Below are 144,179 nucleotides of genomic sequence, written 5' to 3' on the forward strand. Positions count from 1 at the left end.
AATAGTTGCCTACTTTCCATACAGATTTCATACGATCTTATTTTATATTTTTCTCTCTTCAAAATTTTATTTCAAATATACATATATACAAAAAAGAATCTGTTTTTTAATAAACAGTATGGAGATAAAGCAATTTTAAAAATAAAAATTTGTAGAAAAAATACTAATATGGAGACAGCTAATAAATTGATGATATTGAAGTGCATTCGAAAAATTTTCGTGTTGCAACTTTTTTGTTAAATATTCTTTATGTAAACACTTAAATATCTTCTGTAGATAATCGAGACCTTGATTAAAGTTTGCTTTTGTTGTCATATACTGTCATAATATTTTTTTAAAATTGATTTGAAAACAATAAACGTCATAAATGAAATTTTAAAGAACTTTTAATTTTTTTTGGATGGTTTTAATTGCTTTTTTGAATTTTGTAGTTCATTTGTAACTTAAAAAGTGTATGCAATATTGTTTAAAATTTCGCAAACTTTTGTTTAAACCAAAAATGACGGAAGATTGCTTATTAAATGAAGTAAACGATAACAATAAAAATATTAAGTATATCAGGTGTCAATTTTGTAACTGTGTGATATTGAAATCTTTATCAGCTTTCTATATAAAAAATGAGGTAATTTTTTCATAGGTAATATTTAATTCAAATTATATTGAGAATTCGTTATTTATTAGTTCAAGCTGCCACTTATGCATCAAAAAAATAAAATAAATATTGATAACATAGAAACAGAAGAATTAATACATTTTTGGGTGGTAGATGACATGTTTACATTCGAAAATATTGGATTTTCCAAGTCTGTGAGTAAAGCTAAATTTCTTATTTGTGCTGACTGCGAGATGGGTCCAGTTGGTTATCATGATTTGGAAAGCGAAAAATCTTACATCGCACTAAGTAGAGTTAAACACGTTGAATAGTATTTATACTATGAATATTAATTTGCATCAACTTTCATTTATAATATTGTGTATTAATATATACATATATAATACACAATAATTTGTACATCATTAATAATATATTCTATATATTATTATATAGAATATTTGAATATGTTCTATATTCAAATATAGAATATATTCAATAATAGTGAAAGTGAAATACAATGAAAGTTGATTTAAAGAAAATGATTTAACAAGAATTTAATAAATAAGTAAATCCTTAGTAAAATAAAAATTATGTATATAATATTTTTTAAAATATATTACACGTTTAATCAATTTCATTGCTGGCAGGTTGATATTAGGATATAATGATAAAAAATGGGAATATAATTAAGATTACCACGTTTTTCTGTATACACAAATAAGAAGTTGTCAAGCCAAAAATTCATAGTGTGTTCATAGTTCCAAATTTTATAACAAAAATTAAAATTTAAAATGGAATATTGAGGAAACTTAAGTCAACTGCAATTTTATTCGGTAAAATGTTCTTACTGATAACAACTGCTAAAAACGCTAAATATTTATATGGTTTACAAATTTCTTATGAAAAGCAGAATAATAAGCATAAGTTTAATTACAAAAACAGAATTCGTAGTATAATAACACATACATCAAAATATTAATTCAACTTCTGAATAAATAATTTAAAATTTTACGATAATCAAAATTTAAAAATTTGATTTTTCAAACCGTGTGTACGAAAAAAAAATGTTACCTACACTATTATGCTTCACTTTATATTATTGATTATAAAATAACTTATTACAAAAATATAAATATTATAAATTATAAAAAGAACTTTAAAATCAGTTAGAAAATAAAGTCAATATCGGGTGTTTTTATAGGATGAAAGAGGAAAGTACAATCTACTGTTTCTTGTCTTTTGTATTCACAACCTATGTATTTTTTAATGATTTATCTCAATAATTGCTTCAGCGCCTTATATGAAAATGAATGATTTTAAGAAGTTTAAATAATTTAAAAAATTCTGATTGACGAAGTAAAGAATTAAACGATAGATTGGTCTTAACAAAAACCAAAGAGAATGTTGATTTCGTTTAATTATTATTTATCACAAAAATTAAAAGCGCAAAGCCTTTACATGTGGTTTTTTCGTATTGGAAATTCCTTTAAAGATCACCTGGTCATTTAATAAATTTTTTGTTATAAAGGAATTAATTTTTAAAGAAAAAGTTAACAAATTTATAGAAAGAAGTTTATTCTCACACTAAAGGTACTTATGTATGTTTCACAAAAATCCCGTGCAAAAACTTGATTTTAAGTAAATTTGGTTCCAAATAAGATTATGAAGGGGCAATCGTAATAGAGTTTGAAAATATTTAATGTGCTCATCAGAGCCAGAGCTTAAATGAGCTTTAAGTTGACGGTCACTTCCCACAAAAATTTCATTCAGCCCATTTGGCTTTAGCGGACTGAATGGTGATTATGTGGGAAGTGACTGTAAAGCGTCGTTCTAGTTAACGGTTCCTCCCCATAAAAACTCCATTCAGTCTATTTGGCTTTAATGGACTGAAGGTGATTTTGTGGAAGGTGGCTGTAAACGTTTTATGAGAAGTGACCGTCAACCGAAATGACTGTCAACCGTTTGTGTTATTTTATATCGTATGTTCTTTTAGCATTTTCAATTGACCGCAGTTTTGTTTTTAGGGTACAATAAAGTAAATGTCAAAAAAGAGTTATTAATCAAATTTTATTTTGCTGTCATTCAAACTGTTCGATTTAATAAATTTATTTTGGTAGAAAATATTCTGAAAATTTTGAAATTAAAGGAAAAGTGACAAATAGCTATTTTTTTTTTTAAAAACAAAGGAAAATGTAGTTTTTTTTTACGGGAGAACTTTTAAAACAGTTTTTTTTCTCATTTATTTGTTAATGATTTAATTCAAAGTACAATTTAACTAAAAACTTAAGCAATAATATTCTTCTAGTTTCAGTACTTTAGCATGTATTTTTAATAAAAATGTTTGTTTCGTGATTTTCTCTAAAATTAGGAAATTCAAGAAAGTTTACAAATGCCTATAAAAAGTTAATTTTTTAAATGATTGTCTTTATTAATATGTTCATTAATGAAAAAAAGTAATGCAAAGAAGTTGACTAAAAGATTTTATGTCAGTGTAAGACAATAATTATAACATGAACACTTATGAAACAGGAAATAATGGTAGCTACGACATCACTTCTCCTAGCACTTCATTGAATTTGCGGCATAATAGAGGTCACTCTCGTGTTTCGTGTTTGAAATGTTGTGGAGATTTAGTCAATTGTTTTTTAAATCTGCGTGTTAATCCTGAGGAAGTAGAACAAAGGTACAAATCTCGGGAAATTGATAAATTTCTGGCAAAAGATAAACAACTGATCGCAAGACAGGTGAGTTCATTAAGTTGTTTTAGACAAATTACAACTAAAAATAAAAATTTCGAAAGATAAAATATAGATCTTTCTTTCTTGATATGTATACTAATGTACCTATGTATGTAAAAACAACATATTACAGTCTATAGTAAAAAATTTACAGTAAGTGTGATATGTTATCGTACGGAATTCATACAATATACTTACATATTATAATATATGATATGTTACCTCATAGAATGCTAACTAATATGAATAGGATGTAGTGTTATAATGGAGAAAAGATATGTGTTCTTCACTTGCGCAGATCAAATATCAACAACAAGTATGTGACTATGAGCTATCTCATGATTAAATAACTTACTACCTACATAAATATTTGCGTACATATTGTCGATGAAAAGGTTAAAATACAAATAGTTTCTGATAAATTCAGGACGAATCGAACCTACCTTTAAATAACATTACATACACATTAATACACTATTATAAAGTAAATAGGCTTGCTATAGCAAGATAATTAAGTAAAATTTTATGACACCTACTAACTGAATAGAAAAATAGTTTAAGAAATATATTCATGCGATATCTCCATACAGACTCCCGAATTTGTTTTACACGAAATTCCTTCAATTACAGTCAATACAGCTTGAAATATCCTCTTAAACTGAACAGTGACGTCAGTTAACTATCTAAGTAAGTGCATACTTTCTTTGGAAAGTATACAGCTTGAAATATCCTCTTAAACTGAACAATGACGTCAGTTAACTATCTAAGTAAGTGCATACTTTCTTTGGAAAGTATACAGCTTGAAATATCCTCTTAAACTGAACAATGACCTCAGTTACCTATCTAAGTAAGTGCATACTTTCTTTGGAAATGATTTTTTTACCAAATATTTTAATCTTAACTAAAAATTTGTGTGTGGGTAATAGGTTTTCAACAACTCCTTAAGGTGTCGATAACACTTATGGGAGTCAGAGAAGAAGGCATCAAATTTTATTTTTTGTACATTGTATCTTACATTTTGGTTGAAACTATGACTTATTAAAAATTTACTTCAATACTAGAATTAATTAAAATAAAATAACATAAGTATTACAACATAATATGCTTGCTTTATTACAAATATAATATAATGTTGTATTTTTTAAGTACCTAGGTGTGGGTTCCTAGGTACTTCTCCTCCAAAATGATGATTAGGATTACATATTTTCTATAAGTATATACATATACTATTCTATAATTTTCCCGATCAATATATTTTACAAAGATATATGGCACATATTATCATTTATTTTAATAGAAAGTTTTAACTTTCGTACACAAAATATGTAAACAATGTGTAAATTTTTATTGCTGAAGAGCAATATGCCGTAAACAAAAGGTTTGATCAAACTTTTTTTGTTTAAGGAAATCCTTAAATTGTTTATAAAACTTCATATATATATCTTGTTTATATCTTCCCCACATAAATTGTTTATAAAACAATTTATATGAGGAAGATAATTCTAAGCAGTTGCATTCCGGCGACCTCAATATGAGGAAATAATACCTGGATAATGTGTCATGTGGACCTACAGATGTGTCAACTTTTTATCTTTCAGAATGCACACTTTATATTTTGTTGTGTAGTTCTTGTGTGACTATGAATTTATCAAATTTTTTTATAGATATCACCTGTATTAATAACCAGTTAAAAAGTAGTTTTAATAAAAACAATTATTATTTTGCTTTTGCTTTTATTTACTTAATATGTTTTAATTGATTATAGCCCTTATATTGTAATTTATACTTGTAAAAGGCTACAATGGATAACAAAATCAGAGAAAGTATTGCGAGATTTACAAATTTTAAAACTAATCTAAATAATTCAAATAAATTTTCCTCAGTTAAATAAATTCAATGCAATTATTTTAAAAATTTAAAATTTAAATTAGATCCGATGTTCGTCACTATATCATGCAGGCGTGATTCGAATAATTTTTAACTCTACAGAAATGTCAGCATTTTTTATGCAATTATTAAAAACCAAGAGATCAAATCAAGTTTATTTTCTTTAAAAGTTCTTTAAATTAAAAACAGATATCGCAATAACCACGCGCAATATTGTTTCTAATGTTGTGCATCTTACTTACAACATCTTATTTTGTGATTTCTGAAATTCAAATTTAATGACGTTGAAAAGCCATGCTAGACTATAATAATTGTAATTTTTTTATTGCTATAATTGGAGCTACTAGTAAGTTAATGCGTACCACGAAAAGTATTTTATAATTTTCCATAATTTCTTCGTATTTGTAATACATTTTTTAATATTAATTGGTAACATATCTTATTTCTTCATATACATAAATAGTATTTTAAAATAAGTTAAAACTTTTTATATCAGACATCTATTGCTTAGATCAAGCATTAAGCATATCGCCAACAGGCGCAAATAATAGATTTTTTTGATTAATTTTAAATAGATTTTTTTGTTAAAATTTTTAAACAACTTTTAATGATAGCATAAAGTACATCAATTTTGTAATTAAATGAATTAAATTAACTAGTAATAAACATATGAAAATTTAAGGAAAAACAACGTTTCACTTAAATCATTTATGTCTCCACATCTATTGCAACCTTCAAACAAAACAAACTTCATGTAAACAATTTACATATATCCTATAATAATATCGCTAAAATAAGTCTCAATATCAAAATTGAGCAATGAACTGGTTATTGAATTTTTTGAATCCTTTCACTAAGGTTAAGGGTCTCATAATATTAAATTATAATGTGTAAATTAGATGTAGCCAATTTTGTTTTTTGATTCGGCATTAAATGAAAAATAAATTCATCATATTGTTGGAATGGGATTATGTGCAAATTTGTTTTTACTAGAAATTCCATTGCTACCACTTAAAAAATAACAGAAAATATTAAAAATTTCAAATAATTTTATATAATAAAATTTTTTTAAATTTAATTTGTTAGCTTTTATTAAAAATTGAAAATCGTGTACGTACAAGCATACAACATATTATATTCTGAAATATTTTTAGGTTAAACTTTTACTATTAGGTGCAGGTGAGTCAGGCAAATCAACATTTTTAAAACAAATGCGAATCATCCACGGAATAAATTTTGAACCAGAGTTAGTAAGAGAATATCAACATGTAATATATCAAAATATTGTAAGGGGTAAGTTAAATTAATAAAAATAATGCAACAAAAAAATTAAAAGAAGAACAAAGAGTTCTCAATCCATCAAAGAAAGAATAGCGGTTAGTCAGAGAAAAAATTTTATAATAAGATACTTTTTACTAAACATGTGTACAGTTGTGCACACGTTTAGTAAAAAGTAGCCATCTCCTGCTAAGAGTTTTTCAAGACTTTTTTAATATTTTGTTCTACGCCCTTTTTGAGACCCAAAATTTCGTGTAAATATTTTTTAAAAAATTAGAACAAAATCTGTAAAGGTTTACAAACTCCTTTTTTTAATATGTTACGCGACCATATTCTGATAATTATTTTTTCATTCTTTTCGGAATCTATTTTATTAATGAAATGACGAACAACATTAAAATATGAGCCATTATAAATTCATTTCATAAAACAGTAACTAACTTTTTTATTACAAATTTAATTGAATTTGATGAAAGACTTTAAAAATGTAATTATAATGCCTTTGATTCAATGTAATTTTATTTAGGGATGCAAGTTCTAGTCGACGCGAGGGAAAAATTAGAAATCCCTTTGGAACATCAGATAACAGAAAAGGCTGCTGAACGAGTTAAACTATTGTACTGTGGCCCTGGCTTAAGTACAGAACAATTTATAGAATATGCTCCAGTTGTTCGTACATTGTGGTATGACAAAGGTATCAAAACAGCTTATGATAGGCGAAGAGAGTTTCAAATTGTAAGATGCGTATTTTATATATATGAATGCGTATAACGAATTTATTTAAATTTATTTCTTTAATTAGAGTGATTCGGTTAGTTATTTCTTTGATGAAGTAAATCGTATAGCTAGGCTGGATTATGTACCATCCCAAAAAGACATTCTTCGTTGTCGTAAGGCCACGAAGGGTGTTTATGAGTTCATGATTAGAATACAGGTCAGTATGTGTTGTTGGTTAAAATATGTATAACAAATTTTATTCGCCGCAAGTAAATCTAAGGCAAAAGTTGTTTTTATTATATTTTCATAAAACTCCTAATTTATTTAATGTTTATCTATTTGCATTCAGAACATTCCGTTTGTTTTTGTTGATGTTGGTGGGCAGCGCACCCAGCGACAGAAGTGGACAAAATGCTTCGATAATTCAGTAACTTCAATTATATTTTTAGTTTCATCCTCAGAATTTGATCAAGTTTTAGCTGAAGATAGGTAAAGTAAATAATATTTATGTATATCAGAAATTAATTTAAATATTATTTCTCCATAAGGAAAACTAACCGTTTGGAAGAATCGAAAAATATTTTTGATACCATTGTAAATAATAGCACTTTTAATGGTATTTCGATAATATTATTTTTGAATAAGTCGGATTTATTGGAAGAAAAAGTGAAAAACCCTGAGACTGATATACGTTCGTACCATCCAGAATTTACAGGAAACCCTCATTCAATATTAGATGTACGAAATTTTATCTTGCAAATGTTTTTAAACGTCCGTCGAAATACAAAAAGCATAATTTATCATCACTATACAAATGCTGTTGACACAGAGAATATTCAAATTGTTTTTAATTCTGTTAAAGATACTATATTACAAAGGAACTTATCTGCTTTAATGTTGTCATAAAATTGGTGAAGCGTTAATGTTCCCTATTTTTTAATTTTTCTACTTTAACAACACTTTTATTTATAAATTTTATAATCGTAATGTTTATTTTTGCAATAATGTTTTTTAAATGAAAGAGAAATTTTTATTTTTATTATCTTAGCAATTTCATATGTAACGTTAGTTTCAATATTAATACGCTCGAATCAAATTCATTATAATCGTTTCAGCATAGTATAGTCGTGGTAAAAATTAAACTGACGAGGTATAAACGAGCTTTACTGAAAAACTCATTGTAAGTTTTAAAACAAATTAGAAAATTGTTAATTACAAGTATATGAATTTTATATAACTGTTTCCGAATTCGGCTTAAAAATTCATATTTTAGTGTATAAGTATTTATAAAATCGTGAAAAAATATAAAAATTTCAAATTTGTATAAAATAGCTTTTAAGTTTGATACACAGTAATAAATTACAAAATTCGGATATGTAAAAAAGGGTATGTGCTTAGCTATATTATTTTTGTATTTATTTCCAAGGAAATAATTGAAAAAGAAGATAAAAAGCAGAGCAAAAGTAGTTGGCGGTATGTATTTACAAAACTCATTTGCAGGGGTTGTAGAATGCCAAAATAACGAAAAATTCAACATGCAATGTACATATGTACGTACATTGCATGGAATATGGAGGATTGGGTAAAATGGTAATAATAACCATCACAAATATATATGTATATCTTCATACATAAATTGAACTAGAGAACATATGTGTTCTGAATTATGTTCTTACACTATCTGTTTACATATTTTTTTCTTCTTAACCCGAGAAAAGATTAGTAGAACAAGAAAGATCCAGAGTAATAAGCACGCATATTTACCTTAATCCATTAATAATTGATTAGCATATATTATATAATACATTTTAAATTCTATTAATTTAAAACATCAAATTTCGAGAGTTAAATATGTATAAATTATATGTATACGCATTGTTCTTAGGCTTAAGTGTTGGCAACCTTGTCCGATTTCCAAAATATGTATATTTATTTTACGTAATAACGTACTCTTGATATTTAGTACGTAATTTGCAAAAAACCCAAGAAAATTTATTTTCAATATATTTTCATGATTTTTTAAACATTTAAAAATGGCATTTTACAAAAAAAAATTGCGTTTTCAGTAATATCAGGTTCAAGTCAAAGGCTAAACTTGTGCTTGTTAAAAGTAGAAATTGTCTAATAAAACAACAAAGAAAATAGGTTAGGTTTTTCTAAAAGGTTTTATTGTACATGTCCAACTGAAATCTTATTTAAATTTAAAAAAAAATTTTTGCGTCAAAATAAGTTGAATTGATAAGTATATACATTTTGATGAATTTCTAAGTTTACGCTGATACTGACACTTTCAATAAAATATTTACTATCCAGTAAAATCAAGCTTCAGTTAAAGACTATGCTTGTACTTCTTAAGATTGCAAGGTGCCTGTTAAAGTGGGAAAAAAACGACAATCTGGTAATGTAAGATTTCAATATCCACTTGATTCGCAAACATGATCTAAAAAAGAAAAATTGCACAATTGTGGGCTAGACATAAATTTTTGTTACCTTCAGATGATCTTTCGATATACCTATTAAAAGGATAACTATAATTGATTTTTCTAGTATCACAGCTGTTTTCAAGCAAATGTCCTACTTTACATTCTGACTTTGGAATTGATGGTGACGTTTTTGTTGGTATTAATATTCCACCAGGTCCTGCATACGGATATCTTCCTAAGAAATTATTTTGAAGAGCTGTATTCCGTATAGTAAACATACCGTTTTCATTTTTTGTTATTAAAGCTGGTTGATCATCATTCAGTGTTTGACATAAAAATTCCGGAGGTACATCCATTCGAGTTAAATTATTAAACACAGGATTTTTTAATGTTATAAAATTAGATTCTTGCGTATTTTGTTTAACTTTATTTTTTCTGTTTTTCTTTTTTGTTTTAATTTTGGATTTTTCCTGATTTTTTTGTTCATCAGTTTGATATGTAGTGGGTAAATGTTTATTTGTATCTTGTTTGATTTGAGTACATCGTTCTGGTCGCTTATATAAATTACTATGGTTCGTATCAATCATTATAAGACCGCTCGGATCATGATTTATAAAATGTGGGGTAATTTCAATATTGGGATAAATAGGTGAAAAATTATTTACAGATGACGGATTAATTTTTATGTCATTAATTTGTTGCGACAATTTTTGAATTGAGTTTTGTTTTACACGTAGAGCTTGAGACGTAATTGGATCAACTTTCGTCAAAGATATTCCTGGGGGTAATTTTAAGTTTTCGACATTTACACCTTGCTTTAATTGCTCCATAATACTTGGGTTCTCAGATTTACAATACGAATTTGGAAAATTATTAGAATTTAAAGAAAGACTTTTAATGGCAGGACATAAATTTTCCAAGCTATTATTAAATTTATATTGAACGTGATTATTGTAGTCACACCCCATTGCACCAAAATTCTGATTGATTTTGCTTGATTGCTCTTGATTTAGTTCACAATCGTGAAAAGCTCCTACATTATCAGATCCATTTAATTTTACTAATGTCAATACATTTTCTTTTCCGAAATTCAATTTAAATGGCTCAATTAAACTATTTTTCAAATCAGTATTTTCGTTGGAAGTAATTTGTTTACTAGTTGATTCAATGACGGAATCGCTGTTCAAGTCCTTTTTCTTTTTAGATTTTTTTTTCTTTTGTTTTTGTTGTACAATATTTTCTTGATGCTCTTCTTTTACCGTTTTCAAATTTTTTGTGGTTTTAAATGACTCAATTTCACACTTAATATTTTTTCCTTTTTTATTACTAGCTTCTTTGGAGTCTGTTTGGTCCTTACTTAAATTATTTGAACAGACTGTTTCAAAATCGTATTGGGAAATTTGACCTTTCAAATGGCAACTTGTTTTGTTTAGTTTTGGATCTATTTTTTCTATGTGTTGAAGTTGATTGTAACCTAAAAAAGAAGAAAAGTTAGTTGCGAAACCGAATGTTAATGGTAAACCGAATACTAATATATACATTGGTATGACTGTCTTGGTGTCCCAGTTTCCTTTTTTTTGTTCACTTTTGTTTGACTGGTTTTATTAGCAGGCAACAATTGACCATTTACAAACGTATATAATAATTTATCTTGATCTGGCGATTTCCCCTTGGCAGTAACAGTTACTTGAGCTTCGCTGTCTGGCAAATATACTCTTCGTATTGTAACAATCCTCTCTGATAAATCTTTACTCGGCTCTGCATTTTCGTTTTCTGGTGCATCGGAAATAGAATTAGGAAAATATCGCGGACTTGTTGAATACAACGGAGAGAATCCTGAAATATCCGAATTTAAAACTGTTGCCCGGAGTATTGTTGGATCAGTTTCTAATTGCGTAGGGTTTTTAGATGTTACTCGATTTTTCGATTTTTCTTCTTTTTCTGTATTTACCTTCACTGCTTCTACATATTGCTGCTGTTCTTCTTTTGTGGGAAGATAAGCAAACTTAAAATTTGGATTGATAGTTTTCAAACTACAAATTAATTCCAGGATATTAGCTTCTATTTTTAACTTTGTTTTTTTTAACTTTTTTATCGTGGTTTCTACAGCCAAAATTTTCCTTTTATCTTGTTTTTTTGTGCTTTTAAAGTCTCTCAGTTCATTTTTTGCTTCAAATTCTTTAAAATAAATACTATGAAATTGTTCGCGAAGCTCTCTCAATTGAAACAAAAGCCTTTTTTCTTCTTTTTTTAATTTCTGTTTAGCCTTTTTTGCCGCTTTTTTCACATCGATGGGTTTATTTAGACTATTAGAAACAACGTTTTTTAAGGATTTATTTGAGTCGACATCAGAGCCTTCAATATAATTCAAAGCATCATTAACCCACTTATTCATATCCCCTTGCAAAATTTCGTTACTTGGTTTCCTTGGCATTTTCTTGTGTTTTTTTCAAATGATTCTTAAATAATACAAAATAGATGTTTGTAATTCACACGTTTCAGGAATATAAAGATGCGTAACCAACTTTAGAGGCATAAACATATACTTCGAATTAACCAAAATAACTCTGTAAAAGTTAAAAATATTTAAGTGAGTATTTAAAGAAAAGCTCGCTTTTTTAATTTAAACATTTTGTTTTACAGTAGAAAATTTAAAAATTATAGCTTGAGTGTTTTGGAATTTTCTTATTCTTGTTCCATTTCTTCTTTGTTTTTGACGTCAAACTTCTTTAAAAACAGAATTTCCCACTAGATAGCCTTTTCTTATGACATTTGAACATTAATTGACATTTGGCAGCTAGCAGGTTCTCAGCGAGCCATATCTACAAAACAAAGTATGTATGTAATTTGATAAATGTCATATTCTACGAAATATATGGTAAGTCTCTCCAAGAAAAATTGTAAAAGCTCAGTTAAATTTTAATATATAGATTATTTTTTTGACAAATTCAAAAAGTATATTAAAATAATACAATTTATTTAAAAATTAAGTAAAAACTATGAAAAACAACATTCTCAAGAGACAAACCATATCATTTTTTTACTAAGATAACTGAATTAGAATTAAATACGGTCTTGTGAGGGAACCTAATAACGATCTCACTTTCGCTGAGTAAAAAAACTACTCTATTCTTATTAGATTCACTAATGTCTTTATATCTAACAAGTCCCAATGCTCAGAGAGAAACTTAAAAGCACGACCTTATTTTGTATGGGTTTTTTTAAATCGAAGTGGCTATTTTTTGAGAAGACATATTAAAATAAATTCACACTTGTTATAAAGCAGGTAAAATTTAGAAAATATATTCGAAAAATCAAAAAAATATATTAATATTTTCATTGATAATTATTTTAAAATTTAAAAAAAGCGGAAAAACAACAAGCACATCCTTCGCCTTCAACGTTTTATATGTTACTGAAAGCATTTCATTATTTTTAAGTGAACAGCTTTTTTTTCTCATAGGGTAAGTTAACTCGAGATATGGGAAGTAACTGTGGTGTCAAGTTGAAAATATAATTAATGAAAGATAATTATTAAATATTGATATAAATACATATTAAAGAAAAAATTTGGAGAGGGAATTAGAAAATAATATCTAAAATACAATCAAATATTATTTGTTAAATACAAATTTTATATAAACTTCAAAATTTTATCTCTATTTTTATTTGAAAAAAATATTAAAAACTTACTATCATTTATATCAATTACCTAAGAAAAAAAAATATTTAAAATGTTTGGAAAAAACAATGATTTATTTTTATGACCGGATTTGAATATTTTTCTATTTTTGAAATAAATGGTATTTTACCAAATGACTCAAAAATTCCGACTGTAAAATAACAGGTATTTTAAAATTTTTGTTCTTTATGTAATATTCTTTCCGTTTAGAATTAAGATAGGTCATACATACACATGCAGGGACATTTTATAAATAGATTGCTCTTGTTTACCTGCTAATAAAATATGAAAAAAGAACACAGCAAAATTTTTGAAGCACTCAATATAACATGTTTGAAATAGTTTTAAAATAATTATTTAAAAAAAATTTATTGGAAGTGGGTATATACATACATATTTATTTTTAATAACTTAAAAACTAGCTGAAATTATTTGAAACAATTTTATAAGTAACGTATAAATAACCGAAATGAGATAATTCAAATTGTTGAAATGTGTCAACCTATATTACTTTTATTAACATCTTTGTTAGCCGACACTACTCAACTTATTGGGAAATACAAAATGTGCATGAAAAATCATACATTCTTCCTCATTAACATTTGAAACCATACTGAAATATAAATTTGAAATTTTTTATCATTTTTTCTTTCCTCCTACCTTTCTTTCTTTTTCGTGCAATAGAATTTAAATGGGAAGCTTTTAAAAAAATGTGTATAATATCCTGAGATTTTTTAAAATATTAAACTCTTTTTTACGTAAAAAAAAGAAAAAAATAATAAAAAATATGACATGATCAGTGGCACTCAGTGTTCCCACTCGGAAAAAACAAAATGTATCCAATTTCGAGAAAAAAATGTATCCAAAATGCATCCAACCTCGTAAAATAGCATTATTATAATAATTCGTCTTATTTTGTACAAATTAACCCATAATTAATATTAATTTGCTTTATTCCACAATATGAGTTTTGTTATTTATACTAAATTCTTTAAGAAATCACATACAACTTCTATTATATTTTAAATGTGAAAGTTAAGGTCAGAAAAAACATATGCATATATGCCTTCTGTAGTTGTTGAACTATGCGGTAAAGACGATTGACCATGAAAACGGACAAATTTTAAAAAATTCGGAAACCTGTTTAGAAAAGCCAGCAAATAACATTTATTGATGATAAAGCAACTTCGCGATTTAATATTAGCAGCATTTTAACTGTTTTGTAATATTTATTTAGTGTTTGAAAAAAAATGTATCCATATTTCAGCAAAATTTTAAAATGTAGCCAATTTCGGCATTTTAGCAGATTTGATTATCTTTGTATCCAAGCTCAAATTTAAAGCAAAAATGTATCCAAATGGATACAATTGTATCCAAGTGGGAACGCTGGTGGCACTTAAAGAAAAAACCAGCAACGAAGCCAAAAATTCGTAATATTTCGTAAAAAAAATTGAGTATTGAGACTTGTTAGATATAAAGACATTAGTGAGACGTTAAATGATATTTTGAGAAAAAATGCAAAAATCCAACTGAAAAATAGAGTAATCTTATTGAACAACATTATAATGGATTATAATAATAGAGAATTCTGATTTAAAGTGAATAAAAAATGAGATGAAAAAGCGAAATACGCGATTAGGCTGTTCATCTTGGATTTTGGCGTATATAAAGTAGACATGTGGAATTCAACACGGTATATTTTGTTTCGTTATTTATTATACGAAGCATAATAAATTTACGAAAATGAGTTGAACGTTTTTACGTAAATGGGTTTATTGCATAAATAGATGTTTTATATGTTAATCTCAAAAACCCGTTTTTTTTAAAAACTCACTTAGGTAACTTGTCTTCTCTTGATAACTTGTCTCACTTAGATAACTTTAAGATAAGTTGTCTTCAAAAGGTATTATGTCACACTTTTTAATTATTTTGCTTTGGAGGAAGGTTAATTTACTCGAAATCTCAAAAAGCGTAGTTGACACCTTAATTTACTGGTGTCTTCAATTGTTATTTTAATTTTAAGTTTAAACTTCTGATTGTAGATGTCGCTATTGCGATTTTCGTCGAATGTTTTATATCGCCTATATTGAGAGTTGTAGCAATAAAAATATTCTTGCGAATTAAATGAATCTTGACATTACAAAAAATCATTATAAGTATTGTCGTCAGCCGTGAAATAAATACATACGTACTTCATGTTATACCTTTTAAACTCAAAGTTTAGATTTCAAATCTGAAAATAATATGATTCAATTATTAAAAAAATTTTGTACAATAAATTTAAAAAGTTCTAGGAAATGTTGTACATTAATGGTACCATGTGCGCATGATTTAAATTTAAGTTATTAAACAAGTATCAAATTCTAGTCTGGAAGTATTCCATGCGATGTGCGTATAGTTGAAGTTGGACCAAGAGACGGACTACAAAATGAAAAACAAATTGTTCCAACTTCGGTAAAAATAAATCTTATTAATGGTTTATCTGCAGCAGGTTTAAAAACAATAGAGGTTACATCGTTTGTTAGTCCAAAATGGGTACCTCAAATGAGTGATAATTCGGAGATATTAAAAAACATAATTAAGTATCCCGGTGTTTCATATCCAGTACTAACTCCAAATTTAAAGGGATTTGAAGCTGCTGTGTGCGCTGGTGCTGAGGAAATTTCAATTTTTGGAGCAGCATCTGAATCTTTTTCAAAAAAAAATATAAATTGCACAGTAACGCAAAGTATTGATAATTTTCGTCCTATTTTGAAAGCTGCATTGGAAAAAAAAATTAAAGTACGTGGATATATATCTACCGTTGTTGGATGTCCTTACGAAGGACCTATTTCCCCTATTAAAGTTGCCAAAATTGTTGAAAAGTTTTTAGACATGGGATGTTATGAAATATCTTTAGGAGATACAATTGGTGTTGGAACGCCAGGTTCAATAAAAAAACTACTAGATGTAGTTTTAAAAGCAGCTGATGTTGACCAAATTGCTGTACATTATCACGATACATATGGACAAGCTTTACCAAATATATTAAAGTCATTGGAATACGGCATATCGGTCGTTGATGCTTCGGTTTCTGGTTTAGGTGGTTGTCCATATGCAAAAGGAGCTTCAGGAAACGCAGCAACCGAAGATGTTGTATACATGCTGAATGGAATGGGTGTTGAAACCGGAGTTGATATAGAGAAATTGATTGATGTAGGTAGGTATATATGCCATGAATTACATCGAAATTCAGACTCAAAAGTTAACAGGGCCTATAAGAAAATTTGAATACATAATGTAATTATTCAGTAAAATATACTTGAAATTTATATTTTGTACATAATGAAGTTTGAAATATATTTGAAGTTTTTGGTAAGAAATTTTGCAAAGAATTCAGTTTTGAGAAAAAAATTTCATTAATGGAAATAATATATTTAAGAAATTTTTGAAAGAATCGAAAGAAATCCATAAAAAATTTCATAATTTAGAAACATCTGTTATTAAATAGGAAAAGAAGTAGTAACCAAAAAGGCATTTGTATTAAATTATGTATGAATTTTTAAAGCAATTCCATGTAAGTACGGATTATTTTATACAACAGAATACTTTATTTTAACTTCAATATATTAAATAGCGAGTATCTCTTAATTCTAATTAATTCTAATTATTTAATACGTTATTCAGCTTCCCTTCGTATACCACTTGAAGATCATTACAGATGATGTGACTACTGGAACCATAATAGGTAAAAACAAGGGTATGTAAATTGCGTATTTTTGTTCGTCAGGAAAATAGAGCTGAGCTAACAAGCTAGCATCAAAGAAGGCTCGTTCCGAAAACACGTAACTTTCATGAGCATATTTTGCCGCTTTCGTCAAGTTTCCATTAATTAAAAATTCTTTAGCCTTAATAACATTTTCATAAGCTTTGTTTATTGATACGCCTACATCGTCATTAATAACGATGTAGTTGATATTATTTAATAGTTGAATTAAAGATTGTAAAGTTCTTATTGCCGTTAAGATTTCACTGACAACAATCCGGCGAATATAACCATCATACTGCCATTCATGTGGATATAATGATTGGGTTTCTATAATTTTAACTCCTTCAATATGTGGATTCAAATTTATTTCGTAATAGTTTTGTAATTGAAACAGTAGGGACTGCATCACATCCTTAGAATTAACATTAAATTTAGTTCTTTGAGAATTTTCTTCATACTTTTCACATACAGCTAATGGGGGGTTGTATATGGCTACGGAACCCCATTTAGGAGAAATAAATGATTGAACAGAAGAGTTTTTAACAGATAAATTTATGGACTCATGTCGTTGATATATATATATAGGTGATGTTTCACATGGGGAAATATATATGACCAAATTTATAACTGGATTATCCGAAGTAATAAAACCTGGAAATAAATAAATTTTATTAAATATTGTTAGTACTGAATTAAGAAAACAATGCCGAATTTAATATTAATTTTTACTAAGATCGTTCTTTTTAAAAAATTCAACTAAATATTTTATTTGGTGTTTTTCATTTTAAACTGAACAATAAAGCTTTTTTATTTTACTTGAAGTCTATCAGAATAATCCGAAAAAAAAAAATAAAATTTTTACAATATAGGTACACTGTTATTTTTACAATATAGGTAAAATCACTGTTTTTATTGTTTAAGCAATAGATACTTACATGTACATATGTATATTAAGCATCTAAACTAAATTTGTTAGAATTTAAATATGTATGCGATGCCAAGTGGAATGATGTGTACTCACCCAAATTTTTTTCCACTGAAGTTATTATATGTGGTAAATCTGCTTCTGATAACCCGTAGTGTCTTCCAGTTTTAGATTCGTCTTTGACATGTTTTAACGGCAAATCAAGAGATATTTGATATTTGAACTGAGTTTTTAATGTAAACTTTGAAATAGGATTAATATATTTTAAAAGAGGTTCTAAGTAAAGTTGAACTGCTTCTTTCACATTCCATTTAACATCAATTTTGTTAGGATTCGGATTAATAACTGAAATAACGACATTTTGATGATTGAGAACATATGAACCATGAATTCTATCAGATTTTTTTTCATTTATTATGTTTAGTATATCATTCACTTTCAACACATGCCGTAAAACTTTGGCTAACTGCTTAGGTGAAGCTTCTTTGGATATATAAGCAGTTCTTTCCGACGTTACCAAAACGTCTTCTTTTTGTGAAATCCATTCCATTATTAAGAAATCTCCAATATTAATTTTAACAAATCTGGTTTTCAATAAATTTTCTAAAGAAGCTGGGGTTTTTATATCATTTGTGCTAACATTTAATGGTACAAAATTAATGTGAAATATATCGGAATGTTCGAAATAAGATTTAATGCCTTCAATTAGATATGTAGATCGCAAGATATCAGACGAGCAAACGTATACATTTAAAAAAATTTTTATGTTCTTTGCATTTAAATATTTTATTTCGTTATTGGGAAGCGTACTTCTGTAAACTTCTGTAGTTTTCCACCACATAGGAACTCCTATAATAACTACTACTACCATAAAAGCTAGTGATGAATAAATTTGGAACTTATCCTTGATCTTTTCATTCTTAAATTTTGAGGAATCTTCCATTTCTATTAAACAGAAAATTAGTAGAAATAACAAATCTGTAATATTATTTAGAAGTAGTTATAGTCGTATTAGTATAAAGTTAAATTTTGAAAGGATGTACGAAATTACACAAACTTCGAATGTAAAATATGTACAGATTAAACTATTTTGAATGTGTAAATATGAAAGGTATAAATAATAAAATTGTCAATAAAAATGTCGGCAAATTAGTTTAAATTCCGAATGCAAGTTATTTAAATTAGGGTTAGGTATAAATCAAAGTATATCTACTAATAAGTAATTCGACTCGTTCCATTCCGTTAGTTTTCATTTGCATCTTGCTTCCAAATTCTTAAAATATTCCATTTTTTTTACAAATAGATGGTAATAAGAGTTGTGTAGGCAAGAAAGCAACAAAATATTGTAAACAAACGAGTGTATCAAAAACATTGAACTAAAATAAAATTAAATTAAGTTAGGTAAAAATTTTGTTATTTTTATTTTGAAATAACAAAATTTATTTTTCATTTTATAAAATTTAGGTAAAAAATTCGAATGTATGGAAGCAAAAGAGTTTGAAATTTCAGGTATGAATGTACACATGCATGTACCTGGTACAATAGATACACATTATCAGGTAGTGACATAGAAATAAAGTAATTTATAAGGAAAACAAAGGTGTATGCATACTGATTACTTTATGAAATATAATTATTAACAATTCATGGGAAATATGTTCTAAATTTATTAAGATTGAAATAAAAATAAAAAATTTAAAGATAATTTATTTATTTTATTTATTAATTACAAATGCCTAACACTAAATATTTAAAATATTTTCAAAACTACATATCTCTTCACATCTTTAATGTTTACCCATTTTTATAAAAAAAAATATTTTTTTCACAACTATTTAAATTTTTTTTCACTATTGTACGTCTTTTCAAAATTTATTTTTATTATTTTTAAAAATTATATTATATAAATTATAATAATTTTTTTAAACACTTTTTTTCTTCTTCGCTTTTATAATATAATACACATTTTTTGCCTCCTTGTACTGGAATGAATTACAGAAATTATTGTGTCGCTTTTAAAATTCTTAATATTTTTCCCTATACTTTATATAGGAACAAATAATAAAGTGTCGCCTTTCAAAATTACATTATAAAAAAACAGGTTGACATCTATTGCGTACTCTTTCCCTCTCCCAAAAATTCTTATGTGTATAAAAATGAAAATAAGAAAGTATACTGCTTAACTTTTTTAACTAAAGGAATTTTTTGTATATAAAAATTGGTGAGTGATTGCATTAGTGTGATGTAAACGGAGAGTCGAACTACTTGTTAGTGGATATACTTTGGTATAAATATTCTGTTCAATTATAAGAGAGTTATACGCAATCAATTTTGATTACTTTAATTTTCCGTACTTGAGATTACTGGGATAGTATATCTGTCAGATTTTTCATTAATGTTAAATTAAAAGACGAAGAACAGAAGATATAGAACTATTGATCCTAGAACAAAATTATCCAAACAAAATTACCGTGATGCCGCAGCAACATAACAAAACTGAACGTTTTCATAAAATGCAATTTGTCTTTATTAATGTTTATTATAAAACGAATCACGTTTCATTTTATAATTTTATTTTTATCAAAATTTAATTTACAGTGACAGGAGATGACTTATAAGCATAGTGATTAGATAGTGTAAACATGTAAAGTGTTTGACAATTTAAATGCTAATAAACAGAAACATTAAAAAAATCACAATTTTTAGGGGTAACATTTTGAAGATTAAATAAACTTCTTTTTTGGACATATCCAAATTAAAATATATCTACAAAAAAAAAATAAATTAAATATAGAAATTTGCTAGAAAATAATGCAAAGAAAGATTCTTCTAATTTTGCAACCACAATAAAAAATCCAATTGTGGAAAAGATTTCAAAACGGCAGTTCTGCTTTTTGTACGAGTGTTTCGTGAAGTGACGTTATTTGTGTATATAGTGAATTTAAAAAAATGTCAAAACTAGTAAAATAGTAAACATTGAACAAGTAGTTTAATAATTTGATAAAATTTCACCAAAGAAAGTTAAAAATTGTTGATTTATTAATACTTGTTATAAAAACTATCTATAAAATCTATTTATCAAAAGGGTGTCTCTTTTTTGTAAGTATTTTAAATCCACAAACTTTCAGGTATAATATTACGTTGTTTTAAATACAATTACACTGTATTTCAATGTGCAATTTTAAGCTTTCGAGTATTTAAATAATAAATTTTCTCACGGAATTCATTAATTCTCTACCTATAAATAGACTTCATATCATTGATAAGGTACTTGCGTGTTCAAATTTGAGAAAGAAATAAACCATTGGTGATGAGCTTGATAAAATTACGGAGTATACCTGATGTAACTAAAATTTCACAACATATAATTCGCGTGCTAGGGTGTAATCCAAGTGCAATGACATTACAAGGTACAAACACATATTTGATAGGAACGGGGAAAGAGCGTATATTAATTGATGCAGGTGATGCCAATGTTCCTAAATATGTACAGCTACTAAAAAGAGTTTTAAAAGAAGAAGATGCTAAAATAAAAGATATTATATTAACACATTGGCATCATGATCACATTGGTGGTGTGAAAGATATCCTTCGGGATGAAAAGTGTAGGGTATGGAAATACGAAAGAAGTGATGCAGATGATGAGATTTTACCTAACATAGCAATTAAAAAATTGAATAATGGTCAAATATTTAAAGTGGAAGGTAATTGGTAAAAAATATGAACCTAATATCAACTGAAAATTAAATTTTTTCGATAGGAGCAGTATTAAAAGTTGTACATACACCGGGCCACACTACTGATCATGTTGTCTTAACCTTACAAGATGGTTCACTTTTTAGTGGCGATTGTGTTTTGGGAGAAGGCACTGCTGTTTTCGAAGATCTTTATGAGTACATGAAGAGTTTAAAAACTATTCTTGACTTAAACCCAAAAGTTATTTATCCTGGACATGGAAATATAATTGAAAACCCTATAGAAAAGTTAAATTACTATATTGAACATAGAAATCAAAGAGAAAAACAAATTATTGATGTTTTTGAAACAAATGCGAAAAAAACTTTTACAGACAGAATGATTGTGGAAATTATTTACGAAAACTTACCTGAAAATTTAAAATTAGCAGCCGCATTTAACGTAAATCATCATCTTATGAAACTAGCTAAATGTGGACTTATAAAGCAAATTACTGGAGGTGGTGAAAATCTCTGGATATTAGTAGAAAAAGGTGAACTGTCTAAATCTACATTATAGTGTTATGTATATTTTTTTAAATGTGATGAAATATAAATTTATAGATGCTTATGTAAATGTGTATTATATAAAATGTAATTTCTTTATACATATGTACATATATAACATATCAATTTGAAATTGAGCCGCAATCAAGTAGGTAGGTACTGTATTATGTATTTTTCAATGTTTGACATTTTAACATATAATATGTATGTACCTATATATATGTAATATTTAGTTTATTAAGTGTAGATCAGTACCTCGAAATTTCCTTGTTTGGAAGTGTCTAATGTGATAACATAACCAAAGCATCCGCACGATTAAATGAATCGGTACTTAACTTTAAATACATTAAATAGCATTTACACATAAAGTAAAATTTTATTTCAGGGATGATTCTTCGACCAATTTCCAGCAAAAAATTATATGAGTGTGTAGTATGGATGCACTCGTTTTCGAGCTGCAGTCTGTTGAGAAAAAAAGCTACCAGATCCTATAAATTAATGCTTATAATTTCCATAATAATGCTTATAACCACTTAACGGTTAAAACGATACTTAAATTAACGGTTAATTTAATAAAATTGCCAAACTTTGTTGGATGTGTAAACGCCATCTTGTATAAAAAAAAATTAACAATGTAGCCATGTAAAAAGAAGCAAGAAAATTCGATCGAAATGTTCTTTTTAAGTGCTAACATTTAAAGGAAAATAACAACAAGAAAACGAAGTAATACCTTTTGCCAATTACGTATGAACATATATATATGTAATTTTTTTTCGTATTCAGCACAATATTTATCTATACATTTCTCTTTTTCGTACATACATAATGACATATTTTTCTGCTTTAAATTTTATTATACATATATTTTACACTTTACACTGTTTTCTTTTTAAAATTTAAAAGGTTGCGATAATCGAATACATAAAATTTAATAGTATGTAATTCAATTTGTCTTCTAGCTGCTTCTAGAAAAGTTGTCAGTAAATTTAAAAAATATTAGGTTTAAAAAACAAAAAAAAAAATTATACGCTTCTACACACAAACATTTATTTCGACTAACTTTGTTTTTGTTTTGTTTTTTATATCTTGATGTTTTAATTGAGTTATTTAAAGTTTTATGTTGAACAAAGTTTTATTGTTTGTATTAATGACTCCGTACTTAATTATTAACATTACAAAGGAAAAAGAAGTGTACTTATATTATAATTGCTAAAAGAATTATATAATTTGATATTTTTCATTCAATGAAAGTAAAATATGTTTTGCTTTACAGAAATAAATACTGTCTTAAAATCAGGAGATAAGTTTTAGTGTGGTGAATATAATCCGTAATATAAAGTTTAAAGTAAGAAATAAATTCCATAAAGAAATTATTTTTCATATTATTTCTAACATTATCAAAGGAAGATAGCGAAAAATCTTATGTATTTAAATTTTTTTGTTTTTATATTGTGTTTATTCATAAAAAAATTATTAGTCCAGGACTCGTCAATGATATAAATAATAAAACAAAAAACATTTTTTGAAAGGATTTTTTGTATTTATCAGTTTGTAGGTAATTTCAAACTTTAAATATATTTGGTTTTACGTTGTTTTTTTGTTATTATAAAAAAATTAATTATAAAAAAATATTTTAACTTTTATTTTTAAACTGAACTGTTTGAAAATAAAAATGCATTATTACAACGTTTATTAAATAATGCATTTTAAAAATGCATTAAATAATGCATTTTGAAAATGCATTAAATACAACGTTTTGAATATAAATTATTTGCCAACGAGTCTTCTCTTTTGGTTTAATTTAAAAAGGGCAAATTTTAAAGATTCTTTTTTTTTAGATTTTTACACAATAAAATTCATATCTTTACAGAACCTACAGGGTTTTTTAGTTGTTCTACTCAACTTGCTTATGTGTTTGAAAAATATTGCGTTATACGTTGAAGTTGTGAATATTTATACATACAGCGGTAAAAAAATTATTCGTACAAGATTAAGTTGCCTGTAGTTTTTCGATTTCCAAGTAAGTATATTAACTTATAAAAAAAATTTTTCATAGAATTTATTCTTCACTTTTTTCTTTTCAATTTTTAATAAAAAAAAACAAACCTTAAGTAGAAAAAAATAATAAAAACGAATTTCAGTCACATTTTCGAGACAAAAAATTATTCGTACAAAAAAAATATCAAGAGTTTTTTAAAAATAAATAAGTTATATGTATAATATTTTTATGATTCCCTTTGGCTTGTATTATGGCTTTGCGAAGACTTTCCATCGATTTAATTAAATTTGAAGTTTCATTACGGTTGATTTTTTACCGTTCTTCAAGTAACATTTCCCTTTCCTTTCGGATTCGTGTTTCCAAATTAATCCATACATTTTCAATTTAGTTAATATTTGGTGATTGTTAAGGAGTGCGTCATTGATGTCTAAGATTGTGAAGTAATCATTCTTTGACAAGACTTAGATAAAGTGTGAACACCAGTAATATAAAATCATATTTTTTTATTATTACTTAAGGTGTGCTTCGGGTCGTTATCTTGTTGAAGGTAGTAATTCTCGGTCCATCCTAATTTTTCTATGCTAGCGTACCAAATTACGTTTTAAAATATCTAAGTACCCAAATTTATACAAAATATTTTCAATTATTTCTAAATTTCCAACATTAGAGGGCGCCATACACCCATACAATAAAATACTTCCCACCACGTTTAACTGTGGCTTGCAAATATTTTTTATCGAGTTCAGAATTTGGCTCTCTCCATACCATTTACCTTTTATCTGATTAAAAAATCATAAACTTTAATTTGTCATAGAAAATTACTTTGCTAATATAGTGCGTCATTGATGTCTAAGATTGTGAAGTAATCATTCTTTGACAAGACTTAGATAAAGTGTGAACACCAGTAATATAAAATCATATTTTTTTATTATTACTTAAGGTGTGTTTCGGGTCGTTATCTTGTTGAAGGTAGTATTTCTCGGTCCATCCTAATTTTTCTATGCTAGCGTACCAAATTACGTTTTAAAATATCTAAGTACCCAAATTTATACATAATATTTTCAATTATTTCTAAATTTCCAACATTAGAGGGCGCCATACACCCATACAATAAAATACTTCCCACCACGTTTAACTGTGGCTTGCAAATATTTTTTATCGAGTTCAGAATTTGGCTCTCTCCATACCATTTACCTTTTATCTGATTAAAAAATCATAAACTTTAATTTGTCATAGAAAATTACTTTGCTAATATAAGTTTTAGCAAACTCCATACCTTTCGGTTTTCTTCTAAAATAAATGGTTTTCATTATTTCTCGTACCTGGTTTTTTAGTTTCTCGTACTGGGAATGTGTATTTTGAGATTTGCTTTGATTTTACTTACAACAAAATTTCCTGTTGTTTGTGTGAACCGTTTTTATCTATCACATCCTGCTTTATTTTTCAAAATTCCCTCATGCTTATATTTATGGACTCAATGGATGAGTGGTTTCTTCCAACAATTTTACCCACATCCCTATATGTTTTGAGTTCACGGACAAGCTTATTTATTACATTGCGCTCCTCAAGAGTAGTTTCTTTTTGTTTTCGACTCATATTGTAAAATAATTTATGAAAACTGCACCAATCAATGAATCATGTATAGGCACAGTCAAATATTGACTAATTCTTATTTATAAATATTGGAGACGTAATTTTTTTGAGTTCACGGACAAGCTTATTTATAACTTTGCGCTCCTCAAGAGTAATTTCTTTTTGTTTTCCACTCATATTGTAAAATATTTTATAAAAACTGCACCAATCAATGAATCATGTATAGGGACAGTTAAATATTGACTAATTCTTATTTATAAATATTGAAGACGAAATTTTTAATTAAAATAACTGTAATTATCTGAACCTGTATGAATTGTACGAATGACTTTTGACTCGAAAATGTGACTGACGTTTATTTTTATTATTTTTTTTACTTATGTTCTGTCTTTTTTTTTGTTATTGAAAATTAAAAAGAAATAAATGAAGAATACATTCTAATAAAAAAAAATTTAATTGAGTTAATATATAAGTTAATATATCTGAAATCGAAAAACTACAAGCAACTGAATCTTGTACAAATAATTTTTTGTACCACTGTATGTACGCATATTAAGATTTCTTCTGTTATCAGAGTTCTATGTCTTTTTTGATTAGTGAAATGAGGTTTTCATTTTAAAATTTGCCATATAGCTTCCAGATGCTTACACACATAATATTAATGAAATTTTTATTGAAATTAACCATTTTAAAAGAGCAATTTACTCTCAACAGAATTTATGATACATACTTTTATTATAATAGAAATTTTAGACAAACCCAACATTTTAAAATTAGAAAAATTCTGTAATAAGCAACATTTATTTGAAAATTCAGTTAGGTGAGTTAGCACTGTTAAAGCATATTTGGTTCTTATTATGATTGAGCGAATGAGCTCTCAAATCTGTCGAATGAAAATGCTGTGTGACATTTTAAAAAATATTGATTGTTTAATATTAATTTAAGCGCGAAAAAAACGAACTAAAAACAATTCCAGCATTTAAATTAATGGATAACAACGTCGTCATTGTCAAAGGATAGAAAAATTCAATTGTTTTTGCAAAAAAGCAAAAATATCGTACACATTTGTGTTGTTGACTTTAATATATCCGGTAGGTTTTCGGATGTCTTGCGGTAGCAACATTTTGGATCTGGCGAATGAAAGCATTCACCGATCGTAATTTCAAATATCATTCGATTCGCCTAGTCCATATGACTCGCCTAGCCATTCGCTTCGCCGTTCTTATAAGGGTATTTGTGATGCATAGCCCATACGCAGTGTGCGTAATCTAGTGTATTCTAGATCTCAGCCTAATAAAATTTGGTTGCAACTGTTTAATTTCTTTAGACTCGCTAGAGTTTTTAGATAGTAATTCCTTAGATTAAAAGATACATATATGAAAATTTTTTTTTGAATAGATATAACCATTCATATAAGAACACTGCTGATTCAGATTCGAAAAGATAGGTTTTTACGAATATGATATTTTTCACATTTCGATGGTTTTACTTTTATTTATAGTACATATACATTTATTATGTGCATATATGTATATGTACATATAAAAGTTTTATGTGCATAATATGTATAATAAAATTAAAAACAATAATCAATACAACAGTTGTTATTTTTATTATAAATTTAATTTTTAAAAATATGTATATACATAAATGTACATAAAAAACCACACATTTTTAAATATATTTTGTATTCGAGGAAAATTAGATATCGCAATATAAGAAAACTGGAGCAAAGAATAAAACTAGATCAATCGATTTTTAAAACCTTAGCAATGCTTCTAAATATGTGATAAACATGTGCATACATAAATATAGTTTCAACAAATATCCATAAAAGTTTTAAAACAATTAACAATATAATTCAATCAAGATAAAACCAATTATTGTTATATGTACGCATATCTATATACATACGGAAAAGTCTTTCTTAAACATTATTATAATCCATTATAATTATTAAAATTATAATTATATATGGACATAATTATATACACGAAAAAACTCCGTTTTTATTAAAAATCTGTAGAAATCACAATTTTTCATAGGAAATATACGAGTACATAACGTATGTTGCCAAACACATTAAATATAAACAACAATTTTTTCCCGGATTCAATTCTTATTCGTTTCGTAATTGAAATAAATATAGTTTGTTTTTGAAATTATTAATATGTATGTACATTATTATTTGACATAATGTATTAATGCCGAAAGTTAGGGTAATTTTATAGATAGTACAAAAAAGATACATAATATAAAATTGATTCTTTTTTTTTATTTTTTATCAATTTTTATAAGTACGTATATTTACATATCTCTAATAGCTTTTACATTATTAATAATGTTAATGTGCATATAATTTTTTTACATAGTATGTACATGTATTTTTTTTTTAAAATTAAGCTTCTCAAAGAGAATTTAAAGTTGAGCCTTTGTGATTATAATGTCGAAATTGCAATACATAGTAAGTCACTAATTACATACATATAAACTTGGAATTGTTTAGCGTATTTATGTGTTGTGAGGTTGAAAGTTTAAGAAACATAATATATATATCTTTATATAATTGCGAGCTCTGATCAACCGTGCGGTTTTTTATGGTTTAACTTTATTTTTGGAATTTCTTTTTGAAGATATGAAGTTTTTAGCACTAACTTTGCAACGTAGCTTATATCATGAAGTTCGTTTTTCCAAAAAAAATTATTTGAACTACATATACATACATACATACCTATTAAAACGTTTGTGTTAAATATTTTTCTGTAATTTTCATATATACATATTATATATTTATTGTGAATTTAAATTTAGTATGCAGTACGTTTGAATTCTTTTTAATTTTTTTAGTACTTTTCCAAAAAATTTTTGGAAAAAGTGCCTGAACGGACTATATTCGTCCGTCCGAGGACATATATTTACAAAACTTCTTCAGCTTTGAAGATAGCTGAAATTTTATATGTACATTTTGGAAAAGTGCTAAAAATAAAAAATTAATATTAACTAGTTGCCATATCTCGATAATATCCAGCAAAATAAAACAGTAAATGTCAATGTTCTTATATATTTAATATATAAAAACTACGGTAGGATCGCCACCTACCTGGTAAAAAATTGACCTAAGAAACTGCTTCATGGTTATCTACAATATCGTGCACCAGCCCTATGCCCAAAAAAAAACAAAAAATGTAATTATTTTTCCTAATTCACTCAAAATTAACCATAAAAACAGAACATTATATTAACACCTCTTTAAATTTAATTTTGCTTTATTTCAAAGACAGTATAAATCACTCATCTTAAGTATACGTAATCTTTAATGAAATAGTTTCTTTCGTACATAAATAAAACTAACATAAATAGAAAATAAATAGTGTAGTAGGTATACCTAGATTATTCTTAGAAGCAGTATTTTCATTTGTTGAAGGGAAAATTGCTACAATACAAGCCGTTAGTTTGACCCAACTTTATTTAAACTTATTTTAAAACGTTTCAAGAAATCAAACCAACAAGAAAGCAAAAAGACAGAATTTGGTAAAAGTATAAATTTGAATGTTAAAGAATAACACGTATATATATGTACCTATACATTACGGTTAAAAAAAGTGATACATGTGCAAAAAATAGAATTGTTTCAACAATTTTTATGGTTTCACATTTTTTGGTATTATTTCATTTATACACTAACTCATTACACATTATGATATGCACAGTATTCATGTTAAAAGATAGGAATTATTTAGTCACCCAATAATTGTAAGACAGCCATGTATATATTAGACATCTTTTAATAAAAATTCTGCAAACGTCTTGATTGATAAATTGTTTGACGACGAGTTTCCACAATAACATCATTCAGCCCATTAAAATTAAACGGTTGAATAATATTTTTGCGGGAAGTGACCGTCAACCCAATTTACAATCGACTTGTACAATTTGGTACGATCACAGGACCGTCCAGTATTACAATGTTGTTGATCATTATAATAGCAGAAAAATAAAAGAATTTCATTATAATTTTTAAATTTTAAATAAATTAGAAATAAAAAGAAGAAATTTATGATATAAAAATTTAAAAAATTTCATACATACAATGTAAATTTTGAAAAAATAAAACAAGTATTTGTTGATTTTCAGAAACTACACATGAAAAATTTTTGTATGTAACACCCTAACACTTCAAGCTCATATACGTACATACATGTATATACTTAAAGTTCAACTATAAGGTTGATATAGGTACGAGTGAGTTCTTGGAAATTGCCTACTGAAACTGTTAAACTTCCAAAGCGACAAGCTTTGGGGCAACTGATTGAATGTAATAAGACGTAAGAACTGCTATATTGCAGTCTTTAATACATAAACGACTTTTTTATTCTTATTTATATTAGATGTAAGTATGTACATCTATAATATTTTGTACATACATAAATGTAGATATACATATATACATACCCACAATATTTAATTTTATACATAGTAGATCTTAGTAGAACGCGCGATTAATAAGCTGTAGTAATAATACGAGTACCCTAATGATACTTGTTTTTGAAGCTTTTTCTAGAAATCAGTATGAAGAACGTGAACTCCATAGCGTTAACTTCAACAAAAAATATGTATAAAATAGTGGTAAAAAAATAAAAATTTGAGCTGCATATATACGAAACAATTTGTCTTTTTAAACGGTATTTTATTAAGATTTTCTTATTTCTTATAATAATGGATTTAAAATAGAGTTGGGTCAAATCAATGGTTTGTGTTGTAGCACTTTTGCCTTCAACAATTGAAAACTCTGCTGTAATACAGTCAGTATGTACAGTCTCTATGTATAGCTATCACACTATTAAAATTATTTTCATTCATATGCAAAACTATTTCTAGGATTGCATAATTTACCGTTAGCTTTTTGCGTTTATAGAAATTTGAAAAAGCTTCCGGTTTCGGAAATATAAGGTGTCAAAAATTAAAATTTTACAAATTTCAAGAGGCAATAACTTGAGATAGGTAGAGATGGAAAAAATTTTTCTTCTAACGAAATGAACTATTTGTTAATGTCCAAAAGCTCCTAAAATTTCAAACTTCTACAGGCTGGGGTCTAGAAGAAAAACAACATCAAAAATTTAGAAAAAAGGACTTTAGATAACGGTAAATTTGAACGGCCATTTTGTTTTTCTAAAGTTTAACTATAGTATACCGCGTAAGAGGAAGCAAGCCACTGCCTTTCTGCGTTTGCAAAATTTCAAAAATGCTTATGGTTTCATTGCAACAAATAGTTAAGAAAAGCCATTTTTAGGGTTTTGGGGGGGTATAACTTCTAGAGGGGGGGGGGGGGGGGGGGAGATAGGTAAAAATTTTGTTCTACGGAAATAAATTTCTAGTGAAGATCTATGTACGTGTTAAATTTCAGCTTTCTATCTTCAAGGGTATAGAAGTTTTGTAAGCAAAAAAAGTGTCCACGGACGGACGGACAGAATGAAACTAATAAGCACTTTTTTTCAAAAAAATTTTAGAACAGTGCTAAAACGAAAGTATAACGTAATATTATTACATCATATTGTGTATCTACCTTGAATAGGTACGTACTGTATAACAAAGTATGAAATTTTAAATTTATAACTATTGCTTTCATACATTCGAATGTTTTTACGAGTACCTTACTTTTATTAAATCAAAAATAGAACATGAAAAGTAAATTTTAAAAATAAACGGAATGGAACGAGTTGAACTACTTCTTGACAGATATACTTTGTTGTCAAGGTGCAGGGTATAATTCAGTCAGTTCAGAAACCCGAAATGCTTTTACTTGTTTATTTTAATGTACTGACAATTTTATTTATTTGTAGAGTTTTAAAAAATATGCTAAAGCGCATGCTACGATACCACGAAATATTTATATGTAAGATTTTTTGTAATAACAAAAATATCAATGAGTAAATATTCTGAGAGCTTTAAGATACCTGTTATATTATATTTTCGTAGAAATTATAAGACACCTTCACTTTCTTAGAAAAAAAGAAATTTTTAAAAATAAACGGAATGGAACGAGTTGAACTACTTCTTGACAGATATACTTTGTTGTCAAGGTGCAGGGTATAATTCAGTCAGTTCAGAAACCCGAAATGCTTTTACTTGTTTATTTTAATGTACTGACAATTTTATTTATTTGTAGAGTTTTAAAAAATATGCTAAAGCGCATGCTACGATACCACGAAATATTTATATGTAAGATTTTTTGTAATAACAAAAATATCAATGAGTAAATATTCTGAGAGCTTTAAGATACCTGTTATATTATATTTTCGTAGAAATTATAAGACACCTTCACTTTCTTAGAAAAAAAGAAATTTTTAAAAATGTTAACCTTTTTAATATGATTTGCTAGGAAATGTTGCAGTTTTAGTTTTTTGTACTTTTTAACAGTATATACTATATTTACATAGAATATTCTTTCACAACATTGAAAAATTGATTTGAACTTATACAATTCGTTATAACACATAATATCCCTATGTATGCACATATAATTTACGTATGTGGGTAAACCACAAAATAAACAAAACAAAATGAACATTTTGTTTAGGGAATGTTAAATGTTATATACCTATGACTCGTAATACCACAGACGTCCTTAGATAGTACATTATAGGAGTTTATGGTAATACCTAAATATGTTTAGAAAAAATGGGAAAATCTGTAAAGTATGCATATATTATTTAAAGAAACTTTTATATAAAGCAAATTAAAAAAATAAATAATTAAAGTTTCGGGTGAAAATGAAAATTTTTACTGCGATGAACTTTTTTCATAATAAACACAAATTAAAATTATATTTCAATTTATTTAAGTACTTTAAAATTTGGTTTTGAAAGTTAATATTTATTTTTTTTTAAATTCAATATCCACGAATCGTGTCCTTAATATGCATATGTATGTATGTATATTTGAATAATGCTTACGTGTGTTTCTGTACGTAGTACGTTCTCCTTTAATAATAATATTTTAGAATCTATGAGTATATATGAATGAGTACATAAATTTATATTAGTTTGCACGCTTTTATGTTACAATATTATAAAGTAAAGTTAAAAATTTTACAATATTTTTACCTTGTTCCTAATAGTTAATAACTAATAATCAAGAACATTTTCATATAGTGTGAAGATATGTATATACACAAACATAATGCATACATGATTTAAAAAAATTTTTTAATATTATTAGAAACTTTATTTGGCAAAAATAAAATTATCAACAATGCATATCAACTGAGAAGAACTTGCGATATGCCACCCAAGTCTTGAATCAATAATATGCTATCTAAACCCTTAATCTTTGACCTCCTAACAAAATCAAAGGTAAATGTATATATGTTTTATTTTTAAGAAAGTCGTTGTTCTAAATATAAATATGTAAAAGTATTCACTGGAAGTTTTTTTGAAAATTCAAACCTGTGTCGTTTTTTTTTTTTTAAATTTTTGATTTAAAAAATCTTTTTAAACACAAAATTTTAAAATATGTAGTTACGAAAATAAATGTTGCACAGGAAAAATTTTTTGAAGAAAAAAGGATGCTTCAGAATCAAATGTTACGAATCATTTACAACCCACTTTTGTACGCATAAAGATTTACACAATATGTACATACATATGTACATTTTTAGACCGTGAGCTCAAATGTTATTTAAGTAAAAGGAAGTGAGAAGAAACTCCTTAATTTGAGTTTTAAACGTATATGTTTGTATGTAGGTGTGTTAATAAGTATTATGACGTAGAGTAAAATATAGCAATATAAATTATTACTTATGTGTATATTATTACATCATTTTGTATAGAATTATTTTATGTGTGCGTACTGAAAAATTAGGGGTAAAAATTTCATATTTTATAGAATTCTTGTATTGTTTTCTTTGTATGTGTAAATCAAAAAAAATATTTTTATTTTAGCGTCGTATAACGTCAATGTATTTGTAAATAAAAAATTCAAGCTCCTGAATTATTGAAAAGCACACAAAAGAGTTTCGATTACCAGATTACCTGTTAAAAAAAAGTTCCAAAATTCAATATGAAATTGGATGCCGAAATTTTAAACAACTGAACTATATAATAATCAAACAATACATTTGATGATTATTCATAAATAAACGATGGTTTACAAACAAAAAGTAACCGCAGTTTTCATTATATGTATATATCTCGATATACTGCGTTTATGAAAAGACCTATAATATTCGTATTTTACTTCCGTGTATCGAATGTTAAAAACGCATTATGCATTATACATAATGTAGAAAAATTTGAAATAAGATCAGACTTAGCATTCTCCTTTTCTGAAAAAACCTGATTAACTTCTATCGATTTTCACGGATTAGAATTTTTAGCGCATAATAATTTACTAAAACCGTTTTTGTAAACAAACTAGTAGACACCGTGTTTAAAAATCCTTGCTCTTTATATGGGGAAATACTAATTGAATACAGCTATATATTATGTATGTTGTTTCTAGTCCAGTATAAATAGTGTATACAAAAATTATTATGTACTAAGGAAAAATATATGATAAACATACTTTTTTTATTTTCCCACATACCTACAATCATTTATATTAGGGAAATCAAAAATCGAGCTAAACTATAGAAAATATTACCATAAAAGTTGTTATATTTTTAATCATGTACAGCACATGTATACATATTTGATCTAATACTTTATCCGAATAAAAATTTTTAAAATGATTTAATGAATAATTTTAATTTTATTTTTAAAAAAAGCGAATGCATATGTACGTATTCCATAATTATGTATACATATGTATATGGGTGTATAAGCCCCCCATTAGACCGTAAAATGTGTGTGGCTGTAGTACATGTATGTATGTATGTTTATGATATACACCTGAATATTTTCATAATTCTCATTTTGACGAATAATCAACTATACATAGTATGTATGTATATCTTTTCTAGAAAAGATTTTCATATGATATATAGCTGCCACACAACACAATTGCAATATTTTTGCCACAAACACGTGTATGTATATATACATTAATACAAATATATAAAAAAGATTTTCTCCAAAACAACAACAATTTTATCGACAAAGAATTATATCCATACTAACAAAGTATATACACAATTTCAAACACAAACAAAAGAACTTACGAAAGTTTTTTTTTTCTGTCAACAGGGGTGGTATGTGGTTGAATTTTTGGCACCATGGATCCCAGTTTTCTTGCGAATATGGACCGGGACGCATTGAAAAAGCAAATCGAGAACATGAAATATCAGGCCACTATGGAAAGATGGCCTTTATCTAAAAGTATAGCAGAGTAAGTATATTAAATAGAAACAAAAATAATAACACAAAAAAAAAGCCAAAAGAAAAATGAAAAACAAAATCATAATATAAAAATATTATTTTTAAAATGAAAATTTCCTACCAAAACACATGAACGAAAATTTGTTTTAAATTTTTAAAAATTTGTTTTATTTTTTTTCCTTTATTATTTATATAAAATATAAGTGTTAGATATGTAAGATATGTGCATATGTACCTATATATTGTTTATATATCAAAAGTAAAATTTAACATATTAATCGCATTGCGATATTTTGGGCAACTTTGAAAAGTTAAATAAAGAAAAATGTATAGTTTAAGTTAATGCATATATTAGTAAGAAGTGAAAAACAGTGAAATTTGAAAAATTATTAGAAATTATGTGTCTTATAATATAAATCAAGCTTACAAAGTTACATTCATACATAGATACATATCTACATATATATAATATGGGGCTGCAATAATGCTAAATGAAATATAAGTAGAGGAATCTACTATATCTTTTTTGAAATAGCCCAGCTATCATAATAATGTAAATAAATTATATTTAATTTCCATTTAATAAAAACTTTATAAGTAGTCGACTTTTCATTCTTTTTATAAAGCATACGAAATATTCGAAAAAAAAAGAAAAACATTAAATATACATATAGAGTGCCTATTAAAACCTGTTTATTTAAAATTAAAATAGTTGAATACTGTTCTAAAAAGTAATATTTTATTTAAAAAAAAATTTCATCAATTTCAAAATTTTATGTTTCATATATTCATACATAAGTATGTATATCCTTGTATGTAATATTTGTATGCATATGTACATATGTGCCATCATGTATGTAAAAACGTAATGATGCCGATGTTTTTGTTTAAAATCACGTAATAGACTGTTGTTGCAATTGGTTTTATTTCAAAAATATGTAGCGTAAGTATATGTACCTAAGCATTTTTACGCGTTAAACGTCATATTACTTCACTATTTTGAAATTAAATCCAACTTTAGTATCAGTAAAAATTTGAATTGCATGTAATTGAATACTCTAACTTTTTTAATGACAACAGTACGTATTTTTTTATATAAACAGCCAATTAAGGTTATTTTGAGTTGGAAATTATTAATCAATTTGTTCAAGAAATGAATAATTAAGTTTAAATAATATTTTGATAACGTTTTATTTACATGCATTACAAGTAATTTATAATAATAACTTTCTTATACAGTATTCAGTCAAAAAAATATCGTATTAAATAAAATCGATAAAATATTTTAAGGAAATTTTGAGTGCAGCCAAAATAATAAAATGAAAATATAGTCAAATAAGTAACACATAATATAATTTTATGTGTGTGTATACGTGTGAAAACTTATGACATTAATGAATATATGAATAAATTGTTCTTCACAATTTGTTTTTCTTTTGACGACATTATTCGTATACACATGAAAAAGGAGAACACAAAATCGTTATTCAAAGTTAAACATAGAACGAAATATTAATAGCTACTAGCATTAACTAACATTTTAAGGGTTAAGAAACTAATATTAACGTTCATATTTTAGGAACTTCGAAATATAAAATTTGAAATTTACGCAACACTATTATAGTAATACATAGTATTAATAGATTGCCGACTGTATTTTTGTATAATAATTTTTAAAATGCTTTACATTAAACATATCTTAATTTTTAATTAAACGAAATTTATGAGTACTTACATAAATATAATTTTTTCTAAAATAATAAGCAATTTTTAATAAATCTGATGCTCAATATACGTCGTTTGATTCGGTTGTCACCCCAGAGTGGTAGTTATGTATATACAAGGTAATCATAAACTTGATGGATACCGTTCCAATAACTTTGTTGTCAGTGGCTGAAGTCAGACTTTCCGTTTCCCAGTAATAGCTGCTTCGACATGAAACTTTGAGTTGGAAAACTGAAATTTCGGAACAAAAAAGTTTGGAAGCTCTATTAACATCAACTTTATTAGATATAGAGCGATTGATAATTTGAGCAAGATGGGTACTCATAATATGTAAAAATATGTAAATGGGATGTAAAAAAGGAAAAGTTGTACAACAAAAGACATTTTGTTTTCATATGTTTCACATGAAATAGAACAATTTCTTTGGAAAGAATATATTAGGCCTCTTCAACATAAGAAATTCATTTAATTCAAATCCTTTTAAATTCTTTTGATTTAATATTTTTTTAACACGTGTAAACAAATTCAAACCTTTATTTTGGACCTATATTATATTGACTTTTGACATAAATTTACGTGCAAAAAATTTTTAATTTTTATTAGTTTCAATAAATCCGTCTATTCGTTCGTCTGATCGTTTTTTATCCGTCCATCTATCATCAGAAATTTATATCAGAAATTTTATTTTTCTAAAAGAAAAATAAAAAAGCCTCTTATCGGCTTTTAGATAATAATAGCTAATTTACATTTTCAAAAAATCACGCTCTTAAGTAATAGTCTCTCAAAATATGTAAAAGTACAATTCCCGATGCTTTATATTTCCAAAATTGGAAGCTTTTCTAAATTTTTATAAAAGCAAAAAATTAACACAAATTATAAATTTTTGTCTTAATTCACTTACTTAATCATTAAATTTGACTATTATGTTAGCTTTTCTATTTATACCCGTACGAACGTATGTTCGAAGGGTATACTAAATTTGCCTTACCGTTTGTAACGCTAAGAAATAACGATCTTAGATATAGACTCAAGTGCATGTTTTTGATCAGCGTCAAATTCTGAGTTGATTTAGCTTTGTCTGTCCGTCCGTCCGTCCCAACGATAACTCAAAAACTAATTGAGCTAAGTTCACCAAATTTTCACAAATGATTTATTATAGTAAGTGCCAGAACCCTATTTAAATTGGACATGATTGGGGTACCGGTTTGAGTAGCTGCCATACAACTTCAAAATTTATTTGGCTATATCTCAGAAACTATAAAAGCTGTGATTTTGAAATTTCACGCAAACGAATATATGAGTAGGGCCAATGTGTTTCACACAAGTTGTTGAAATTACTTGGCTCCTTGTGGTACCTGCCATACAACTTCAAAAGTTATTTGGCTATATTTTAGAAACTATAAAAGCTATGGTATTGAAATTTCACATAAACGAATATATTAGTAGGGCCAATGTGTTTGATGAAAGCCGTTAAAATTGCTTGGCTGCTTCTGGTAGCTGTCGTACAACTTCCAAAGTTATTTGGCTATATATCAGAAACTATAAAAGCTGTGGTATTGAAATTTCACACAGGCATATATATTAGTAGGGCCGATGTGCTTGATAAAATTCGTTAAAATTTCTTGGCTCTTTCTGGTAGCTGCCATACAACTTCAACAGTAGTTTGGCACACACAGTATTTTGAAAAACACATTGTACTGAAATTTTGCATAAATTAATATACGGCAACTTAAAGTTATAGTCTGTCTCATAGTCAGTTATGGCATCTTTATTCGCACATAGGATAACAAATTCGTACGGGTAACACAGCGTTGACAAGGTCAACTCTATTTTTTTCTCGTTTTATCTTATTTTCTTCACCCCAATTTGATGCAATAATTCGAAATTATTGGTAATTAATGTTATATTAAAGAAAGTAATTTTTAAACAAAGTATTTTCACTTATTCAAGAGAAAAGTGCTACTTTTCAAACCATTCCTTTGATTTTAATTTATTTTTGTCTCATGTTCAATATTAGATAAAAATTGACGAATATGTATTTTAATTTATTTAAAGTATCATAAAGATAACGAATAATTCACATAATGAATTAAGAAATGAAAAGATTGAAGTTTTGAGCTGAGGTTATTTACTGAAGTTAAATTACTATTTGTCAAGAGAACAAATACAGGTTATACAACAGATATATGGCATTGACTTTGCTTGCATGTTTTTGATGTCAAGGAATTATTTTCGATATGCGATTCCTTCCTTGTAAATAGGACTTCATCAAAAATATGTTTAATGCGCATGAGATTTTAAAATATAATTACCTTCTACTTACAACAGTTTTGTTTGAAGGTAATGTGAAAAAGTTTTGTGTTTTTCCTTTTTATTGGAACGATAAAGTAAAACATTATAGCTATACAATTATAACAGATGTTAAAAATTTAATATATATTTTTAAAACTGTGGGGCTAAATACCCTATCATCTCGTTAAATATTTTTGCCTTGTATTGTATATAACAATACGTAAACAATTCGAACAAAAAACAATTTCAACTTTTTATTTGTTTCAAATGTTTATTCAGTTTTTGCGACCCTTATAATATTTTTCCATAATTTCATTAAAACAAATATATATATTTTTTTGTAATCCTTTGAGACCCATTTATTTATACGAGTATAGTATTTTTTCAACTAAAATTTTTTGAGTTTACAGGAAAATTGTAGGTTAGATTACATAAATGTTTCTAATGTGATACGAATATAACCGAAAAATCAACTAAAGGGTTTACAAATTTAAAAGCAGATCTTAGGAATTTATCACACCAGATAAGTATGCCAATGAAATATATTCCGACAATTTCTGAAGCTCAATATTTCAAATAATACGACAAAAACATTACGTTTTTTTGACATAAGACATAAAAAGGTACATGCAAGTACCTACATACATATATAAACTTTCCCATATTTCAAGTTTTCCTATATTGTAGTTAATTCTATTTGCCAATTTTTTGAGCTATACTGAGCTATTCTATTTGCCAACTTTTTGAGCTATACGTATATAAAGCTTTAATTTGAAATTTTTATTTTATTGAAAAAATAATTTAGAAACCAGAGGACTAGCTCCCTTCCTGTTTATCATCGCACCATCCGCTTCATTTCGTTCTACTTTCATATGTCCCGTCAGCCAACGTATTGTGATCCGGTATTCCTTACACGGTTCATTGTGCTTGTAAAGACAGCTCCGCAACGACCTCATTGAATAAATTTAGTAATCCGATGACACCCTGACTTTCTGATATGGTTTCGATTTTTTTGTCTTCAATGTTCCCATTTAAGGTGAACCGCACGCACAAATTAAATACGCGCACATCCAAAACAAGCAACTCTGGCTTAATTAACGAAAAACTTCATAACTTGAAAAATGTTATTAAGTAGTACAAAAATTTATATTTAATAAAACTCTAGGTTGTTATAATGAAAAACTTATATTTTCTGATAACTATGTATTTTAGAGAAATTGTGGTAGACATTTATGAAAACAATACACTGCTTAAGTTATAAACTGCTGTAACACCGTATTAATAGGCAATTCGGCTTATAGCAGATGTTATAAGTTGAAAATAGCGTTAAATACACGCTTTGGAAGCAATGCAGATTTCATTGTTCTTTAACTTGAATTTTAACAACAAAGAACGAGTTTTCCTGCTTTCGCTCTTGCTAAGATTATCAATCGTTGGTCTTAATGTGGACAATAATAAACTTTTTTGTTTCATTTTAACTACTGCCGTTATAATACATGGAAAAAATAAATGCTTTCGTTGTTTGTTAAGAAATGAACTTGTTTAATTGATTTGAAGGATTTTCACTTAATATCAATTTCACTCTGATTCGAGCATTCCAATGTGGTATCCAAAGTTTAATTTATTTTTCTGTATAAATTTAAAATTTTGCTATAATTTGACCAATGACAAAAAATAGTGTAGTGCTTTAATTAATGTCAATGTATAATTTTTATTGCCGATCGCATAGCATACAATAAATGAAATATCAAGGCACCAAATTCCGCATGTTGACTTTGTGGTGGAATGACACTTCTCCATGGTAGGAAAACGTAAATATACTATTAGTCACGAGCTGTTGGTCCGCCGGTCTGTCGATCTTTCGACGGAACCGAATCAATGAAAATTTATATATGAGTTATCTTTGATTACATCATTTTGGGATATGTCGAATTGGACCTTTTTACATATTGGATCATTTTTAAGCAAATTAAAAAGATTAAATTAAAATTTTACATTTAAGTTTCGTTTGACAAACGATGGAATCAGGTTTCTGCACCTAGACTTTTAATGGACACCTCGACGGCACCTGAACTTAATTTTTTTTACGATTATCAGGACTCGAAAACCGTAGTATAGGAGCAGATTATACATTTTTTATTAATTAAAGAAATTTGTTCAAACATAATATTTAAGTTTCATATTCCTCTATACCTACTGCCAAATTTACATTTTTTAGGTGTAAAAAAGCTTTAGGTAAGTATAACCTTAATAACGTCCTCAGACATCTTTTTCAAGTCCTTATACATCTTTTTCTTTTCATACATTAAAAAAAACGTTCTTAGAATTTAAAAAGAAGTTTTTAAAGGGTATCTTCATGATCTTGTAGCAGTTTATGTCTATATACAAAGGATAATATAATAATGTATATAAAAAATGTAATTAGCTGTTTGACAGTTAAATATTTGTAGTTCAACTAACAATTTTAATTTTTCTTTTGAAAAGGAAATGTCACTTTAAATGTCAAATTATCAATTGTTTTCCAATATCGTATTTCAGTGCAAAAAATGTATAGTGCAAAAATATATAGTGCATGAATAATTTATGATACATATTAAGTTATTATTTATGTACTTTGGCAGTTCAATTGAAATAAAATGTTAATGCTTCAAGAAATATTAAAAAAAATATTATTATTGATATACATACATACATATGTATATTTTTTCGTAAATGAAACTTTTTTCATAATATTTAGTTTCATAAAATAAATTAAACTAATGAAATAAAAAGAAGTTTCTAGAAAAGACTTTTTTCACAAAATAATATAAAATAAAACGAAAGTTATAAAGTTAAAATAAAGTCAGTTTTTTTTTTAAATTCCTATTAGTATTAAATCTCAATCTTTCCTCTATATGTGCGTATATATCTTGTTCAAACTTTTTATTATTATTTATTCAAGTTGCTGTTACCTCAATTTTGGCCTATCACAAAACCTTCCTAAATAGATCCCAGGTAGGCGAAAAAAATTATCTGTGTTTTAGAAAAAAATTTGTTCGTGTGAAGTGGAGCGGGGACTTGGACGTCTTTTGATGTAGTTTTCAAGGGTTCCAAACATATATGTATAATAATATTCTATATACATATGTATCTTAATGAACGAGTTAGTTTAAAATCTGTTGTTAAGTTATACCAACTTATAATTTAAGTCTTCATATATATACATATAACATAGTTCCAGTACATATAGTTATATATTATATTATTGTTCTTTTCGTTATAGAATGAGGTCATTTGTTGAAGAAAATGAAAAAAATGATCCATTAATAAATGCCCCGGACAAAAAGAACAATCCATGGGCTGAAAAAGGAAAATGCGTCATCATGTAATATTTTTACAATTACAATAACAATTACTACTATTATAATAATAATATAAACAAACAATATATCGACAAAAGTTTATATAAAAATGATGAAAATAGTATAGCTATCAATTATACGAGTAATAGCAATAATATTGAAGAGCAACAAACAACAAAAAGTTTGCAAAATTTACAACCTCAAATTTTACAGCATAACAATGAACAAGAAAGTTTCCAGCTACATATAAATAAAGGATCACAAGCATTTAAAATTTTTAAGAATATGCTGAATCCAAATGCAACAACAACAATAGCAACCATTTCATCAATTTATCGACCAATAATCGTCTATTTTGTTACATTTGTTCTTTGGATATTAAAAAAGCTATGTAAAATTCCGTTTTCACAATAATTTCTCATTTTAGAAAAAAAATTCATGGGTGTCAGTCAGTGTATTTAATTATACTGCAAAATTAAATTATTCTATTATATTAAGATCATGTCATTTTGCCACAAAAAAATTAATATGCGTACAGCAACTCACTTTAAACTATACACAACAAATCTCTCTTAATTTTTTTGAAAACCTTTTTGAAGTTTTCAGTAATATTAGTTATCGTTATTCGGTAACTTAAGTCGGAAAAACAATTAAAAATATAATAATTGCAGTTAATTCAACAAATACATATACATAAAAAGAAAATCTGTTGCAGCAATTTGATAAACGAGTAAAATGCATACTGACCTACAATTAATTTTAATAAACAAAAATAATATTAAAATATATTACTTTTAATATAAAAATATATTTATATTATATTTACGTACATTTTAACATAAATTATACATTTTAGGTTTATAATTTAAATAATTTTGAAAGTAGCAGCTAAATAACTAATAGTTATGACAAGTCATTTTTTCGAACTTAATGTAAAAATTTCCAAAATTTTTGAGCAAAATTTTGTTTCAAAGATATTGCCAATATTATAAAATGCTAAAATTAGTATAATTAATCTAAATTAATAAAACTAAATTATTAAAAAACAGTTAAAATATATTGCTTTCTTTAAAATTGTAATACTTTTTGAAAAAAAATTAATAAATGTTACCAATATAATTAGGTATTTTATGAAGCTCTTTTACTCTGGACAAAAAAAATCGGAAAGAAAATTTTTTGATATATATATAGGAACAATTAAGTTTGCTGAAATAATGCACTTTTTTATAATTAAAAGATACTTATCATATATTGTTTTCAAATAGAGCGTACGTAGTACTATAATTGTTCAATACTCCAGAGAGATCAAATACATACATATGTATATATATAGTATGTATAATTTATTTTATACTTAATATTAGATATATCGAACAAATCGATTAGTTATATCGGCAACCCAATGTAGTTTTTCTAACTATAAAATGAAAATAAAAAACGAAAGTCTGTACAATTCTTGAAAATTTATATCGAATTTTTGCTTTTTTGTATAACTATAAATTTAAAAGATAAGTAGAATATTTTTCATTTGCTAAAAAATATCAAATACAAAACTTTCAACTAGGTTTCTATAAACATACTTATACATAACAGTATTTTAATTTAAAAGAGAATTAAAATAAGAAAAGCAAATCATAAATGCATAATAACCTCTTAACGCAACTGTAAATTTTACTACTATTAAAAGAAAGATCAACTATGTACATTTATCTTAATATATGTATGTATATTAACATTTAGGAAATTAAATAAATGCAAACCACAAAATTTACATTATAAAAAGTAAAGAAATTGTAATAAAGTAATATTAAAATATAAAAACTATAAATTATATAACAATAAAAAAAATTAAAACAATCAAAATACCGTTTTTAAAGCGGTTACTAAAAAGTAAATTATTTTTGCATTTACATAAAAGTATGTATATTAGTAAATTATTGTATTTATTGTAGCATTATCCTTATAAAAAATATTTCTGGAATAAATATTATGGAACTTCTGTACTACAAACTATTATACATTTGCATTGAAGTTACGCATTATAACGTTAACATTAAAAAAGTATTTTCTTGCTTTTATGAAATAGAAAAAGATGGCTATAATTATAATAATGTATTTAACAAATTTAATTTAATTTTATTTAACGAAAAAAATGAGAAAAAAATAAAAAGTTTTTTTCATAATGCTTAAAGATAGTCAAAGTTTTTTTTGTCTCAATATGTACTAAATTTTCCATACCTTTTTGAAAAAAAATTGCACTGAAACATCTTTTACAGAATTATAGCACTATAACATATTGATTAACTTTTTAGTATACATAGTTAAGTAGTAATAAATTTAATGCTGTAAATATATGTGAGTATATATGTTTACATATATTTCTTTACATATGTTATTTTAACCTAATGTTAAAAACATAATAAAAAAACATCAATGCAAATAAAAATCGCAATTACTTAGTGTTAAATATATCTGAAAATTTAAAAAAAAGTCAGACAGAAAAGTTGAACAAAATGAGTTTCGCTCATATTTATGATAAGACTCATTATTCCCGAGAACTAACGCAATTTATAATAAGGAAAAGAAAATTGAAGCCAAGTAATATAAATTTACTGTTATGTAGTAAAGAACAAAGTGTCACTTAACTTGTAGGAAAAGATATACTCACCCTATAAACAATCAAAAGAAAAATTACAATATAACGAATAACTGAAATTTCTAGTTGTACTTTAGTTTACTTTTAAAAATAAAATTTTTTAATTTATACTAAAAATAATAATCAGTTCCTTTAAAAATATGATAAAATTGAAATATAAAACACATACACATAAATATACAAATTACATAAAATTATCGTGTAACATAACAAAGAACTAAAAACAAAATTCTTATGAACTTAACGAATTTTTGAAATATAAAATAAAAATTAAAATAATATACTCTATATCTTAATATATTTACAAATCATCATATATTTTACGTATAAGATATATATATATATATATATATATATATATATATATATATACATGGATGTATGCATATGGCTATGTATATACATATGTATATATGTTTAGTATAAGCATACTAAGTATATATATATATATATATATATTTAGTGCATACATATATACGTACATAGTGCATACATATATAAGTGATATTTTCTAATAACAAAAGAAAAAAAAATCGTTAACTTAATTTATGCAAATGCTAATATATTCATTACGTAACTAAAAAATTTGCATTGGACCAGTCATTTTATATATATACATATATATATATATATATATATATATATATATATATATATAGAAGTTTTTCTTTTTATTGTAATTTGTTCTCTTTTTTAGGTTTTTATATACATATTGCAGTCACTAGTACAATAAAATAAATGCTTATTACCTTCTTCAATAAAAATATTAATAATGTTTCTTTCCTGTAACGGACAAATTTTTAATCGGAATGGTGCTTTTATGGACAAGAAAAAAATCTTTTCTCTAAGTATATTTACATATATATGTATATACATGTTGTGTATATGGTATAATACATAAATTCATCACAATGGAAAAGAAAAAATCTTTCAGATATATATATATACATATATATATATATATATATATATATACATGGCGTAATATATAAATCTTATATAATATATACTTACTGATATTTCTATTGTTGGTGAATTTTTATGTTAATATCAATATATTAAACAATATAATTACATATAATGTACTTACTTGTGAGAGCATAAACAAGAATTTATTTTACTTTAAAAATAGTGTATGGCAACAATTATTAAGTCTATGTGCCTGCAGTACAAGTAGAAATTTTAGGTGCTCCTATAAATCACTCTCTAATATTTTTAATTACGTTTTATGTTATTATGATGTTTTTGAAATATATGTATATACACAAACACATGCTTATATGTACGTTTTTTATCATATTATTTATCTAGTTATTCATACACTTAGTTCATTCAATATGTTTTCATTAATTCAATTTCTTAAACGAATAATTCTGTTTCGTATTACTTTTAAAATATTAAATATAAGTATATATTTATTTTGGCTAAACCTATTTGAAATCGTTTTAAATATTATATGAGCTTTAATTGAAAAAGGTAAACACAAAACCCAATAAAAAGCTCAACAATGTATGTACATTCGTACATGCATATAAATTTTCTAGAAAATTTTGCAATTAATTTTTCAATAAAATAAAAAAAGAGACTAAGAATTAATTTTTTTTTTTGTATTATAAAAAATTAAACTGAAGTTATAATAAAATTCCTTGACTTTCAATATCAAAATCGAAACAACTTAAATATTTACATATATATGTATATATATGTATGTATATATGTATAAAACAAATTCCCTCCGAATATATGAAAATTGTAAAAATTTCTCATCACTTTTAAATTTAAAAATAAAATACTAGTTTCAAGAACATTATTAGTTGAACATAGTATTTTTTCACAATATTCTAAACATACTGAAATTCCAATCTAAAATGAATTAAAATGTCCAATATATTCAAATAATAACAAACTTATGTTATAATGAATTTTTGTTAAAGAAGCTCAACCTTTCATAAAAGTGTTTTCTTAGAAAAATTTATATCACCGGCGACAAAATATAAATAAAAAATAAAAAAAATTATGTATAATTATGCACAACAAAAACATTATACCAACGATAGAGCATTAAATTCTTTTAAATTAAATAAGAATTTTATTTAATTTAATTTCAAATTCACTATTAATTTCAACTGGTAATTGATATTATAAAATTATATTGGTATTATTGATAAACTGTATTAAGGATAAATTCATATAACTATACATATTTATATTTGTTTAGAATTTTTACAACATATTAACATGGACTATAAATTATTTTGTAATGTACTTATGATATTGTTAAAAAATTCTACATTTAAATTTCGCTTGTTTACTTATACAAACACTTTGAATCAATTGACAGTTAGAAAATATTTTAAGTTTCACAAGTAGTAACAAAGATAAAACAAAGTAATTTAATCTTATACATATTTTTAAAAATATGGATATAAATGCCCAATTTGCATTTTGATTCATATTTTTTAATAAGTTTACAGAATTATAAGCACATATAGAATTTTTCTTCATAATCTTTTCATGCAGTAAATATTCATCAATAAGAATATTATTTCATACTGTGATATGAAAGCCTCCAATCACTTTAAAAAAATTACTAGGAAAGTTTTAATCTTTACTTTGTTTAAATAAAATAAACTTATCATTATTAAGAAGTAATACACAGGAGAATAACTCTCTTCTTATTTGAAGTTTTTTAATTTAATTTGTTTCCTCATAAAAAACAAAAACTGAATTATACGACATAAAACAAATAATATAGTTATGTACATATATATACACATATATGAAATAATATAACATTCAAGTATGTGTATAAAATTTTAACTAAGTTACAATATATCATTAAAATTCATTTAAATACTCATTATTCATAAAAATATAATTTTAAAAACAACGTAGCTTTTACATCAATATCTACGTTTTTATATTATATAATATATGTAAAAATCAATTCTACATTCGATTTTAAGTAATACGTACGTTTTAAAAATTGTAGTAAGTTAAAAATCCAAAATATCACATGAAAATGGAAATAAAATTGTAGAAAAGCATTATTAACACAATTATTTGAATTTATTAAATAAGATATTTTTAAATTGACAAGTAATTAATTACCCGTTTTTCAGCATAAATAATTAGAATAAATATATATACATATATTAACACAATTTTAAACTAAGTATGTATTGTAATTAAAATAAAAAATTAAATGAAATAATGAGTTTTGTTTCTTAAAATATTAAAATAAATGAATGAATAATTAATTTAAAAAAAAAAATGCATTTTATTTAATTTTTTTCTTTAAAATATATATAGTATATATAAAAATCTGTGTATTGTAAAAGATTTTGAAAGTATATACGCTGTTAAAGTAATATCGCAAATAAAAATGTACGAAAACATCAAAAAACATTAAAAAATAGGGTCAAATTAGAAAAAAAAAACAAAAAAAACTGAAGTAGGAATATTTGAAAATAACTAATACATAACTTTAATTATAAAGGAATTATATTAAAAATAAACAAAAATTATCCAAAGTTAAATTCGTAGATTTATTTTAATTAAAAAAATAAACACCATATGCATTGAAAACCAAATATAGTTTTTAAGGAACGTTTATAAGTAAAAATTTAATTTTAAAGTACAATTAAAATTAAAGACCATTAGTTAATATAAGTACATTCGTTTATGCACATATATATAAATAAATATATATATATATATATATATATATATATATATATATATATATACATATATATAAAAATATATATATATATATATATACATTAAGCACCCTGCATTGGTATATATGAATATATATATATATTATTTAGTGTGCTTATATATATATATATATATATATATATATATATATATATATATATATCTAATTATGTATATGCATATTAGAGAGTAAAATGTAGAAGCAATTTTAATTTTTAAAACAGAACATTCTTCATAATTATATGAAGTAAAATTTAGATTCACTTAAAGTATGTATATTTTTGAAGCACAAGAAATATTTAATTATAACCAAAAAAAAATATGAAATTTAACACAAATAAAATAGAACAGTAAAAATCTGCAAAGTGTGAGAAAATATTACAAAACATTCAATACAAGTTAATGTTGTTTACTAAATAAATAACTTGTTAAAAAAAAGTACAAGGGGGTTAACATTACTTGATTTACGAGAAAAAAAATTACAAAAGTGACAAGTTTTAATAACGAGAATTGGAGTGCGACTTATATTTAAATCTTATATTTAAACAATAATTGGCAAACTTTATTAAGAATTTAAAGTATATTGAAAATCACAAATATGCGTAACATCAGTAATTAAACAAAAATAAAAAAAACAATAATTATATAAATAGAACAAAAAAATATGATACTTGATAATAACCCCATAGAATATGAAAGCTTGAAAATCAATATTAATAAAATCTATCGGAAGGTCTAGCTCTTATTTTTATTTCATAGTAAGTACTCAGATTAATTGGAACATATACTTTTTGTTTAAATTTTTGAAAACGGTATAAAAATTAAGGCTTTAATAAAATAAGATTAAAATTTCGAAATCTTTAAATTTTGTGGTTACAAAAGAGTGGTTTAGCTCTTGTAAGAGACAAGAGCTAAAAATTAAATAATACAAATAAAAAAATCCTTTTTATGTACCTACATAAAATTCTTTCCTTAAATTTCATTTTTGAACGCAAATTATTTAATCTTTTTAAAAATTGCTAATAATAAAATTAAAATTGCTGTAACAATGGCAAAGACATATTAATATTTTAAGTAGTAGAAGGAAAACACTTGAAAATGTTAAAACCAATTTAAGTTGACAGATTTACGTACGAAAAACCATTTTAAACAGATAAAGTACATACATACATATATGTATTTACTGCAGATACTAGATTTCTTCGTCCTGCTTTTTTAACCCTTTTAATTTGTATACACTGTTAACATGTGTATATGAATGCGTATATGTATATTTGTACAATTATATACGTATATAAATACGCATATCTTACTATTAAAAAAACGATTTTACATAGCTGAAAACAAACAATTATAAATTTTGATTATAATGTAAAATATAGTATACTAAATATAAATTAGAAAATACTAAATAATAAACATATAAAAACTATCCAATAAATTATTCATAAAAAGAAATTTTTAACTTTAATGAAGATTATATTGTGAGATTCAATAAGATTCTTTATTTGAAAAACCGCTTATTAAAATAATTTCGTTAATAACTCAAAATAACGGTTTATTTAATATTATGGTTAGAGAGTTTCAATGAAAAGTATTTTCTCTTTCACTTTCTATTTTATCGGTACTTTGTAGTTCCCGATACGTTGGTGAGCTTTGTAGCAAAACTATTTTATTAAACTTTGTGTTGTAAACAATAATTAATGATACGTTTTTTCTTACTTGTATTCAGTTTTATAAAGAAGCTATTATATATTATATAATAAAGAAAAAAAGATCATAATCGATACAGGTTTGATACCTCACAATATGATTTACAAAACATTTTGTTTGCAAATATTAATACTTATATAAGTACAATATAACTACATATTGTAATACATAAGTACAATAGAACCATGAATTTTATAAACCAAATAAAACAATCTTATGATGTAACTAACGCAACTTCACTACATATACACGTTAAAAATTATAAAAATATGGTCATTTTAAATAAATATAAGTTAAAAATTATTGTCTTGGTGTAACAGATAAAAATGCAAACTACCTAAGAAAACTTAAAATTATTAATAACAAATAATATCAAATTAGAGAAAACAAAAAATAATTTTTTGGTGTACTAGATTTTAAGTAACAAAATTGAAGTAAAAAAATGATCGATATCATTATAAATGTGGAAAAGGGTGAAATCTCATTATACTAATATTCAATGTTATTAATCAATAAATTACCGACAGTGTTAGACAACATAACTGGGCTTAAGAAAGGTTATAATTTAAAGAAAAAAAACAACAAGTATTCCTTGGGTTCCATGCAGTAATACAGTATTTAAGTTTTATTCAGAAATTTAGGATAAACCTGAATGAATTTATTTCTCAGGTGAATCAAATTTAAAAACCGTAATATTGTAATATGGAACTTAAAGACATATTCTACATATACATTCAACGTGTTACATCTGATATTACTAATTTTTATATATTATGTAAACCATATTATAATGTATAAAAATTTAACTGTTTTAAATTTTTTGTTTCTTTTAATTATTAATAAAATTTACTATAACCAAAAGTTTTAAAACATTAAAAAAAATTTAAAGATTTTATTAACAGAAATAAATAAATGAATGTTGTATTACACTTAATAAAAAGAAATAATTGTTCGTGGCATATTAAAAAAACTGACAAAATAATTTTAAAAGCGTGTGTGGGAATTGAATGTTCGTAGAAATAAAAATTTGAGGCAAACCGAAACAAAAAATTTGAGGTTCGTAGAAATAAAAATTTGAGGTTTGAACGAAACCGAAAAAAATTGAATTTTAATAAATTTTAAAATAATTCATTAATAAATACATTTTTCAATCACATAATTTTTAAAATTTTGTCGTAAAAAAACAAATTAAAAGAAAATAACTTAAAAATATTGACACATTATATACATAAAATATACCATATTTAATTTAGATTTTAAGATAGATATTTGATTAAAAAGTAAACTATAAAAAATAACTATAAACAAAAAGTTAATAAAATCTTAATTCAAATTTATTATATAATAATACTATTAAAAATTTGTTAATTTAAAATTTCAATTCAAAATTACCCAAACATTTTTCGTAATTAAATATTGAACATATATGTACCTATATTTAAAAAAAAAGAAATGATGTATAACAATTAAATTTATATAGAAAACAAAATTAGAACAAAAAATATTGTAAGATATTTATATACACAGTTTTATTGATGATAAATCGTCGTCGTTGTACAACACAATTTATGTGTAATTATGAATAAATACTTTTATATTATTTTTACTCAAACATTCAAAACTATGTGGCTTTAGAATATTTAGAAAGTTCATTAATTTTACTATACCAAATTTATAATACGTATATTATATGCACTAACAATGACATATTTTTAAAAAAAAAATCTAAAAACAAAACATAATGTTATACGTATGTGTATTGTAATGTGCAAGTACTAATATACGCAACTCTTTAACTTTATTAAATAAGTATTTAACGGCGATGTTATTGGTTATAAACTATGGTTCATAAAAGAAAATTACGTATTGCGAATATAGTTTCTTAAAAAATTCAATTTTAAGAATACTTAATTTGCTATAATATTTTTTGTATTCGTTTTCTTTTTTCTTCTTAAAAACAAAAAAAATATCCATTATTTTTAGGATTTAATCAAGTCAGTAAAACCTAAAATACCTTTATAGGTATATAACTAAATTTCATAGTTATACAAATTTGTTTTTTTTTTTAGAAAAAAAATATATTTATAAATATACATAAAAAGTTGAAATAAAAATTTTATTATTAGAAATACTCATAAATGAAAAATTCATAAAAAAAAAAAAATTTTAAAATGTGCAGCAAGTAATTTATTAAAAGAAAGAGAACAAAATAAACATATAAAATACTTTGAATTAAAACTATGATTTATTAAAATAATGATTTATGAAAAAAAGAGAAAAGAAAAATTTTATTACTCGTATAAATATATGAAAAATATAATGTACTTATGTAAAAAATATTTTTTCTTTGAAAATTCAGTAATAATAATTATTGACACCAGACCATAATTTTCTATTTAATAATATTGCTTTTGTTGTAATATATATAAACATTAAATATTAATTTAAATACATATAATATATTATATACAATTTAATATATTCACTTTCATTTAAATAAAATTTAATGTTTTTAATTATTTACGTTTCGTTTATACAATATTTTAGACACAACTAACACAAATTTGAACAAAAGTAATATAATACACACATTTATTGTTATTGAACAATAAATTGGTTATCGGTCAATCATACATTTTAATAGGAAAAAAAAAGTAAATAAGTGTAAGTTCAAAACAATATTAGAACATAAATTTAGAATTGAATAAAAAAACAAAAGCAACAACAATTTTCGAACATTTATGTATTATTCTTATAGCAATTTCAATGACATTTATTAAAAATATGTTAAAATTTTAACTAATATAAATATTACGTTTTCAATCATTATTTAAAATTATTATTCAGTTTTCTCTTAGAAAATAAAATAATATAAAAATTAAAAGTATGGTATAGTTATTATTGTATTATTATATTTATATGAACAACGGATTTCTATATTTATTACGAAACATAAAACAAATATTTATTATCAGTATATCATATTTATTTTATATTTAAAATTGTTTATATTAAATTACATTTTTCAATTAATTTCAATTTTTTAAAGCTTTCCAATTTCATTATATTGACTTGAAAATTTTCAAAGAATTCTATTTCACAATTAGAAATAATTTAATTTAAATACACAAATACTGCAATTATATATTTAATATAACTACACGATACAACATAAATGATGTGAATGTTTTACACAAAATGCGAAATAAAATATAATATAATGTCATAATTTTATATTGCATTGTATTATACTATTTTTCAATTTTAGATGTGTAAAACTCCTGAAAAAACAACTCTGCTATATGAATGCTATATAAATATATGTATAATATAATATTTGTACATATGTATACTATATATTATATTATACAAGGCGGAATTATCATGTAGTTTTAATCTATGAGTAGTATTGTAAACACATATTTATGTTATACGTTTACTTATACGTATTAAATATTTTAATTAATATTATTTTAATTATATAATATTGATAATAACATAGAAATTAATAAAAAAATATTTTATTACACACTTTTTACTAGATACTAAGTTTCTATATATTTATACTCTATATAACAAATAAAGTACGAAAAAAATCAGATCGTAAATTTATAAATTTTATTATAAAATAATATATTAAACTTATATAATAATTATTATATTATGTCTATAAAAATACAAAAATATTTTAGAAACACAAAAATAAAAAAATACAAAAAAAATAACAACTATTAATGATTTTAGGAACACGAATAAAAACTAGTATAAAAATTTGAACTTAAAATAATATTATCTAAATACATAATTTATTTGCCGTAAATAAAGCTAATTAATTAATATTTATATAAAAATATATTATAAATAGAAAAGAAATAGTTTTAAGAAAATAATTTTAAAAATATTGAAAACAATTTACGCAATCTATATAAGCTCTTACAATTATAAAGATACACCTAATTACATAAAAAAAAAAAAAAATATATTGCAACATAATAAAAAAATATATATAAAAAAACACATAAAATTTACCAGCAAAATCTAATAAAAAATTGATTAATATTCATAAATTAAAACAAATATAAAAAATATTTATTATTAGCTATAAGATATAAACTCTATTTAACTAAGTATAAAAAGTTAATAAACAAAAAAAGTATAATTATAAATATATATATATATATATATACAAATATAAAAATTTATTATTTATTAATCTATAAGTAAAATTTAATAAAAACAATACCCACTTAATAATTATTTAAATAAAAGGTAAGATACAATTTATTTACTGAAAATATATTAGAAGAAAATTAAATTAAAAATTATAACATCAATACAAAAATTAAAAACAATACCCAAAACTGCAAAAAGAAACATCATCGAAACGAGAATAAAAAAAACTCACAAAAAAGAATAAATAATGATATACATTAAATTAAATGATATACAATCAATATTATTATACAATTTAATTCTTCAAGAAACAAAATAAATTAAGAACATCAACAAAAATACAAGAAAAAATAACAACATTTATTGTATTAGAACCAATAAAAAAAATATTATTTTAAAATTTAATTCAAATTTAAAATATAGATTTATATATGTAAAGTAAAACCTGTAATGCTATACTTAAATAATACTACATATATATATCGGATTATAATTATAAAAAGATTATGAAACATATACATATAAAATATATGATAATAAATATAAAAACTTAACATCTTAAAAACAGAAACAAAAAATGTATTGTGTCTTTAATTTAAATCGAAAAGACTCGAAGTAGTGAATCCTTTTTAAGTTTTCTGACTGCCCCTATGTTGCCTTTGTAAATGAAAATTGAGTTTTTGGATTAACTGACCAGCTCACAGAAGAAGAGGTAGATTTTTTTTGTAGATTTGTAGATTTGTATAACGGGGACAACAGTGCATCGCGCCAACGTATAAGGATCTATTGTGCGCCCCTATCCGAGTGCGGGGCATGCTCTACAACTCACGCTCGAGACCCACCCTCCTGATGAACTCAAGCAACTTGTGAGGACCAGAAGACCGTTAGAGTAGAGCCTCCCAGCACCCTCCCTCTCCTACGAGCAAGAGCATCACACTCCCCTAGGAGGTGCACCGAGGTCTCTCCATACTCCCCACAGAATCTGCAAGTGTGATCATTTTCCAGGCCCAGCCAACTGAGGTGTCCCCTAAGCCTGCAGTGACCCGTCAAAATGCCGTTGAGAACTCTCACCTGGTTCTTGCCCATCCATATAATTTTCTTAAATCGCTGCTGGTCATAATCTAGAAGAAGAGGTAAGTGCGCAAAATTATTTGTATTTATAAAAGGCTTATGCTTATTGTTTATAAGCGATGTGTTTAGTTAAAAACTTAGAAAAATGTATAAAATGAAATTTGTGTGGTTGATACAGAAGTTTTATCTTTATGGAAGTTGCGATGGGTCCGATCAATCTTTGAATTCTATGCAATCTTTGAAATATTTTGATATATGAATGTAAGTAATTTTAACAACCTAGTACATAGAATGTTTTTAAAAGCAGAAGTTTCACTTATTGAGGGGAAAAGTGCTACTTTATAGACCATTGCTATGATCAAAACGATGGAATCGTTAGTGTAAAACTACAAGACTGTTGTTTCAATACTTTCTACTATATTTTCTAATATAGGATCAAATTACTTTCGAAATTATGTAGCAGCTACCACAATGAGTTATGCAATTTTAGCAACTATATACGTAAGAGCTTTAATATACCGAAAATACTATATTTGTTTTAGCAAAATTTCGTGCTGTAGCCCTAATAGTATTTAAGATTTTATAGAACTTCAAAAGTTATTTGATCATATATCATGATCAAATATGTCAACTGCAATTTTAATGACTTTTATCAAACACATTAGCCCTAACAATATATTCGCTGGGGCAAAATTACAATGTTATATCTTCTAAATTTTTAAGACATGCTTTGTAATTTTAAAAGATGGATATCAGCTACCCAAAATAGTAACGCTTACATAATCATACTTGTGAAAATTTGGCGAGCTTAACTCAATTTCTTTTTCGTTACATTTGGGACGAATGAACTCTAAATCAACTTAGAGCTCAACACTGAACAAAAATTTATACATACGTTTATAGACAGGTTCTCGATTACAAATATATAAGGCTACATATAAGACTTCTCAAAATAATGAGTTTCTCTATTTAAGTTATGCGTAACAATAAATTATTAACAATACCTTTTTATTAGCGAAAGAATCAAATACATATATATTAATAATGCAGTGAAAACGTATCAACCTAGTTAAAATCGTTCAAAATTTACAAACAAGCAAAATGGCAGCTCTTTTTTAATTCATTAACTCAAATGTCAAAGAATTAAAAATGGTATAAGAAGAGTTAAAATAGCAAAACCAAAAATATAACTTTTTGAGTACATACACAATTACTTATAATTTGTATCTGCTTATTTGAACGGCTTAATACAAGTCGACTTTAATTATTAATGTTGAATCATACCGAGGAAAAAGTATCAAATACTTTTTTACCTGTATTCTGATATTATATATACAACTGATATAGAGTTTATGTTACTTAGTTGGTTAAAAACTCTTGTGGCTTTAATTGGTGAGTTAAATGCAGTTTCAAGTTGTGCAAAGAGATTAAAAAAAAGAAAGAAAATTGTTAAACCTGGTTTTGCTGGTTTGAATAAAGTGCGTATATTTTCCTACCTATTATATTATTTTTTCTATACAAAAACTTAATAAAACAATAAAAGCAACGGTAAAAAATTACATTTCTATGATTTCTTGTCGATAAACATAGATACAAACGGTTAAATTGGAAAGAAATAAAATCATTTTTTTGTGATTGGACTTGAAAAAAAAACTAAAAATTTTTTGTTTGTTTTATGAATGCTTATTGTGTATATTTATGTATGCATGTGTGTATGCCGAAGTAGCATGCACCTACGTTATATTGCCATTAGCGGAAAAAAATAAGAAATTCAAAAGCTTCAGTCACTAACTTTTCTAGGTAATGAATTAAGAAATGGATGACGTAATTATACTTGTTTCAAATGTATGTAGGTACATACATACATATATTTGAATTTTAATACAATTAAAACACAACTAAAGGCATTAATAATAGTATCGTGAATTGATTTTGACAAGGTGAGATCGTAAGATACAATATCACATTATAGGTATTTGTTTCTGAATTTGCTAAAATGAAATAACTGTCTTACTTACTTATTTATTTATTAATGGTTTGTCGTGATATTTTTCGTTTAATGATTCCTTTGGACTTAAAAAAATTTGAATATTTTTCGTATTATTAATATCGATTGGGTGTTGATCTTCTCTTGTAAAACATGTTAAATAAAATGAAAAAAAAAACATATATCTTATACTTACTAAAAGTGCCAATTAAATTACAATTTCACTTACATGCATATGTATGTATACATACACATATATATATATATATATTGTATGTATTATCATATAAATTATATGTATTTAAATAACTATATAATATTATGTAATTATGTAATAATTTTGTTTATTCTGAAGACATGACATTTATTTTGTGGTTTACATTTGCATTTACATGTAAGTATTATACAATATATTCCTACATTCTTATATGCATACATACCTGAACAAACATTTTTGCAATCCATACACATATGCATATGCATATATAAATGAAGTATGATCTATTGATTTACAATTCAAAACGGTAATCAATTTTATAAAAAACTTGGACTTTAAATTTAAAAAAGGGCAAAACATTTCCGTTTCCCAAATATTTTAATACTGATTTACAAGAATATATGTATATACTTAACATGTATTCAATGTAAAATGTCTTTGTTACAAACTTAATGTTCAAGCATAGCTACATGCATAATATAATACACATTACTTGCAATGTGCGTTAATACAAATGTACATAAATAACTGATCAAATATAAAAACAAGACGTATATAAGTACATTTGTATATAAAAAAATTTTTTAAGTTAATTCGTTCTTCGGTCAACAAAGAAAAGGGGTATTTTATTTACTTTTTAAAACTGATTGTCGTATACATCTGTAAGTATGATGTATGAAAAAAGATATATAGTTTTGTATTCTGGCCATCTTTTGTTATGCTTCATTTTATAACAAAACTTTCCGGTCCAAATCGTTGCAGCCCAGTTCTTCTCGCACCTCGCACGACGTAAATCAACATTTGCTTCGAACAAAAGTTGTAGGGTTGTCCGAGATATTTAAGCAGATAAATTCAATTTCGACAAAAAAAGTTTGGAAGATATAATAGGTACTCGAAAACTGTACTAAAATCAATTCAATCGGACGCCTTTTCGATTTAAAATTATTTGGACGTGATTGGATGAATAGAACAAACAATTAATGACGAAAGATTTCAACAAGACAAGCTGCTATTGCATTTAAATAAATGCATTAGTTTAGATTTACAATTTTTTTTCTTGAAGCCTCCATTTGTGTCACATCATGGTCTATTTAAATCGAAATCCATAATATAATAATGAAAATTATAATAAAATAAAAAAATTAATTTATGATATAACTATTAGCTTAACAAACTTATCTACATAATACTCGTATTGTTTACAAATTAATATAATAGTTGCTAATGCCACGTTTTATTTTCAGTAATAAATTTATGGAACATAGAAACATGACAATGAAACATTTTATATTTGCTGTTATATTAATATTATTAGCAGATTCAGTGAATTGCAAAGAAAAAGAACACAAAGAAGTAAAATATGGAGATAAAATTAATTTGAAAGAAAAAGACCTAATGAGAAAATCAATTGTTTTCGATAAGAAAACCCCAGATGTGTTTTATTGTCCAATGCAAAAACCTTCAAATATGAATAAATTAATAGTACGGTAAGTGAGTTCTATAAAACTTATATTCACTTGAAATAAATATTTACTACACTTCCTTGCGTGATAATTTATCACACCACGAAATGAAACTTTATAAAAAAAAAGTTTCCAGATTTACATTTGTAGATATTATACATTACATTTAGATTATTACTATTTTTATATTTTTGAAAATTAATTAAATAGGATTAAAAACATATCTTATTTACATTATTTATTTTCATTATTTTTTTCCTTTTAAAATTTTTCTACTCCAGAGTAGTTGAGAGTAGATGTACGTAATTAGTGCTTTTAATTAATCGTTTACATATGCTGGTGTAGTTATACCCCTACTGATATTACTATACCTTTAGGCGCGTTTTACAGCAAGCACAAAAATTCATATGAAATATGAGAGAATATTTAATAAACTTTGATTATTTGTCTCATTTATTTTAGATCCCGACCTTTGCACAAATTATGCGAGTATGAAGGGCAATCATTACCAACTGATTATAAATCTGATTGTTATAAGGACATTGATGAATCAGATTACGCATGCAAGGAAAAATATAGGATAATGGTAAAAAAAATAAAAAATTAAATTTTGAAAGATAAAAAGAAAATTTAAAATAGTAATTTCATTGGAAAGGTATAGTTTATATGGAAACACTAAATAAATTTTGCGCGCTTAAATTGGCCTAAAATGGTGTAATATTTTACAATTGAATATTTAGTTCATATAATACATACTATAATATTTATAAAATGATTTATTATATGAAATTAAAAAAAAATGAATTTTCTAAAAACAAAAAGTTAAAATTTTCGTTTACCATGGAAAAATTGGTTAACAACTTGATAGTTTTAAGTTGTCTAAAGTCATTTCGCTATACACAACTAATAAATTTATATGCTCAATGACCTGAAAACAATATTATGTATTTTATAATTTATATAACTAGGAGGAAACTCCATGTTCATCCATTAGTTCCAAAAAAATTATCAATTCTTAAGTAATTATTGCATTTGGTTCAATTTATTTATTTATTTACTTATTTATTAATTATGTCTAAAGAGAACAAAATTGCTCATGTTAAAATTTAATTTATTAAGTCTATTAGACTAGTAATCGATCAAAAATTACTAATTTCAACATTAAACCTGATTAAAGATGAAGGAGTTTTTATTTAGTGAAAATTTGTCGCCGTTCCTAATAATGAATCATTATTTGGTATCGCTTCTGTTTAAACTAAGAAAAATTTTTCTACATTAGCTTACAAAAAAAAAGTAATTTTCTAACTTTTTAAAGTCAACAAAGTTCGTCCACTTATTATATAAATGATTTAAAGATTGATTACTTCATTTTAGTGATTTTAAAATAGAATGAAAGATAACTAGTATTTACGATATGAATATAATTCAACAATTATTTAAATTTCTTCACATGTTTTTATTCACTTCTGTTAGATAGATCTCAAGATATTAAATAAATACGTACATATACGAGTAGGATATATGATAGGATATAAAATATATCCTATCATATATACATAATGAAAATATGAACTATAATGAAAACATAAAGACAATAAACTATAAATACATTTATGAAAATTATAATAATTATACATGGGTTTATACAAAAATATTATCAAATATTAAAATTATTTAGTATTATTAATTATGGAGTAATTAATTTTATATTCAAAAATTTCTTTCCATTACTTTATTGTTCGTCATCTTTGTTAATTTTCGTACGCATAATATGTTTTTTGTAAACTACTTTAATACAAAATTTATATTGGCGATTGGGTATAATATCTTGAAACTGATCTAACAAAAGTAAAATTAAAAAAAATTAAATTTTGTTCTAAACATCAGTGATTCGGTACATATAGCACAAATTTTTAGACGTATGATTTTATTATTTCTTAATTACATATATAAGTATACATTTTAATGCTAATACAGATTAAGGTAGAAATATGTAAAATTTATGAGAAAAAAAATATATTGTATTTTTTATTATTACAGAAACGCTTTGCTACTGAAGAAATCATCGCTAACAAAAAGAAATAATTTTGAACAAGCTAAATTAAAATTAGAGTTTAATACACACAGATACATTTATATAATCTACTCACAAATATGTACATACGTATGTATGAAGATGTATATGCTATAACAGAACAGAATTCATAGGGCTAAGATCACACAACAGACAAAATCTAATATTATGTTCAAATTTTAACTATACATAATTTGATGAATTTTTTTAAAATGTCAGAGATCAATGTTTAATGCTTTTGTTAAATATTTTCATATTATTTATGTATATCAAAATAAATCCAACAGACTGTAACTAAAATTTTGTGTTAGAATATAAATATAGAGTTACATATTTATATGATTATGTCTGATGTGTTAACAACACCTATTTAACTGAAATAGACACACTACTAACGTTAAAGTTTCCTTTTTCTTAGCCCTAAGTTTTATTTTACTATACTGGTGGTCTTATAAACTACATTACACCTAAAAAGCTTTTGAAAAATTCTTTGCTAATTAAAATTTTAATGCTTACTAATTAAAGTATGATAGAGAGAAATCCAACTAGGTACCCTCATTTCTATATCATTCTATTCAATTTCTAACACTAATAGGTACATAATGTAAACATATTTTATATTCAATTTAAAACTATGTTTGTTTTTTTTTTTTATTAGTATTTTAAAATGAATTTAAATTATTTCAAAAAAATTTGTAAATTTTCAAACGAACAATTGAAAATTAAGAATTGCAGGTTTATTTTTAGTATTTTTTTAAAAAAAAGGCTTTTATATGTTTATATAATTTATAATTATTTTATAATTTTAATTTTTAATTATTCTTAGATGTATGTATATACTTGCCCTAACATCATTTATTTGCTACTAGTTTTCATCTTTTTGAGTGAAACTTTGAAAAAATTAAGATTTGCTGATAGTTACTAAAAAAATCAGAAAAATTTTATCCTTTTTATCTATAATGAAAACCATATGAATTCATAAGAAATAAGGCTGTTCAAATAAACCTTATAAAGGTGTAAAAAAAAATTGTTTCTACCAACAAATTAAATGCATATCCAAATTTCCAATAAAATCATTACGATTAGTTTTTAAATATTGTAAAAATTTTATGTCAAAAATCTTTTTGGATTCTCGTCGTCGAAAATGACAGAAAAAAATGTGTTACACTGTTCTTAAAACTTTTAACTACATTCCTCTTTTTCCTTAATCTTTCTTATTTAACTCATTTCCTTAAGTAACAAAAATTTAGTCCTTTTAATATTTTTTCAACTTTTATAATTTTCTTTTATCTTTATTGCAATCTAGTTTTCTTTAAAAAAATGTATTTCAACCAACACTTTTTTTAATATTCTGATTAAAATTATGTAGAAATACTTTTAATAAAAACTCTTTAATGCGTAATTAACCTTCTTGCAAACTTAATAAATCTCATTTAAAGGGTATACTTGAAATGCAAATCTTTTTAACATATTTGTACAGATGTGTGCATTCTAATTGAAAAAAAAACATATCTACATACACCATGTTTCTCAATATCAATATTATCAAAAATTACTACTTATGCACTATATTAACTCATGCACTAAATCTTAATTATTTTACTTTCTTAAACTAAATTCTTAAAATTTAATTTTTTTTTAATTTATTTCACATTTGTATAAAAACCTTTTGATTACATCTACATATGTACATATTTTGACAAAATAATAATGACTTTAAGATATACATACTTACATATATTTTAAAATTTAAATTACAAAATTTTAATACAGCTTTAAATTATAATTGAATAAAAAAGAAATGAAAAAATTTCATATACATGTATTTAAAACAAAATCTGGCAGATATTCCACTTTGCATAGATAACTACTCTAACCAAAACAAAAATAAAACGATTAACTCCACTACTAAAAAATTTATGAGGTTGGCTAATTAAACTTATCAAAAAAGGTATAATGCACTTTATTCACAAATACGTACATATATTTTATACGATTATATGATAAAAGTGATATCACTTGTTAAAAATTAGACTAAGATGTTAAAAAACTCGAATAAAATACAAAATATAGAGATATTTTTTATAAAAAATTATTTCACTATCATAACTTAATTTGTTTCAACGTTTAGTTATTACTAAAATTTAATACTTTTTAACTTTTAAAATGCAAACTTAAGTTTGTATGCATCGGTTTCGAAAATTCAGTAATTCAAAAATTTAATTCATCTATAGATAAATCAGGGTAATAAATTAAACTTTCGGTTTAATATTTAAGGTAAATTAGATTTGGTTTAACTACCAAATTATCGCTACTTTATTTAAAGTAAGGGTTTTTTTGTACTGTAAGTGTTTACATAACAGGATAAATGTTTGTATATGTATATGTTAATTGATACTAGATGTTAAGTTTGACCTTTATTTTATCTAACTCTTTTAATAAGTAACTAAAGAGTAAAACGACGTAAATATAAACGTACAATATATAAGTTCGCATTTAAAATTATGCTATTACAAAATACATATATATGTGTCTACCTATCGGTACATATACATACATGTCTATATTTTGTATTTTGAGTATTTAGTTAAAAACAAAAATTAGATACTATTTTTTTTGGTAAAATGAAGTTTTCTAAACATACATATTTTAATAACATAGTTTTCTTACATTTTTATAGATGAGAAAGTATCCTCCTGGAAGTAATTCACCATTTAACGGAACACGTTTAAAAAGATTTATGAATCTAGATGCAGATATTCGTTTAAAAATGAGCAAAAATTATTAAGATTAAAATAATATAAACATTTGCTAAGTGAAACAAGATTTATCTATGTCAAAACATCAAAGATTTATATATAATGTATGAAATTTTGAGTTTATTAAAAACAATAAATGTATTGCAGAATCGTGAAACATAAAGTGCTACAATTAAAATGACTTATAACCTCTGCAAAACAAAATAGAACTAAATCATTTTGTGATTTTATTAAATAAATATTTTAATATTAACAACAAAAAAATGAATTTTATTAAATTATTATTACATAATCATACAGTTATACAAGTTTCGTGTAGGGACTTTAAAAATTAATTAATTTTAAATTCGAGAAATATTTTTTAAATCCTTTTATATCATGATGGTTGATGCAAATGAATTATCGATTGTTTAAAAATTTATGCAGTCTCGTCTATTAAGTTTTTGGATGTTTATTTTAATTTATGCAGTTAAACATATTGGTATTTAAAAGTCAACCGTGACTTCCGAAATTCATTAACACAGTGTTACTAAACAACTCAACCATTACAAATCAATTATAAGCTGAATTAATTATTAATACCGTGTTGCAGCGATTGTCAGAGCACATTTTGATAATTTTAGTTGCAATTCATGTACATCGGCAGTTCTATCATGAATTTAGTTCGTAGTTCCGAATTCATATTATCAATAACGAATTACTCAAACTCTGTTCAGAATATTCGAAAAAGAAAAATCATAAATTACGTTAAAATGACTCTCAAAAATCTACGAAAGAAATAATCACACGGCAAACAAGCAATTTAATCAACGTGGTTGTTTTAAATTTTCAAGTTTTAAATTTTTTTGTTTGAATTTGCGTTATTGCAACACAGCTGACACAGCATAAGAAAGAATGAATTTATATTTGCTAAAAAAAATGTTTTCCACTTTTCAAAATTTCCCAAAAATTGAAAAAAACTGCAAAACTCCGTTTTTAAAAAATATACTTTTTTATGAAAGTTGTGTACTCAAATGCCAACAAGAAACATAAATAAACATTTAACAGTTGAAATAAAATGCACTCCAAAAAATTGTGCTGCCGTGGCTGATTCAAAATCTCTACAAAAGAAATTTGTAATCATTTAAAAGTCTAGAATTCTACGAGGACAATTCATGATATGCTGATAAGTTATTAGGGTATTTCCAACACTACGTTAAAATTATATACATACATACATATATTAGAGAAGGGACTGTTCCATTCGAACGTGCAATAATTAAATATTTATTCCATTTTTAGCTAAAACAATAAATATTGCATTTATTCTAATTTTAAAATTATAGTAATTTAATATTTCGTGTTTTGATAGTACTTATATTTGTAGAATTCCTTGTACTTTAATTGCTCAAAAACGAGTCGACAAATTAACATGCAAAACAATTCGTATCGCCAGCCTCGAGGTCTTTTATAATTGCATATCTCCGTGTCTGTTCCTTTTCAAAAAGTTGAAAATTTTCCTTTTAAGACCAGGCTACTTAGAAGCGAGATTCAATACATTCGTTATATGCAATCAATACGGGTTAAGGTAAGGGAAATAAGCAGGAATTAATTAGGCTAAAGGGGCAGTTGACATTTCAATCGAGATGAATTTTTAATATGCACTGGATTCAATAGCCACATTATCAGTCCAAGATAATTTTTTTATGACTATACAAAATTTAGCAGAAATAAACTACTTTTGGCAGAACGGATTTTATGACCCTGATCGAGCAAAAACCTAAACTAAAATATAACATAAAACCAAAAACATCTGTGATGGTCGTGAAAAAATCTCAAAAAAAAAAACACCTGTGATGGCCGTGCTTACTATCTTGAAACAACATCATTGTATACAAGTGAAATGTTTATTAAATATTAAGCTCCCACAAAAAATTCAAATTCATTTTTTTTTCAAAATATTTTCTTTATTTTTTAAATTTATTTAGTTATTTTGAAATATTTTCTATTAAAATTTTTCGGATTATAGATACATGTTTCCATCATTTTTTTATTTTCTTTTAAAGATTTAATTTATTCTTGCATTAATAATTATAATAATAAAATAGTAATAATTTCAAAGTATATAATTTTTTTGTTAATTTTAAGAGCAGCAATATTATTCTTATATAATTTGTTTTTTTAATCTTTTCGTTTTCAACAGCAGTAATAAGTTTTCTCAAAGACATTTTTAAGCTTTTATACATTTAATATAATTTCTTAGTTGCTTAATCATAATTTGCAAATTTATTCATATTTTCTTTTACTTTTAAGGTGTTAAGATTATATATACATATATACATACTGATAGAAAAAATATCCAAACATATGCGTTTGAATTCACAAAACTATATACAGGGCTTTTCGGAAGAAATCTAGGTGGATCTTCGTTTTACATTTGACGCTAGTTACCCTGTGTACATATGCAGGATCTACACACTATGTATATGGTATATAAGTACATAAATATACATTATAAATTTATTTAATTATAATATATAACAATATATTGTTTAGCGTTTTATAAAACAATAGTTACTTTAAAAAAAACGTAAAATAAGAAATTTAATAATTTTTATTCAATTGAATTGATTTTATTGAATTTGTTATGAGTTCAAAATGTTGGCAACTTTTAGTTCCAATCCAATTATTGCAGTAATATTTTAAATGCATGTTTTTCACATGATATTTTAACTTAGTATAGAAAGGCAATCACAAATAAACTTTTCATGTGTTGAATCACAATTTTATTGGAAATAAATTTAATTTTATTAAGTGTATTATTTTACAAACCAATTCTTTTGTTTTTGAACAGATTTTTAGTTATACATTACCGTTTTATTCTTCATGGTAAAAAAATACAATCAAATTTATTTTAGAATCATTCCCCATTCTGAAAATTTGTTTGATTTACACATTTTCATCGAAAGTGATCGTCAGTTCAAACGCGTTAAATTATTTACAATAACAAATTAGAATTTAAACATTTAATTTGTAATTTTTTTTACTGTAATTCTTTCTGGTTAAATGTAGTTTGGACATTCAGTATCACTAATTTGAAAATCTTATTAAAATCAAAAATTTTATATAGTATATTAAATGTCTTATAGATAGGCATAGAGTATAAAAAAAGGGAATATTTTATTACCTATGAAAGTTTAAAATATTTAGAAAAATATCCATAAGATATAAATAATGAAAATATTAACAACAAAAACTTTTAGTACATAAATTCATTTTTTCTTTAACTTGTTGCATAAACTTAAATATACGTAAAAAAAACTTGAAGATATTAAAAATGGGGATTCTCTTTCTTAGGAGTAAAGAATGAATTTAAGCTTCGATATACACTTTGCATACCATAGGGGTTTAATATGTATTTATATGTATTCATGCTTAATTTCAGTGTTCAAAATACAAAAATATTTTCACAATCTGCACGAATAAGGAAAATATGCATATGTATTTTGGCGTAATTTCTAGTTTATTTTGAAATTGTCAAACAAAATTGGAAAAAAAATTTTTTAAACGATGATTGTGATTCTGTGATTCCAACCACACTATGTAATTAAGAATTATTATAATAAATCTTAAATTTTTTGTGCTATTCGTTTTTTGTAATCTGATAAACAAATTTTCGAACTTTTCATATTTATTTTTCATATTGATTTATTTTCGTACTGCAGCGCTAAGTTTTTTTTTAAATATCGCTTTTTTTTAATTTTTTAAAAAAGAACTAATTTTACACTACTTCTACATTTTTATTTTAAGAGTGTTGTTTACAAAATTGTAGATTGTTTTAAAAATCAAAAAAAAAAAAATCTGTGTTTAATATATAAAATGTTTTACTAGTCGCCAAAGTAGTAATAGTGTTAAAACATTTGTTATAAATATTTTTAATTTAAAGGAAAAAAAATTGAATATTGCGAAAAATTAAAAAGCAAAAATCGGCATATTGAAATATCTAGATTTTTGCTTATTTTCAGATATTACAACTTTATTTAATTAATGCATTCAGTTTTCTGCTGTTTATTTCCCGGCATACAACTCATGTTATTTGAATGAATACCTGGTGGCATTGGAATAGAATATTTATCATAATTATTTGTATTATTATAACCATTTGTTAAACTATTCATGAACAAACTTTGATCATTATTTAACCAATTTGAAGAATGCGATGGGAAACTCATCTGCAAGAAAAAAATAAAATTGAAAGAGTATATAGTGTATACATTAACTAAGAAACAATTGTGCTTACATTTAACAATAATTGTGGTTACATAACAAAAAAAAATATCGAAAACATCAAAAAATTCGTTTTATAAAGTTATTTTACATTTTATAAAGTGGTACATTTTTTGCATCTTTGATACTGAAATTTTATTCTGTACCAAGTTTTTTTTCGTTTTTATTTGTATTATACCTATACTCAACTTATAAAAGTTAGTAAATGGGTTATATAATATATTTGAGTAAAATTTAAAACAAAAATATCTTTAAATGTACATATGACATGCCTACAACATGAGTGTGAGTATAGATGTAATACTAACATCATAAATTAATCTAACATTCGTTCTATGGAAATTATTTTCCGAAAACACATTCAATTATTTTTAGATTTAAGACATATTAAACAATACCTGAGCTTGGGAGTTTTGTTGATTTAATAAATTATTAACTCCATGATGACCAAAACCTAGTTTGTATTATGTAGAAAAAATAATTAGTTTAAAAAAGACGATTAAAAGAAATGTAAAAAATAATAATCAGCATCAATATATGCGGTATTAAAAGTATATTATACAAAATATATAAATTCAATACAAGTACTCATAAAAATGTGTATAGCTACCTTGACCGGATTGTTGTAAATTCTGTTGATTCAAATGTGGCATAAAGATTTCGTTATGTTGCGGCTGTTGCTGCTGATGTGATGAAAAAGGAAATTGACGGAATGATAATATTGCTGGGTCCATAGCAGTCCAATCAGGAACGTTTCCATAACCTCAAATAAATTTAAAAGCAAGAGCGTAAAGCATATTAAACTTTTTTTTTCATGAAAATCTTTTCTCACCTGATTTATTTAAATTATTATTACCATTTTGTAAGTGTTGTTGCATTTGTTGATCATTTAACTGAGGACTTTGGCTAAATCCTAGGTGTTGTGGCCAATTATTTGGTTGTTGTTGCATATTTGATGTAATTCCATTACCATTATTAGGGCCTAAAGCGCTATTTCCACCATTACCCCCATTAGCACTCATGAATGGTAATATCTTACTACCTTGTGCCCTGGGCACGCCAAAACCAAAAGCATTCATGTGATTCATATGATTAAAACCTGGTGGAGGCATTCGTGTTCTTTGACAATTATCCAAGATGCTTTGTTGTTTACTGTTATGACCTGTACTATTAGTACTAAGAGCTGTTTGATTTTCATTTTCCATAAGTTCTGCTAAGGCTTTTTGTGTTTCAATAAATGGGTCAAAACCTTCAATTAAATTTTAAAAATTCATTTAAAGATAACACTTGTACTATCCAGCTTTACCTAAATCATCGTCAACACTTGAATTTTGATTATATTGATTTGGAATACGATTCTGTGATTGCTGCTGCGAATTACTATTTTGATTATTTAATAGTATTTGATGATTATGTCCGCTGATTGCCTCATATTTATTATTATTGTACCTTTGTTTTTGTAATTGTTGTCCAGTCAGACCTGTTTTATTTTTTTTTTTTGCTTAATGCATTCAATATTTATCATAAAGGGAATAAGGAAACATCTGTGATTTTACATTTTTACTTTTTCATGAAATTTTTTGCAAATATTTCCTTATAATTTCTCTTATTATTAATAACAGTATTATAAAATATATTAGGGTACTTTAAAGAATAAAAAATATTGTATCTGAACCTTTTACAAATTTATCGAAAACTTATTTTATAATAAACTAAGACTAAACTAATTGTTTCTAAAACCAAAATCACTGCTCAAAATTTCAAAAAGAGTAAAAATATATATGCAGCAAAGTGCAGTAGAATTTTATATCTTTCAAATATCAATGTGATACAAATCCGAATATTTCTCAACACAAGTTTCAAAACATATTATATAATAAAATATAAATATTATTCCAACTCCTAAAATGCTATTGAAGTTGTTTTTATATATTATGCTAGACAAATTCGAAGCGAATTACTTTGAATTGATAAAATTTGAAAAATCGGATTATGTATAAAGAATATGTATATTTTTCGAAATTTTTAAGTTAATATAGTTAGCACAATGTGCAATAATAATTCTAATAATTTGCAATGATAATTTTGTTTTTACTTGATATAACGTTTACATTAACAAAAATCAATTAAATGTTTTCACAAACAAGACTCAATTTTATACAAAAAAAAAAGTGGAGAATATTATGTTATTATGTTATGTTATACAATCACAGATGTGTACATATGTACGTATTTCTAATGAGTTTTTTTCTCTTTGGATACAATATTCAAATTTCGAATACTTACCATTCCCATGTTCTAGAAGTTGTGAACATCGGTTACTATCCAAAATACCAGTAATATTTAAATGTTCACGATGATCATTCATAAACCCATTAACCATTCCATTTATCATATACTACAAAGAGAAAATAAAAAAATATTCCAAGGTAAAATATGTTTTATAACTATTTTCTTGTTTTAAAGCAGAATCATTTAATGCACCTGATGTTGATGATGTTGTGGTTGTTGTTGTGGTTGTTGTTGATGTTGTTGTTGATGTTGTTGTTGATGTTGTTGTTGATGTTGTTGCTGCTGTTGTTGTTGTTGAGTTTTGTGAAAATCAAAAAATTTGGACATGTTAGTTGAGCCAAATAAACTGTTGTTTAAAATTTCATTATGTTGCAAGTTTGTTGTTTGCCTTTGCTGTTGCTGATGATGCTGCTGTTGATGGAATATTGCCTGTTGTGTTAGTCGATTTAAGTCAGAGCCTCCAAAATCTGTATTAGCAAAATCTGTGCATATAACAATATAAAAAGAAATAAAATATTAATTAAAAATGCGATATTAAAATTACTCTTTTTATTTACCATTAAAACCACTTATTTGATTCATACCAATACTGTTCAACAGATTGTTTCGTTTTTGCATTTCTTGAATTCTCATGAGCTCTTCTTGATGGTGTTGTTGGTGTTGATGTTGTTGGTGGTGATGCTGTTGTTGTTGTTGATCTTCTATTTGTTTATTATTACGCATTAGGACAAACTTGAAAGCTGCTTCCCAATCTTCTACAAGTTACAAAATCATTATTATAGTAGTTTAAATTAACGGAACAATTTTTACCTAATCCTCCCATATGCGCTCCATTGTTACTATTTAAAGAATTATTTGTATTATAGTTGTCGATACCACTCAATAAGTCAGGTAAATGGGATGAAATTGCACTATTCAAATGATTATTCATTAAAGTTCTACTCTCATTATCTAATTTTCCTTTAATTAGAGGTTGGAAAGATGATGATGAGAAAAAACTATTATTATCGTCGAATAAACTTAACCTAGATAGACAATCTGTAAAAATTCAGTTTATTTTAGTCAGTCAAAATTTTGAAAAATTTAAACAGTTTTATAGAGTAATTATAATACCTGAAGTATCAATAAGACTATTGGTATCATTTGTCTGTAATGGTTGTTTACTATTTTTTTCTGCTGCTATCCCCATTACATTTGGTTGATTAAGTATATTCTCCGGCACTTTTTGTGAACTATTATTTTCTAAATGTACATTGGAATCAGGAATTTGTTGTTGTTTATTCACTTGTTTAGACTGCTGTTTTAAATTCGTTGTTGAAACATGTTCCGAAAAATTTCCAGGGGAACTTTTACCGCTGGCAGTTTCGCTTAAAGACCCAACACTATCAGAATTACAAGAAGATGACAATGCAGAAGTTGTAAATACTGACGACGAAGCTGAAGATGTGGATGACGAAGAGCTTAAGGATCTACCACCACTGCTATTGCCATTTATTTCTTTTATATTATTATCATCACTATTAATGAAATCACCCTTTTCCAATTGATCAATGAAATTAATTTCATCGTCTAAACTATTTACACGGTTTTTGTGAGGCTCTTTAACTATTGTTTTATCCGTTTTGTGAAGATCTTGCCCATTATTCACTACCGGTTGTTGTTCAGAAACGATTTGTATGTTCGTCGCATTATTTTCTTTAAGTCCAACAGATTCTTTCAATTCTTTATTCTGATTATTATTACAACTATTATTGTTGTTATTACTATTAGATTTTTGATTTTTTTGTGACTTTTTCTCGCCTTTCGTTTTATCATGTTTTTTATTATTTTCCTTATTATTACCGCCACTTCCGCAATTTTTGCTGTTTTTAGTATTTAATTTTAGTTGCTCTTTTTCTTTTTCAATGTTGTTAACTGGCGAAACAGAAAGACTCGGCCATGCTTCTTTATTGTGAGCAGGACCGTTACTATTTCCATTTATATTACTATTGGAATTGTTAATATGGTTGTTATTAGTTATAACAACATTGGCTCCACCGCTATTTGGTATTGGCACTGTCGGTGATTGTGTAGAATTCGTACCTAGTACACTTGACGATGCTATGAGTGCATCATGTAATCTTTTCTCATATTCTTGATGTTTACCCTGATGCATTTCTTCTTTTGTAAAACTAGCTTCAGAATCCCCTAACTCATGAAGATACATGCAATCACTTTTCGGACATTGCTGATTCTTCATAAAATGGCTACAATATTTTGTAGTACCTAAACTTGTTTTTATTAGACGGCCATCTATCATAATATTATTAACAGATTGTATAGCACGTAAGGCATCATTATTATGAACATACGTTACATACGCTGACGCTGAGGGCCCCTTAAATATTTTACAACATTTGTAACTTTTCAAATATTCAGTGATAATAATTAGACATTTACCTGAACCCCTGCATATGTTGTACTAGGGTTTATCACAACTTTGTGTATTTTGCCGTATTTACCAAAATACTCATATTTTTTCAAAATCTGCAATTATTTTTAAATTTGAAATAAAAAAAAAATGTAATATGTGCAAACATACATCCGCATCTGCTAATCTTGGTGGTAAACCTACAACAAATACAAGATTTTTCTGAACAACTCTAACATTTGCTAGATGCTTCCGATTTTCAGTAATTTTTTGCTTCCGCTGTTGATCCCGCTGTCGTTTCTCCGCCTTTAAAGCTGCTATCTAAAAGAAATAAAAGAAAAACGTTTATTGAATATAAAATTGCGTTATTCAATATATATGAGTCAAATAAGCCGAATGTTTAAGTTAGGATAAATTTTATATCAGTTGTGTTAATATCACTAAAACGTGATTAAGAAAACCTTAAAACAAAAGGAACAACATAGTAAATAACTCATCATAAGCAAGTGGAACTTTTATTGTTATATTATATCAGTTAAACTTTTAGTTTTTGTTAAGACCACTCAAAAAAAGTTTTAAGAAAGTAAACTTGGACACAAAAATATTATTTGACATGAAGCAGTAAACCAGAATGCTTCTGAGGATTGAATGGGTATTTTGAATAAAAATATCTTAAACTTGGAATAATGTACTGTATTATACTTGCCCTAGATGAAAAAAGGATAAGTGAATGTAAAAAATATAGATTGTTGTAAAATATTTTTTAAGTAAGAATTGTTTTCGTTTTATATTAATATTTTTTTTCATTTTATATTTTATATTTTATTTTATTTATTTATGTTTAGCTCAAGTTATTTTACATAACTTAAAATTAAAGAATTCATATACAGATACATATTTTCTAGACAGAACAAATTTTTGACTTAAGTACATGAAACACTTAGTCACTTCATTTCGGAATGTAAAAAAGTTTAGTTAATATTTCACAATTTTTTAATGACACAATGAGTAAATATGATAAAAGATGTTATACTAACTTGCTCTTGGGATAAAGGAGTAAAATCCGCTGGATTTTCCGGATATGCTTTTCGACAAGCTGGACATAGTTCATTTTCGTCGGTGCGGATTCTGTGCCAGCAGAATCTACAAATCTTTAAAATATTAACGTGTAAATATCTTCATAAATAAGTTTGAAAGTTAGTTGAAATTTTAAAAATTTACCTGATAGCCACAAGTACATGGGAAAAAGTTTAAATCATCAACTTCCAGTGGTTCCATACAAAGTGGACACTCTACTACATCATCACTACTATTATTCAATACATTCATGTTGCCCTCGATAATTGAATTCAATGAAGTGCTTTGATATCGCTTTTTTTACTAGGAATTCGATCAAATTTTACTATTAAAAAAATACTGTGTCTAATAAATTCTTTTTTTTACAAAAAAATTTTTTTGTAAGACCAGCAATATTTTTTATTGATAGCTATATTTTAAAAATATGGTAATTGAAAAATGCGAAAAACTTTTGTGAAAAGCAATTCAATTAAAAATTTGTTAAAGCAAAGAAAATTCGCTTCACTGGAGCTAACTTTGTGCTATATATCACTCCTTGATCCTTTTTTCTTTCGTTTACTCTTGTTTTTCAAACCTTTTGTATAAAAACTTAATTTTATGTTTCTTCAACTTTACAATTAAATTTGTGGTTTTTGAGATGAATGCCACAATTTTGTGTGCACGAAATACAGGCAACGTAATAGAATTTTCAAAAATCACTGCTTACGAATTCTTGCAAATGCTGCTTTAAAAAAACGTTATCTAAAAAATTAAATAAAATATTTAGTTTAATAAAGAGTTAAATAAGTAACAAATTCATATGAAATATTTAAGATTTTTAGAGTTAATATTATTTTACACATAAATTGCACGTAGAATATAGTTATATCGTTATACACTTATATAAAAACATTACATCTATTGTGAACAGCAAAAGAGGCGTATAAAATGATTGCTAACATTTGCTCACTCTCCAGCTAGTGTTTGAATCATTGCGGTTTTTTTCGTTGTGATAAGTTTGCATTCAAAATATAATGTAAAAAACTTTGATGTCTATTGAGATGTTTGCTAATTACATATTAGAATACTATTTTTTCTTACCCTTACAAATATTAGAAAAAAAACTTATCCATTGGATAGAAAAAAATTTGTTTTCTTCAAAAGGAAATGAATTAAATTTTTAACTATAACAAACTGTAACATAAACACCTTAGATTTGAGATTTTTGATGCATTTTTAAAAGGTTTTTTTCGAATTTTAAATAAAGAAAGTTGCAATATGTTTTGGATCGTGCTGAATCAAATAACTGACTTCGCTAAGTTTAACATGTCGAATTTCTAGCGACAATGGGCCTCTTTATGGTTTAGGAACTCAAAAACATTATTTTTGACTATCAGTCTCAATTCCCAGTGAATCGATTTGCATGAAAGCTTATATTTTAATTTATGAACTGCTTAGTATTTAAATTAAAGATTTATTTTATTTAACAACATAACAGTACTTAAACTTAAGATCTATTTTATTTAGCAGTGACTCATTAAATTGTGCAGATGGATGAATTTTAAGTTAGAATAAAATAGAAAGATGAGATTAAATAATAACTTTTCCATTAATTTATTTTTCTGTAATGAAACAAAGTTTTCAAAAACGTCGCAAGCGCTATGAATTAAATATTAACACAACATGAAACCATATAACTGCCTAATTGAATATCGTGCAAGCAGTGACTAATTATAATAAGATTTAACATTTTACGGTGTACAAAAGCAAATCCAGTACGAATCGCAAACAACAAAAAAAAAACGGTTTGTTGATACGGTTAATTTTGCTAAACTCACAGAAAGCCCAAGAGAAGTATTTATTTTATAATAATAAAGATTGCAAAGTGCAAAATAATAGAGAAAATAAGATGAAGTTTATTTGTGATAAATCTCACCTTATTTTCTTAGCTTTTAAAATAATAAAATAACTACAGTTCTAAAATTTTTTCCGCATAATAAATAGTTTTGTTTAGTCATGGTCTCTGGCTATGCAATATTTTTTATAATTTATTTTCTGATTGTAGTGGTTAATAATTTTCGGATGATGATTGTATTGATTTTTTTTAAAGTCTCATTAGACAGTACTTCTTTTATTTACATAGACTTACGATACAAATCATACGTATATCGCTTATTTCATATCAGAATTCTTTTTTGAAGCATTTTACCATCAAATTATACAGTTTTTAATACATTTCATTTCTTAAAAACATAACATTAATGTTGTGATACAAATTAAAAGCTATATATAATTCTACTACTTATCGTTAGTTTTATATCAATTAATATCAGTTATTATGCACATATCGTGTTCGACCCGCTCCTTATCTTATCGAAAGATGTGCTCAAAACTATAACTGACTTTTATTGAAAGGTTTTTTGTGCAATTGATTTGATGAACTAACATTGAAGAGAATGTTATTTAAATCATTTAAAATATAATTTGTAATTATTTTTAATTCTATTAGCTATACGTGATTCGTTGTATTAAAAACTATTTAATTTTTGTTAAATTTTTTAGGCGGTTTCAAATATGTACACTATCTAGATTCTGGACAAACACCTTTTGGTGCGAACGAACTTTACCAAAGAAGTAAAGTACAATAAGGTTCGCAACTGGTGTTAAATCTCCCCGAGAGTTATTTCTTGGAGTTTTAAAAACAGGTAAGCGAGTTTTCTTTTAAACATCAATGAAAGGATATTAAAATAAATAATTTTTGAATTTAAAAAAACATTTTGAATTTAAAAAAAAATCCAACGTATACTAATTCCTATTTTGCCCATCGCCCTACATATATGAAAAATGAAATACATATCTACATACATATATACATAATTAATTATCCCATAGGCCTTAGTTCACCTACAAGAAAAAAGATAAAAATCAAATATGTACGCAAATAACATATTACATTTTTTACTAAAAATTTTGCGAAAACAAAACCTATATGAAATATTTAAGATTTTGATTCTGTTGTGTATGCACTGATATACATATTACGTACTTATAAACATAAATTTACTCCGAGCCCTAATATTCGCTAAAAAAAAATTTTACAAATTCGACAAGCACTGCATATTTGTGAACCCGCATGAAGTATGCGATTGATGAAGGTAGTTTTTGATATATATTCCGATTTCGGAAGGTGATTATTTCTGAAGGTAGTCGTTGAGATTATTTGAACGTATTAATTACTATGTTCCTATTTCATATGCGTTTTTGATATTTACAAAAAAGTTTACCTTAATACTAAATAAATATAACAACTTTTATGGATACGCACATTTCAGTAATCTTATTTCATATCGATAGTTCATATATCAATGTAATATGAATATAGGCATATAATTACATTTGCAGGATAAAAAAACACTTGCAATAAAAAACAAATTTATAAAAAATAACCTTGATCTTCATTTTGATATATTTAATTTTTAGAATAAAAATTTGCAGAATTTTTTCTTTAAGGATGAATTACCTTAAATCTAAGTCATCAGTTAGATAAATTAGATAATTAAATTTTAATAACTAATAAATGGTAGAAAATTATATAGATAGGCAACTTCTTTCTTGCTTTAATCATAATCTATTAAAATAATTTAGTAAAAACATTCATATATTATAAATATTAAAATTTTTTGAATTTCGTACTTTTGTTTTAGATATGTATGGTTTATTTTCTAAGAAAAACAGGTATGAATATAAAAAGCTTTAAAAATTTGCAAGTTTTGGAGATTAAAAAAAGAAACAAAACTAAATATAATATTTACATTCCTACGTTTATTAAATTTTTATATCAAGAGCAGATAGGTACCTATCATTTCGAATCATTTATGTGAATCGAATTTGTATTTGTTGGCTTTCTTTTTAATTTTTATATATTTGTGTGTACATATATATATATATATATATATATATCTTTTTGTTTTATTAAAAATAAGACATTTAAACATATAAAAATCTGTGTTAAAAATAAAATATAACTTAGAGAAAGAAAAAATTTAAAAATAGCTATAACTTATAAATAGAGAAGTGAAATACGGATGACAATGACGACGGACAAAATATTTAAAAGAATAGAAATAAATAGGTAGGTATGTATTCTTTTTATAATTCGTAATTTTGCTAATGAATATTATATTTTTATATAACTATCTAAGTAGGTATGTAGCTAGGTATATTGTATCTTGTGTTTTTTCATTAAATCGAAAAGGAGATTTTAGTGATAAAATCAAAATTAGGAAGAGGACTTTCATAAAATTTCAAATGCGAATCATCAAAGAAGTATTAATTCTCTTAAAATATATAACGCAACGATCAAAGTTAGTTAATCTTATTCTCAAAGTTAGTTAATTTTATTCTCAAAGTTAGTTAATCTTATTCTCAAAGTAAGTTAATCTAATTCTAATAGTAAGTAACCGTTTCTTTAATTTTTGTTTATAAAAAATAGAATTTTAAAATTTTTATTATTTTAATATTGGGAAAAATTCGAACATTTTTCCAGTTCAACTTAGCAATTTCATATTTATATACATGTACATAAGTACCTACTCACCTAATAATTTAGATAGATCTTACTTGGTACAATAAATGAAAATTTTATATTATATGAACATGAACATTTGTATATACATTACTAAAGCACTACCAGTAAATCAAATTATTGGTAGTATTTAAAGAAAAACGTATTGAACATAATTTCTAATTAAGTTTTAAATAATTTTCTGCAAAATGTTTTCTTAACACTTTAATGATGTTTTGCATCGCTTTCCAACAACGTTTATCATTTGTTGTAAATATGTGGTCTCCAAAGATTTGAATATAAAATGTGAATATTTGAAAATAGTTATAAAAAACTATAAATTTTTATTCCACGGATTACCTACCTATGCCTACCGTAGTAATAAAAAAAAGGTTTCTATATATTCAACTATAAAAAAAAGGTTTCTATGTATTCAAAAAAAAGTCCAACTAAAACTTGAAAAAAGAAATATGTAGGAAAACTGCCTACAATTATTTAATAATTGCATTTTCCATATTCGAATTAAAAATTGCACCGAAGGCACACATACAAAAATATTGAACAATTTGTGACTTTTTGCAGGAGAAATTTTTTCTAAATTGAAAATTTTTTAAAATGCTTTGAAAATTTGCTGGGTAAGTATTTACTGAAATAGATTTTAAAAAGCTTTAAAATTTCAATGTTACTTTCAAAAATTTAACTAACAATAACCCTTATAAAGCAAGAGTACAATTTAATATATTAGCAATAATTATAAGCCATACATACAAACATATATATAAGTAACTAAGCACACTAAAATTTTCATATTTAAATCAATACATTTTTTTTATGTCACCATATTTCTTTGGTCATTCATTTTCTAATTTATTTAAGTATACTTACATATCTCTAATATAAATTAATTTTATTGTATGATTAAAAATGATTTTTTCGATATAAAATTATTTGAGTTAAAATACAAAATATTTTTTTAATTTTCCTCCCGTAATAAGACTTTGTCGAAAAAAATTTGACTTTGCTGGCTTCCAACACAATCTCATAATAGAAAAAAAAAACCAACACATAAAGACTTTTTTTAACACTTAATCAATGCACACCATGAAACATTTTAGAAATTTTGTTATGTCAAAATTTATAAGACATTAGGTGTCAATTTGTCATTTTTATTTTTACGTACACATGTATACGCTCCACTACCACACACCTCATTAAAAAGCTGAAATGAATCACAGGAAAAAAATTTCCAAGATTTCTTCATATGTATGAACATATCAACATGACCATTAATAATAAACGTCAAAATAAGTTTTTCTTTCGTGATACTACCATTAAATTATTTTTGCAGTAGATTCTATACAAAAAAACAGGTCAAAAATATTTTGTAAGGTGTTTTTAAGTGCCCAAATTTATGTCAAACGGTTGTAAATTAATTATTAGCACAATTTAATTATGTAAAACTTTTTTAAAAGCAAATTTCTTGGCATTTTTAATTTTTTTTATGTTTTAGTATTTTGCTTGTAAGACTACGATTATTTTGAGTTTTCTCTCATGCTCCATATAAATGTGTAACGCATAACTTTCGCAAGATAAATTTCCTTACGAATATTTCGCTTAAGTTTGCACATTTTTGGTAAATAAAATTAAAAATTTTATAGCTCACATATAACTGGTCCTGATTATACTAGTTATACATGCGATTCAACGCGTCATAAAGGGACACGTGAGTTGTTTGTCACAGGGTTCTTCTTCGCTGTTTTCTTCAATGTAAAAGGAGAAATGTTCGTGCAATTTTATTCATGAGACTTAAATATCAGTCTCAAATAAAAAAATAAATTCTTGAAAAGTAAATTATAAGTTCTGAAATGCCAGAATGGAATCTTCAAAAATTTGTTCTGAAAATCAAAAATTTTGTAATCCAATGTTTGAACTTTATTCTCGCTTTTAACAGAAGTTGTTATATTGAAAAGCCGTTATTTAAACGTAAAAAATGATTTGTGATAATTAAAGATTCTTGTTTAAAAGTATAAATGGCAAATGGATAACTATGAAATTTATGCTGAAAGCTTTGAAATTTGTACCAAATAAAATTTCAAGAAAGCAAACATAATTTTTTTATAATCATAATCAAAACTTTATCAAATTATACTCAAAAATCGATTTTTTAATTTTACATTAAAACATTAAGAGAGTGCAAAATTAAATTAGCACTTGAAAATATTCAGATAACTTTTTAGAAGTTCAAATAAAAAATAAAGTCATTTTCTTAATCACAATTTTTCATTTTTTATGTGAAAGAATAAAACAATATAAAATAATATATAAAAATATTAAAATAATATTTTTATAAGTTTTAAATATCACACATACCGTGACTTCAATAATGCTTTGAAAAAGATTTAAGTACGGTATTAATATGGTTGTAGTACCGTCTTAGAGCTTTCAATACCTTTACATTGTAAAAAAAACTACTAAAGCTTTTCGAACATTTTGAAATGCAATTTTTACAATATTATTACATACTTTGTCGTTTGTTTGAAAAGTTCAATTTAAAGTTCTGTGCAAATGTTAATTTTTAACAAACATTACCAAGTCATTAAAAACATTGCATTTTTATGCTGCATTTTAAGAAAAAAACTTAATAGCTGGCACTTTATTGCTGAAAATAAATGCTAATTTAAATTTGTTATTTATGGCAACATTTATATGACAAGTTATAAGAGAAACGTGCTCGATTTTTTCGATACCCGATTTGCTTTAATTTTACGTCTCCACTACGTATAAAACCCATTTAGGAAAAGTGTACAATGTCAAGAGCTTTTACTAAACTTTTTGGAATTTGACACTTTGTAAAATTTACGTCGTGAGCCCATTATTTAATACTACATACTATTAAATACATATTTAATGATGTAACGTTTGTTGAAAAATAACATTTGCACAGACCTGAAATTTTCAAACAAACTTCAAAATATGTATTAATATTGTAAAAATTGTATTCCAATATGTACGAAAACCTTTAGTAGTTCTTTCTACAATGTAAAGGTATTGAAAGCTCTGAGACGGTACTACAACCGTATTAATACCGTACTTAAATCTTTTTTAAAGCATTATTGAAGTCACGGTGTGTTCTACACGTAGTGGATACGTAACATAAAAGTAAATCGGATATTGAAAAAATCGAGCACGCTTTTCTTTTACATGTTGCAGAAATAACCAATTAAATAAACTAGCATATATTTTCAGCAAGTCAAAGTATGTAATAATATTGTAAAAATTGTATTGCAAAGCGTGTCAAAAACTTTAGCAGTTTTATTTACAATGTGGAGGTATTGAAAGTTCTGGGACGGTACTACAATCGTATTAATACCGTACTTAAACCTTTTATAAAACTTTTTTGAAATCGCGGTATTTTAATACTTTTATAGTTATCACTAAAATTTCAATTTACAAGTGAGGGAATTTTTATTAAAAAAAGGAATAGGAAATAACGCTAAAAAAAATACTAGTGGGACATGTGCAACTATGATGTAACATGAAAACTTTTAATTAATTTTAATGAAATTTGCACTAATTATAAAAAATTAATTTTTAAACCCCAAACATAATAATAACTTCTGCATAAATAACTTAAATAGTTTCCTTATGAGTTTTTTAATTTGTTTTTAAACACAAAAATTTTTAAAGCAAAGAATATATAATGAGGAATATATTAATTTTAAAATGTGTTTCGGATATGTTACTGGGTGTATTATTATTTTAATCTCAAATCAAATTTACAATCGAACACAAATTATGATGTTGAATAAACTTCAAAAAGCATATAGTCATCTCAACCAAACTATTCAATTGGAGTGACAGCAGTTACTGTGAGTTAAATTTTACTACACATTTGTGTGCTATTCTATAAAATACAAACATATGTATAAATTTACATGATATGCATATACTAGAAAACTTCCTTCATTCTTTATAATATATATATACATATGCATATACCTATTTTACTGGCTCGCAAATGTATAAAATATCGCACACATAGAACCAATATGTATTGCATTATAAAATTTTATAGAAAAACAAAAAAATAGACTTTGTTACGTCAAACATAAATTTAGTAAACAATCCCATTACCCTACTGCATACAACATTTAATTTTTTTACATATAAATTAACGCTTTGTTAATTTTTTTTTCTCCGTAATATATTTTAATAAACAATTAAAATGTATAACTACATTTTATGAAAAATTAATTACTTCTTATATTGACATTTCACTGAAAATTATGACGAATGCATACATACATATACGTTTTACTCTTGTGACAAAAGAAAAAAGAATTATCGAGACGTAATCAAAACGTACAATACAAATTGGAGAAAATATATTATATCAAACACAATATAAATAATATATTTGATTTGATAATTACAAAATAAAAAGTTATCAAATGTTGATTTGTTTTTACCTGATATAAGACTGTAGAAATTTTTTGAGATAATTTTCACAAACTACTTCGCTGATATTAAACGTCACACTAAAGTTTTGACACTAAAAATATTTCTGGTGTTCAGAAAACAAATTCCAATGAAATGCCTTTTTGGTTACGTTATGAAAATGATATTGGTTTATTGGTGAATATAGCAAAAATCTTAGGGTACTGTTTACATAGACGAAAAAAAATCGAAAGCACTATTTAAACTAAAACAAGCCCGTTCAACCAAGAAAAATACCATTCCGCCTACAAAAATACCATTAGATCCATTTAAATCAAATTGGCAGACTATCAACCACCACATCCGAAAAAAAACCTGTTGACGGTCACTTCCCACAAAATTACTATGCTGCTCATAAAAACCAAACGGGGTGAATGCTATCTTACCGTCATCCTTTAAGTTAATAATTTTGTGAAAGCTCATTTTATGGTTAATCCACTTTGTTTTATTTCTATTTTTTTTACTTTCTACACCTTTCAGTATATGATTTCCAATTTGAAAAGTGAAGTGAGACATTTTGCTTCTGCTTTTTGCTTTGATTATATAGCTAAAATAAATTTTGGCGATCTTGGCAATTCTGCGGGAGCATATTATTAAACCAAATTTGGCTACATTTAAAGTACACAGAGGTAGTGTAATATTTTAAATTTAATATAGCTTCCTATATTTTAAAATGGAAAAAGGTGCAGTTAAAAATCTTAAAGAAAGAGATATTGTTAAAGATAGTAAATTAGAGGAACAGGTAAAAAAATCAAATGGAACTAAAAACAATTTTTTTAAACAAATCCATTTTTCTAGATTCTTAAAACATTAGGAAACGTTTCATCTGAAGAAAAAATTAATATTCTCCTAAAGAAATGTGTTGAAAATGAAAAAGAAATAAAACGCCTCAATTCAAAAGTAAAGCAAAATGAAAAAAATTTAGAAGTAGTCTTACGGGAAAAAGACAATTTGCAAAAAGAATATAATAAAGGAGTTCTTATAAAGTAAGTTGGTCAAAACGTGTTTATTTTTAGTAACAAAATTTGTTTTAAATAGGGATAAATTAGAGCAAGTGTGTAGAGAACAACAAAAGTTAATAAAATCTATACAAAATGAGAGCATGACAAAGGTAAAAATAGACAGATACGCGTGTATCTGCATATAAATAGGCATATGCTTGAAATTTTTCTAAACAATTTGAAATAACTATTTGCTTAAAGTGAAAATTTTATTTTTGTAGATTCGAGAGGAAGAAGAACGTCGAAAAGAAAATCAAGTGAAATTTCAACAATCTATCAATGAAATAAATGTTACTCTTTGTAAAAATAATGATGAAAATAATAAATTACGAGATGATAATATTGAAATGGCCAAAAAGTATGAGAAATGTTTAACTATTAACCGGATTTTAAATTTGTTGTTTTTTAAGACTTAAATACTTAGCTGAGCAATATCATACTCGAGAGCAACAACTAGAAAAAGTAAATGAACAGATTAATATTGAATCACAGCTTCATATGGCAAAAATGAAAAAGGTTCAAGTTGAAGCCACAATTGAAAAAGAAAATTTATTAAGGTTGAATTCATTCATTAAAATTTTTGAAAAAAATTAAAAATAATATTTTGTAGAGAAAAGCAAAAAATTTTGGACGAACTTCTAAGTTGTAAAAAAATTATACAAGAAATGCAGGCGCATGAAGTACAGCTAAAAGAACAAGTAAATTTATACACCTCAAAATATGAAGACTTTCATAACTCTCTCCAGAAATCAAACCAGATTTTCAGCAGTTATAAAGAAGAATTAGAAAAGGTGTGTAGGTACCTACTTTCTTAAATAGTACAATATTTAATTATATATATATGCAGCTATATCTTCATAGTCACAAAATTTATATTGACAATTTGACCTAATATATATGTATTTATGCACTTTTCATTCTTAGAAAGCCAAATGCAACAAAAAGTTAGAAAAAGAAAATTTAGACTTGAAACGAAAATTTGAAAGATCTAACGCTACTTTAATTGAATTGTCCACCGAAAAGCAAGCAAAAGATGAATATGTTTTAAAATGCACAAAACAAGTGCAACAACTACAGAAACTTCTACGAACTTTACAAGTAAATTATCCTTTTACAATTATTCTAATACAATTTGCAATATGTATTATATTTACAGGCGGAGAGAATTCAACTCCATCAACTGTTAAAAGAAAATAGTATTGATCGTCCTCCTATTCCGATTATACCAGATGAACCAGAGCTTACTAAATTACCACCTCTTCCAGCAGAGACAATTCAAAACAATAAAATGGAATTAATGCAAAAAAATTGCTCAGAACTGAAAGAAACACTAGCCAAGTTGCAAGGTCAAATGAATGCTATAACCGCAAAACAACATGATGAAAAAAAGCTTGATCCATCCAAAGATTCTGCAAATGAAATTAGTGTCAAAAGAAATAAGCAAAAGAATAAAAAAATAAAAAATAAAGGATGTCCCACAGCAGCTGATAAAACTCCTTTGGAAACAACAGCCGTTGTAAGTAAAAGTAATGTGTTACATGAAGCAGTTATAACACATGCGACACATCCGCACCAAATTGAAAGCAACAAACTAAACGACAAAGATTTTAACCCAGAAAGTGCTAACATTATTCAAACTGATACAAATGAAAATTTTAAGTTTTCAAATTGTACCAATATCGTTAATAGTAAAGCATTAGATGAAAATTTGACTTTGATTGAATCTTAATCTAAATTAATTTAAATAAAAATATAAATTGAATTTACGAAAATTTGTAACATTTATGAATAAAAATTTATAGTAAATTTACTTTCAAAATTTATTGTAAGATACTGATAATTTTTATTTGACATTATTATATGTTTATAGAATCATCATCATTGAATTCTAAATTCATTAAATATTGCAAAATTTTAACTTTTGCCACCATTCTTTTTTGCAATGGTAACCTTTGAAAACTCCCCACCAGCGACAAAGCGAAATATTTGTCTTCTTCATACTTTTCTTTCATATGCGAAATAGTACTTTGCTGGTCATTGACTGTATCTATTTTCTTACAATTTTTCAAAATTGGTAAATTATTTCCGTTTTTACAACTATCGTTACAATTGTTCTTATCTTTGATATGAATTTTGGATTTTGTTTTCCTTTTGATATTTCTTATAGAATTTAAGAAACCGTTCGCAGAAAGCGGCAATATTTTGATGACGGAAAGATGTTTTAGATTTTCATAAGCTGGAATTAATTTGATTTTTGTAACAGATGGTTCAATAGTTTTTATATTTAAAGGGAATGAATCACTTGAATAAATCTCTCTCTTCTTTTTTGTATATATAAAGTCTTTTGAAGAAATACCTTCACATATTTTGACACCATTTAAGTTTCTCTCAGTGAATACTGCAGAATACAAATCTCCATTAAGACTTGTTTCAGAATTTGTTCTTTCTAAGTTAATGAAAGACTCACTACTATTTTCGTTAAAATAATCTATATTATAATTTACAAAATCATCCGCAGTGTTTTTGAAATTTGAAGCTGAAGTCGAATTTAAAGTTTGAATCTCGAAAGCATTTGATTGAAATGGTTCCTGATCATTCAATTGAAATGATTCCTGATTGCTTGCTTGAAATGATTCATGATAATTTGATGTATTAAATTTATTGCATGCTTGTTTTTCGTGTCTTTTTAATTTATGTAAACCAGTTTTAAAATAATCAGATTTCGTATGTTCTTCATAAGTTGTTCTGTATCTAATTGGAACAGCGTTTTTACTTAAAGTGGTGCGTGAAAATTGGCGCATTAAAAATTTGTTTTCAAAATGTTCTTCGCAAATAAACTAAAATAATTATTTTCTTTAAATGAAATAATAGCAGTTAGTTACTTACTCGAACTGATTTGTTAGGAAGAAACTTTAGTGCAGCATTTCCAGAATTCTCAATCCACACACTTCTTCTTTCATCATTGGGTAAAGTGAAAAATGTAATACTACCATAAGTGTAGCGAACATTTCTACAGTCTTGATAATCACAATATTTTTTTGCCATCAACGATAAAATCTGTAAAATTCTTTCATAAAAATGTTTTCACACATTAGAAATTACAACATTTTGTACGTTCAACTTTAAATGCAGGGTTACTTTTGACATTAACACTTCATTTGCTTCATTTATGAAGATTCGACAACAAGCATGCGCCATTCTGCTTAACTTTTCCCTATATCGCTGTTGCAACAGTAATACCTCGTAACCCACAAAAACCAAATTTTACAGGGCGATGAAAAAACCGAATAGCTCTTTTGTTTCAAATGATAGGTCTGGGGTGTGAAAGACAATTTTTTTTTTAAAGTTTCAAGGAATAAAATATTAATACATAAAACTTCCAAAAATTATTACTAGGGGGAGAAAATGTTCTTACGAGGTATCACTATCTAATGTTCTGTTATATGAATTGTTGATACGTGGTTCCACAGTACAAAGTATAAACTGTTGATTTCCTACTAGAAAATGTGTGATTATTTGTAATATTTTAATACAAAATTTTAATAAAAAAAAAACAAAATTATCAAAAAATTACAAATATATTTCTTATTAATGCATAAAACAAAAACGCCTAATTCATTGTGTATTATTAAAGACAAACAACTAATTCATTATGTATTATTAAAAAAGATATTCTTTGTTTATTTATGAAAGATTTTATTGAATTATTTGTAAGGAAGGTTATCGTAAAAATAGTGATAGTCCTTTGGAACTACTGCTTTTAATTCTTGTAAGTGAAGCCATTTACGTTGTAATATTTTCAACGGCTAACTATGTATGTACGCTGGTGAAATTTTTTAAATTTGCTGACTTCACCATTTTAATGTTTAATTCTCATTTTCAAACATATCTGATGAAATATGTATTTCTATACTAGATTCCAACTTCTGTTTCTAATTCGTTTGGAACAGTTTCTGTGTTTGATACTGAGAGGGATTAAAAAAATAAAACTGGTTTTTCTCATTTCTAAGAATATTGCTTTATTAATTTCTGGCATTAGCTACTTACTATTTTCATTGTTGCTTTCAGAAATTTTCTCTTCTTTAACATTTTTCTCTAACAAATTTTGACTTTGCGAATTTAACGAACTTAAGTCTATTGTTTCTATAATATTTTCTACAGATATACATTCTTCATCACTTTCACCAAACAGTTCTTTTAAGATATACTCACAACTCATTTTTCAATTATTGTATATTTAATGCTTAAGTTATTGCACCTTAAATAGAATCTTTTTATATTGTATTTAAAATGACACAATTGTTTTTCAGATATTTTCGCATTTTGAATTTTATTATATAAAATCAAAAATGCAGTTATGGGAACCACAATATAATATTCGCAATATAGAATTTTAAATATAAAAATTCCGTTCCGCAGTTTTAATTTATTTGGGTTGCGAGGTTTCACTGCAGAACAAAGATTCAGAATATAAAATTTAAATTGTGTGGTAACAAAGTGATAACTCGTAAAGGCTGAAACGAGGTTGCACAAAAAATTTTAGTTCTTTTTTTTGATACGAGGTTTCACTTAACTTCGTTTCTAGTAGCAATTACTAAAAAATTTTAGAATTTTCATGATATATATATCTTCTAGTATTTTGAAAATTTTGTTGATACGAGGTCTCAATGTTACAACAGCGATATGTTCTTATACAGAAACATAAGATCTTTCTCGTATCAAAAGTTTTTAGAAACTTTATGAAGTTTTTGTATGCAAAGTGTCTGATGTAATACTTTTTGAATAAAAATTTGAGAAACTGCTGACGTTTCCATTTTCTCAATGTTTAAAATTTTTTCAAGTTTTTTTCAAAAATTTAGTGTTTTAGAAACTTTCAAAATCTTAAAATTGTCAAAACGTTTCTTTTTTAATGCAATTTGTCAAATTGTTTTTTTTTTTTAAAAGTATTTTTTAAACGGAATTTACTAACTGATTTTTTTTAAATTTAAATTTTAAATTAAAAAAAAAATATGTAAAATATTAATTAACTTCCTTCACACACATAGTAGTCGACTTTCAATTTGGAATTTGTTTTTGATTTACTCTCTGAGCTTGGTGGCCTGATAGATATATATGACATTAGTAACAAATAACGAACATTTATATCTATACTGTTCTACGGAGAGAAAAATAAGAGCTATTTGAAAGATTCAAAGAGATGTGCTGTGTGTTAGTGTAATTGGACGCTGTTGCCTTCCAATTCTGGGTTTCCTCCACTTTTCTGTCGTTTTACACGTGCCTTTTTATACACTTTTGGAGTTCGCTTCAGCTTTTACCTTGAACCTAAATATTATTAGGCCTTAAAATTTGCCACCTGCCAATTTGTTGTTGGGATTGTTGGAATCTGGTCATCTCTAGGATAATACTCATAATTAGACGGAGATCCAGGCACAAACTCTTAGTATGCTTGAGATTTGATCTTTGACAACGACCGCTATCGGCGGACCCCGATTTTCTCTTCGAGCTCGTTATTTCCTAAAATTCGGATAATCTTTTTCAGTTTGCTGTATGTAGTATTCACCGTTAGCTCTTTGCGAAGCCGTTACTGTTGGAATTAGTTTTCTGTTCGAGCTTGTACGTGTGATTGTGCCCAATATTTATGAGTGCTGGACTCATTGTTCTTTTTTTCTGCTTCATATTGATTTGACATAGTTCAGTAGGTAGACGGCTATAACTATTTAAAACTTAACTGAAAATTTTTTTCTTTAATTTTAAGTAACTTACGAAAAAATATTTCATCTCTTTTAATAAAATACATCCGTTAGACATTAATTTTTCCAAATAAATTGTAATGCCACATAAATCAGTTGCATATACATATATTATTTTATAATTATGGCATATATATTTCAAATGTTTTTATATATATATATATAGATTCAAAATTTCGGAAAATATTTTCAGCTTGGAGGCCTGATAGATATATATGGCATTATAAATTGCGTCCCCTTTCTACGTGTTTATTATGCTAATACTTTTTTCTGTTATATGCTGTTTACATATGCGACAAAATTTAAAACTAAATATACGACATAGCTTGATCTCTAAATTTTGTTGTACATGTAAACACCAATATCTCCTTCTTCAGTAACAAATATAAATTACATGTTACTACCGCCATTAAGTATTTAACATAATCATATGTCTATCTGTATATCATTTTTTGTATATTTTTGTTCATATCTCTGAATGACCAAAGGCCACATTTCTACCTTGAAGGATTTTCATTATAATGCTATGTGCGTTATGATGAATTATCTCGGACACCTATTAATTAAAATTTTTCTTTGAGTTTGCAGCCTAACCTAAAATTTTAAAATTTTTATACAAAAAATTACATTAAGTTTACATATTTTATTCACCCACAATTTTGCACTTCATTAATGACGCCAACAATATCAATTTAAATTTTAACAAATGGATTCAATATTTCAAATTGAAATTATGTGTGTCATATATAAATCTGAACCCTATATGACATGATGACAATCATCTGTACAACATGCGCGTCGTCTAATATTTTTACTCGGAACTAATTTTGAAAATCAAAATTTTTTTCCAATTTAACTTTCTATTATGGCATCTATCTATGGTTTCTTTGTGCAGAAAGATGTAAAACACTAAATTATTTGTTTGGCTATTTGCTCCAAATTAGTTGTATTAACTTTCAAGCAATAAATGTAAATATGTACATATTATCAAACTTAAATTTCATTTTAAGTATTGTAATTGATAAGGAATTAAATCTAAAAGGTTCAAAACGTTTGTGATACGCAAATTACTTCTAGTCTTGCATATAAAATGATTAGTAGACGTTCTTGCCACTACTTTTCGGAATTTCGTTATTTTCGACGGAATTTAGTAGCAGGTTGTTCAAGATTTTCAAGCAGTAAAAATATAAAACCAGAAGAAAATATTGAAGTTAAATCAAATGGACAACATCCAGTTACAAGGACTTTAAATCTACTGAAAAGGGATATTAATAAAATTAGAAACTTTGTTACAATTAAAAAAAATGAAAAGCATAGTTTATCTAAGGATAAGACACCAGAAGAAAGTGCAATAAGTAAAAAAAGGTATTACTCTGACGAATTTCAAACTCATTGTGATGTACTCATTATCGGTGGAGGTGGAGTGGGGACTTCTATTGCTTATTGGTTGAAAAAAAAAGCCAGAGATGGATTAAACGTAGTTGTTGTTGAAAAAGATCCGACGGTTCGAATAGTTCTTGCAATTTTAATTATGTAATACTTATTACTGTATTTATTGGTTTTAGTATAAACAATGTTCTACCGTTTTATCCGTTGGAGGTTTAAGGCAGCAATTCTCTCTACCAGAAAATATACAAATGTCACTTTTTGGGGCTGATTTCATAAGAAATTCAAAGGAATATTTGGGCGATAGTGTAGATTTGAACTTTAGTCCAAATGGTTATCTAGTATTAGCTTCTGATCGCGGTGCAGAGCAATTAAAGCGGAATTCTGAGCTGCAAAATATGTTAGGAGCAAAAAATGAACTGTTGTCTGCTAATCAACTTAAAACTAAATTTCCTTGGTTAAATACCGAAGGTATTGTGCTAGGATGTCATGGTTTAGAGAAGGAAGGATGGTTTGACCCTTGGGTTAGGTAATATAATTAAAATAAATAATTTTTCTCATTCAAATAAATTGTAGGGCTTATTAATGGGTTATAAAAAACGGGCTTTGGAGTTTGGTGCACACTTTGTTCATGGAACCTTTTCAGGATTTGAATTCAGAGAAGCAAGTGATATGGCAATAGTTCAAGACCCTTCTGGAGATTTTAATGATACACCCTATAATGCGTTAGATAAAGCTATAATCACACTACCAAATGGCGAGACAAAATCAATAAAATTCGCAATATGTGTTCTTGCGGCTGGGGCTCATTCTGGTGAAATAGCTCGATTAGCTCACATAGGTATTGGTCGCGGAATGTTAAGTGTCCCGCTTCCAGTAGAGCCTAGAAAACGATACGTTTTTGTTGTCAAAACTCAAGGGGATAATGCACCAGGATTAAATACCCCCCTAACAATAGATCCATCCTTTGCATATTTTCGACGCGATGGATTAGGTGGAAATTATATATGTGGTAAAAGTCCAGAACCAGAAAATGAGCCTAGTACGGATAATTTGGAAGTGGATTACGAGTATTTCGACACCGATGTATGGCCACACTTAGCAAACCGAGTACCAGCGTTTCATTCTCTAAAAGTTGTCGGAGCTTGGGGTGGTTATTACGAATATAACACTTTTGATGAGAACGGAATAATTGGACCGCATTCATTCTATCACAACCTGTATATTGCGACAGGTTTTAGTGGACACGGAATACAGCAAACCCCAGCTGTTGGAAGAGCAATATCAGAGCTAATAATAGACGGAATGTTTAGAGAAATTGATTTAACTCGACTAGGTTTTGATAGAATAGTAGTTAAAAAACCGATGTTAGAAATAAATTGTGTTTAAAAATTATTAAATAAAGTTTTTCATCTTAGTTAATATTATTCTCTAATTTTATTCATTTAAATTTTGAACAAATTTAGATAACCTTTTATTTTAGTGAACACATCAAGATGCAATTAAGACCCTTTTCCGCTTTTAATTATAAAATAATTTTAATAATGAAATGCTTTAAAGCAAACGAATATCTTTCAATAACAAATTAAAATTTTATTTGAATTGACCTGGTGCTGGTCCAAATAATCCGTTACCTTTGTTAGCTGCTCTTGAAGGGGCAAATCCCAACAGTTTTTGTATATTTTGACGTATAGACATTGTGCATAAAATATATAGAAATATAAAGGAGCATTCAGTAAAATCATCACCTGGAAGATTTCGATGACTAAGACCTTGTATCCATGAAATTGGAACGAATGGCAGACGGGCCACTACACGTCCATCAAATCTAAATACAAAAATATTAACCAAAAAATTACACGTATTTATAGAACTCACATGCTGTTAAACATACTAAGCAAAGCTGTAAAAGCAAACCCAGTGGCAAACATTGACTTCATTTTTACCAATGATAGGTCGCGATTATTGCTCTTTAATCTTTCTTCATCACGTTCAATTTTTTTTTTGTGCGACTTATCAAGTGAATCCCCGTGAATTTCTTTTCTTCTTTCAACTGTTTTTTTTTTTTTGAAGTTGAAATTAATGAAATATCGTTTTAAAATCTCTATCACTACTTACGCTTTTTGCTTTGTTTTTCTACTTCTCCTTTTAATATTTGATATTTTTTTGTGCGGTAAACCAAAACCCAAGTCAAACCTAAAAAAATAATTGTAAGTAAAAAATAGCGTTTCTTATCCAATTAACCTTCTCCTAAAAATGCCGTGCAAATTGAAATAAAAACTATTAATAAAGTATCAGACCACATAGTTCAAATTATTATTATATTTATAATGCTATTATATCAAGTATGTACTTTATTCCCCCGGCCTGATTCTCGTATACCTGATGAGCTACAATCAATCAATTGGCCTACTCTATTATATTCTTTGCAAAATATGTAATACATAAATATTAGATCCAATGAGAACTATATATGAGTGTTTGACAGCTGTGTCACTAGCCATAAATCTTGAGTTAATATAGAAACAATGTTGTCAGAAATTTTTATAATTTCGCTGCTAACAGAGGCAAATTATCTCATTATTCCGCTGCACTAAAAGGCTTTTTCCGCTATCTTTTTCGCTGCCCTAAACTACACCTGAAAATTATTATTAATTATATGTAACATAAAAAATGCATTAAATTTTGGTAGTTCAAATCTTTGATTTGAAAATCTATAGCAAAAAAAAACCAAAAGAAAAATATTTACTTATTCTAAAACAAATTTTTGAAAATTCAAAAAAAAAAGTGATTGACATTAGGTCCGTCTGAGATAAAACTTGAAATAACCTTAAAAGGAGAAACATTGTCGAAATTTCTCGCAAAAAGGAAAAAATTTTCATTTTGGATAATAAATATGCATAACCATTGCCTTGTTAAGTATAAGGCCACCGCGTAGAGAGAGCAAAAATATGAAGAAAATTTATCACCGTGCTCTTATGTTTTAAGCCATTTACATCTAAAAATACCTAAAAATATTTTTACGCTAATAAATTTTGAGTTTTAGGGCTAAGAATGTTATTTTGCTGTTTGCAAAAAAAAAAAAATTGCTAAAAAAAGGAAGTTTGCATTCAAAATAAATTTTATTAAAAGTATATTTCCTAAAATTCATAGATCAAATCGATACAGACCTTCCTCATTGCCATTTAAAAGGGTACTAAGTTCAATTATGAAAGAAAAATCGAAATAAATTTTGAAAAATTTTCATAGGGTAAATTCACCAACCTTTAAGCATATTTTCTTTAAAAATTTTACTGAAAACATGTTTATATCCAAGAAAATATTGCGTATTTTAAATAATCAGTGCTAACTTAGAATTAATGCAAAATATTTTCGACAAATCAAAACTTTGAAAGCTGTAAAAATAGGATGTTTGATAATAAAAAGTACGTTAGAAAATCGTTGTTTGTCTAAATTTCTAAAACATTCCACTAAGAGACTTACATGAAGATGAGTGAACAGCGATTACTAAGGATCGTTTTAAAACGTCAACCGCTTATTTTAACGCTAAAACCCAACATAGCACAACACCATATGTACCGCAAGCAAGACATGTTGCGGCAGCGACCGCAGCTGCTGTTTCACTGCTTCAACCTGAAGCAACCGTAACGACATTGCAGCCTTCATCAAAATTTTGTTTATATGTTGCAAAACTATTCCAAGTTCGAAGAAAATCATAATATAAAAATAAATATTAGTTGCTTTTAGTTATGTTGCTATTAGTCTTCAATGCGATGGTCTTATACCTACCAGAGCAGCGGTACAACTAATAATGTTTTACTTTATAAAACTTTAAAAAACATTAAGAAAATGAGAATGTGAAAATTTTTTCTCATTTTTGTTAAAAAGTATTATCCCAGGCCAGTCTTGTTATTTTCATCTTGCTTTTCAGTAGCATTTTTTCTCAAAAAAAGTAGTACCTAGAGCTTTAGCATAGTAATTTGAGGTTATCATTAATACCAAACAAAGAATAAGGCATTTGCATAGATTATTTTTTTAAAGTTGATCTCAAATAAAATTTCGGCTATAAAATTTATTTAATCGCTTAAATTATATTTTTTCTTTTTTATATTTTTTTTAGTTTTAAGAACAACAAATTTGGAACAGAATATTAATTAGATGATTTATATAATATATATTTAAAAACTTTCACATACCAGACAAACTTTACAAATCAGTAAACCTACTTTACAAATAGTCAAAATATTAAAGTTAAAGCCCTGTCTACAAGCTATTTTCACTAACGTAGCGAAATGAGAGATGAAAATATCGAATTATTATACCACTTTTAAACATTTTTTTGGACTAAAATTATTTAAAAAAATTTCGATTTCAAAATAATTTCTTATTATTTAATAAAATTTTAATTATTTAATAAAATAATAATAATTATTATTTAATAAAATAATTTCTTATTCTTTTAGAAAATATGAAATTCCGCTGAAATTGTAAATTTTTTTGAATAAAATCCGCTGCTAAGATTTAGGGTTTCAAATCCGCTACTTCAGCGGAACTCCGCTGAAAATGACAACTCTGTATATAAAAGTTATAGTATAAAATAATCGAATTTAAAAAAATAGTATGTCGGTTCATTACAAAGTATTATATATTTACTCTGTTACTTCCTTAAAAAATAATAAACTTTGTTTTGTGAGCGTTTTTTTCACATTATAATTAAAAATTATTTAAATGTTTACATTAATTTTAACATATTAACGATATTGTCAAAAAATAACAGAGTACTTGAATTATTTTGACGACAATACTAAAAAATAACTCAGTACTTGAAGTATTTTAAAGCAATCCTTGAGAGTTCTTTTTATAATTTAATTAAGTTATTCTTTATATAAAAAAAGAAGTGTATTTAAAATTTTGATGTTAACAAACTAATACAAAAACCGATCAGTAGAAAAAAGTCTTAGTGGAAACGTTGAGTTTTTAGGTTTTAAATTATGTGGCTGCGGCTTCTGTTTTTATGCGACGCTTTGTCAATGTCAAATTCATAAACGCCATTTTATATTTATATTTATATATATATTTTATGTATAAAGCTTTTCAAACTGTGATAAAAATCGAAGTTAAACAGGTCGGGAAGCTGCATTTTTACGTATTTTCTATTTTTTTTTAAATTTAATTTTATTGCTTAATAAATATTAATAATTAGATTGAAAAAGAGTATCAACAAGTCGAAAGTGCAATTTAAGGTAAAACAATGGTGATGATGTTTTTTAGTTTTGCTAGAAATTCAACTACCAACTTAATTTTTCCTTCAAAAAACAAAAAAACTATTGTGCATATTGTTATGTATGTATGTTCATTTTAGATAATTTAAATCTACATATAACACCCCAATATTTACTTTTGTTAATTCAATATTTAAATTAGTCGAAAAAATTGAAATATGTTCATAGAAAAAATTTTTCAATTAATAATCGATAAATTCAATTGACGCGGCCGAAACTTGGCTAATTTACTATAATGTCAATTATCTAAGTATACATATTTACATATTTATTTCTGAGGTAATATTATTATTCTTGAATTGTCTATATTGCTTTAAAATTGTAGGAGCGACTTCGTTAATTCCTGCAAAATTTATGAACCTACATAAATAGTTTTTTATAATTTTTAGTTAAGCTTTGAGAATTTTTGTATTTATAGGAATTGTGTATACACACATATACATGTTTAGAACAATCCCTGATATTGTAATTCATAATCCTATAAGCTGATTTTTTATCATAGCTGTTCTATAATATTTATTTAAAAATAATAAATTTGTTCTATGATATGACTTTAAAATTTATTTCATCAATATATTTTTCTAATTAGAATCGGCTTCAAATAATGTAAGTACCTACACACTTACCTGTTAAAAAATTTTTGTATTATACTATAAAATGTCTCCATCCATAATGTATATATATACTTATGAGATTGAATTGAGTAAATGATTAGATTCTAGACGTGATAGCTTTATACATTTACAGGTATGTTAAATCTATCTGAAAATTTTTGTTCCTAGAAAAGCAGTTTTTGAAGCCAATAGATATTATATTACTATCTTTAATGTGCATATTAAATTTATCAAGTCAGTTTCGTCGCGTGGTGGTTACGATGGCGATTCCAAATAAATGTTCCAGCTTTTATCGTTTTTATGTGGTGTGGCGGTTTATTGCTAAATTTAGAAATATATATTTTTAATTTTTTTAATAAATTACATAAATTGCTCAATTATAAAATATTCGTAACTTGATTTAGTAAAGTAACTCAATTTAATAAAACGAAAAAGAAAAAAACAAATCGTCGTCTTAACCACTACACCACGGAATACTTAAAATTTTGTAACTTTTTCTATAAATGTGTCTGAAAATTTCGGGAAAGTAAATTAACGTTGTATTTAAAAAGTGTTAAACACAAAATTGATATAAAATTCAAAATCAAATGTTTGTTGCTGCTGGAAAGTTTGGTTTCATTGATTTTCATTGATTCATCGTAAAGTCATATTGACCACTTCACAAAGATCTGACTTGAAATGCTTATATTGAGTAATAATATTTTAAAAAATCTAAATATATTTATCATAATATATTTTGTTAATTGGAAAAGTTACCCATTCAAAACATCTTTTATAGAATCCTTGAAGAAGATACAGATAAAGACACAAAATAGAGCCGAAAAAGAATAAACTGCTAAAATGTCTGAAATAACTTCATCTAAAGAACGAAATATATATGCGAAGCTTGAAGCAATAAAACAAATTCGAAATAAAACTATTCAGTTAGAAAAATTGAAATCACGAATTGTTCGTGAAGTGAAGCTGGGAGACGAGGAAGAAAAATGTCTAGTGGAATACAGAAAAGAAATGGAACAACTTTTGCAAGAAAAAATGAGTCATGTTGAAGAGTTACGTCTTATACATGCCGATATTAATGAAATGGAAGCAGTAATTAAAAAAGCTGAAGAAAATAAACTTCGATCTATGAATTTGGCCAATCGAATCCATGACGAATATTTACCCTTAAAAGGTGAAATTGATCAAATGCGTAGGGAATACTTAGGGTTAAGCCCACTAAGAGACTTACATGAAGAAGAGGGAACAGCGATTACTAAGGATCGTTTTAAAACGTCAACTGCTTATTTTAACGCTAAAACCCAACAAAGCACAACACCATATGTACCGCAAGCAAGACATGTTGCGGCAGCGTCCGCAGCTGCTGTTTCACTGCTTCAACCTGAAGCAACCGTAACAACATTGCAGCCTTCATCAACTTCGCATGCGTTTATGCCACCTCCCAGACCTGTTGGACCATTACGTATAAATAAAGATATGGGAGGAACAAATCGTGTTCCACAAAATCCAAGTATAAGTATGGGACATTCAACGTTCAGATCAGATTTTAATGTTGGTTTGAGACAACAGCCGCCTCCAATGAAATCTTGCCTGTCATGTCATCAACAAATTCATCGTAATGCACCTATTTGTCCATTATGCAAGGCAAAAAGTCGATCCAGAAATCCTAAAAAACCAAAAAAAAAAGATCATTGAACAGGTCAATTATCTAAAAGTTTATTAATAATATTTTAATATACATACATACATACATATATTTTTGATTCATTTTCTTTTATTGATTTTTTCAAAATTCGAATGAAAATTTGTATAAATTTAATACTATTTTATTGATTTTTATTTGTGAAAGGTATTGAAGTATGTAATTAACCCTTTTTAATAATTTTTTTTATTGAATAGAAAGCTACTACCGGATGGAAAATTCTGTTTTAAAAAATTAATTATTAGAAAAATCCTAATTTGTTTCCAGAAGTAAAAAAAATTGTAAAAGTAAAAAAATCAAATACGTGCTTCGCTGTATTTTGATGACCTATGCTATATTTGAAGGCAAATTAATATTAATGTATAATAAATGTGTTGTTATCTTACACATAAAATAAGCAGATTACAAGCTACATATGCATACATATGTGTAGGACAAAAACTCAAATCCTTCACCAAAAGGATTTGAGTCGCAAATATGTATATATGTGTTCGTGAAGCAATTATATTCGTATATAGTACATATATTCATTGATACATGCATGCATATACTGGACAACACATTCTAACGGCAATTCTCTGTAAATAAGAATCTTTTAAGTAAATAAGAATGCACGGTTCTTTTGGAAGTGAATTCAATTGGAATTCAGCTAATGTTAGTTTTTATTTTTAAAAAACGTTAATTTTAAGTTTACATCTTCAAAAACGTTAGCCATGTAACAAACAATGCAGTTTCCTGTAAACTAAGTTATAATTTGGTACATATTCACATGTACACATATCAAACATATTTCTACTTGTGGTTTGTGAACTCTGAATAAAAACATAGTATGTAATCCAAAATTCAGTTTTTATTTTTAAAAAACGTTAATTTTAAGTTTACATCTTCAAAAAACGTTAGTCATGTAACAAATAATACAGTTTCTTTTAATTTTAATATATCTAACATCACTGTAAACTAAGTTATAATTTGGTACATATTCCACATGCACACATAACAAACATATTTCTACTAGTAAGTTTGTAAATTTTGAATAAGAACATAGTATGTCATCCAAAATTTGTTTTGTTTTTCACTTAAAATAAAATAAAATACAATTAAATTACAGGGTTGAAAAACTTATCAAAAGTTTGTAGAAACAATGCCTACATTATGTGCTTGACTGCATTCGAAATTAGAAAGATTTTTTCCTTTCAAAGAGAAATTTACTTGGCAGACAAATAATTTGCGTTTCATAAAAAAAATTTTATGCACATTTGTTGTATGTAAATTTATTTAAATAGCACTCTAATAAAACCATCTATTTTATCTTACCAAAATAAATAAACATACTTTATTTGAAAGATGAGAAATGGTGTGATAAAACGAAGTAGAGTTTAGTTTACAGAGAGACTTGAAAAATTTATGATTTTTTTTATGAATGAAAGCTAAAAAAATTGAGTTGATTCCAGATCATATGACAAAACCATAAACGAAAACCATACAAAATAAAAAAAATAAAAACAAAAGTTGAAACTGGCAGTGAATGCGACTATTTATTGAATGGTGTAAATTGACTACACGCAACAGTTTTATTTGATGGTAAGGCTCTATGCAACAGTTTATAGCAGCGGACTTACAAAGCAAAAGCTTATATACATACATATATACACATACTATATCCGACGACAAAATAGATATAATTAGTAAGTCTTTACATAATTTTTTAGTCTTAGGTTAATAATCTTATGATTTTTAGAGTTAAGTAAAGCAATAGAATTTAAAATTTTAATTTAAGATAAAAATAACAAGCATTAATTGTAATTCACTAAGATAAACGTAAATAAAATTCTGAAATTACAATCTATTTTATTTGATGTAAGTGTCCCAAAAACATGATGCATAGTGTATGTACCAAGAAATTTGGAGAAAATTATATCTCTGAAATCTATTTTTTATAATACACAAATTATGTATTACTTGTTAAGTTAATATTCTATATTAATATAAAATGTGCTAAATAAGCTTCCAGAAAAACCCTTGCTTGGGTGTCGTTGTTGCTTAGAATCCAGCGAACTTACAAGTTTTGTCAGTATTGAAGGGTAAATTTGGGTTACTTTCATGATCTTGGACCAGTTCGGAATAATTTCAACTCTATATTCCGTTCAAATTTATGTTTTCCAGTAATGAGAATCATGAGGGGGAGAGTTGAATATTTACCTTAGGCTCTCCAGGAGCTTGGGGACTTTTCCAAACAGTTTTGCGGATGAACATAAAAAATCTAGATATTAAATTAAAACCGTTGACATTTTCTAAGATCAGACACCGAGTAAATTAACTGGGTTTAGGGGCTGGAGCCCTTAATCGGTATGGCTAGAATCGGTAGTGAAACTTGATGAGAACAACAAAGTGAAGTTACTTCTCGGGCCGGGTGCACGAGTCTATGAAAATCGAAAGGCAGATGCATTTTGAAAATTTGACAATTTTTTTAGTTTTAATACGAGAGAGATCAGTTTAGCTGCCGATTTCCTTACTGGGCATTGTTAGCTTGTCATTTGCATAAATTGATATTCATGATATGCAACGGTTCATGTAGATTTTGTCGCCCTAAAATATGTCTACTTAAATCTACCATTGTCTAAAGATCTAATTTATCTAAAATCTATATATAGTGGGCCATAAGTGCTGTGTATTCTATTTCATTAATAGTAGTCAACAAGACTTAATAAATAATATTGATCAATTTCCTTACTAATTTGAAGCTGTTGTTTAAATTAATTTTGAATATTGCTTAGGATTTGTAAATTATACACCCATATTGTGTTAGTCGCATCACTTGGAAAGAAAAGAATTTCGTTTTTCTGTATAGAATTTCGAATTTTAGAATTTATTTTAATCAGAAAATTAGAAATTTTGAAGAACAACCCATCATCATGATAGTCTCATATGCATTTGTGTTGTTTTGAAACATTAACACTAATTGTAATAATATACATACATACGTATGATGTGTGTTTATAAATACATATATTAACAAAGTACTATCAAACAACAAAAGAGTGTTGGGATATTTGGTCCAGCAAATTATGCTAGATTCAAAACCGCAAACAATCACGCGAACTTTTTTAGAAAACCACACACAATCGCGCGAATAGTTACATATAATGCGAAGGCGTGAGAGTTTTCGCATTATATGTAACATTATATGTATACAATTGGTCATATCATTTTAGTTTTTGGAAAATAAAAATTGAAATTTGTTACAAATTGCTAAATGGAAGTTAATGTTTTTATTACTTTTTCATAATTATTTTATATAAATACTCGTATGTACATAAGTATTTTATTATTATTTCCTGAAATTTCGAAAGTATTTTTAATGAAGTGTTTGCATTTTAAAATCGTTGCACGATTTTACTTTTTTAACTTTTCTACATTTTTTTATATTGCCTTTAAGATATCAAACAATTTGTTAGGAAAATGATGAAGTGGAAAAAATAATAATAAAGCAACATCATGTAACAACATTGTATGTACTTATACTTACTAATATGTACAAGGAAAGGACTATTTATTATTTTTTAATTTTTATTTACATATTTTAAATATGTAGCTATCAATGAATCTTTAATTTTTAGTTTCCATAATGTCATCTGGTCCGTATAATTATAATTACATATTTAAGTATATCATTATTGGAGATATGGGAGTTGGAAAATCTTGTTTACTACACCAGTTCACAGAAAAAAAATGTAAGAGCAGGTTGCTGTATACATTTATTTCAACTTAAATTTCTTAATTTGTTTTATTTATTAAATAGTTATGGCAAACTGTCCACATACAATCGGTGTTGAATTCGGTACCAGAATAATAGAAGTAGCAGACAAAAAGATCAAGTTACAAATTTGGGACACTGCAGGGCAAGAACGTTTTCGTGCAGTAACTCGTTCTTATTACAGAGGCGCAGCAGGAGCGTTGATGGTTTACGATATAACACGAAGGTTTTTACTTTAACATTTTTAAAGATTAAGATAATTTAATTTTGATTGTTTATTTTTCGATGAGTTTAGGTCAACTTACAACCATTTAAGCAGCTGGCTCACCGATACGCGAAATTTAACGAATCCAAGTACTGTGATATTTCTTATCGGTAACAAATCTGATCTTGAAAGCACAAGAGAAGTTACCTATGAAGAAGCTAAGCAGTTTGCAGATGAAAACGGTCTAATGTTCGTGGAGGCCAGTGCAATGACGTAAGTTTTTTAAAATGACTGTATACTTGTTGAACTTTAATTATAAAATGTAGTTACTAAAATTCCAGAAGTTCATCTTACGTTTATCATGATTAGCATTGAATAAAATAAAACAAAAAACAAACTTAGTGATGCATTGCTTTTTTGTTAACCATTTTTATAAAATATAATGGTTTCCTTTTAAAATTTTTTTTAGACTTAAGTCCGTTTTAGTTTTTTTCCGTCCGAAATTTAAAAATTCCATAAAATCTGGAATCCGGTATTATGTTCCTATATTTCTTACATCGCTTCTGAATTTTACACTTTGTGTGGTATTTCCCTTATCCCCATTTGCAAGAATACGGTTAGTACACCTTGTTTTAAGTTCGTTAATAAAATTTCCATAATTGAGTGTATAGTATACAGTTACCTGGCTCAATTATTATTAATTAGGCTTAAGTTTGAACGTAACAATCTGTTTCCTTAAAATGTTTTTTTTATTTTTCTTCTGTAAGAGGGAATGTCCAATTTTAAGATTTATGAAAAATTTATTATTGAAAAGAAATTTAAAAAAAATTGCGGCGCTGTAATTAGCCAAATTTTTGTAAATTTTGTGTCTTAAATTTTTAGTAAAATTGTAATTCCAGACGACACTTATAAGATTTAAATTATTTTGCACAAATAAATTTTTTTGTAATTTAAATTGTAATTTAAATAAAATAGTTGAAAAAAATAGTTAATAAATTGAAAATAATTTAAAATTTTTTAATATGAATTTTGAATTAATAAAATGTATCAATTTATTAGTTTTAATAAAAACATCAAAAATGATATTTGTACTCAATTACTTACGTTTACAACTGTAAAATTAGATAGATTTAGTAGATGTTAAGGTTAAAATTTTTAATGAAGTTTAAGTATGTATATACATTTATATAACCTATATTTTTTAACAGTGGGATAAATGTTGAAGAGGCATTTTTAGAAACTGCAAAACAAATCTATCAAAATATTCAAGAAGGGCGATTGGATTTGAATGCAGCCGAGTCAGGAGTTCAACATAGACCATCACAACCTGGCCGTAGTTCTTTATCAAACGATACACCAAATAATAAAGAGCAATGTGCTTGTTAAATTTTTTGAATTATGCAAAAATCAAGTATGGGCATCATACATTTATTCCAAAAACAGTTTTTTCCTCATTTGCTTTATCTTGCATTTCTTATAAAGTAAATTTATTGATTTTAGTTTATAACTCTCATGATATTAAAAGCCGTAGAATCATTTTTAAATATATATACTTTTTTGGTTTATTATGCATGCATGAGTATACAAATATAATTTATTAAATAAAGAGTGAAAATAAATTATATGTTACGGTTTTTCTTAGAAGACATGCGGTTATTTTATTATAAATCCAACAAATGTATTCACTTCCTTTAACAAAATTGTGTGCATTTGAGTAAGCAATGGAATAACTGGAAAATTATATTCTTTTACAATTATAATAAAAATTTAATTAAAAAATTAGTACGAATAGTAAGAAAATACAGATATGTAAATTTCTTTTTGGTAAACCGCTAAAATCCTATGAACCTATAAATTATTGTCTTCTACATTTATAATTAATAATGTCAAGCTGCTTGATAAAGAATGTTTGAATTTCAACTTTAAGTTAAGATAATTGTTTCTAATTTTTTGTTAAGACTTAACTACATAGTGTTCTGCATTAATTTTAGTTTTGATACAGGTTAAAAAATTGAAAATAATTTTAGCAAAAATATGTAAATTACATTTTCAAAATTTGTCTATCACAAAAAAGTAGAGAAAATAATATTGTAATAGAAATTCACTAATGAAATATGTTAACCAAATCAAATTGTACATTATAATCGAATTAAATATATCATGCAATTTTCTTTAAATGCATGATATGAAATACACAAAAAACTTTTAATTTAAAAAATATTTTTTGTACATAAGGAAAAGAAATGTCTTGTATCTTTATTAAATAATCTAGTACATAAAATTCGTAAAAAAATATAAAAATACAAATTGTGGTATTGTTAGATTAACGTTAAAAAAAATTATAATTTACCTATAAAAATAAATTACATATATTTCGAATAAATGTTGGTTTTTCATTTTTATTAGTTGAAAGAGTCCCATTGAATATTCATGTTTTTTATTTAATCTAAAGATGTTTATCAATATAAAAATAAATGAAAAATCTAGTGAGAGAGCCGTTCGTTTAACAATTTTATAAAAGACTCGCCCATATTTAGCCTTCGCGTGGCTAAATGTGGACGAGTCTTATGTGTACCTTTGAAATACATAATAGGAGATCATTCCCTGCAATTGTCATTAAAGTATTTATTTGGTATTTAAAAAAAAAAAAGTTTTTGCTAATTTTTTTAAACAAGCTTTTCATTTTATTTCAAATTTTAATTTATTTAAATAATTATTTTACTTTTTTAGACAAATTTTTATTTTGATGTTTGTATTTTAAGTGGAAGTTTATCTCCCCAACAGCTTGATCTACCACATTGATACGTTAATCTAAAAACAAAAAAAAAATTAGCAAATGTTTTGATTTAAAGTTTAGTAAAAGGTTTCTATCGGTTATAATTTATTAATATATTTCAAACTAACAATTACGTAATATAATCAATAATACGTAATAAGGTCACTTCATGATTTCGGTAATCTTTTAGCCACATTCTTCTTTAAGTGAGCCCACAAATTCTCAATTAGATTGAGGCTTAGACTTTGGGGGTGTGTTTAATAATCTAAATGTGGAATACAAAGTATTGAATGGCAGAACGAAAAATAAATATGGAAGAAATCAGAGGTTAAAATAAATTGAAAAAGAATCAAGAAAATCCACAATCCAATTGGGAATTTGTGGACCCACTAAAAGAAGAATTAATCAGACATCCATTGCTTAGATCAAGCATTAAGCATATCGCCAACATGCGCAAATAAAAACATCGTATAATCGCAACTATGCAACTATCATTTACCAAGCAACAGCATCATCATTTACAGGAAAGGGAGGGGAAAATCGGGAATATGTAAGAAAAAATAGGGAAGAGCAAAAGGGCAAATAAAATAAATGACGAGCACAACTTAAAAAAAAATAATAACAACAAAAAACCGTTATGGTTTTGTGATCAACGAAAAAAAGAAGGAAAACCAACCACCATGCAATAAGTAGATATTATAGATAATATAGATGAATAAAAGCGAGAGAGAAAAACAAGAATAAGAAGAAACGAAAAAATACTACAAAACTAAATTAGACGAAAGTTAAGATCTAAGAGTACCCTTACTAATAGCGAGAAGTCTACCGAAATTCAAAAGTGACCTTATAAAATATATAACATAACTAATAATATAGAAAACATTTTTTCATATATGAGAAAATATGTATAGTGATTTGACAGGTGAAAATGAAAACCGAAGAATCCGCGGTTGTATACTTTCTTAAACCATCGTTCTTTTGCGGATCAGATTTTCAAATTTTTCATTCGTTTAAAATGCAAGTTTTCTTATTCCATTAACAAAAAATTTTCAACTTACTTGCCATGCTTCGATGGTGTGAAAATCACTTCTTGTAAAGTACCATGTGATGTACACATTCTACAAATTGTATGCCTTGTTTTTACTAATGTGGGCCTTACAATTCTTTGCCAGTTAGAATAATCAGGTAATTTAGACATTGGACCCTTTTTTATTACTACATAACTATATAAATGAGTTAATTTTTTGCCAGATTTGCCTAGCAATGAAAAAGGTTCGTATTTAATTTCATAATTACATGGTGTTTTATCTTCATTATTCGTCAACCTTGGGCATTCGTGTTGATGAGGGCACTTGCATAATTAGATTATGTATAATTAAGTATATTTTTATTTAATATTATATAAAAAAATACCGGTGCGAACACATAGCCTTCTAGCAATGGATCCGAAAATCTCGCAGATAGTATAAGATCACGTGCCTCTGCTATTAATTCAAAACCTTTTCGAGTTCCTTCTTCTATAAATATTAAGTAATTTGCACACCTTTTCCATAAATTCAAGATTACTTCGGCACGGCTTTTTTTAGAATTTAATTCAAATAATGCAAACGACGATAGCACTAGATCATACTGTGTCTATATTTAAATACTTAAAATTTAAAATATTTTAAAATTTAACAAGACTCTCTTACAGTTTTTGCTGGTAAAAATTGACGAAAAAAAACTTTATTCAATTTAATTTGTTGACTGTTTCCTTCTCTCAGAATTGATTCAGCTAAATCGTTCATATTTCTAGACGAATCGACATTATAGTACTCGAGTAGAGTGTTATTCCATAAATTTGAAGCAACCCACATCCCAGTACCAACACCAGATCCAAAATCAAAAAAACTTCTTGGTTTGAAAGTGTGATCACCATTTTTTATTTCAGTAAATACTGCTGCAAGAATAGTAAATTCCAACGCACTTCTTCCCACAGCATAAACAAGAGATTCGTATTCCCCATAATTAATTGGTTTCCAAGCAAATATCTGTTTTTTTAATATTTGCTTAATTTTGTTTGTCCTTTCATTATTATACTGATTTCTTTCTTCATTATCCTTATTTTGGATAGTGTTGGTTGTTGAAAATTTTTCAAGATTTTGTTCTATTTTACTTAATTTGTTTCGTATAAAACTTTTCTCAGGTGGAGGATGTCTTGCAACAATATGACGATTAAGCTTTTTACCATCATCTATTAATTTCTTCAAAGACCTATCCCCTATACATTTCAATAAACTACTTTCAATCCATTTCGGAACAAGAGTTTCTCCACGTTTTTGAATTCCTGGATGTCTTTTAGGCTTGAATTCCCCTTTTTCTAGTTTTTGTAGAAATTCTCCATCTAAACTTATAGCAAGTTTTGAGGATTCTCTAATCTGAAACAAACACATTTCTCCAATAAATGTTTATCATAAATGCAAAATTTTACCAATTCACCGAAATTAATATATTTTTACGAAGCATGTTCATTGATCTTCAATTAATGAAAGTACATACGTAATTAGATTATGTATTGACTGTGAAGTGTGACTGTCGACTGAACTGAACTATACATAAGTATGTACATATGTATCGTAAATTGTTTTTTGTTAGTCTTGATTTGTATGCATTTGCATAATAGGTTTACTAGTCAATATACTGGCAGTTCAAAAAACATTTTCCGCCTAAAATTGAAGAACATCTAAGTTGTTATTTTTAGATTCTTCTAGTTAGATTCTCTGCCAAAAGAAACTTTTCCGACTAAAAAATTTAGTATATATTCTATTATGACATGTTTTTCTCATCATTAGCAATATTTTTTTTTTTATGAAACGTTAAATTCAAAGTACAATTCAAAATATATATTTTGACACAAATTTATTTTGAATACAAATTTATTTATATTTCAACTCTCACGAAAAATCAATATTTTTATTTCAGTTTCAAATTTCGTTTCTATACTAACATATTCTGCTGAGCAATCTACTCTAGTAGTCTCATTCCAAATTTTAATTCGTTTTACTGAAATAATGAGTTGTCAGAAACATCTGAATTCCCAAATTACAAACATGTTTTACGGGAACGGGTTAGATAGAAAATTCTATTATTTTGAAAAAGGGAAGAGCTGCTCTAAAACTTTGGAAAATGTTATTAAGACAATTGAGTATTGAAAATTTTTGGCATATTTTTTTTGTTATACAAAAATATAAAACATCAAATACAAGAAGAATAATTGTTAGGTCCGGCTAATTTGGAAGTTGATATTTGAATCCGTATCATGTTTTTTATAACTGCATTTACCATTTTGCGTTCATTGATGATAATTATTTATAAATAGAACGCAATTTCAATAGAAATTTTGGCTCTATCCAAAATGTATCCAACCTCGTAAAATAGCATTATTATAATAAGTCGTCTTATTTTGTACAAATTAACCCATAATTAATATTAATTTGCTTTATTCCACAATATGAGTTTTGTTATTTATAGTAAATTCTTTAAGAAATCACATACAACTTCTATTATATTTTAAATGTTAAGGTCAGAAAAAATATATGCATATATGCCTTCTGTAGTTGTTGAACTATGCGGTAAAGACGATTGACCATGAAAACGGACAAATTTGCTTAGAATAGTCAGCAAATAACATTTATTGAAGATAAAGCAACTTCGCGGTTTAATATTAGCAGCATTTCAACTGTTTTGTAATATTTATTTAGTGTTTGAAAAAAAATGTATCCATATTTCAGCAAAATTTTAAAATGTAGCCAATTTCGGCGTTTTAGCAGATTTGAGTATCTTTGTATCCAAGCTCAAATTTAAAGCAAAAATGTATCCAAATGGATACAATTGTATCCAAGTGGGAACGCTGATTGTGGCATCTCTGTTTTTAAAGTGTCAAATCTCTGTTTTCTCCAAAGTTTTTTTTAGTCTCCAAAATAAAAATGGTGTTTTTCGCGTGCTCTAAAGTCGTATTAAGATACTGTCTCTTAAAACATTAAATATTGAAAGCGTTCAATATAAATTAGTTGTTAAAATATAAAGCAGCAGTGTGCATTTTAAAAGTAATCAGTAATTTTAGAATTGGTATAACTGAATTTGCAAAGTTTGAAAGGTATGTAATATTCATAAAAATGCTTAGAAATTATTATGCCGGCATAATGAATATCTGTTAGAATTGATTTATTAATAAATCGGTAAACTTTTTTTTAGTTAAATTTAAAATGCGGCGCAAAAGTGAACGAAGGAAATCTACGGAAGTATCTCCTGTACAAGTTACGCATTCAACACGTCGTTCAACCCGACGACGTACATCTACTTCGTCATCGGTAGAACCTGCGCTAGGATCCAAGGAAATTCAAACGGAAGAACCACTAAAGGATAAGGTAAGCTCTAAAGAAATTGAACGTGAGGTCGAGGAGGATAACAAAAAAGATCCACGCGATTCTAGTTCAGAACCTAGTGAAAAGGATGACCAAAATACTGTTGGGATTATATCAAGCAAGAGGGATTTTTGTAGGGGTGGCAAACGTAAGTTGATACAAACGATAGCTGAAGAAAATGGTAGTCAAGATGAGGAAAGTCAGGGATCTGAGCCAGCTAAAAATAATGAGAATATAGAAAAGGAACTTCAAATCTATGAAATGCCGAGTGAGCAGCAAAAAGAACAAAATTTAAAAGAAGAATATTCGTCTGATACAAAAACAGCGGCAATTGCGGATGACAATAAAGTACTTGAAGTAACAACAGAACCTTTGTTGAATACAGAAACTCTAAAAAAGACTAAAGAAGTGAGTAAACCAGAAGAAAAAGAAGAAGGAGAAATGAATACAGATTCAGAAGATGAATCTATAAAACTTTTGAAACATAAAGAAGAATTCCAAAAAATGGAAGAACAAACATCTGTCCCTATTTCCAAGCCCCCGAGAAGGCGCAGATTTGATGAACGCCCGGAAGATGTAGAAAAAAATAAAAAAATGGAAGAAGAGAGATTTCAAGAAATTGAAAAGGCTGGGGAAGTTAGTAACGATCCAGAAAATAAAGAACTTGAAAACGATAGTCACTGTTCAGCCAATATAAATAGTACCAGAAAAAGAAGGTGGTTAACACAAAAATCGTCGGAATTAAAACCAAAAGTGCTCGCAATTACTACGGATTCATTAAAGGAAATAATTTCCGAAGTGCCGCTTCCAGTTCCTTTAAGCGACGTAAGGTTGGAATCTTCTCCAGAACCTGAAGAAATTCCAATTTTGGAAGAAAAAATTAATGTGGATTATGATGAAGAAATTACAGAAGACATTAGCAAAACGGACAGATATAAAGAAAAAGAAAAAGTGAAAAACCGAGACAAGGAAATAAATCTACGAGAAAAAAAGTCGAAAGAAAATGAATATCGCCCAGAAAAGGAAATACGCAGAGAAAAAATTTCTGAAGAAAAGCAAGTTTTATCGAACCGTAAAATTTCAATCATTAATGAAGAAGAAAAACTTGCAATGACCCTAGCTCGTCCTCCAAGTCCACCTAAAAATGCTTCTAGTACCATACTATACATTACGAATTTAGTAAGGCCGTTTACGGTACTACAACTCAAAGGCTTGCTAGCCCGAACTGGAAAAATAGTGGAAAATGGTTTCTGGATTGACAAAATTAAATCTAAGTGTTTTGTTCAATATGAAACAGAAGAGTAAGTAGTGTTGTTTTTTGTTATTATTAAAGCAAACATGAAAAGTACTTTTATGTGTTTATAGTGAAGCTGTTGAAACAAGGCATGCACTCCATGGAGTTCGTTGGCCACCCTCAAATCCAAAATGTTTAAATGTTGATTTCGGTAGCAGTGTCGCAATGCAGAAAGCAATAGCGTCGACGGCTGAAGAAATTACAAAAACTATAAGTGATCCATCAAAGGAAAATAGATTGATAATTGGGGCTGGATGGGAAAAAGAGCGTTTTGAAATTGAGGAAAGAAAGGTTTGAAGTTTAACATACTTCATAATCAATAGTAGTAAATATAAGTGCATTTTTAATAGAATATACAGGTGAGTAGGCCGATCAGGGAGTGGGATGTTGGTAAAAAGGACGACTTAGATCGAGATGGAAGACGGAATCGAGAAAGGGAAAGAAGTTTTGAACGTCAAAGAAACGAACGGGATCGTGATAGAGATCGTGAAAGAAATGAAAGAGATCGCGAAAGGGACAGAGATCGTATTGATAGAGAAATGGAGAAAAATAGAAGGAGATATTCTACAGAGCGAGATCTTCGGGAAAGAAGGCGTAGCGAAAGTTCTTCTCCAGGTATTGAAATTCGTGTTCATTTTTATAAATATTAAAATGGTTTATGATATTCTTACAGTGCGAAAATTTAAACGGAAAGAGAATGATCCACCTATTCGGTTACTTGATGATTTGTTTAGGAAAACAAAAACAACACCATGTATATATTGGTTGCCCCTAACACCAGAACAAGTATTTTCTTTCAAGAAACATTGAATACATCTTTAACTTTTTAATTCATTTATATAACAGATCGCTGAAAAAGAGGAAGTTCGTCGGAAACGTTTAGAAGAGAAAGAAATTTTAAGAAAGGAGCAAGAAAAAGAAAGGGAACGTCGCGAAAAAGAAAGAGAAAAGGAAAGGGAAAAAGAACGTGAGCGACGTCGCGAAAGAGATCGGTCAAGTGAACGTGATCGAAAGAGGTCTAGAAGTCGAGACAGACGCCGTTATTAAAATAAATTTCAAAGAAAAAGGTACCAAGCAGTGGATGATGGTTATCGTATCATGAAATTTTGATATATAAACAGTTTATTTAAACATTTTACAAATTCCAAAAATCAATCGCCACAGTTAAATTCGGTAATCATAAATTATTCTAAAACTCAAAAAAAAAGTAAAAATTTCAAAAAGGTTCAGTAACTGGCAAACTTTTATTGTTGAAACGTTTTTAAAAATGAAAAATCATCACATTTAGCGTTCATCTAAATTGAAAGGATAGAAAAATAAATGGTAAAATCTGAACTACTATTGGTCAAACTTTATCAAATTGATTACATTAAATTATATCCAAATTTTTTTAGTCATAATTTACACTTCGTTAACGAATGGCTATTTATTATATATTAATTCAATGATTAATTCCAACTTTAAATTTGTTTGGAACTTTTTAAATTTTTAGCTCCATTTTTTTTTAAATTGTTTCATTACAAATTTTTGCATAAGTTCTAGTTGAGAGCTTTTCTAAGGCTATTTTTTAATGATTTTTTCAAAATAAAATTTATAATATATGCGTATGCAATTGCAATTGCATTGCAAAAAAAAGTTAAACAAGAGTTTTACGTTCCCTTTTTTTTATTTCCCTAAAAAGATTTAATAACATACATGTATTCGAATTATTTAAATACACAAAGTATGTTTAAAAGCATATATATCATTCAGTTAATGACTTTAAGCCTTAGCGAACATGTAGCTCAATATTCAATGTTATCTCTAATAAGACACCCCAATTATTTCCTTATCATGAATATAATTATAAATTTATTGTGTCAGTTTTTTTTTGCAAAGTATCTAAATCATTTTAACCTTTCTTTGTGAGTACATAGTTAAAATACTGATTTAGCATAGAAAAATGTAAGCAATTCAAAACACATTTACATTATTTGAAGATAGTATAAGCATTGACATTATTTTAAAATTTCCACAAAAGTATCTTAAATATCAATTAAGTAAGGTCCTCAATCTCCTCGATAACTATACAACTTGAACAATTTTTGTATATTTATATACATGTATATATGTATGTATAAGTTATGTATTAATAACGATAATATGCAGATTCATAAGTATTATATTTAAATTTATTTATACATAATCATATTGTATTACACACAATTCAAAAAATTTTAAAATATTAAAAATATCTGGGCATTGAGTATAATTAATAATTGTAGGATATATATAACTCTTAAATTTCAAGTTAATTTAAAATATTTTGTCAGAAGCGGAATAAATTCACACTACGGAGTACGCTGTTAATATCAGCAGTTTACGTCTCATTTTTCTGTCACCTTTTTAATAGCTCCTGTGTATTGCTTAAATGCCTTTCAAAATTAAATATTTTATGTACCAACGCTTTCATTGGTTATCTTCAAATGTACTAATCGCAAAACAGAGAAAGTATGGAAATTTATAAAAAGAAAGATGCCACAAGATGTTATAGGATGAACTGAATAAAATAAATGTTCCAGAATTGGTTTTAAAAAAATAAAAAATGGAAGGAAGTTTGAAATTTGAAAATTCTAAAGATATGTTAAATCGCCTGAAAATTGAATTGCCTCAATAAAAACTTATTATAAACATATAATTTATATGCATTCAAGAAAATTTTACTTGTAGCAACAAATGCAATTGAATGCATTTCAAAGCAAACAAAAGTGTTTCATCCAGATGAACAACTCAAAAGAACAAAACTTTAAAATCAAAAGAAGTACATATACATGTGAAAAAAGTAATTAAAAACTTATTTAAGAAGGCAAAATATTTTTATGTATAAAGTAACTATCTGAGCAAAAGTGAAATGATAATTAGGCAAACATATTCAAAAAAATGAAGTTTTTAAAAATATTCAAATGTCGCAGCAAGTGGAATTTAAAAGCTTACGCAAACATATTTTTGTTTTATGGAAATTGACTGTTAAAGATGACATACATATAGTTTTCTTATTCATCATTTGTTGTAAACTTCAAAGATAAATACCAATAAAATTGAATAATTACATTCTTTATAAATAATGAAATTATCATATGTACATTTTTCAAGTACTATTTTAAGTTGTTTTTTTTTATGTGACTCAATATTTAAGACTGACTGCAAGCACTAAGTTGAATAGTAAAGCCTGTTATGTACGGTTGTCAAGCTTTAAATACAAAGCACAGTGAAGCGAAAGTTAAAAAAATAAAATTCACAAATAATTTAAATAATGTACGTTACATAGTTACTCTTAGGAAAATTATATGCATACATTGATTTTAATTTGTAAAACATACACCACATTAAGATAAGAATACTATCCTTTCTTATTTTTTGACGTTGAATTAATTGTTTGAGTTCGCAATATACAACGGGAAGTCAGGCAATAATTCTCTTAAACAAATACTTTTGTTGAGCATAAAAAATATTGGCAATAACCACATGTCGGGATTTCCCGTAATTATTCTCTTATAAAAGAATGTATGTTAGACCGAACAAATTGCGGTAATTAGCGCTTGAAAAAAACTGAAGGAAAATGGAATAGTTTAATTTAAATTATTTTATTTCAATTTTATAACATAAAATTTGTAATATTATAAGTTATGTACATTTAACATAATGAAGTTGAATTTCAACATAACTAAAAAATTCGGAAATTCATTTCAGTTTTAAACTAACGTTTATTTTAACTATTTTAATTTTATTAATTCATTTTCTCATAAGCGCTATTAGGTCATGCAGAGTATATAACAATTTTTCATAAATAGTATATCATGGATATTATAAAAATAAAACATTTTAAAAATTTAAAAAAGTAAAGCCACAATTTTAGCAAAGCGAATACTTAGGAAATAATTTTTTAATTGATGGCTTTTTATTCTGAACTTGTAATAAGCTTAAACCCAGAAATTGTTGCATTTCAATTTCAGAAACATTTTCAAAATTTTTAACTGGTCGTTTTCTTGCTGATGGCCTATCAGTTTTATATAGATTTTTTCCGTAATCATTAGTAGATGAATTAGTAAATTCATTACATCTTTATCAAAATAATTGAGAAAATTTGAAGTAAAGTTGATTTCTATACTGCTACGACTTTCTTCAAATACAAACGACGGTATATCTTTAAAATTTTCCACCCACTCATCATCACTTTGATCATCCGTTTCTGTTTGATAATTCTGCTCTTCAATATTAGAATTATAGTGTCCGTCAGAACCGCTACCAAATTCTTCGTCAGAATACAGTACTACTTTCCGTCACAAGCGTCACTTTCATCGTCCGATCCAAAAGTATTATTTACCATTTTTTATAACGTTATACCGGATGATATGGGATAGTAAATTAACTACAAAGTTGACAAAGCCGTAATTTTTAACTAGAGTAAGGGATAAACTTTCAAAAAGCCTATATTCTAACTTGCTAATAATTTTAGCGAGTATGAAATTTAAGTCTAAACTTCAGCGGGAATTCCCGTAATTAGCAAATTTAACATTTTTAAAAGGACGGGAAGAGAAGAAAATCAGCTTTGATAAAGTGCGTATGTAGCGCACGAAATATATTAGCGAAAAATAAAAAAAAAAAAGTATTTTATTCCGAATAAAAGGAAGTTTTCTTTTCACACCAATAAAAAAATTATATTTCGGAAAAATTATCAACCATTGAAAAAAAAATTTTTTGAGGACGGGAATTCTCGTAATAAACATCAATTAAGAAGTTATTTATGTTTATTAAATTTGCTTTTAAGAAATTCAAAAAATTTTCTAGGATCGACGAAAATTTCACTCAGAAAACCGATCATAGATATCAACTAGATCAAAAGGCCAAATAATCGACACGAGACCTCGAGACCGTGTAGATCTTTCACCAAGAATTCCTGGGATTTTTTAAGGGACACACCTCCGCATCGTATCAAGAAGGCGACGATGATAAACACTTAATCACTCTAAGAGGAGCTTTATGAAAAAGGCAATTGAGCTGAATTGAGAAAAAACAGCAAAGTCAATCAAATTAATCAAATAACTCAGCAACTCGAAATCTATCTTTTCTTGTTTATTTTTATATACATATACACACATTATGTACATATATACTTAAAATAAATTTTAAAATCAGTTAAGTGTTGTTTTACAAAAAAAAATGTGTAAAACTCAACAATAGAATCATGACATTTTTCAGTATGAAAGGGTTTTAAGAATAGATTTTTGGATGTATTATACAAACTTATAGGTATGCTATTCTTATCAACTTCTGCATTTCTTAACAAAACTTACATTTTATTATTTTATTTTTGAATGTTACAATTAAAATGAACATGAAAATTTAAATTAAATTTTCTTATTGGGCATTCACATCATGTTAGATAAATACAATCATGATAACAATCATGAAAATAAAACGTGTAATGGATAGGTATATTTAATAGGTAATACATATTATTTACCCATAAGTATACATAAGTTATGTATATTTATGAACATATTTGATTATATCATCCTATATTTAAATACATACATATGTATGTATACATATTTATAATTAAAATCATACTTATGCATTTCAATGAGATACTTAACTGATCACAAAATTAATTGAAAGTTTATCACTAAAATACATGTTAGAAGTAGAACGTATTACATTACACACATACATATTTATATGTGCAGTCTTTGATAAAAGAATGCTTGTTGTCAATAGTTTATAAAAGAAGGATATGTATGTATGTATGCAGGTATTTATGCCTACTTGGGAATTTAAATTTGAATCGATTCATTTTAATTATTCAAAGAAATTTTAATAAAATTTTTATAACAAATAAATAATATAACAATTATATAACAAATTAAACCAAAGTTTATTAAAATATCATATTTCTGAATAACAATTTAGGTTTGCAATAAACATTTTAACGAAATAAGTGGCCTAAAAATTAAAAAGATGTTCCACGAAAGTAGTTTTGGTGGTTGTACAAAATTTCGGTTGACATTCTTCAGACAGGGACTTTAAACAGTGAGAGATAAAAATGTATATGGTATGTTATTGTTCACCAAGGAAATTTTGGTCAATAGTGGTAAAACAAAAGCTTCTTGTCTCGTCATAGGCTGCTATGACGCCACAGTGTATGAAGTCATTACCTAAATCTATCTGTTTACTATTATCCCCAAAATATTTTCTTAAGAACTAGTACACAGTTATTTTTCGAATTGTGTTAAGGCAAATGTGGATTCGACTTGTATTTTGATCATGCTCTTTTATATATTGTTTTTTAAACCTTCTAAAAAACTTTTGAACTTTTGATTTATTTCTTCATGCAGTGCTTATTGTAAGTCGGTTATCTGATTTCATTTCTTTCTGACAAGATTATCTAGATAAATGAAGTGCATAGCTGGACTTGGATTTTATTGTTATGAGATATGCAATCACATTAGTTGTGTCATAAGATCTTTTTTTGTTCGAAACAATCGGAATTAAAAAAAAATTAAGGACATAAATAAAAAAATAGGTGTTATATGTTAAGTCAAAAAATTTTTGGGAAAACAAAAAACAGTCATAAAACGATGAGTCACAAAGCAGAACTAGTTCAAGTATAAGTTTATTGTCAATTCCTTACTTTGTCCTTTTATTACGATTTCAGTAGATAAGTTGTCAATTAAATATTAATGAATATCCTATTGCTAGCTGATCTTTGGAAATTTAATTTTATGTATACTATGCAACGTTCTATAGACGCTAGTTACTGGTTTCGTTAATCATATAATCTCAAGACAACACATTAAATTAAAAGTTTTTATTTCCGCTTGAATTTCTCACAGAACTTTTTTCTTTATTTTATTAAGGATAATTTTTTTTTGTTTACCAGCTTTTTACCTTAATTAATTTTAGATCTCTGTTGCTTTTCTTTTTTTTTTGACAATGTATGAGCATATACATTCGTGTCAATTTTAGTTGATAAATTGAAATAAGAAAATAATGAACGAAACGAAGAATCTTGTACCATGTAGTTAATGTTCATATAAAAAAATGCTCGAAAAAATGGAATGAATTTAGAAGAAAAGGTAGGACAATGAACTTTATTGACAAAGGTTTAAAATATTCATTAAATATATTTTTCACTTTCTGGTTGATTTACAAGGAATTATAAAATTTAAGGTTTTTCTTAATTTAAGTTGTTATTTCTACGTTGCCATCGCAAACTGTTGTGGGATATTCTTTTTATTTCCGCTCATGTAGTGCCTGATTTTTTTGGGAATCTACTCTTGTTTGTACCTCATAAAAGTTATTCTGCATTCTGGGCCAGTAGAGCTATGTACCGTTTACATATTCTAAGTCTTTTGAACGGCTTGCTAAGGTCCATTGTATATTATTAAAGAGAAAAACATCTTTGCTTCATACCATTTCTCTTTTGTATCGGCCTGATTTTAATGTAATATAGGATTTACCTTGATTTCTGAGTATAGAATTCGTATATATGATATCTATAATTTGTTGTTGCACTCCTCATTAAACCAGCATTCACCATGAGCTTTTATTTGAATTTTCATTTTTTTTATCTATATATTATCTTATTTATTTTTAAAGTAAGGAACGTTACTTTTATTGCTTTCTAATTAGATGTAGGGTACATAACATGTAGGTTATTTTTGACATTTTGTCTTGCGAATCTGGTATACTTGATTTGTGAAGCTATAATTTTATTGCCGAGTTAAAAGAATGTGTGGGTATAAACTTACTTCTACATCTCAGAAAAATTAATCTAATAATATTAAGCTAATAAATGTAATATTTAAAATTTAGTTATTATGTTTTCCCCGACCAGCTGAATGTTAGAATATTTAGGTGCAAAACATATAGGAAGACTACCGTAACTAAATTTTATTAGTGTTACAATTAAAATCATGTACACACGTAACCGTAGATATATATTTTATAATTAATGCTCAAAACTGGATTATCATGCCAAATGTCAATAGTTGTAGCACAAAATCCATTTCACAATGTTATTTATATGTACATAATTAAATTTAGAAAATAATAACTTTAAAATTCTTGCAATAAGATTAGTGTAAAATAAGAAAATTAATACAATATGAAATTTAAATGGACTTTGCGAAACTACTATTTCAACAACGAAGAAGTTCTTGTCTTAAAGTACTTTCAAATATATAATGCTTCTAAATGTTGCAATAAAATTATGGTTCTTTACGAAAAGTAAGACTATAATAACACTTTTAATGATTTAGACATAAAAATTGTATATTATTTTTTCTCTTATTTTTATTTCAATTATGATAATGATGACGATTGTTATGATGATGATGTGATAGTTTAATAAAGTGGCGGGATGTATGGGTGTTGTATTCCACAACATGTTAAGCCAAATGTTTGCCATCACATTGTAAAATATATGAAAAATATTTTTCTGCATTTTAAATTAAAAAAAATATAAAAAAGAGAAATCTCGAAGAAAACCTTATATACAAAATGATATGACATGAAAAAGATTTTTTTTTTAAATTTTTTTTTATTTTTTGAATCTCACACTTTCTGAGTACTTTTTTATAGTTCTCTATATCAGATTCATATGTCCCGATAGAAATATTTTTTTTTTAATATTTTCATTTTAAATACATATGTATAAAATTTGAATAATTTTTTCACTATACTCGTTTTTTTCGACATTTGAGTTATCAGGCTTGACACTCTCAAAAGTCGAATAGATGTTTGATATTATTTTATATGGTTTGGGTATCATAATTTCATTCCTTTTAACTTGCATATAAATCTTATATTGACAGAAATCTTATAAAACAAACAGATTGAAAGATTGCTTTAACAACACCTTAAATAGTAGAATGACTTGATTTTTCCTTCGCGTTCATATAATTTTATAATGATCACATTATATAAAAATATTAGGAGAAAGGATAATATATCATAATATGAGATAAATGAAAAAAGAAAAAGTTACTGCGGGGCAATGATTAGATTTTTTAAAAATAATATATTGCTGCAAGGATTTATTAGCACTCGTAAGTGTATATCCATATCCTAATGTAATGTTTAAAATAATATGTATATGTATATTGATGTAAAGTGTACATGGTGTAATAATTCTTTTTCTTAGATTTTAAACAGCGTTATAACAAGTATGAATCTATATGTATATAATTTTTTATATTGCAACATTGTATTCAACGAACTTGAATAAATTCAATTATTTTTGTACTAAGAATAAATTTATTGCATTCTGAAACATTGCGGCAATTTTTTTAACATAATGTAAGTACATTAATAGTTTTCTTGAAACTTTTTTGAAGAAGTTATAGAAAGATTACACCATAATGTAAAAACAAAAATAAGAAGAAAATATGGATGCATAATAAGTTGAAGGCAGTAAGCAATTTGTTATGTTTGACAGTTGTTTGGAGTTTTGAATAAATTATTAATTATAAATTAGAAATATCTATTATGTGATCACTAAGTTTTCATTTCAACATTACTGAGCTATATTTTTATTTTATCTTCTGAGAATTGAATTTTGCAACATTTTTAATAACGATAATGTTATTTCATGTTTTAAAAAACATTCAACAGAAGTTTAAATTGACTCAGTTTGCTTTGTCATTTCACTATAGAGCGATTAACACTTGAACATTAGTCAAATGATTCATTTATTTAGGTTCTTTACTCATTGAATGGGATATTTAAGTGATTAATTTCTCACAATAGTTCTTTAAATTGCGATTGCAGAGATCAGGTGGTCTGACTTCCTTAGATAATATTTATAAAGATCAAAATCCCTAATTTATATGGACCGCAACTGAAAAGACAAGGATCGCAAGACTGAAAAACAATATTGAACATAATCAGGCCTATGATAGGGCTGAACAATTTAGTTTCGTTGATAGTACAATTTGAATTTTCCTAGTGCTTGTCGTGGATAGTGTTCAATAATATTAGGGTACGTTAAGTTATATTTGAACATCAAAATGGTAACGTGTGATTCATCGAATGAAATAAGTAATGTATAGTATTCAAATTTACCTTTTTTGAGTGTTTTCCTCTAAATTTAAAATTCAAACCCTTCCAAAATCCCTTTGACATTAGAAGATACAGTTGACAGCTACATAAGTATTTGGTTTCACATTTTTCTAATTCAAAATCCAAAGTGTTGGCTTATTTTGTTGTTTTCTAATGTTCCATATAATTTCTAAAAACTGCTTATATTATTTCTATTTTATATGTAAGAATATACATATTATATATCTAATGTACATGAGTTACATATATACATAATGGAATTAATTTATTTCTAATTAGTCTTTGATTATCAGCAATCCGCCTCATCAGACCGCATCAATACTATACGTAAATAAAGTAATAAAAAATCAATTTTTGTAGATTCTAATGACATATGTATGTATGTGCATATGTACAAATGTGAATACATGGCCAATTAAATAGCGATTATAGATATAATTATGTATGTTACGTGCAATACATATATGTATATGTATATACGCATGTTAATTTTCAATTATATTAGGATATACTATAAGTATGATAAACATATAATATACCGGTACAAAATAGGATAAATAAGCGCATAAGTTTGAAAGCATACCTTCTAATCATTTTCATTTTTTTTGTTTTTCTCCTTGATTATAACACGTTATTATTCTATTGAAACGATATCACAAGAGTATTTTCTCTCTTTTGTTCAGATTAAATTAACACATTAAGGAATTTTTGACCAACTAATGGATACATAATAGAATAATATACTTTCTAATATAATTTTTGGTATGTTTATATATTTGCATATATGTATGCATAATTACGCATATTCCAAGTTTTGGCACTGTTCTATAGTGAAACTTACATTAGACGTCTGGTTCTAATAGTGCTTTCTTCGCAGATAATTATATTTCAAGATTAGACCTGCTTCATTAACTACATTTAATGTGCAAATATATATATATATTTATGTGTTCAATGTAGGTACATACAAAACCATATTATATCTTTAAATGCCTTTATTTTACATGCCGTAAAAAGTGAGTAACATAGTCAAAAAATCTGATTTTAGTTAGGGATTATGTTGAAAATATTACTGTATTGTATGTTACAAAAATATAAAATTTAAAGGAACGTAATCATATTAATTACATGCATAAATGTGACCAAACACTTTAATGTTTTTTTCATTAATTTAACTTCAATAATCATGTTTAGCAGTTAGAACTATATTGCTGAGCGAGTCAAGTTACCCTTAAATCTGCATTTACATATGTATAAACAATTTTAAAACCATAGAGAAAGAAGTTGGTAGAAGTATTAAAGCTTAACTTCGTATTATTTCGAAAATTTAGTTTTGTATCATTGCTTATAATGCAGAGGCATTATATTTACATATACATGCAGATTAACATATTTACGGAAAGAAGAAAAGTTTCATCATTGGAAATTAATTCATTAGAATTAATTTCCAATGATGAAACAGGAATTAATTTATCAACTAATTAAAGAATAATGTAAATTATTAAAATAATATATTAATGATATTATTCAACAACAATTCATATATCTACATATATGCATTCTTATGTACATACATGCGTATATCAACTTGGTTTAATGATTTAAAACCCAAAGAACTAAATAGAAATACAAAACATACTAATATACAGATTTTCCGCATAGTTTTTTGACTCTGCTTTTCTATATTACATAATTAATATTATATGATATTAAATATTTATATACTAATGTTATATATAAATATTTAAATATTTTGTCAAAGTAGTTAATATTTCATATTAAATACCTTTGGCAATTTCATTTCAAAATCAATTATAAATCAACTTTAATAACAAATCGGTTTTGTACCTACCTAGTAATATTACGATTCCTGTTTCCCTAAAAATAAGAGCCCAATTTGATTAAACCTCTCATCATTTGATCATTCAAACTTGAATTCGTTTCGAAATTATCGGGAAATCGAACAGTATTGTGTTCGATTCCCCGATAGCATGCGTTGTTGATTCATATCACCATAAAGATTGCTTTTGCAGCAATTCCAATATTTTCCTAAAATTAAAATAAAAATTGAAACAAATTAAAAAAATAAAAAAAAAACTAAATTTTCACTTTGTCTTTGTTTAGATCTTCAATAAAAAAAAATATTTCCTGTATAAAATCCGATGTATTATTTGTTATTATTTTGTCTGTTATCTGTATGCTCTTTTATATATAATATTTTGACTTTGTGTTTTATTATTTTTTATTTAATCAATTAGTAGTGATTTCGTTCTTCTGGTTCATTAGAGCATAAATGTTCACTTGCCGTCCTTTTCTGTACAATATTTGCAAAGTATAAAAAAAGAAATAAAAGTGTAAAGCAAAATTAAGAAGGACATACTAAACTAAGTTCAAAGATTATATTATGTACATACATATTTAGATTTTTTCTATCTTACATATATCTGTATTAGTTTTTATTCAGGCTGAAGTTTCATGACGAAGCTAAGAATTAAAAAGTGAAAATATTGTCTTTAACATCTGAGTGATTTTCTTCTTTTCTATAGAACAGAAGTAATGCCATATATATCTATCAGGCCACCAAGGCGAAATTTTGGTTCGGAAAAAAATTACAAAATAATTCTTAATGTTTTATGTTTTCGAAGTATGCCGATTGAAATATTTTTTTATTATGAATTTTACTAATACAACATTATAGTTGCGGAATCAATAAGAATGTGCCTATTACACTACTAATTTATCTTAATGGAAATTTCTTCATGCAACTGCAGAACAGATGGATGACGTAATCAAAGGAACGAGTTAAAGGCAGGTCACTGGTTCGAGTCCAGTTCGAGGAGAAAAATTTTTTTAATGAATAATTTTTCTGCCTTTAACTCGTTCCTTTGATTACGTCATCCATCTGTTCTGCAGTTGCATGAAGAAAATTCCATTAAGATATTTTTTTATATTTGTTGTGAAATTTTTAAGTATTATTTATGATTCTCATTTTATTTAGTATAGTTTAAAAAGCCATCTATAGATTATAATTATTTTTTGCTTTTTTTTTCATTTTTTTTTTAAGTTCTATTTCTTATTTAAAAATTTTCTCTTGCAATTCAGTACACTTCCATTTGGAAGACAAGAAAGGTTGTCTGCGCTAAAAATTGAATTTTTTTTCGAATTTCATCTGAAAAATGCGTTTGCTTCCGATTTACCAACCGATTTTTTTTTTAAATTTAAATTTTAAATTTAAAAAAATATGTAGAATCAGTAGAGCCAAAAATATTGATCAATTTCCTTCACACAAATAAATTCCAACACCCCTTCCATTTAAACTCAATATAAATTTGAAATTTATTTTTGATTTGCTCTCTGAGTTTGATGGCCTGATACATATATATTGTATTAACAGAAGATTAGTTCTTCATCAAGAGAGTGTTAAATTAAATGAAGCTCCAAAAAAAAAAGGGAACAAGGAATAAAAAAAATTTCCTTGAAGCATGCCACTCTTAACAAGGTAATCTATGGAAAAACTTATTTTTTGTTTATGCCTTTCATTAGACCTTGTGTCAATTACACCGTTCATGTAAGTTTTAAAAAGAAAACTTACATATTAAGCGTATGAAATTATTAAGTGTAATATAACAAAAGTCATTACATGTCTTTTATTATTAACTATACTAATTTTATTACAAAAAATCTGATATTTGGTCTTCTTTAGTCATGTACACATTGTAATTAGAATATAATCGTTCAGACTTTGTACGTGTAAGTACTTATGCCTTAAAACTGAATATAATTAAATTTTATAATTTTTCTTTTATAAAAATGTGTGCAATTTCGTTTACGTATTTGGCATTACTTCTAAATTTATTGTGAATAATTAAATGTTTCGAGTGTCAGCTCTTTGATCATAAACTAAACTTAATTAGGAGGAAAAGTTTTCATTTCTGTAATACCTAGTATTCCACAATGTTAATCTGAATTTTAAAACATCTAACTTGTTTTTTCTAGAATCGGAAGTTGCTGTGCTATATTATCAACAAATTTGCTTTTCTCTTCTAGTCTTCTACTGAATTTTGAAGTTGTTTATATGTGTCAACTAGGTCGTTAGGATATTAGTAAACAAATTATTTGGGAGTACATTAGCAATTACCCAAAAAAAAAAAAAGAATATCTAAGCTAAAGACTAAGAAGTAAGAATAAAGGACTAAGAATAGAGACACATTTATGTATAACACATAAAGGTGATCGACTTAATGGCTTAGTACTTTTCTTTGTGTTATATTTCCGTTTTTTTGTTATGTTAAATTACAATCACGTATAACCGGTATAACTAAATATAAACAAGGCTTAGAGATGTTCTTTTGATGTACTCTTTGTTTTGTTTTTAATTATAATTTATAATTTTATAAAAACGATATTAAAAGTGGAATTGTAAAAAACTGGGGTATTCCTTATAGAGTTAAAGGTGAAAATGGTCTTTGGTATATATATTCGTTCCTTCCGTTAGGTTGCCTTTATTTAGATATTTAACATTTATACTTCCTCATTTTATTTTTTGTTTGTTAGACCTTTGCTTTTTTATCTTTACCATTATTCTACTTGTTTTTATATGGAGTTTTAGTTCTATTACCTTTAAGTAAGCTTCCTTAATAAAATTTTATAAAAATGTATTAGTATATAATATAATGAGTGTGTAAGACTATGTGTCCAACCTCAATGACGTAAAAGTTTTATACCCCAATACGTTGATACGCCAACGTATACCGAAATTGACACGCACTTTGAGTTGGCATTTGTTAAAAACAAAAAAAAAACAAAGTTTTGCAAAAAACAAGCTTTTAAACATCAAAAAAAGAAAAGAGCCAGAACAAAAACTTTTCGTATGCCTTGTCAATTTTGAAATTTTAAAAGTTAAACGTACAGTTGAACGTACTTATTTCGGTAGCTCTTATTTAACAGGTTTAAAATTTTTTGACTGAAATGTCCGTCGTACACCACACATCGCAAAGGCTTTAAAATCTTTTTTCATGATTTTGATATTACGAGTATTTAATTTTGACACTTGAAATTTGCCACATTTTAGAAAATGAGGTCTAAAGCGCTGGTCAAAACCACTTTTCTTCTTGCTTACTTGAGTTGTAGTGAAAGCAACAAGAAAATATTTTTCAAAACAAGGTTGAGTTTGTAGTTGTACTTCATATCAGGAGCTGTAAAGTTGTAAGAAATTGTTTGTTATTGCTATATGTACACACTGTCATTTTACTTTCCGAGTAACATTAAGTCTCAGACAATCTGTATTAGAACTATACATTTTCACTTGTAAGAGCAAGCAAAAAAAAATATGGTAAAAATAATATCAAAATCTAAAATAGGAAGTCGCACTGGGATAGGACATTATATATACGTAAAATAGCATAAAATACGAAGAGACAATCATGAAAATTTATTGGTTATTATATATCACGATTATGTTTATACGTCAACAACCAATACATATTATAGGTATTCGTATAAGTTCCTATAAATGTATTTATATATTCAATATTTTTTGCTGTCCTTCATGTTGGTAACTTACAGGATGGTATACAGAATGCTATGTAGCACAAAACTTATTTTGCAATTTATTTCCAATTATGATCTTATTTTTTTATGACCTATTTCTTATTGTGTTCTTCTTGTTGACATTACTTCATCCAATGATGATGTCCTTTTATGAGCTTATTATTTTTTTCAGTTTTTTTATTATGTTTTTATATACCTGAATTTACCTTCGGACATCATCAAAACTAAAGTGCCTTTTTTTATTTTGCTTTATTTTTAGGTGCTAATAATTTGGAAATAATGGTATAATAATGTTTGAATAAAGATATATATTTATTTTTTTGTTTTTATTTTCGTTTGTTTAATAAAAGTAATCAAGAATGAAAATGATAATAATAAGGTTGTAATTATATGTTTGAAGGACTTCTTGTATAAAGAAAAGTAAAAGTGTCATGTCAAAGGGACGACAGATGCAATGTTGTAAATGTAAGTTCAAAGCAATGAAAATTATTTCAGACATTAGATTGTAATGTATAAATTATTTAGTATTTAGATTTGGAAACAAGTCGCTTTATTTGTAATTACATACTATATGTTTGTGTGTTTGTATGTTCATATATGAATATAAAGGTGTTATGTAAAATTAAGTTCAATTTTGCTGGAAGTAAGAGAATTTTCAAAAATCGGTCGTTTTAGAATATAAAAATATTAGGTTAATAATCTTGGATTTTTCGTATTCTAAATAACATTTCGTATATACCTGTATTAATTATGTTTTTACGGACTTGAGAGAGGTAGTAAAAGTCAGAAGAGTTTGAAAAGGCGGAAATGTGAGGAATTTTTCATATCTACTTATTCAATAAACTGAAATTTTTTAAAATTTTGAAGTATCATTATTCTCACTTACATATGTATATGTTTTAAGAAATTTAAAGATATTTAGAGTTCTGCAAGATTTTTAATACATTATATTTTCTGATTTATTTCCAGTTTATTGTATAGTACAAGTTAAGTAAATGTGATTTTAAATAAAAGAAACAAAAACTCCAAATTTAATCAATAATTATATTACACTAGAAACATATAATGTATATTTTTTGCTAAATGGTAATTTAAACATCCATTATACAATAATTTCATTAAGACTCCTTTCAATTCATGTAAATTGAGTTATGTATGTTATATAGAAAAATGAAAAAAAAATTTGAGTAGATATGTGAATGTGCTTTATTTGTGGTCAACTTGGATTTAATTTTCATGTTCAATGAATTATACAAGGATGTATGATGTTAAAAATATTTTATATATGTTAAGACCGCCACAAATAATTAATTGAATTTGTATCTTATAATTAAAGTTTGATATTCTTGTAATTTTCAAACCCATATCAAATATTTTTGTCCCTTACAATTTTTTACATTAATTACATTACATATATACATATAACAAATGTATACATATTTCCCATTATGTTTTTAACAAGAATAATTGTGTATGAATTAAATTTGTATATGTACATATGTGCATGCGTATATATTTTGAATAAACTTTTTGTTTTTTCATATAATTTTTAAATATGCTACAATACATATACGAGTACATACATTTATAAGTATTACGTACATAAAAGCCTAGTGAAATTAGGTATTGATGTATGTATAACAACAAATTTATTTTTAGAATGGTGATGTAGTGTAGCATTAAAATGTTTTTCCTATGAAGCTATTTTATCTAAATTTCAGACAAGTTGAGGATATGATTTGCATTTGTTATAGATTATCCGATATCTTGCAATACTATAAAAATAAATTTGATTTTTCGAAAATGGTTAAGTTAAATTTACCGGCTTATTTAATTCCGATATAATAAATGGTTTTAGTTGCAGCATCAATGTATGTTATTCTAAAGAGTCTTTGTGAATTATAATGCAATTATTATTATTGTACTGGAAGTACATCCTAAAGCATATTTTGTTCAACGAGTTTATCTACCTTGTCGTTGTAGAAGCCGAATAGGGTCAAGGATTCACGGGACTTTAGCCCCTTTCACAACCTCCCTTTTTCTTTATATCTCGTGATTGAGAGCTAGAGAAAGGTGATCTAGGAGAAGACCCGTAAACGCGGACGGAGTCGTGGAAGCAGAATTCCCTGTCCGTTCTCCGCTACTGCCTGAAACAGAATTGCGTGCTTTTTCTCCTTCTTTGGAATCTCGTAGAGATCAGCTTTTGCTACGCTTGGAAGAGGAAGGCTACAAAGTGATCGCTTACGCAAACCCGCTTATTGGACTGATCCAGAGAGCTCTTAGTCTCGTCCATAACTGAGGCACTGGTTGCAGGTTAGAAATGAGCCTCTGTAAGACGAAGATGGTTATTTTTAGCAGAAAATACAAAATATTGAGTCTGGTTACGTCTAAACTGAATAGAACAAGGCTCATTTTCTCTTCGAAGACTAGCTTCTTGAGATTAATTTCGATTCTAAGCTAAACTGGAGGTCTAATATTAGGGAACGAGTAAGGAAATCATCTGCTGCGCTTTAGTCTTTCAACCTAAGCAAAGTTCAAAAGGATGGGGTTAATGTGCATGGGGGGAGTGTTGCGTTAAACTCCAAGACAGAGCCTGATACTTTTTCACCTTCTTCCTACTGATATTCTAGAGAAGCAGATTGCTGCTGAATTGGATTTTGGGACCTCGCTGCAATCTATACAAACCTGGGGCGATGAACGCAACACATGAGACGCTAGCGGAGAGGAGGACTACTCCAAACGACTTGGTGTGAAAATCTCTTTTCGCCTTCTATCACTGCGCTGTGGATACAGATGTGACAGACAGATGTGGTCCAAATTAACGAGGTTTTAATATGGCTGGCGGGCAATTTGAGCTGGCGAATGTGAATGTAAAAGATTTAAACCGGATTGTAAAGGATTCGGGTTGGTTGGAGATATGGAGTTACAAAGGGCCTATCTGGCTCAAGTGTATTTTCTGATAGCCGCGTCAACCTAACCTAACCTAACCTATGACATGTTTTAGTTAGAAAGCCGATGTTTTCAAAAAAGTTATGAATTTAAATACAAGAATGGACAAAAAGTTTTTTTTTATGTACAAGCCTATAAAGTTTATTCAAAATTTTGGAGCATCGTAAAGTCGTTAATTCCTTTACCATGCCAATATTTGTTTAATTTTGTAAATGCTATAAAGTTTGAAAAATATAGCAGTTACCGAATCGGAATTTTATTTTTTTTTTCAAAAAATTTCGAAGAAAAATCAGTGTTCTTAGGTTTATTTGTTGAAAAATTTTAGATTATTTTAATTATAAGGTTTTTTTTTGTGGAAAAAACAGTTTCAAAATATTTTTTTTGCTTCACCAAACGATAAATAATATGCAGAGAAAGTTAATATGAGTTTTAAACATCTTTTTTCATTGAGTCCTTGAATCTAATTTTTTTTTTAAACTAAAAAGAAATAAGTTTTGGGAGCAGAAAAGAAATTTTTGTTTATGTGTAATGTAAACAAATGATAGTTTGCTCAATATATTTCGCATCCAATCGACAATATATTTATATTTCGTGTGAAAAAGGAGATAAATATACCTTTTAACGAAATTGGACCGCAGTTAAAAAATTAAGACATCATACTTTGCATTTGATATTTAATAATAGATGCGTCCTTATAATCAATGCTAAGGATTTTTGTAATGATATTTTTTCTTTTTTCTTTTTTGTCATCAATGAGATTAGGACTTAAAGTTTGTGGTTCATTTAATTAAAAGCTCGGTTCATCAAATTCATAAAAAGTTTGTGAGAATTGCGAAAAGTTTTAAAAACCTAAGACTACTTAAACTTTCATTGACTTTTTTTATAATACTATAATTTCAATAAAAAAGAAAATATAACTTTTATAAATTGAAATCCTATTGAAGAAGCATTGAAAAAAATTTAGGCTAAAAATTCATTAAGTATATAAATAATTATAGTATAAAGATGCTTATTAACGCTTATTTGCTCATTCAAAAACTTGAATAAGGAAATAAAAATTAAATGAAAAATTTTATGTTATGCTAAAAACAAAGAGAAAAAGTTTTTTGTAAACATATTAATTAAAGTTTTCAAAAAAGTATATTTTAATATTTCGAATTTTCTTTTTAAAATTCAATATTGTATTTTGAAATAATAATCGAAATTATAAAAATTCTTCTTATGCGTTACAAATACAATAAGAATGATATTATTCTCTAACTGAATTGGATTTAAATGAAAACTCATTAAATGCTGTCTCTATTGTTCACCTAAATATGAAATTTTCTGTTTTAATTTGTAGATATTCCAGTATTAAATTCAGTAGAATTGTTTTTCCTCATTTAGATTTGATTTTCCTCATTTAGAGCTAAAATTTCCTAGCAGAAGTATAGGTTGAAGAAAACTTTCTCATCAGTGTTCCCACTTGGTTAAAACAAAATGTATCCAATTTCGAGGAAAAAATGTATCCAAAATGTATCCAACCTCATAAAGCAGAATTTTTATACCAAGCCGTCCTATTGTTGGTTTTTTTATTTATAGTAAATTCTTTAAGAAATCACATACTTCTATTATATTTTAAATGTGTAAAAAGTTAAGGTCAGAAAAAACATATGCATATATGTTGTTGAACTATGTGCTAAAGACAATTTACCATTAAAATGGAAAAATGTTAAAAAATATGTACAGTCAATGCATTTTCTATTACAACTAGCTTACTCCAAAATATTTCTGGTACGTTCTTGTCTAAATGTTCTAGATTTGGATACAGGAAGAGACAGCACTCATTTAATAAAGCAGATTTTTTACTTTCTTCTAGTAAACTCGGAAATCTGCTTAGAAATGCCAGCAAATAACACTTTTGAAAGATAAAGCAGTTACGCGTTTTAATATTAGCAGCATTTTAACAGTTTTGTAACATTTATTTAGTGTTTAGAGAATAAATGTATCCATATTTCAGCAAAATTTTGAAATGTAGCCAATTTCGGCATTTTAGCAGATTTGAGTATCTTTGTATCCAAGCTAAATTTAAAGCAAAAAACGTATCCAAATGGATACAATTGTATCCAAGTGGGAACGCTGCTTCTCATATTTGGCGTGAATGAAAGTTCTGGAAATGTGAGTTCCAAAAATTAATAAATTTCGGAACTTAAATTAAATTTTTTTCTACTTTAAAAGCAAACTGCAGCTCCTTTTACACATTTGCGTCACTTAATGTACTTATTTTCATGTGGGAAACTGTAAAATAAAAACATCGTTGGCTCAATTGGCCCTTAATAATTTTTTTCCTATCACAAAACGTTAATGTTGCAGGCTCTTTACAGATAATAAACTTTTCGAATTTGGAAAAAACTATTTGGATATCCCGTGGCAAAAATGGGAAACCTGTGGCCTCCTGGGCCTTTTGGGCGCCCTCCGTCGCCTTTTGTATTCGTATAATCCTTTCAAATATTCAATTACTTTCAAGTAAGAGACAAATATAGTTTAACTTGAATTACATTTATTAAACAATGAATTGATTTTTTTTTATTAATTTTTGTATGTATTTATGTACATATATGCTTAAAAAAATATTGACTTCAAAATAAAAAAAGTTAAATTTGGAATTAGTTAAAAGTGAATTAAAAATAAATAAAATGGAATATGCATAGCGATTACTGTACAAAAGCATTTACATTGCTACATTTATGGATATTGAAACTTAGGCGGCCTCCTTAGTTTTGTTTTATTTTAAATTTGATCTCCATGGGTGAAAAGGTTCCCCACTTCTGTCCTATAACAAATTGTTTTTTGAGCTTTTCACTTCAATTGATTCTTGTTTTTAGCTAAATTTTATTTGTATGTGACGGAGAAATTTGAATTGCGCTTTGCTTTCAATTAATTGAATACACAAAAATTTTTCGTAAACATGGGTAAATTCTTTAAAAATTCAATTATTACATTTTTTTAAATTTTTTTTTATTAAAAACAAACAGAAATAGTATAAAAATTCATGATGTAAAATAGTTTTTACAAAACAAAATTCTTTTATTTGTTTTGAAACAAGAGTTCAGGAGCGCCTTGAAATGGTTGTATAGCAATAAGGTAAAGTAATGCAAAAATTTTTTTCAGATCTTTAACTTTAATTGTACCAGAACCATATTACCAAAAATCCAGTACGAATTAAAGAGAATTTTTGTTTTTGATTGAAATTTGACGGACTATTTCTGTTTTAATAAAGGTTCTTTTCGGAAAAATTATCCATAATATTATAAAATACTGAATTTTTTTAATAAAACTTACGTATAACTCCGACTCACAATTTTTTAATGTTAGTGTTATTTTATAACGATGCCAGTATATATATAATTTTGGTTACAAATTTTTCTTTTTTTATTATGATGATATACATACATAAAATTGTATTATTGTACGTGCATTTGCATAGTTATAACTAGCGGAAGTAAGGTATAAGAAAAATTTTTTTGTTTATCCAGTTTTACACGGTGAAATATTTTAAGTTTAATTTTTAAAAATTTGGTTCATATTACGGTAAAACGATATTTTATTAATAACAAAATCAATGCCCTCTCAACTTACTTTTCAGCCATAATGCTTCATCACGTCTGCATGCCAACTGAGTTGAATAACATTATGTAAACTCTGCAAGTTAAAAAATCGAATTATTATTTTTTTTCTGTGTAGATACAGTGCGTCCGTATTTTTGTGCATATCTGCAGCGTCATTTTAAATATGTAATCCACGATTATGAAAAAAAGAGAAACAAAAAAAGTTATAAAAACAGAAAATATGAGAAAATTTGATTTTTTCCGATTCCTTTTTTAAATGAAATGTTCACAAAATGTGAGCGTGCCGAATGAACGCATTTAAATTGTAGTGATTGGCGGTGTGATAATTAAATATTCCGCTTTTTTCCCATTTTTAATTTTAGATTTTTCGTGAAAGGATAATTGTTATTAATTGCAGCGGTTTTTTTCTTTTCAATGTTAAAATTAGAAAAACAAAATCGTAAATTTATGCCTTTAGAGAATTTCATTTAAAAAACTTTGAATTTAAAAAATTAAAAAAAATTATTATGTGCAATCATTGAAAGGATAATGTTTGTTTTTTTTTTGGATTACAATTCCATTTTAATTGAAATGGACTAATGAAAACCGCATTTGTAATTAATATTTATTAAGGAAAAAAAATCGTTTCATTTTTAATAACGGAATCTGTAAAAAAAAAGAAACTTTCTATTGGTATTATTTGGATTTCAATCAACGTAATTAAAATTCCCTTTTCAAAATGGAATTGATATTTAAAAAGTATCACGAATTATGGACGGCTGATATATGTAATTCTACTCTTGGGAACCCTAATAAAATCGTGAATAGTGTCATAATTTTAAGAAAAATAAATAAGTTTTTAATTATATCGTGTTCGCATTTAAGAGAGCCGATTTTATGAATAATAAAAAAAATTAGTAACAATTATAAATAAAAAATAAGGAAGTGACTTACAACTGAAGGAAAAGAATTTAAGGCATCATTCAACACTTAAAAAACTTATATATGCCTTCAAAGCGCATCAAAGAGTTTAATTGTACAGAACGAAACATATATACATTGATATAGATAAGTTGTATTAAAGGCTGTACCATGTGTTATACACTACTGTATTGTTTCTAAAAAGGAAATCGATAATAGGACCGTCAGATTTGGTGAAAAAATTTGACAAAATGAAAATTTAATTTTTTGAAAAAAAAAAAAATAGAATATTAATACACTAAAATGTTTATCAACAACTAAAATCTTATTAATCAACATTTTTATACTTTGACAGATTAGCAATTTTCTGTCCAACTATACATATATATACATAAGTGCTCGTATGTAAGCCATTTGCTTTAATTAAAATTAGATATGGGAAAATTCCTTTTTAATTGTTACTTTTTTTTTAACCATATAAGTAAAAATTCGCTTGTAACCATTGTAAAACTCCCTTGTGTTTTTAATCTAACATACTTTTGAGTTTTCCTTTTCACAACATCTACAATTTTGGAATTAATTAGAAAAAATTATATACCGCATATAATAAGAGAAAAAATTGCACAATATGACATACAAACGTACATGTAGTGAATACGAAAATGTTCTCATTTTATAAAATTGAATTTAATTTAAGCGAATATTAAATCCCATTAGTTAAAATTATATTTTTGTTCAAACCAACGTCATGACCTACATACATTCCATTAATTTATTTTTATATAAAATTATATTTTGATTTTTTTTCTAAATTTGGTTATACACAGTTCATGCAACATACCCATGCTTAATCTCGATATAACAAAAATGTAGAGAAAATTAATAAATTTTTCTTTCTTGGAAAATTCTTATGCTAATTTGCTTTAATTCAAAAAAAAAAAAAACAAAAAAAAAAAAACAAAGAAGATAAGACCATCATTCGTTTTGCGCTGGTTATATAATATTTAAAAAACAAAAACCTACTGCTGCTGTCAGCGCACATTGCACTTTAGGGAAAATATGAAATAAATTCACGGTGTTAATAAAGAGAAATATAGTGTATATAAAAAAGTTTTGAGCTTTTGGATGATATAAAGGTATGCAAGAACTACCCGAAAGGAAAATTGCTAAACACTTTTCTTTTTGATTTTTTACACTTTTGATTTTTAGGTAAAACGGATAAACAATGTTCTTTTAACAAAATATTTTATGTACGAAAGTTATTAGTGTTATACTTGCAACAGATGTTCTAAGTATTTTCTCTTATTCGGGATCGTTTATATATATGTACATATATAATATATATGTATTTTTATGTGTATATGGCCTATAAGTATGAAGTTGCGCAAAAACACAAAACATTATTTTAATACTCGTAGCATCTAGATTTGTCTCTAAAAAAATTAGAAATAAAATTAGTATTTTCTTAACAAAAAGCCAAATAAAATTTATCAATTCCTTTAAGAATTGCGATCGGTCCCATTCCTTTTAAGTCGTCGGAATTATCATATCTAATGGCACATCTGCGACGATATACAACTTCGAAAATGCTCTTAAATTTTCAGAAAATCCACTCCTTCCAAAAGAAACTCTACTGGAGGTTTCAAAAATGAAACTAAGCCTGTTGAATAATTGTAAAGAATTAGATAACGTCATAGTAGATAAAAGAAGTGATATAAAACCATTGAATTTATCAATTTGATTTCAAATTGTCAATCTTCGTCGAGTTCAATAGAAAGGAACCAACAGACATGAAGCCTAAACTGTAAATTGAATGTGATTGATAGATTTCGGCTGAAATTGCTGTTAAAAATTACATCCAATAATTTGACTATAACGCAAAATACAGTTGGCACTTACATTCAGCATCAGACTGGTACAGTTTTCATAAAATTGTTTTTACTTATACTTAACCTATTACTATATTGGTTTCGTTACGAAAACGGAGTTATTGTAATGAACAGTTAATTTAGGCTATGTAGTTGTATTGAACACTTATTACTAATTTTTTCCAATAAAATATTTGTCTGTATTATTTCGAATCTATTTGGCAATAGAACTTGGTAATATTCACATAAAATTTTTTTTAGATTACAGACGGCTTAGTTTTAGTACACAAACAGGTTTTATTTTGAAATACATCGTTTTATTGAGTTTCGATGTTTTAAATTTTATAGAAATTCCTGTACGTATGTATGTGTATGTGTTAAATGTTCTAGGAGAAAGACTTTTATTTCTTTATTTCTTCAACGAAAACCAAAGTATGTACATATGTACACAAGTATATAAACATAATAATAAAAAAATATGAAAATAATAATAATAATAACCTATAAAAAATAAGATACACATAGTGCTAGCACATTTTCTTTAATTCAAAGTTTCCATACGTTCATTCCACGTTTCACCTAACCTCAAAAGGTTTTTGATTCAAGAATATCGCAATATTTTTCCACTTTTTGACTCCACGTAATATTTTAAAGTTGCCCTTTTTCAGTGGCTTACGGAGTTGTTGTAGTTGTGTATAAGTGTTTGTATATAATTTTCATACTTAAACGTATTTTATATTCATTATTTTTACTTTTCTCTCTTATATGCTTTTGTTATAACGGAGATTTTTTTTTGTTTTTGCTTCTAAGTTGAAGGATATAATGTGCTACCATTTGCTTCTAATTAGCATAAATTTTAAGCCATAAAATCATTTCTTTTTTTTTTACTTTCTCTCTTGTTGAAATTTTATAAATTAGGTATCCTTGATTGTATATTAATTTTATGAAGGGAAGCCAAGAAATTTCATTTGGGATAATAAAAATAGTACTGAGAATAATAAAATAAAGCAAAAAAAAAAAACGAAAAATTTGAAGGATATAAAATGTCTTAAGAAACTTTATTTTCTATGGTTTAAGATTTAAGAGTTTTAATGAAGAGGTTAATTATGAACTTGATTAAAATAATTTTTTATTTTAATTATATAATAAAAAGGTTCAAATTATAAAGAAATTTTATTTTGGTTATAACAGAAAAACTATAGTGGATATTTTTTATTTAGTACTCTTTGTGATTTAATATTTTTGAGGAAAAATATAGTGTAGGAAAATGGAAGGAATGTAAGAGATTTATGATGTAATAATTGAGTTTTAATAATTAATTTGTTTTCTTTTTTTTGGTTTTTTTTTTGTTTTCAGGAATAACTAAAGCTATTTATCGTAAAGATGTTTTTTCATTACCGAGCATATTTATTTTGTAGTTAAAGAAAATTTATTGTTGATTAAGAAATTTTATTATAGATTTTGTCAAATTTCAATTGATGTCTTTATTTTAATGATTTATTTAGGTATATTTTGTATGCAGGTTGGCTTTTTGGGATCAATTTGGAAGAAGAAGAATAAATACGTTAAGAAATATTTTATTTAAAAGTTGCTTTGAGAACGGAATTGTACTTCAAATATTCCCTAAAATTTTTTTAAGTTTTTTTTTATATACAATATATTTTTAATAATCTATAAAAGCTGGAGTCGAATATAATATCGAAATATAAAATTTATACTGAATAAGCAAATATTTATTAATTTTCTAATCTAACGGAGAAAGGGAAATTTGTAATAATTTAAAAAATTTCATAAAACTTAACTTTTCATTTTCTCTATTTGCATGTATTCTTTTTTTTTATTATAATTTTTTTAAATTTTGACTTATGCTTTTCTTACCTTTTAAAAATTTACATAATATCTAAACAGTTTTTTTTTTTAAAAAAAAGGAAGAATAAAAGCCGAATATTGTTGACCTCAGTCAGACGCTTGTCGTTTTTTAAGGACTTTTTTACTCTATTCTTTTCAGCTTTACTTTCTCATTTTAATTGCATGTAATCTTTTCTTTACTTGAAAAAAAATTGCTTATTTTAACATGATTGTTATCCTTGCCAATAGCCAGATTACATAATTTAAATAAAGCAATTTTGAATTGTAAATGACTCTGATTTTGCTCTGAGATCTTCAATAACAAAAAAATTTCGTTTCTTTGAAAAATGTATAAAAAAAAAACAATTTTTTTTTCATTAAATTTTCATTTCAGTTAGACAAATGTTTCATTTTGTTTTTCATTCAGATTACATAAATTTCAAAGAATTTTGAATGAGCTAGATAATTAAGAGAATTGTGAATATTTTATGGTATTGAATGATCTCAGAATTGGAATTTCAGACTTTTGTTGCCAATTGACTCAGAATTTTAATATAATATTCACTCTTAAAGTTAAATAGAAATAATTTTATTTTAAAAATAAAAGCTTTTGTATAATTCATGATATTCACATATTTTGGAAAACAAAATTTTATTTAAAATTCGCTGTTGTATCAAATGATAAGTTTAATACTGCTTTGGCCCTAGATTGAGATCAATAAGATATTAATAATTAAAATATTCAAAATAAAATTCAAGGAATAAAATCAAATGGGTTGGCAGTATCAATATATTCTTTCTTTTTGGTCGTGCGAAATCTTCAATCAGTCAATAAAAAATCAGAATGAAATTGCGTGTATACATATTATATAAAATGCTATCAAATATATATTAGATTTCAGGTCACATTTGATTTTCATCAAAAATAATCAATTTTAGATTAGACATGGCGAATTTGTAATTTTCTTCCTGTAATTTCTACTACACGTTTATCAAAAGTTTCGCGTTTTAAAGTGAATTGTATTGAGAATTTTATTTTGGTTTAATTTTTAAAATTCCACTATAATAAATGTACTTATACATAACTAGTTTACATGCATACTTGTACATATGTACATATATAAGTATATTTATGTACAAGTATAATTTAAGTTTTTAAATTAAAATTCGTGAAAATTTATACGAGCGGATAAAATCTAGGTTTAATTGTCATTTCTAAGATAGTAAAACAATAATTTATCGTAAATAATGTACAAACACGTTAAAAAAATCTGATGTGATCAGTACATAGCCGATCCAAATTGTCTGTATTGTCTGGTTAATTGAAACTGTTACAGAATATTATAAAAATGCCTTTTAAATACTTATTTCCAATTTTTAGGGTGTTAGTAATCTTTTAGTTAACATTCCTACAAAAATGTAAATTTGATCCCTAGTAGAGTTTCGTTTTGTCCCATCAGAATTCCCTGAAATGCTCGCCAGTTATTTGTTACAGAATATTATAAAAATGCCTTTTAAATACTTATTTCCAATTTTTAGGGTGTTAGTAATCTTTTAGTTAACATTCCTACAAAAATGTAAATTTGATCCCTAGTAGAGTTTCGTTTTGTCCCATCAGAATTCCCTGAAATGCTCGCCAGTTATTTTCGGTAACAACCAGGACTCAAATATCAAATTTCAAGAAATTTCATCAATTTTTTATGATACCATAGATATGATATTCGACCCCTAGTTCGGTTTCCGAGCCCTGATCGTTCCAAAAAATTTATATTCTGATTGTTTTAATACTCCAAATTTAAATATTAAATTTTAAGGAAATTATTTGATTGTTTTTCTTTATATGGGCAAAAATTTAAAATTGGACCGCAAAAAATTTCATCTCCCAAACCCTGATATATCCCAAAAATTGAACAATCCGAATCTACTTGTGGGATATACCAGAAATTGAATTTCATGAAAATCGGTTCAGTCGAACTTCAGATACACGTATGCACACAGAGACAGGCAGACCGACAGACCGACATCTCTTAAAAATAGTTTATTTACAATTCAATACCATGGAGAAGTGCGTTCCTACCGAAAACTCGATATGCAAAATTTGTTGCCATCACATCATTTCCCTTATTGTATGCAATACGGTGGGTAAAAAGAGAAAATATTAACTCTCAAAGAACTGTATTATTCCCATATTGTATATATGTACATACGTAATGTTACTATGATTTGGAAAACTCTTTTTGAAAATTTGTTTTTTAAGGATTGATATATAAAAAAAAATAAATTGCTTTTATTGATTGATAAAATCAACCAGAAATCCATATTTATTTTTTTTTTTGGTTTTTAAAAATAGTCAAGAAAGAAGACGAACTGTTTCGCTATTTCAAAGTGTACCAGTCTTCAAAAAAATCATTAAATAAATTTTGAAAATGAATGCGTTTAACATTTAGAAAAAATTTCACAAAAACAAGTTTAATTATTGGTTTCTGAGTTGAGAGACATACTAATTCATTTTTCGAAGTGTCTGGTGTACTACCCCTGTTAACGTGAAAGCATGGCCACTAACGCAAAGCCCAAGCACTAGAACAATAGGCTCATTGGCAACCTTCAAATTAACACCCGACAACCGCTACGTGACACAAACCCCAAAAACCATCTACCAGAATTAATTAACGTCCTGGGCAAATCTTAAAAGCCGTGCCAAAGACCACCCCGACAGGTCCACCAGGTTATTGCAAAATAAGCCCACAGGTCGCGGGTGCTCTTCCACATCAGAGATGAACAGGCTCAAAGAACATTTTCTAAATTCCCCAACTTCGCGATGTTCTGACTTCCACGACAGATATCCATCGTAGCCATCCACGACAGATATCCATCGTATCGAGATCTGCGCTAGAATAAGAACTTTTGTTCAGGACTTAAAAGTCAAGCAAGAAGGCATCCAATAAAGTCGGAAAATTTAAGTTGCACGTACAAAACTGAAGTAGAATATTCAATTCAAATTCTGCAAAATCATAAGAAATGTAGAAGGAACAAATATTTGCATGATTTCAAAAATCATATTTAATATTTATTCACTTAAATGAGATACATATGTAAAAGGAAATGGGATATTGTGTAGAAAGCTGAATTTGTAAATCCTGAGAAAACTGGTTTTCTTGTTTTTTAATTTAACATTTTTGCTGTTTTTTTTGTTTTTGTTTTATATAAAATTGCAAAAGGGATCAAATATAGTATCAAGTACTTAAAAATCTCATATATACAGTAGATCCCAGTTCAATTTTTCAACATTTAAAAAAAAATTTTTTTTAATTGCTTGATTTTAAAGATAAATAAGGCAAGTCTTTAGTTTTCGGATAGAATTTTTCTTTTTGTTGTTTTTGTAGATCTGAGGAAAAGGAGAGATTTTCATTTTAGTTTCAATTCATTTAGTTTTTCTGTTTGTTTTTATGTCATTTGTATTCTTTCGTTTGTTAAAAATTTGTATTCATATAGTTCTAGAGTGTATTTGCGTTTAATGAAAATATGGGGTGGATAGATGTGCATTAGATTTTAATTTTTTTTTTTTGATACACATATGAGCAAACCGGAGCCTCTTGCCATTCTTTATTTATCACATTCACATTTTTCAAGTTATTTCCGTTCTATTGCAGATGTTCGTTCTATTTTATTGTAAATTTTAATAGCAACATGCAACACTTAAAAACAGGACACTAATAATATAGGACATTTGAAAAGGATTTGTTTTGCCTTTTAAATTTTAATTCCTCTTTTCTTTTGTTCTTTTGCTTTTTAATTTTTATGTCTTATTTTGGCTAGAAAGATAACAAAGAAAAAAAAAAAGAAAAATTGTAGGTTCTGTGGTTGATGTGGTTTTTTGTATTTTCTCAAACAGAATTAAGGATTACTGGATTTTTTTTATGTACATGTAAATTTTGAGAATGATGGCAAAGTTGTAACATACTATAAAAAAACTGGTATTTTAGAATTAAGGTTAATATGTTATGCTAAAGTTCTTTGAATGGAATTATTGTAAGGCATTGTAATTGTTGTAATATCAGAAAAGATATGACAGTGAAATTAAACATGAATATGTAAAGTGAAAATTTACAAAAATACTGTTGTTGTAAAGTAAAACTATTTTTTTTTTTTGATATTTAAAACAGTATATGTTTTTGCACACGATACAATAAAATCGAATTATAGTTTTAAAAAAGTTTGGTACCTATCAAAATATTATGTTTCATTCTATACAAAATATATTGGTAAAACATAACGTGAGTTATTATGCAGGTTGTTGCGTGGATTGACAGATATTTAAGTATTTATTAATTTGCTAAATTCGAGAAGCATAGATGTATTACTCGTATTATCCGAAATTTGATTTATTTGAATTTCAAAAATGTCCAAGAAACAATATCGTTAAGCAGACTTAAATATTATCCTTCCATTTTGAAAATCTTGATAAGCTTTAATTAATATAGTTTTTACCGACCATATTGTGTATACAATAGGTAGGTTATGTGATGGCAACAAATTTTGCATATCAAGTTTTCGGTGGGAATGCACTTCTCCATAGTAGGGGAGTGTAAGTAAACTTTTTTTAGCAACCTGTCGGTCCGTCGGTCTGTCGGTCTGTCGGTTTGTCGGTCTGTCGGTCGGTCGGTCTGTCGGTCTGTGTTTGCACGCGTGTATCTCAAGTTCGGCTGAACCGATTTTGATGAAGTTTTATATGTAAGTTTATTTCGACCATGGCACGGATTGATCAACTTTTGGGTTATATCAGGCCTCGGGAACTGCACTTTTTAGCGGGCCTGTTTTACATTTTTGAACATTTTGAAGAACATATTCAACCGATTTACTTGAAATTTCATATATAAGTTTTGCTCTACCGGCCGCGAAACCTCCTACCTTTTGGAAAAAATCAGGTGTCAGCAACTGGGCGTTTACTACGGGCCATATATACATTTTAACGTATATAAAGAAATATAATCAACCGATTTTATTGAAATTTAATAGATGAATTCCTCGTATTAAAACAATGAACATATAAATTTTTTGGAAAGATCAGGACTCCAAAAAACTGATGTGCGGGCCGATTTTACATTTTTCACCATTTTGAAGAAAATATTAATCCGATTTACTTGAAATTTCATATATAAACTTTACTCGATCGTACGCAAAAATTCCTATGGACGTTTACTACGGGCCAAATATACATTTTTGTGTATATAAAGAGAAATGATCAACCGATTTTATTGAAATTTAATAGATGAATTCCTCGTATTAAAACAATGAACATATAAATTTTTTGGAAAGATCAGGGCTCGAAAATTGATTTGCAGGCTGGTTTTACATTTTTCACGAAATCTACGGAACGAATTTATGGAATTTCTTGAAATTTGATATTTGAGTTCTGGTTGTTACCGAAAATAACTGGCAAGTATTTCAGGGAATTCGGGTAGCACAAAGCGAAACTCTACTAAGAGGCAGTTTACTTTTTCTAGGTATGTTAACTATAAGCTTACTAATGCCCTAAAAATTGGAAAGAAGTATTTAACAGACATTGTTATAATATTCTGTAACACTTTCACTTAACTAGACAATACACAATGCGGTCGGTTATGTGCTGACCACATCAGATTTTTTTCTAATTAGATTCTCAGATTGAACATCTATCAACGTAAATTTATAACATAGGATTAGTTTCTCAATTCGAGACGCTCATTTCAAATTTGGTTTAAATTTTTGGCTGGGAGAATTATTTCATTTTAA

At 26.2% G+C, this 144,179-nt stretch overlaps 15 protein-coding genes across 33 annotated transcripts; 9 read left to right on the plus strand and 6 right to left on the minus strand.

The window, feature by feature from the left end:
* The first annotated feature begins 2,638 nt into the window (after window positions 1-2,638).
* LOC129615055 (guanine nucleotide-binding protein subunit alpha homolog) lies at window positions 2,639-8,590 on the plus strand. The gene is made up of 6 exons (XM_055530109.1): window positions 2,639-3,339; window positions 6,375-6,513; window positions 7,025-7,233; window positions 7,301-7,432; window positions 7,565-7,704; window positions 7,764-8,590. The coding sequence occupies exons 1-6, from the start codon at window positions 3,106-3,108 to the stop codon at window positions 8,119-8,121; spliced, it is 1,212 nt and encodes a 403-aa protein (XP_055386084.1). The 5' UTR covers window positions 2,639-3,105; the 3' UTR covers window positions 8,122-8,590.
* A 773-nt stretch (window positions 8,591-9,363) lies between these two features.
* LOC129615402 (uncharacterized) lies at window positions 9,364-12,405 on the minus strand. 3 transcript variants are annotated; one of them, XM_055530601.1, is made up of 4 exons: window positions 12,280-12,405; window positions 11,178-12,205; window positions 9,729-11,112; window positions 9,364-9,655 (listed from the first exon to the last, which is right to left on the minus strand). In XM_055530601.1, the coding sequence occupies exons 2-4, from the start codon at window positions 12,070-12,072 to the stop codon at window positions 9,541-9,543; spliced, it is 2,394 nt and encodes a 797-aa protein (XP_055386576.1). In that variant the 5' UTR covers window positions 12,073-12,205; window positions 12,280-12,405; the 3' UTR covers window positions 9,364-9,540. The 3 variants fall into 3 exon arrangements, with proteins under 3 accessions (XP_055386576.1, XP_055386592.1, XP_055386584.1); XM_055530617.1 differs by having other exon boundaries at window positions 9,706-11,112; XM_055530609.1 differs by having other exon boundaries at window positions 12,268-12,402.
* Window positions 12,406-15,422: 3,017 nt separating this feature from the next.
* LOC129615846 (hydroxymethylglutaryl-CoA lyase, mitochondrial) lies at window positions 15,423-16,682 on the plus strand. Its single transcript, XM_055531231.1, has 2 exons — window positions 15,423-15,633; window positions 15,688-16,682. Exons 1-2 carry the CDS (start codon window positions 15,565-15,567, stop codon window positions 16,588-16,590), a joined length of 972 nt encoding a protein of 323 aa, XP_055387206.1. The 5' UTR covers window positions 15,423-15,564; the 3' UTR covers window positions 16,591-16,682.
* Window positions 16,683-16,863: 181 nt separating this feature from the next.
* On the minus strand, window positions 16,864-19,069 carry LOC129615819 (GPI transamidase component PIG-S). The gene is made up of 2 exons (XM_055531203.1): window positions 18,090-19,069; window positions 16,864-17,719 (listed from the first exon to the last, which is right to left on the minus strand). Exons 1-2 carry the CDS (start codon window positions 18,934-18,936, stop codon window positions 16,983-16,985), a joined length of 1,584 nt encoding a protein of 527 aa, XP_055387178.1. The 5' UTR covers window positions 18,937-19,069; the 3' UTR covers window positions 16,864-16,982.
* Window positions 19,070-20,955: 1,886 nt separating this feature from the next.
* LOC129615975 (beta-lactamase-like protein 2 homolog) lies at window positions 20,956-22,298 on the plus strand. Of its 3 annotated transcripts, none has more exons than XM_055531416.1 (3): window positions 20,956-21,092; window positions 21,242-21,697; window positions 21,754-22,298. In XM_055531416.1, the coding sequence occupies exons 2-3, from the start codon at window positions 21,304-21,306 to the stop codon at window positions 22,245-22,247; spliced, it is 888 nt and encodes a 295-aa protein (XP_055387391.1). In that variant the 5' UTR covers window positions 20,956-21,092; window positions 21,242-21,303; the 3' UTR covers window positions 22,248-22,298. The 3 variants fall into 3 exon arrangements, with proteins under 3 accessions (XP_055387391.1, XP_055387392.1, XP_055387394.1); XM_055531417.1 differs by having other exon boundaries at window positions 20,964-21,092; window positions 21,180-21,697; XM_055531419.1 differs by having other exon boundaries at window positions 20,968-21,092; window positions 21,261-21,697.
* Window positions 22,299-23,220: 922 nt separating this feature from the next.
* LOC129614997 (guanine nucleotide-binding protein subunit gamma-e) lies at window positions 23,221-44,330 on the plus strand. 4 transcript variants are annotated; one of them, XM_055530042.1, is made up of 5 exons: window positions 23,221-23,425; window positions 23,508-23,579; window positions 23,717-23,789; window positions 35,009-35,150; window positions 42,420-44,330. In XM_055530042.1, exons 4-5 carry the CDS (start codon window positions 35,038-35,040, stop codon window positions 42,523-42,525), a joined length of 219 nt encoding a protein of 72 aa, XP_055386017.1. In that variant the 5' UTR covers window positions 23,221-23,425; window positions 23,508-23,579; window positions 23,717-23,789; window positions 35,009-35,037; the 3' UTR covers window positions 42,526-44,330. The 4 variants fall into 4 exon arrangements, with proteins under 4 accessions (XP_055386017.1, XP_055385999.1, XP_055386025.1 ...); XM_055530024.1 differs by having other exon boundaries at window positions 23,712-23,789; window positions 42,420-44,329; XM_055530050.1 differs by lacking the exon at window positions 23,717-23,789.
* Window positions 44,331-57,076: 12,746 nt separating this feature from the next.
* Window positions 57,077-64,592, plus strand: LOC129615142 (uncharacterized). 9 transcript variants are annotated; one of them, XR_008697436.1, is made up of 6 exons: window positions 57,184-57,312; window positions 59,283-59,525; window positions 59,964-60,087; window positions 61,542-61,665; window positions 63,349-63,526; window positions 64,256-64,592. XR_008697436.1 is itself a non-coding variant. In XM_055530228.1 (4 exons), exons 2-4 carry the CDS (start codon window positions 59,293-59,295, stop codon window positions 64,361-64,363), a joined length of 465 nt encoding a protein of 154 aa, XP_055386203.1. In that variant the 5' UTR covers window positions 57,077-57,226; window positions 59,283-59,292; the 3' UTR covers window positions 64,364-64,592. The 9 variants fall into 9 exon arrangements, 6 of the variants coding, with proteins under 6 accessions (XP_055386203.1, XP_055386196.1, XP_055386237.1 ...); XR_008697438.1 differs by lacking the exon at window positions 63,349-63,526 and having other exon boundaries at window positions 64,256-64,348; XR_008697437.1 differs by lacking the exons at window positions 63,349-63,526; window positions 64,256-64,592 and adding an exon at window positions 63,297-63,321.
* A 1,721-nt stretch (window positions 64,593-66,313) lies between these two features.
* On the minus strand, window positions 66,314-83,476 carry LOC129615070 (putative mediator of RNA polymerase II transcription subunit 26). Of its 2 annotated transcripts, none has more exons than XM_055530143.1 (15): window positions 83,392-83,476; window positions 74,524-75,120; window positions 74,340-74,453; window positions 73,474-73,623; window positions 73,332-73,418; window positions 72,006-73,269; window positions 71,703-71,930; window positions 71,450-71,647; window positions 71,085-71,374; window positions 70,887-70,998; window positions 69,907-70,080; window positions 69,433-69,849; window positions 69,211-69,363; window positions 68,999-69,054; window positions 66,314-68,545 (listed from the first exon to the last, which is right to left on the minus strand). In XM_055530143.1, exons 2-15 carry the CDS (start codon window positions 74,629-74,631, stop codon window positions 68,354-68,356), a joined length of 3,543 nt encoding a protein of 1,180 aa, XP_055386118.1. In that variant the 5' UTR covers window positions 74,632-75,120; window positions 83,392-83,476; the 3' UTR covers window positions 66,314-68,353. The 2 variants fall into 2 exon arrangements, with proteins under 2 accessions (XP_055386118.1, XP_055386109.1); XM_055530134.1 differs by lacking the exon at window positions 83,392-83,476 and adding an exon at window positions 79,808-79,967.
* Window positions 83,477-83,956: 480 nt separating this feature from the next.
* LOC129615299 (alpha-taxilin) lies at window positions 83,957-86,230 on the plus strand. The gene is made up of 8 exons (XM_055530438.1): window positions 83,957-84,161; window positions 84,218-84,405; window positions 84,458-84,530; window positions 84,642-84,778; window positions 84,831-84,977; window positions 85,031-85,211; window positions 85,345-85,518; window positions 85,577-86,230. Exons 1-8 carry the CDS (start codon window positions 84,093-84,095, stop codon window positions 86,147-86,149), a joined length of 1,542 nt encoding a protein of 513 aa, XP_055386413.1. The 5' UTR covers window positions 83,957-84,092; the 3' UTR covers window positions 86,150-86,230.
* On the minus strand, window positions 86,218-87,895 carry LOC129615309 (uncharacterized). Its single transcript, XM_055530451.1, has 4 exons — window positions 87,836-87,895; window positions 87,535-87,734; window positions 87,307-87,477; window positions 86,218-87,257 (listed from the first exon to the last, which is right to left on the minus strand). The coding sequence occupies exons 2-4, from the start codon at window positions 87,616-87,618 to the stop codon at window positions 86,277-86,279; spliced, it is 1,236 nt and encodes a 411-aa protein (XP_055386426.1). The 5' UTR covers window positions 87,619-87,734; window positions 87,836-87,895; the 3' UTR covers window positions 86,218-86,276.
* Window positions 87,896-90,976: 3,081 nt separating this feature from the next.
* LOC129615293 (FAD-dependent oxidoreductase domain-containing protein 1-like) lies at window positions 90,977-92,978 on the plus strand. The gene is made up of 4 exons (XM_055530425.1): window positions 90,977-91,139; window positions 91,213-91,674; window positions 91,736-92,080; window positions 92,133-92,978. Exons 2-4 carry the CDS (start codon window positions 91,261-91,263, stop codon window positions 92,943-92,945), a joined length of 1,572 nt encoding a protein of 523 aa, XP_055386400.1. The 5' UTR covers window positions 90,977-91,139; window positions 91,213-91,260; the 3' UTR covers window positions 92,946-92,978.
* Window positions 92,971-94,036, minus strand: LOC129615319 (calcium load-activated calcium channel). Its single transcript, XM_055530463.1, has 4 exons — window positions 93,801-94,036; window positions 93,675-93,752; window positions 93,435-93,609; window positions 92,971-93,384 (listed from the first exon to the last, which is right to left on the minus strand). Exons 1-4 carry the CDS (start codon window positions 93,859-93,861, stop codon window positions 93,150-93,152), a joined length of 549 nt encoding a protein of 182 aa, XP_055386438.1. The 5' UTR covers window positions 93,862-94,036; the 3' UTR covers window positions 92,971-93,149.
* A 2,621-nt stretch (window positions 94,037-96,657) lies between these two features.
* LOC129615117 (ras-related protein Rab-14) lies at window positions 96,658-105,292 on the plus strand. Of its 2 annotated transcripts, XM_055530203.1 has the most exons (5): window positions 96,662-96,799; window positions 102,769-102,882; window positions 102,951-103,131; window positions 103,201-103,383; window positions 104,319-105,292. In XM_055530203.1, the coding sequence occupies exons 2-5, from the start codon at window positions 102,777-102,779 to the stop codon at window positions 104,494-104,496; spliced, it is 648 nt and encodes a 215-aa protein (XP_055386178.1). In that variant the 5' UTR covers window positions 96,662-96,799; window positions 102,769-102,776; the 3' UTR covers window positions 104,497-105,292. The 2 variants fall into 2 exon arrangements, with proteins under 2 accessions (XP_055386171.1, XP_055386178.1); XM_055530196.1 differs by lacking the exons at window positions 102,769-102,882; window positions 102,951-103,131; window positions 103,201-103,383; window positions 104,319-105,292 and adding an exon at window positions 98,231-100,682 and having other exon boundaries at window positions 96,658-96,799.
* Window positions 105,293-105,771: 479 nt separating this feature from the next.
* LOC129615336 (methyltransferase-like protein 17, mitochondrial) lies at window positions 105,772-108,900 on the minus strand. The gene is made up of 5 exons (XM_055530486.1): window positions 108,365-108,900; window positions 107,578-108,303; window positions 107,300-107,521; window positions 106,945-107,237; window positions 105,772-105,921 (listed from the first exon to the last, which is right to left on the minus strand). The coding sequence occupies exons 1-5, from the start codon at window positions 108,395-108,397 to the stop codon at window positions 105,849-105,851; spliced, it is 1,347 nt and encodes a 448-aa protein (XP_055386461.1). The 5' UTR covers window positions 108,398-108,900; the 3' UTR covers window positions 105,772-105,848.
* A 946-nt stretch (window positions 108,901-109,846) lies between these two features.
* Window positions 109,847-114,827, plus strand: LOC129614846 (apoptotic chromatin condensation inducer in the nucleus). 2 transcript variants are annotated; one of them, XM_055529775.1, is made up of 6 exons: window positions 109,847-110,021; window positions 110,120-111,590; window positions 111,655-111,874; window positions 111,934-112,198; window positions 112,257-112,369; window positions 112,430-114,826. In XM_055529775.1, exons 2-6 carry the CDS (start codon window positions 110,131-110,133, stop codon window positions 112,628-112,630), a joined length of 2,259 nt encoding a protein of 752 aa, XP_055385750.1. In that variant the 5' UTR covers window positions 109,847-110,021; window positions 110,120-110,130; the 3' UTR covers window positions 112,631-114,826. The 2 variants fall into 2 exon arrangements, with proteins under 2 accessions (XP_055385750.1, XP_055385760.1); XM_055529785.1 differs by lacking the exon at window positions 109,847-110,021 and having other exon boundaries at window positions 110,152-110,292; window positions 110,358-111,590; window positions 112,430-114,827.
* Window positions 114,828-144,179: the final 29,352 nt, after the last annotated feature.

Source organism: Condylostylus longicornis, unplaced genomic scaffold (assembly GCF_029603195.1).
Source record: "Condylostylus longicornis isolate FDR11 unplaced genomic scaffold, ASM2960319v2 ptg000005l, whole genome shotgun sequence".
In the NCBI taxonomy this organism is placed as follows: domain Eukaryota; kingdom Metazoa; phylum Arthropoda; class Insecta; order Diptera; family Dolichopodidae; genus Condylostylus; species Condylostylus longicornis.

What these genes read in the sequence shown, in the direction of transcription:
- LOC129615055 (XM_055530109.1), top strand. Translation starts at nt 3,106, where the DNA reads ATGAACACTTATGAAACAGGAAATAATGGTAGCTACGACATCACTTCT. An exon ending in ATATCAAAATATTGTAAGGG is followed by an intron (nt 6,514 to 7,024) that starts GTAAGTTAAATT and finishes AATTTTATTTAG; the next exon opens with GGATGCAAGTTCTAGTCGAC. An exon ending in AGTTCATGATTAGAATACAG is followed by an intron (nt 7,433 to 7,564) that starts GTCAGTATGTGT and finishes ATTTGCATTCAG; the next exon opens with AACATTCCGTTTGTTTTTGT.
- LOC129615402 (XM_055530601.1), bottom strand. Translation starts at nt 12,072, where the DNA reads ATGCCAAGGAAACCAAGTAACGAAATTTTGCAAGGGGATATGAATAAG. An exon ending in ACCAAGACAGTCATACCAAT is followed by an intron (nt 11,113 to 11,177) that starts GTATATATTAGT and finishes CTTCTTTTTTAG; the next exon opens with GTTACAATCAACTTCAACAC. An exon ending in TATAGTTATCCTTTTAATAG is followed by an intron (nt 9,656 to 9,728) that starts GTATATCGAAAG and finishes TTTCTTTTTTAG; the next exon opens with ATCATGTTTGCGAATCAAGT.
- LOC129615846 (XM_055531231.1), top strand. Translation starts at nt 15,565, where the DNA reads ATGATTCAATTATTAAAAAAATTTTGTACAATAAATTTAAAAAGTTCT. An exon ending in GGAAATGTTGTACATTAATG is followed by an intron (nt 15,634 to 15,687) that starts GTACCATGTGCG and finishes ATCAAATTCTAG; the next exon opens with TCTGGAAGTATTCCATGCGA.
- LOC129615819 (XM_055531203.1), bottom strand. Translation starts at nt 18,936, where the DNA reads ATGGAAGATTCCTCAAAATTTAAGAATGAAAAGATCAAGGATAAGTTC. An exon ending in TTCAGTGGAAAAAAATTTGG is followed by an intron (nt 17,720 to 18,089) that starts GTGAGTACACAT and finishes ATTTATTTCCAG; the next exon opens with GTTTTATTACTTCGGATAAT.
- LOC129615975 (XM_055531416.1), top strand. Translation starts at nt 21,304, where the DNA reads ATGAGCTTGATAAAATTACGGAGTATACCTGATGTAACTAAAATTTCA. An exon ending in TCAAATATTTAAAGTGGAAG is followed by an intron (nt 21,698 to 21,753) that starts GTAATTGGTAAA and finishes TTTTTTCGATAG; the next exon opens with GAGCAGTATTAAAAGTTGTA.
- LOC129614997 (XM_055530042.1), top strand. Translation starts at nt 35,038, where the DNA reads ATGGATCCCAGTTTTCTTGCGAATATGGACCGGGACGCATTGAAAAAG. An exon ending in TTATCTAAAAGTATAGCAGA is followed by an intron (nt 35,151 to 42,419) that starts GTAAGTATATTA and finishes TTTTCGTTATAG; the next exon opens with AATGAGGTCATTTGTTGAAG.
- LOC129615142 (XM_055530228.1), top strand. Translation starts at nt 59,293, where the DNA reads ATGGAACATAGAAACATGACAATGAAACATTTTATATTTGCTGTTATA. An exon ending in ATGAATAAATTAATAGTACG is followed by an intron (nt 59,526 to 59,963) that starts GTAAGTGAGTTC and finishes CATTTATTTTAG; the next exon opens with ATCCCGACCTTTGCACAAAT. An exon ending in AGGAAAAATATAGGATAATG is followed by an intron (nt 60,088 to 64,255) that starts GTAAAAAAAATA and finishes ACATTTTTATAG; the next exon opens with ATGAGAAAGTATCCTCCTGG.
- LOC129615070 (XM_055530143.1), bottom strand. Translation starts at nt 74,631, where the DNA reads ATGAATGTATTGAATAATAGTAGTGATGATGTAGTAGAGTGTCCACTT. An exon ending in CAACATATGCAGGGGTTCAG is followed by an intron (nt 73,270 to 73,331) that starts GTAAATGTCTAA and finishes AAAATATTTAAG; the next exon opens with GGGCCCTCAGCGTCAGCGTA. An exon ending in TAGTCTTATTGATACTTCAG is followed by an intron (nt 71,931 to 72,005) that starts GTATTATAATTA and finishes GAATTTTTACAG; the next exon opens with ATTGTCTATCTAGGTTAAGT.
- LOC129615299 (XM_055530438.1), top strand. Translation starts at nt 84,093, where the DNA reads ATGGAAAAAGGTGCAGTTAAAAATCTTAAAGAAAGAGATATTGTTAAA. An exon ending in ATAGTAAATTAGAGGAACAG is followed by an intron (nt 84,162 to 84,217) that starts GTAAAAAAATCA and finishes CCATTTTTCTAG; the next exon opens with ATTCTTAAAACATTAGGAAA. An exon ending in ATAAAGAAGAATTAGAAAAG is followed by an intron (nt 85,212 to 85,344) that starts GTGTGTAGGTAC and finishes TTTCATTCTTAG; the next exon opens with AAAGCCAAATGCAACAAAAA.
- LOC129615309 (XM_055530451.1), bottom strand. Translation starts at nt 87,618, where the DNA reads ATGGCGCATGCTTGTTGTCGAATCTTCATAAATGAAGCAAATGAAGTG. An exon ending in CCCTGCATTTAAAGTTGAAC is followed by an intron (nt 87,478 to 87,534) that starts GTACAAAATGTT and finishes AGAATTTTACAG; the next exon opens with ATTTTATCGTTGATGGCAAA. An exon ending in TTCCTAACAAATCAGTTCGA is followed by an intron (nt 87,258 to 87,306) that starts GTAAGTAACTAA and finishes TAATTATTTTAG; the next exon opens with TTTATTTGCGAAGAACATTT.
- LOC129615293 (XM_055530425.1), top strand. Translation starts at nt 91,261, where the DNA reads ATGATTAGTAGACGTTCTTGCCACTACTTTTCGGAATTTCGTTATTTT. An exon ending in TTGTTGAAAAAGATCCGACG is followed by an intron (nt 91,675 to 91,735) that starts GTTCGAATAGTT and finishes TATTGGTTTTAG; the next exon opens with TATAAACAATGTTCTACCGT. An exon ending in AAGGATGGTTTGACCCTTGG is followed by an intron (nt 92,081 to 92,132) that starts GTTAGGTAATAT and finishes AATAAATTGTAG; the next exon opens with GGCTTATTAATGGGTTATAA.
- LOC129615319 (XM_055530463.1), bottom strand. Translation starts at nt 93,861, where the DNA reads ATGTGGTCTGATACTTTATTAATAGTTTTTATTTCAATTTGCACGGCA. An exon ending in CACGGCATTTTTAGGAGAAG is followed by an intron (nt 93,753 to 93,800) that starts GTTAATTGGATA and finishes TTATTTTTTTAG; the next exon opens with GTTTGACTTGGGTTTTGGTT. An exon ending in AGAAAAACAAAGCAAAAAGC is followed by an intron (nt 93,610 to 93,674) that starts GTAAGTAGTGAT and finishes AAAAAAAAACAG; the next exon opens with TTGAAAGAAGAAAAGAAATT.
- LOC129615117 (XM_055530196.1), top strand. Translation starts at nt 98,293, where the DNA reads ATGTCTGAAATAACTTCATCTAAAGAACGAAATATATATGCGAAGCTT.
- LOC129615336 (XM_055530486.1), bottom strand. Translation starts at nt 108,397, where the DNA reads ATGAACATGCTTCGTAAAAATATATTAATTTCG. An exon ending in AAGGCTATGTGTTCGCACCG is followed by an intron (nt 107,238 to 107,299) that starts GTATTTTTTTAT and finishes TAATTATGCAAG; the next exon opens with TGCCCTCATCAACACGAATG. An exon ending in ACACCATCGAAGCATGGCAA is followed by an intron (nt 105,922 to 106,944) that starts GTAAGTTGAAAA and finishes TTTTGTTTTTAG; the next exon opens with ATTAACGTATCAATGTGGTA.
- LOC129614846 (XM_055529775.1), top strand. Translation starts at nt 110,131, where the DNA reads ATGCGGCGCAAAAGTGAACGAAGGAAATCTACGGAAGTATCTCCTGTA. An exon ending in TTGAAATTGAGGAAAGAAAG is followed by an intron (nt 111,875 to 111,933) that starts GTTTGAAGTTTA and finishes CATTTTTAATAG; the next exon opens with AATATACAGGTGAGTAGGCC. An exon ending in TGCCCCTAACACCAGAACAA is followed by an intron (nt 112,370 to 112,429) that starts GTATTTTCTTTC and finishes TTTATATAACAG; the next exon opens with ATCGCTGAAAAAGAGGAAGT.